The sequence below is a fragment of the Podarcis vaucheri genome (assembly GCF_965113315.1).
Source record: "Podarcis vaucheri genome assembly, chromosome: 6".
Classification (NCBI taxonomy): domain Eukaryota; kingdom Metazoa; phylum Chordata; class Lepidosauria; order Squamata; family Lacertidae; genus Podarcis; species Podarcis vaucheri.
In genome coordinates, this window is record NC_138764.1 from 98,532,264 (window position 1) to 98,665,345 (window position 133,082).

Consider the following 133,082-nt stretch of genomic DNA (forward strand, 5'->3'; position numbering starts at 1 on the left):
AGTTCCCAAAACATTTGCCAAGATAAACGTGGGCTTGGGAGAATTGGTAGGTGGGAAAGGAGAGCGATTAAATCCCAGACCTTCTGATTTCCCCTTGCAAGCACACCCACAGTCCCTCACTGCTTCTACACCAGTTGGTTTGGAGCCTGGCGGGCTGGGTAAAAAGCAAGAAAGAGATCTGAGAACAGGTATTTGTAGAGAACAACGAGAAAATGGGGGAACCTTCGCTCATCCATCACCAGTTCTCCCTTCCAAGGTCTCACCACGATTCTCTCATAGAACATGGGTCTGCTTGTGGGAAATGGTTTCACATTGAAAGACTGGCATGTCAACGTATGTGAGGCTTTCCCCCCTCTCTGAAAATTTGGGGCAGGTGAAATCCACCTGCAAAGATAAGCACATTTAAGTCCCATGTATTCTACTGGGAGAAATTTCACCTAACTACTTCAGCTGAACGTAATGGGCTCAATTTTGCCTGGATCGCACCATCCACCAGACCAGAGTAGCATTTGACTCAGTCAACATTTCTGCTTGCAATAATGTAATGGTAAAACCCCATTTTACCTCTGCCGCAGACAGTACATCTTTTAACAATATGGGAGGTTTTTTCATAAGCTGGCAGTTGTAGAAGAATCGAAGCTTTTCAGTCATTATTATCTAAAAAGAGAGCAATTATAAAATCCCATTGTTATTAATAGAAGTCGCTGATTTGAAAAAGAAGAAGAGCTTGTTTCTTTTTAAAAATCAGGCTCTTTAAATACTTTTTACTCTGCAGTTCTTTGGCGGGGAGGGGGTGGGAAGAGTGAAAGTTGAACAATTAATAACATTCTGCATTTAAATAATCCCAGTTAACTCTAATTTCTAGGGCTCTGTGCCAGAATTAATAAACGTTTATCTGAACATCATGATTCACTCCTAAATTAAACCTCTATTTAAAACACACACAAATGTTTCTGGCATCTCAGCAGTCTGCAATATTGAAAATGATTACTGCCTTTCTTTCCCTTTCTCTCACTTCCTTTCTTTTATGGACGTATCTGATATTGCACCCCCCCCAAAAAAAAACCCCACCAGTTTTTGTTGTTTTAATATAGCCTTTGTGGGGCAGAATGTAGATAAACTAGGCTTCTGAAGAATAAAATGAAGAAATTAAAATGGAAATGAGAAGAACCAATTTGAAACCATATGTCTTTCTGAATGAGGGTTAATCACATATTCCTTTTTTTGCAAACACATGAGGTAAAAAAAAAGGGCTTCTGGGGGAAAAAAAGTGTATTAATTAAAATTAAATGCTTGAGACAAGCAGGTTTGGAGGCACTGCGAGTCCCTTTTGCATTAGCATAACATTTGCGACAGCCCAGGAAATTGGTTTAATAACCTTAAATACTTACACCCCCCACCTCTAACTTAAATAGCCCTGGACAGATCAAGCCCCCGAGGCTTCCATTGTACCAATTTGTGCGGCTGCTCTGACATTGAATGGTGAGATTTCTCCTATCTGAACGCAAATCGCAAAGTGTGTATTTATTATGACTGCACTGGAAACCCCTGAAAATCCCCCCCAAACCCAGGCATTCGCTTTCCCCACCCAAAAGTTCACTCGGCATCACTTATCAATGAGGCAAAAACTAGAAAGGCGGTAACACAATGACTCACAAACCAGCCACGTCTTAAGACCTGAAAGACCAAAGACACGACTATTGGGTGCACCAACTATTTCAGCTCATTTAAGTACATGCTAATCATAGTAGTCTTTAATGGGCTGAATCGACTGCCTGGTCGATTTGCTAGTAATACATGCCATTTCTCGTGTGCCTGAAGTCCAAGAAACCATTCAAAACCAAGATATTAGCCAATCCTAAGTCCTCCTGACTTCAATGAGAACTATGGTATTTCAAGTAAAGGAACAAAAATACAATTGCTTTGAGCTGTATTGATTAGGAAGACCGTCCCTTTAAATGAACTAGAGATCAAGTCTAAGGCTGCAAGTCTGGGAAAAGGATTCACTGAATTCAGCACAAATCAGTGTGCACAAGACTGCAACTGTAGGCTGGGCAGCGTATCTAGGTAAGCAGCCCAATCTACAGGCTTCATTCATGACTGTTGGTTAAACAAATTGCAGATACAACAGAGTTGCAAGGAAATGCAACCTTCCCAGCAATGTGCACTGTAACAAGATCATTGGTTCCCATGCGCAAAAACCTGTTTTGCACAGCTGATGGCGCACGTTTAGCTGTGCAAGTCTTGCTCTTCCCCACACGGAACTGCATAATCTTTTCCTGCCTTCCCTCCTGTAGACCACTGGATCGTACTCTTAAGACACTGGACACCACCTCGTTGGTTTCCATCTCCTTAAAATCCATCTCCATCTCCCTTTTCCTCCGCGTACCCTGCAGCTTCCAGGAGGAAGAACTTGCTGGTCAACTGTGCCGATCCATCAAGTTCAACTCTCACTTCTGTTTCATTCTCAGTTGCAAAGGGGTGGGGTTGGGGAGGTAAATAAGCAGTGCTTCTCACTCGGACACAACTTGACCCAAAGTCCAATCACTGTTGATTTCCAATGGACAAAGGTCACACAAATGTACTTACGTTGGATTTCGGAGGTTTGTAGGTTGTACAGCTGTGGAAGATTAAAGATCTTGAATGCAGAGAGAAACAGATTTTTTTAAACATATACTCAAGTGTTAAACATACTTACTTAAAAGGATGCTCCATAGATTTCAGTGCAACGTTTCTGAATAAGGGTGCAGAGCTAAGATAAGCACATTAACTAAAAACTTCAGTGGGACTTACTGTTGAGTAAGAACATAGGAAGCTGTCCATCTGGTCCAATTTTGTCTCTACACTGACTGCAAAATCTTCAGGATTTGGGGCAGAGATCTCTCCCTGACCTACCTGGTGAAGCCGGGAATTGAACCTGGGAATTTCTACATGCACAGCAGGTGTGCTGCCAGGGACCTGTGGACCCTTCCCATGAAAGGAGCAGGGGGTTAAGAATCCTCATTACCCATGCAAATCTGTCCCACTCCAATTCAAAATATCTTTTCCTTGCAATAAAACTTCACTTAAAATCAGCAAAACTTACTACCAACTACTAGGAAAAAAATTGCTTCCTACGGGCAGAATCCAAATTTATGCAATCACACAGACAATTTTACATGACTGTTCACTCAAGAGGCGGCCAGTCCTCCACAGTTCAATGGGAGTTACTTGGGTGTAAGCATGCACAGGTATAATTTTCTTCGTTTTCAGTGGAAGAATCAACTCTTCATTTTAATTGTCTCCCACTGAAATCAACAAGAGGGCTTAAATCTGGCCAGGTTATGCCCTCAGTGTTTAAGAAGAGGGTGCAAGATTTATTCAGTTCAGTGCCATCCATGTCTCTTTTTAGGATTGGTTTGCTTAGCAAACTGACCTTCTGAGAGATTTAGGACAGAACCCAAGTTAGCTGATGTCCTTTTTATTTATTATAAATACATATAAATAAGCTCAATGAATTTTTATTTTCCTTGTTTACCAAGATGTGTGGCCGACTTTGAAAAGTGGTCCTGCCAAAGCTCAGAAACAGGCAAAAAAGAGAAAAAGCGAGAGAGCGAGAGAGAGAGAGAGCAGGCAACAGCGTACAATAGAAAGACTGTAGTCAAAAGTCCAAGAATGGGTTCAATGCTTAAAAATATGTGTGTGTGTATAAATAAGTTGACCAACCCATTAAGAAGCATTCTTGAATTTCACAAGCAGCACCCAAAATGAAAATGAAATAAAATAGAAAGATCAGGTGTCATTTGAATGTCTGATTGTACAGATACTGCCAATTATATCTGGAGGATATTTTCCATTTTTAGTAACTTTTGCATTCTGTAAACATTGCATAGTTTGTACACAAGTCGGTTCATTCCAGAGAGACTCTCACTGCAGTTTCCTTTCCAAAACCTCCCCTTCTCTTTTACTCTAGGTATAGAGACATATTTCAAAGCCTGGCTTAAGGCAGCCTCAAAACGAGAATAATAATAATAGTAGTAGCAATAAAAAGTTATGCACAAAATTAATCCATGACAGATCTGAGAGAGGAAAGGGGGGGGGAATCTACAGAGAGTTTGGGGAAGACGGTGAAATGGTTTGCATGTGTGTATGGAAAGGTGAGGAAGGAGAATCCGGATTATTTTCACAGGGGAGACGATGGAAAGCAAAAGAAGCCGGGAAAGCAGCTGAAGCAAAAAAATTGCAACTTAACTGATGGCAAGAAGGCGGGGCTGATGGAGTGAAAAGGGAAGTCGGGTGGGGGGTTTTTTTGGAGTTTGTTCTAAGGTCAAACGGCTACATCAAGGTTTTTCGTTGCAGTGTTTGCAAAGGCCAGAGGTGGCCCCGGGGAAGGCAGTGCATTTCTCGGGGCAGCTGGCCAAAGCAGCGCCCGTGAAAGGGTAGACGGCGGCCGACTGTCCGAAGGGGGCCAGCGCGGCCGGGATGGGCGTGCTGAGCGTCTGGCCTTGGTTGAGGTAGGCCACGAGACGCCGCATCTCTTCCAGGGCCTGCGCCTGCATCAGGATGTAGTTCTTGGCCAGGAGGAGCGTGGCGATTTTGGAGAGCTTGCGCACCGACGGGCTGTGCGCGTAAGGGATGACGGAGCGCAGGCCGTCCAGGGCGTCGTTCAGGTCGTGCATCCTGCGCCGCTCGCGGGCGTTGATGCTGAGGCGCAGCGAGCGCTGCTCCTTGGGCTTCTTGGTCCCCCCGAGGGCACCGGGCGCCTTCAGCTTGCCGTCGCGCTCAAACGCCGGGCTGCCCTCCTTGGCGCCGTCGAAGGCGTCCTCCTCGTCGCAGCTCTGCTCGCCGCTGCTCTCCGCCGACTTCCCCAACTGCGCGGCATGGAAGTCCAGGCCGCCCGCGCCGCCGGGGTACCCGCGCCCGGCCTCGCCGCCTCGCACGGCGCCGTAGGCGAACGCCGTCTGATTGTAGCTCTGCGCCAGAGCCAGGTACGACTCTCCGCCCAAGGACTTGAGTTCGGCCATGGCTTTCTCCGGCAGCTCCGCCGAGCTGGCGAAGAGCTGCGCGCCCGGAGCCACGCTCATCGGCGGCGCCGCCCGTCGGAGCTCTCTCCACAGCGCCGAGCCGGCCGGGGACCGGAGGGAAGCTACGTGCGCCCCTTTGCGCGTAGATGAAGAGCAGGAGGGTGCCCGCTTTGCTCCGCTCAGAGCCCCGCGGCCCTCTTACGGGACCCCGGGGCGTGCGCTCTTGCGCCGGGATGGGCGAAGAAGACGTGCGCCCCCTTCGCTTTTCCGTGCCTCACCTCGGGGCAGGGAGAGTCCTGCACGCCCCTTCCAGGGCTGGCTTTGTGCCCCACTCGAGGATCGTCCAGGTGCTGAGGTCTTCTCCCGGGATCGGGCGCTGACCGCCTTTGTAAGCTGTGCGCACCGCTCCTGCGCTCCGGACGCGCGCTTCCCTCTTCCTTCCTGCTGCCGTCTGGGATCCGGAGCCGGGGGCTTCGCGGCGCTCTCGCTTCGCCCGATTCCCTCTTGGATCCAAACCGGAGTGTTTGGGTGGTTGCTGCGGGGGTGGGGTGTCTCTCTCCGCTTCGCCTCCCCACTTCTCTGCCTAGCTTGGGGCGGCGGCGTCGGCTCGTCGCGCTTTCTGCTGTCCCTCTCCTAACAGAGAGAAAGGCTGGTCCTGTTGGATGCGCTCGCTCGCTCCGGAGCCAGCTGGCACCGCGCGGTGCCCTGACCGGGGGCGGGATATTAATCATTGCCCAAGTTGCCCATTATATGGCAGCGAGGGGCCCGCCGGGACTCAGCAGCCGTCCAATCAGAGCGATCTGCTTAATTAATGGCATTTTAAAATCATCAGGAAAAGAGAAGGCAAAAGTGTCTGGTCAAGGAGGAGTGCCATTTAGCCGCATCCCAGAAACCGAAGACTCGCCTTCCTTTCGCTAAGCAGAGACCACCCTGTCTCGGTGGAGAATTGCGACCTGCAGCCAAGAGCTTTCCTGAGCTTTTTTACTGTATTTATTTAAATACCCTACAGCTTAATTAGAATTACAAACCCAGATAGCATTTTACTGGCCTGGTCAGTGAACCCATGATCTCTTTTTAGGTAAACTAGTACAGTGGTACCTCGGGTTACATACGCTTCAGGTTACAGACTCCGCTAACCCAGAAATATTACCTCAGGTTAAGAACTTTGCTTCAGGATGAGAACAGAAATCGTGCGGCGGCGCAGCGGCAGCGGGAGGCCCCATTAGCTAAAGTGGTGCTTCAGGTTAAGAACAGTTTCAGGTTAAGAACGGACCTCCGGAACGAATTAAGTTCTTAACCCGAGGTACCACTGTATAGGAATATGAATAACAGAATAACAGAACAGTGGAATTGGGACCCCAAGGGTCATTCAGTCCAACCCCCTGCAATGCAGGAATCTCAATAAAGCATCCATGACAGATGGTCATCCAGCTTCTCTGCTTAAAAACCTCCAAGGAAGGAGAGTCCATAACCTCCTGAGGGAGAGCCTTCCACTGTCCAACAGTTCTTACTGTCAGAAAGTCCTTCCTGATGTTTAGTCAGAATCTCATTTCTTGTAACTTGAAGCCATTGGTTCGAATCCTTCCCTCCAGAGCAGGAGAAAACAAACTTACTCTCTCTTCCATGTGACAGCCCTTTTGGTATTTGAAGATGGCTTTAATCTCTGTCTTCTCTTATCCAAACTAAACATAGCCAACTCTCTCAAACATTCCTCATAAGGCTTGGTTTTCAAATCCTTAATCATTTTGGTTGCTCTCCTTTGCACACATTCCAGTTTGTCAATATCCTAAGAACAACAACAACAACAATAACAACTCTGGGCAGTCGTCCCACACACATAAAAACATAATAAAGCATCAAACATTAAAAACCTCCCAACAGAGAGCTGTCTTCAGATGTCTTCTAAAAGTTGTATAGGTATCTATACAACTTGATATCTATGGGAGGGCATTCCACAAGGTGAGTGCCACTACCGAAAAGGCCCTTAGTTCCCTGTAACTTCACTTCTCACAGTGAAGGTACCACCAGAAGACCGTCGGAGCTGGACCTTAGTGTCCGGGCTAAATGATGGGAGAGGAGACAATTCTTCAGGTAAACAGGGCCGAAGCTGTTTAGGGCTTTAAAGGTCAGCACCAACACTTTGAATTGGGCTCAGAAACATACTGGGAGTCAATGTAGGTCTTTCAGGACCAATGTTATATGGTCCCGGCGGCCACTCCCAGTCACCACTCTAGCTTCCACACCCTGGATTTGTAGTGGTTTCCTGTAGCAAAGCTACCACACTTCCTAAGCCCTTTCACTGCAGTCTAGGTGGGGACTGAGAGGGCAGGTGTTTTGTAATGACTTCCTCATCTATTGCAGTCAAAGGAAGGGGTCTTACTATGCTGGCTTCAAAACTGGTTTGGTTAAGGGTCTATTTTGTGGCTGTGTTCAGAGAACAAGAGGACAACGTTGACGTTTGCTAAATTTCAGATGTTGGCTGTCATGCAGGGTGAACATCTGGCCAGGGAGCCAAATATGGCCCTCCAAGCCTCTGCCTGGTCCTCAGGTCTCCCCGTAGCCATGCCTCTTATTGGCCCTGGTTCACATCCTTGAGTGTTTTTGAAATATCCGATTGCGACTCACTCTTCCCTGGATGGAGAATAGAAAGGTGTGCCCTTAGAATGTAGCCTACTGTACAAAGGTAAGAATCACCATGGAAGGTTTCCTCTAACACTTGTGACTGGGTTTGAAAAGCATAAACTCCCTTTGGTAGCTGACATCAAAAGTAGGACAAGGAGGGCAAGAATTTCTTCTATGCAGGCCCCATTGAAATGCGCTGTGGTTGAACTGGATAACTTCCCAGTGGATTCTGCTCTATCTCGAAGAATTGCAAGGAAAATGATTTGTTGTTGCTGTTGTTTGGTTGTTTAGTCATGTCCGACTCTTCGTGACCCCATGGACCAGAGCACGCCAGGCACTTCTGTCTTCCACTGCCTCCCGCAGTTTGGTCAGACTCATGTTTGTAGCTTCGAGAACACTGTCCAACCATCTCGTCCTCTGTCGTCCCCTTCTCCTTGTGCCCTCCATCTTTCCCAGCATCAGGGTCTTTTCCAGGGAGTCTTCTCTTCTCATGAGGTGGCCAAAGTATTGTAGCCTCAGCTTCAGGATCTGTCCTTCCAGTGAGCACTCAGGGCTGATTTCCTTCAGAATGGAGGGGTTTGATCTTCTTGCAGTCCACGGGACTCTCAAGAGTCTCCTCCAGCACCATGATTCAAAAGCATCAATTCTTCGGTGCCTGCAATAGTTTGAGTAACAGAAATATGAGAGTTTGATGTGGTGGATGTGCAAGATAACAAAAGCATTCTGGGAAATGATACATAATGAGTTGAAAATAATGTTTAAAATAACATTTGTGAAAAAACCAGAAGCATTTTTATTAGGAATTTTAGATGCAGAGATAGCAAAGGAGCAGAAACGTTTATTGATGTATATTGATGACAGCAGCGCACATGATACTGGCCCAAAGATGGAAAGAAGATGAAGTCCTGACCAGAGACAAATGGTTGATGAAGATGATGAACTACGATAAAATGGCAAAAATGACCGGGAAAGTCAGAAACCAGAAAAATAGAAGCTTTAATAAGGAATGGGGAAAAAATTACAATTTACTTAAGGGTACACTGTAGACAATTAAAAACCTTGGCAGGAATTGGGTAATGCTTGTAATGTATTAAAAACTTAGGTGAAAATGGATTATTTCAAGAAAAATAGAGAAAATATATGTTGCAGCAGAAAAAGTTTGATACTGGAAACCATGGAGTGGTGGAAGGAAGTCTAAGCATTCACGGAATCCTAAATGCTGATGATTATGATTAATGTTTTAATTCAATTGTATACTGTAAAATTGAATATATATATATATATATATATATATATATTTGCTTTCGTAGATTTTCACGGGTACAGGAATGCAGGTTTTGGTGTCTTCGGGTGTCTTCCCGTGTAAGAGTCGGGGTGTCTGTGCGACGTTTCGACGAGCTCTGTTCCAGTAACAAGAAGCCGAAAGCACCAGCCTGAAGATGACGAGTGAGACCTCGTCGAAACGTCGCACAGACACCCCGACTCTTACACGGGAAGACACCCGAAGACACCAAAACCATATATATATATATATATATATATTTGCTTTCGTATATATATATATATGAGAGAAATATGAGAGTTTGGGGGAATCTGAGCTCCATACTGAAAAGTCTTTTTCTAACTATCTTCATGATACGTATGAAGGAACTGGAAGTGAGCAATGCTAGAGAGCTGGCAAGATCATCTCAATTTAGGAGAGGCTTAGTGATGGTGGTTGGCTGTTGGAGAGGAACTTCTGAAGCGGGGCCTTGTCTGCTCCCATTTAATTCATGCCTTTTTGTTGACTCCTGGCTTTCACTGAGATCTAAATTGAAACAGACCTTTGCAAAGTCAGTCGGCTCTTAGCTGCCTCGATGCAATTTGACAGTTTTACCTTCTTTGGAAAAGTGTGACATTTGTGGCCATAACAGAGAATCAACGGTAACACAGATTTAGAAGGGGCTGAGAAAACATTTAGCACAATTCCGAGACCATCCATGCAGCAGCTTTTGAGAAGCCCACCAAGACGCAAACTGGGTCACCATATAACATGGTTCGGTTGTATGGCTTGTGGCGTCCTCCTTTACTTCTGTGTATACAGAGAGCAAGCACGTCGCACTGCAATGCTCATGCAGCAAATTGTTCCGCATGACTCAAGTAAGTGAGCCAAGCCACGTTCCTCAGGCAGGGCCAACCCAAGACATTTTGCTGCAACTGTTGTCTGAAATGACCGCTTTGCTCTGTAGGGCCTGGCCTTGTCTGCAGGGAATGACAAATATTACTTGGGATGGTGATTTCATTTCCCCATCGGGCTTCCCGTTAAGACTTCAAGGTCCAGGGGCATCCTCAGGAATCCACTCACTTTTCAATGGGCACCAATCCAGACTAGGAAATAGAAAAAAATGTATCCTCCTTTATCCTTGTGATATAACTGCAATTTTCTGCTCTAGACTTGGATTAAAACATTTCTTATCTAAGGCTGTATACACACTACACCAGGGGTCTGCAACCTTTAAGACAAAAAGAGCCACTTGGACCCGTTTCCAAAGAAAAAACAACTGGGAGCCATAAAACTCGTCATTATAAAAATAACTTTTTTGTCACTTTTTTAATTATTTCTTTGTTTGACCCCTTAGAATTACTCCTCATAGAAATAAACATTAAATTAACAAGTTACCTTTTTTGGTGTGTGTGTTCTTCACTCCCCTTCAAAACAGTGACCAGCGTACATGCCCCCTTTCAATGCAGTGACCAGCGTACATGCCCCCTTTCAATGTAGCGGGCGGGAAAGTGATGTCGGGACATGCGACGTCACAGCCAGTACAGCGCCCGCCACAGTGGGGAGTGTCGGGGCGCACAATGCGCCTCCTCCCCTCGCTAGTATCCGCCCTGGAGCCGCGGCAAAGGTGTAAAAGAGCCACATGCGGCTCCGGAGCCACGGGTTGCAGACCCCTGCACTATTCCTTTCAAGTATTTTCTTTCTCTTAGATAATTCTGGGCTCTGTAGTTCACTCATCATAGAGCAGCAGTTCCTAGCAACCATTAAAACACACACACACACACACACACACACACACACTATAGTATTTAATCTATTGTAACCACAATTGAAGGGGACACGGGTGGTGCTGTGGTCTGAACCACAGAGCCTAGGGCTTGCCGATCAGATCAGAATGTCGGCGGTTTTAATCCCCGCAACAGGGTGAGCTTACGTTGCTCGGTCCCTGCTCCTGCCCACCTAGCGGTTTGAAAGCATGTCAAGTGTAAGCAGATAAATAGGTACCGCTCCGGCGGGAAGGTAAACGGCATTTCCATGCGCTGCTCTGGTTTGCCAGAAGTGGCTTAGTCATGCTGGCCACATGATCCGGAAGCTGTCTGCGGACAAACGCTGGCTCCCTCGGCCTATAGAGTGAGATGAGCACACAACCCAGAGTCGTCTGTGACTGGAGCTAATGGTCAGGGGTACCTTTACCTTTTACCTTTAACCACAATTGACCGAAGATCAATTATGGGAAGTTAAAGAATTTTAGAAAAGTTTTCCCAGCATAAGTGAGTTTGGGATGCCCAAATTATGGGATACGTTTAAAGCTTCCAATAATTGGGGTGGTGGTATTTCATCATACTATATTGTGAACCACTCGCAGATCCTTTGCTTGCCAGGAAATTCAAACTACACTACAGGGTAGTGGACTAGGGGGTGGCCCTGGCTCTCAGCTTCCTCCTCCTTAGGCTCAGTTTTCCCCCTTGCAGAACTCAGCAGGGAGGCTGTTGTTGTTTAGTCATGTCCGACTCTTCATAACCCCATGGAGAAGAGCACACCAGGCACTCCTGTCTTCCACTGCCTCCTGCAGTTTGGTCGAACTCATGCTGGTAGCTTTGAGAACACTGTCCAACCATCTCGTTCTCTGTTGTCCCCTTCTCCTTGTGCCCTCAATCTTTCCCAACATCAGGGTCTTTGCCAGGGAGTCTTCTCTTCTCGTGAGGTGGCCAAAGTATTGGAGCCTCAGCTTCAGAATCTGTCCTTCCAGTGAGCGCTCAGGGCTGATTTCCTTCAGAATGGATAGCTTTGATCTTCTTGCAGTCCATGGGACTCTCAAGAGTCTCCTCCAGCACCAGAATTCAAAAGCATCAATTCTTTGGCGATCGGCCTTCTTTATGTTCCAGCTCTCACTTCCATACATCACTACTGGGAAAACCATAGCTTTAACTATACGGACATTTGTTGGCAAGGTGATGTCTCTGCTTTTTAAGACGCTGTCTAGATTTGTCATTGCTTTTCTCCCAAGAAGCAGGCCCCAAACAAAGAAATGGATATGGAATCATAAAATGATTGAGTTGGAAGGGACTCTGAGGGTCATCTAGTCCAACCCGCCTATCATTGGTTTCAATTTTAGCTACCACTGAGCTTCCTGCTTCCCACCCCACTGGTCACCGCTGGCTTTGAACACTTGAGTGCTATAAAACCAGTTTCAAGATTGCAGGAAAGAAGCCGAAGTCCCAGCAAAGGAAGAATGGATACAAAAACGTATGGAATATACAGAAATGATGAAACTTGCCAAAAGAATAAGAAATCAAAAATAACAAACTTTTTTAAATAAAAAAATGGAAATGGTTTATTGAATATTTACAGATAAATTGTAAACAGATTAAAAACATTGGCCGGATTATTGTAATAACCTGCAAGCTGTTTTTTTTTAAAAAAGAAGATTAATAAATGAGCAAATTATGTTAATTTGGATATGCAGAAGATGTTAAAAATTTAAGGAACTGCATAAAGAGGGGAAAGGAAGTCAAGTTTTGAAATGTCAAAATGATTGTGAAATGTATAAAATTAGTGAAATGTATAAATTTGAAAAGTATATTTTTAAAATAATAATAATAATAAATAATAATAGATTGCTGGAGCTTCATCTGATGAATGTACCCGAACATTATTATTTTTCTATTTTATTTATAGACCACTATTCATTAAAAAAAAAATCAGAGTGGTTTACAAGAGTTATACATGAAACCATGCAATAAAACCCATACTAAAATGTTAAAACCAGAAAGCAGTGAACTATTATGGAAAGAGGTGTTCTTAATCACCTGCATAAGCCTGAAGGAATAGAACAAATGTTTGAAACTTGACACACCTGCTGAACCTCTATGGGCAGAGTATTCCACAATACTGGGTTGATGGCTCTTAAAGCTCAGTTTCTTGTTGCTGTCAGACGAGCCCCATCAACAGAATGGCCAGCGATACTCCTGCAGATGATCTCAGTGACTGAGCTGAGATTTAAGGGTTCAGCGGGTTCCCGAGGTTCCTTGGAGCTGAGTTGTTCATGGCTTGGTCAATTAACGCAAGGAACCTTGAACCTGGCTTGCCAGTATAGAATCATAGAATCATAGAGTTGGAAGAGACCACAAGGGCCATCGAGTTGCAACCCCCTGCCAAGCAGGAAACACCATCAGAGCAGGGACGCGGACTTATAAAAAATATTGGGGGGGCCCGGGAAAGCTCATGAATAATAAATAAGCTCATGAATATGCAAATAAAGTGGCGCCGCCTCCTCGTGAGCGAATAGGGGAGAGCGTGCTGCGCCTATTAATCAGCTCCGGAACAGCTGATATGCGGGAAACGTGGGGCTAGCCGGAGAAGAGAGGGCGAGCCCCCTCCGCTCCGGCCCTAAACTGCTGAAACCGCCAGGAGGAAGGAAATTCCCCCCGGCAGTGCCTTGGCAGTGGCGGTGGTGCTGCGAAGCAGCGAGGTAGGAGCCCCCGCCCCCGGGGATTCCCTAATCTCGCGCGGGACGGCCGGGGCTCTCCGACTAGGGCGCGCGGCTGGCTGGCGAGGGAGCAGGTGGGGAGGAGGCGGGGGACGGCGGCGGCGCTCTGCTGGAAGGGCGCCCGAGATTATTGGGGGGGCTGAGCCCCCCCCAAATTTTTTTTGAGGGGGCTCGAGCCCCCTCAGGCCCCATGGAGTCGGCGCCTATGCATCAGAGCACTCCTGACATATGGTTGTCAAGCCTCTGCTTAAAGACCTCCAAAGTAGGAGACTCCACCACACTCCTTGGCAGCAAATTCCACTGTCGAACAGCTCTTACTGTAGATGAGCAGCCAGGGCAGATGATTTAGCAATGATGTCACATGCTGTCAGCCAGGTACCCCCTTCAGCAGTCTGGCCGCCACAGTCTGCACCAGCTAGAGCTTCTGAACCAGACCCAAGGGCAGCTCCACATAGGGCAAATTGCAGTAATCCAACCTTGAAGTTACTAATGCATGGACCTCCCTGTCTGGGAGGGAAAGTGAGGCTGGATAGCTTAGTCAAATAGATAAAAGTGCAAATAGATAAATAGGTACCATTCCGGCGGGAAGGTAAACAGCGTTTCTGTGCGCTGCTCTGGTTCGCCAGAAGCGGCTTTGCTATGCTGGCCACATGACCCGGAAGCTGTCTGCTGACAAATGCCAGCTCCCTAGACCAGTAAAGTGAAATGAGCGCTGCAACCCCAGAGTCGTCTGCGACTGGACCTAATGGTCAGGGGTCCCTTTACCTTTATCTTTATCCCAGGGCTGGGAAAGAAAGTGTAAGCCCTACTCTGCTAAACAGAGCATTTGTCTGATTCAATATAAAGAAGGTTTTGTGTTTGTATGTTCCTAAGATATTGACAGCTGTAAGGCCAATGCAATTCCCCCCTCTCTTTGTGTGTGTTTAGTGATCAGATGCAAAAGAAGGCAACACTTCCCTACTTTTGGTAGCTGTGTAGAAGTGAAATTCATCCTTTTTTGGGCTCAGTGGTGCAGCCAGCAATAAAGTTGCTGTTGCAAATCTATGCAGCCTTAGGCAAACGCTTTATCGGCTACTCAGAAAGTGATGGGTGAAACCAGCTTTCAGTTCTGTTCTCTTTCTCTACCTAGATCTCTCTCCCTATATCTGCAGTCACATGCTGACATCTACTGGCATTGTATGAAAATGCATTTTGAAAAGAGGGCTAAAGGGAGGGGGGCATGATTTCCTTATTAGAAGTTTCTTTAAAAGCACCCTTCAATTACATTCTTAGGGTGGTTCACATGAAACAATAAAATAATTTTAAATTAAATCTAGGGTGACAATCACAAAAACAGCATAAAACAGTAAGCAAGGTAAAAATTGTATCTGAAAGGCTCAGAAAATCAAACGGCCTTTGCCTAGTGCAGTAAAGACACTCTGGGAGAATATGCCACCACTGAGAAGGTCCTGCTTCTGGTAGACCCTCCGTCATCTTGCCTCAGAGGGTGAAGGCCTCCCATTAGAGATCTTAAGGTACGGGGAGGTTTGGTTGGTGACAGGCGCTCTTTCATTCTGGACAATGTGCTATAGAAAATCTAGTTATGTCAAAGTTTTTATTAAATATACATTTTTTTATTAGTTTTTACATATATTTTCCAAACAGAACATATCACCTCATCTCATCTTATACAACATTTTGGCTATTTTAGCCTGAGACTTCCACCAACCACGTCTAATGATTTTCAAACCTCATCTCTTAATCTTACATTTGTTATCCTTTTAATAATCCATAACTTAAAATCCATTCACATAAATCTCTTCTGCAATATTTCATATAGTTCTCCTTACAAAACTTCTTGTAGTCCTACAAGCGTAGTCAGTTGGTTACAATTGTCTTTCAGATAACTCGTATACTTACTCCAATCTTTCAAGAATTTCTGGTCCCACTGGTTTCGAATTCTCCCTGTCATTTTATCCAATTCTGCGTAGTTCATCAGTTTCACCTGCTATTCCGCTTTCGTCGGTAGTTCTTCCTGCTTCCATTTCTGTGCCAATAATACCCTTGCTGCAGTTGCTGCGTATAAAAACAGTTTTTTATCCTATCTTTTAATGTCAGTGCCTACAATAGCAAGTAAAAATGCTTCTGGTTTTGTTTTTTAATAAAGGTATATTTCAACATATTTTTCATCTCATTATAAATCATTTCCCAGAAGCCTTTCACTTTCTTACATTCCCACCTCAGATAATAAAAAGTGTCTTCCTTTTCCTTACAGTTCCAACATTTATTACTTATTTTATAAGGCTGCATCTTAATGTTTTAATGTTATATTTTAATCGTGTTTTTTAAGTTGTATTTTAATCAACTTGTTTTTATTATTGGTTGTTAGCCGCCCTGAGCCCAGTCTTGGCTGGGGAGGGCGGGGATGTTGTTGGACTACTCAGATGTTGTTGGACTACAACTCCCATCACCCCTGAGCTCTGTCCTTGCTAGCTAGGGGTGATGGGAGTTGTAGTTCAACAACATCTGGGGACCCACAGGTTGAGAAAGGCTGTTCCAGTGCATGGGTAGGCAAACTAAGGCCCGGGGGCTGGGGCTGGCCCAGTTGCCTTCTAAATCCGGCCCACAGGAAACATTGTGTTTTTACATGAGTAGAATGTGTGCTTTTATTTAAAATGCATCGAAGTCCCTGGCCCTCTATAGCCTCTTTCTGTAAAGATTGAAATAAAAAAGGACGGTAAGAAACTTTTCCTTATCTTTATACTTTCCTGGGCAACCAGCCGGGAGCTGCTGACAAGTGAGTGATGCACCGGTTGAGTTTTGGTGACTAGTGGAAAGAGCTGGAATTGTGTTTCGGAGGGTGGAATTGCAGGTGCCAAGATGTGCAGGATGGCCGTGACAGTTGGTGAATATGAAGTTGGGTTGGTTAGATTAGCATCATAGGAACAATAGTCATCGTTTCGGTTGGAATGAAGTAACAAAGAAGGTATAGAAACATTTGAAACCCACACAAAGTTCTCCTGAACCCCGTGTTTGGTTTTAATAAATCAGTTGCATTACACTCCTTCTTGGCTACGTTAGGAGCGAAGTGTTCAGATGAGAGTTATCTGTGGTGGCAGCAGGAATAAATGTGGCGGCGGGAGTTGTGAAATACCCAGTAAAGCCCCAGCTCATAGCTGTATCTTGGCTAAAGTGGGAAGGTGGTACAGGGAGCGTGGGCAGTGCCAGAGCATCTCAGACCAAAGGGGTGTGGGAGACATGGCAGGATGCATCTGACATCCTGCTGCATCATTCCACCCTGACATCCTGCTGCTGACATTCCACCCTTAGATTCCACTCCAAGATTCCTGTTAGCACATAAAGGCAAAGGGACCCCTGACCATTAGGTCCAGTCACGGACGACTCTGGGGTTGCGGCGCTCCTCTCGCTTTATTGGCCGAGTGAGCCGGCGTACAGCTTCCGGGTCATGTGGCCAGCATGACTAAGCCGCTTCTGGCGAACCAGAGCAGCACACAGAAACACCGTTTACCTTCCCGCCGGAATGGTACCTATTTATCTACTTGTACTTTGACGTGCTTTTGAACTGCTAGGTTGGCAGGAGCAGGGACCGAGCAACAGGAGCTCACCCCGTCGCGGGGATTCAAACCGCCAACCTTCTGATCAGCAAGTCCTAGGCTCTGTGGTTTAACCCACAGCGCCACCCGCGTCTCTATAGCCAGTGGTAGAGCTTATTAAACTAGCACTGTTTGAAGGGGCTATGAGTTTTGGGTGGATTTTGAGAAGTAGGAGAGGATATATCAAACCTAATTTATCTCCCCACTCTCCCTCGAGTGAGGTTTAGATCTTTTTTCTGAGTTAAAATATTACCATCCCTTTGCAGAGTAAAACGGAAACTTGAGACTAGGCTGCTTAGCCTTAAATATGCTTATCCGGATTGCCCCAGTAGTCTGGATTGACCCTCTTTTCCTCCTACAGACTATAAGAAGCATAAGAAAATAGGTTTACTTACATTTAAGTCTTGCCAGGATTCAGCAACGTACAGTGAAAAATACGAGGCAAGCAGTGATACTTCTAAGTTACTTCCTGCATAGTAAAATGTCCTAAGATGACGTTTGCTCTCAGGAGAGAACAAATGACACAGCCATCTTCATCAGCAGGCAGATGAAGAAGAGGACAATCTGAGGCAAGGAGGAAATACTAAGCATTAAAATCCTTTGTCTGAGTTTCCCGCCACAGAAGTTCAAAGGAAATGACATCACAGATGTGTTCTATCTAGGAATTCAGCCTTTTGTGAGTCTTAACTCTTTTTGCTTTGGAATTATGGTGCTGGAGGAGACTCTTGAGACTCCCATGGGCTCCAAGAAGATCAAACCTCTCCATTCTGAAGGAAATCATCCCTGAGTGCTCACTGGAAGGATAGATCCTGAATCTGAGGCTCCAATACTCTGGCCACCCCATGAGAAGAGAAGACTCCCTGGAAAAGACCCTGATGCTGGGAAAGATGGAGGGCACAAGGAGAAGGGGACGACAGAGGTTGAGATGGTTGGACAGTGTTCTCGAAGCTACCAGCATGAGTTTGACCAAACTGCAGGAGGCAGTGGAAGACAGGCGTGCCTGGCGTGCTCTGGTGCATGGGGTCACGAAGAGTCGGACACGACTAAACGACTAAACAACAACAACAAATTCTTTTATACACGTGTACAGTAAACATAAACTGGCATTTTCGCCCAGATTTTCCCCACAATGAGGATGATTTTTAAGGCTCGTTTGATATATAAAATAATGTTTCCTTCTTTCCCTCCCCCTGCTAGTTTCTCCCAACAGAACACCTCAGCTAGAGGATTACTCTGTTCACCTGGTGTGGACAGATGGAATCCTATAGTTCAGGGATGAGGAGCCTGTGGTCCTCCAAATATTGTTGGACCACAACTCCCATCAGCCCCAGTTAGGAAAGCCAATGATCAGGGATGATGGGAGTTGTGGTGCAGCAACCAGTCTGGAGGGACACAGGTTCTCCATTCCTGTTGACAAGGTTCTTAGTGCAGATGACCAGTGGATGACCCGGCTCTTACAAATGGATGTCCCATAATATCCATATATATCTCATTCACTTATAATAAACCAGAAATGCTTGGGGATCATTAGGTGCATTGCATGCTTTGACCCTTTGACTCACATGGAGCTGATTTTGTGGAATAACCCTCCAGTGAAAATTGGCCACAAAGTGATATTTTGGATTGTAATGTGTATATATCCAGCATTGCAGGGGGTTGGACTAGATGGCCGTTGGTTTGCCTTCCAAATCTATAATTCCAGAAGATCATGTAAGACAATTTCCTGCGCTGATGGGACATGTTACTCAGCACCACTGTATTGCAACCCACGATTTTCTCCCCCGTCTCCATTTTTATTGTCACAACAACACTGTGAAGTAGGTTAGGCATTAAGCAGAGAGAGTGCAACAGGGGCCCAAGAGCTTTCTGGCTATGAACCTTCCCACCACCACCCCAGTCCTAGTCTGTCGGGGAACTGCCATCAGAGGCACGGGAGAAGGAGAGGGTCTCTGATTCTGCAGGGGAAGGTCCAAGCGCTAGAGGGAGATTCAGCCGGGAGGAAGGGGAAGAGAATGAGTGTAACACCAGGGATCCAGGAGAGCAACGGGACAGGGAGGTGCAGGGGCTCCAGGACTCTTCGTTGGAAGTTAGCTAGGAGAGCCCAAGCACCCCGCTGCCCACGCCCACCTTGCGCAGGAGACTCCCGCGCAGTGAGAGGCGGAGACGATTGGGCGTCAAACAACTCTTATGTTGGCAGCGCTTTAAGAAACGCCCACAGACAGATTCTACAAGTGACTAAGGGCAGCCACGCTGAGATGGGCTGCGTAGTCCGGAGGGTTTAACCAGGCAATCCGATGCTCAAACGGAGCAGGATTACGCACGAGTAACTCCCAACCACTACATAGTCCTTTAACCACTACACCATACTGTCTCACGACTTGTGGCAGTTGGAGCACAAACCACAGTTTTGCCTCTTCTGGATATACTTGCCAGAAGCCTATGGCAACTTCCTTTTCCTTCACTAGGTGGTAGCATTACAGCATCTATGATCCTTAGCTGGGCTGTTCTTTTCACAGCTCAAGCAAGAGCTGTAGCGTCGCATTTTGGGCAACCATTGCCCTGTCCTCTCTCCTGCACCCAGGGAAGTGCAAAACAGCCAGGACTAGTTCCCCTGCCCAGAGAGGGGAAAGGAGAATTGCAGAGTCAGGTTGTTGTTGTTTTTTGAATACATGCATTTGGAGTCATAATGCAACATTGTAACCCATATTTTGAAGTGTGCCTCTAATTGGAAAGAAAGGATGAGAGCCAAACACGTCGCCGAGCCCTCTGCTGGTTAATTGAGGCACTGCACCCCTACTGATTTCAGAGGCAGCCAATACAATTTAATCAATTGTCATAATAAAAAACAACAACAACGGAATATTGTCAGTGTTTGTTATATTGTCAATGGAAGCGTTGCTTCTGGGGCTAAGCACATGTGCGAGGGGGACACAATTTTAGTTGGAATGTATAGATTAAATCTATCCTCTAGGGATGGCTGAATCAGTTCCTCATTTCTCCAATATTAAGCTTAATTCACCTTATTTCTGCAGCAGTTTGCAATTGTTTCTTTAAGTCCTCACAAAAATTCACCGGCTGATGAATTCACTGCACAATGGAGTTTATTTATAATATATTGTAATAATAAGGCACAAGATGCAATTAATGTATATACATTTTTAGGCACAAGAAAGACACTGTTAATGTAAACAGGATGCAAGATACACGACTATGTGATTAGAAATATTAGTCATACAACTTGAGAACTAGATACAGTGGTACCTCGCCGAGCGTCCGGGATCCGTTCCGGAGCCCCAGACGCTCGACGAAAGAGATGCTCGAAAGAGCGTCGCTCTGCACGTGTGCGTGGAGCAGTTTTGCACTTCTGCGCACGCACTTCTACACAATTTAGAGCTTCTGTACATGCACAAAGTGCCAAACCTGGAAATAACCCATTCCAGTACTTCCGGGTTTGCCGCGGACGTCCACCGAAATGGACGATTGAGGGGGCGAACATTCACGGAGGTATGACTGTACTTAAAGCGCCCTCCCTCCCTGCACCAGCCTTTAAGGTCTGCAATGGGCATCCTCCTCAGTCCCTCATTCTCCAGTGTTGTGCTGGGCCTGGGGGTAACCCATGAAACACAGTCCAGGACTGGACCAGAATCCGAAGGTTCCATTGGGAGTCAGTCTGACAGGGCCAAGGCAGGAAACCAGGCAAGGACAGGTACAGGTTCTCAGGCAGGATCTAGCACACAGCAATGTTGCTCCCACAACCTGGGGCAGGGTCCGACAGCCTTTTATCTTTGTCGGGGTAACAGCCGGTCCTGATCCCCTGGCGACTCACCTCCCTGTCTTGCCCAAAGGCAAGCACTCCTCCTGCAAGTACTCAGGTCTCTCCTTCTCTCAGACCTTAGTCTCTGCAGCTCAGGAGACATCGGTGGGTTACTAGATCCAGGGGCCACCTCAGCTTCCCCTGACCAAACCAGTAATGAAGCAGCTGTAAGTGATGGCCCAGCTGAGGGCAACGAGGTAATCGCTACATCTGGAGCCAGGGCAGGCTCAGGCCCCTGACTCGGCCCAGCTGGTGTTTGTTGCAGGAGAACCTGTGCAGACTGGGACTCTTCAGGATCAGGCCCCAGACTTGATTCAGATGATGCCTGAGGCAAAGGACTCGGTGCAGACTGAGTCTCCTCTGGTTCTGAGTCCCAGCCTGAGTCCTAGGCCATCACACCTGTGTTATAACCAGTCTGGAAGCAACTGAAAGGAGAATTAGCCAAGGTTTTAAAGGGAGGTCAGCTTGAATTCCTGAGAAAATAGAGAGAAGGCACAAGATGGGGTCAACAGCATTCTTTATAGCCTTGCTGGTTGGTAGTGTTAAATATCTTGTCTAGCATTAGCCCCTGTCTCTTAGCCTGGCAAGTTCATTTTTGCACTGCATTATAATGCCACCACTCACTGGAAGGACAGATCCTGAAGCTGAGGCTCCAATACTTTGGCCACCTCATGAGAAGAGAAGAGTCCCTGGAAAAGACCCTGATGTTGGGAAAGATGGAGGGCACAAGGAGAAGGGGACGACAGAGGACGAGATGGCCGGACAGTGTTCTCGAGGCTACCAGCATGAGTTTGATCAAACTGCGGGAGGCAGTGGAAGACAGGAGGGCCTGGCATGCTCTGGTCCATGGGGTCATGAAGAGTTGGACGACAACAACAACAACATAATGCCACCGGCGACTGTGTGCAGTCTCTAGCTTCTACTTGTTGTTACTCTTTGGAACTCACAAGTGTTGTGAGACACTTTCTGCAGTTACACTGGCCAACCAGAAGACTGTGAGAAACTCGCAAGCAGGATTAGTTCACAAGAAGAAGAGTTTGGATTTGATATCCCGCTTTATCACTACCCTAAGGAGTCTCAAAGCGGCTAACATTCTCCTTTCCCTTCCTCCCCCACAACAAACACTCTGTGAGGTGAGTGGGGCTGAGAGACTTCAGAGAAGTGTGACTGGCCCAAGGTCACCCAGCAGCTGCATGTGGAGGAGCAGAGACGCGAACCCGGTTCCCCAGATTACGAGTCTACCGCTCTTAACCACTACACCACACTGGCTCTGACCAACCAGCAAGGCTATAAAGAATGCTGTTGACCCCATCTTGTGCCTTCTCTCTTATTTTCTCAGGAATTCATGTTGACCTCCCTTTAAAACCTTGGCTAATTCTCCTTTCAGTTGCTTCTAGACTGGTTGTAACACAGGTGTGATGGCCTGGGATTCGGGCTTGGACTTGGAACCAGAGGAGTCACACAAGGTCACTCTCTCTCTCTCCCCCCCCCCCCGTTTGCAGCGGCTGGTACTTAGAAACATGGCTGCCTCTGAACATGGAGGCAGAGCATAGCCTCTTTCAAAGCCATCTAGGTTGGCAGTCATCCTGTGGAAGTGAGTCCCCTAGCTGAACTATGTGCTGCAGGAGGAAGCAATTTCTTTTGCCCGTCCCGAATATTTCAACATTCAGCTTCGTTGGATGTTTATGAATTCAAGAGAGAGGGAGAAAAACTTTTCTGGATCCACTTCTCCATGCCAGATGTAATTCTATCCAGGGGCGTCTTACCTTATAGAGGCTAGAGGCGCGGGGCACCAGGGCGCCAAGTGCTGGAGGGCGACAGGGAAGAGGCGGAAGCTGGATGCGGCGCCTCCTGGCATCAGCTCGCTGCCCTTGCCCGCCTCCGCCACACCACACCACGCCCGGAGCTTCCGTCTGCCATGGCCACCGTGGCATGAAATGGCCAGCTGAGCCGGGAGGCACTGCGTCCAGCCTCCGCCTCTTCCCTGCCAGAGGAGCCACCTTCCAGCCCCTGACCGCCTCCTTCAGCCCCACCGGCAGCACCATCCTCCCTAAAAAAACTCTGGGAAACGGGGGGGGGGGCAGGCTCCAGAGGGAGCTTTGCACCACAGTGCTGGATATACTTAAGACGGCCCTGATTCTATCTTGTCACCTTTAACTTGGCTTTCCTCTAAATCAGTGGTGGCCAAACTTGGTGGCCAAACTTTCCTCTAAATCAGTGGTGTCCCTCCAGCTGTTTTGGGACTACAATTCCCACCATCCCTGACCACTGGTTCTGTTAGCTAGGGATGATGGGAGTTGTAGTCCCAAAACAGCTGGAGGGCCAAGTTTGGCAATGCCTGCTCTAAATTAAAAAGTCTCAAATGACAGGGGATAGCTCGGGTGGTGGAGCATGAGACCCTTAATCTCAGGGTTGTGGGTGAAGTGTAGGTGGGTTCCCACGAGACAAGACACAGCAATAACAGTAAGAACCTTTACTGAACTACATAACTGGAAAACAGGGGTAAATATTTCATTCCTGAAAGCCTGGGCCACTCCCACTCCCAATGTGAATGGCTGTCTAAGCTTCCAAGCTGCGAATCACAATTCAGAGTTCAAAGGCCAATGGCAGGGGCCCAAATCCAGAAATATTCTGTGATTGGACATTATGTATCGAATCAGAACACAGGAGCTCAGAATCCTTAGTCCAGACTCAAGCTCAGGCAAACACAGACCACTGAATACATAACACCGGGTTCGAGTCCAAAGCTGGACAAAATATTCCAGCATTGCAGGGGGTTGGACTAGATGACCCTTGTGGTCCCTTCCAACTCTACAAATTCTATGAGTCTATGACACAGCCTTTCCTCCATCCTCTTGATCACTTTGGTTGCCCTTTTCCTATTCTACAATATCCTTTTTGAAGTAAGGCAACCAGAACTGAAAGCCCTCTTCTCCGAAGTACATTTGGCACCGACACTCCCTCTCCTTTTCTAATTTCTCGGGCATTTATAGGATGTTAGTTGTTGTGAATTTATTTTGAAGGATGAACCTGCTCTTTACGTTTGATGATCACTGTTATTTACTGCATTTTTAATCCCTTCTTATAGTTACGGGGACTGGAATGTTATTTGTGGGTTTTAAGCTCTGTGTTTTGATTCTCATCGTACCCCATGCTGGGATCGTTTTTCAATAAAGGGCAGGTTAGAAATAATTTAAGTAAATAAGCGAATAACGGTGTATTTAGCGTCAACTGCAGCTTGGCACTAAATAGCACTTATATCAATCTGGTTGCCTTGGCATTATTTATACCTTTATTTTTATCCGGTCTTCCAGCTCAAACACCTACGCCAGCTTATAAGACATTCCCAGAGATCCCTCAGAAGAGGGAATGATTGATTAAGCACCCTGGGAATCGTAGCTCTGTGAGAGGAATAGCATTTTCCTGAAGAGTTCACTTTGGTGCTGCTAACGTAGCAAAAACAACTCGGGTTGACTTCACCCCTGGAGGCGTTGTCTCTCGAGACAGAAAGATGACAATAACAGAAAGAAAGACAACAGAAAGAGATAATAACAGAAAGGTACAATATGGCTCAACACCTAACATCTCCCAATACTTGACTGCAATTTTCTTTTAAGATCAAATCAATATTATTTTGATCCCTTGTCACGGGGCCCCCTCTAAAAGGTGTGAGGCCCATAAAGGTAAAGGTATCCCTGACCATTAGGTCTAGTCGCGGACAACGCTGGGGTTGAGTGCTCATCTCGCTCTATAGGCCGAGGGAGCTGGTGTTTGTCCGCAGACAGTTTCCGGGTCATGTGGCCAGCATGACTAAGCCGCTTCTGGTGAATCAGGGCAGCGCACGGAAACACCGTTTACCTTCCCGCTGGAGTGGTACCTATTTATCTACTTGCGCTTTGACGTGCTTTCGAACTGCTAGGTGGGCAGGAGCTGGGACCGAACAACAGAAACTCACCCCGTCACAGGGATTCGAACCGCCGACATTCCAATCAGCAAGCCCTAGGCTCTGTGGTTTACACCACAGTGCCACTCGCGTCCCCTTGGCCCCCCCTAAAAGGCGTGAGGCCCATAGGATGGTGCTTACTCTGCCCATTTGGTAATCTGGCACTTTACCTCCCTGGTTGTGCAGCTAAGGAAAATGGGGTTGAAAATCCATCCTTCCTTTCCACCGCCCTCACCCGCAGATACCCTTTCGTCCTCTCGCTCCTGGGATGCAAGAACTCTGAGCGAAGAAAGGACTTTGTTAAGCTCCTAATAACATTTTGTTTTCTTGCAAATGCCGAGGTGTTCCATTACGAAATTGAAAATAGTATTTAGCCCGACATGCTGAAGTGCTGGGCTGCATTATTAATACATGGGCCTTTTCCCTCTGTTGTTTAATTAAACACCATGATTATGTAGTTCTGGTGTGGATTATTGACAGCAAGGTGGGAGCGATGGTCCTTTGCACTCACACACAAACACGCACAAACACACCGGCTGTTCTTCCAGCGCTGATTTCCCTTGCAAAACATAAACGTGGTCCTACACTTGATCTTAGCTAAAAGGCCAATAAGTGATGAACGTGGTCATTGCAAAGCAAGAATCTGGTTACTGTTCTTGCAAACAAAAAGCAGCACGGCCCTGCAAAGTTAGCAAAGGCTAACTTTGAACAAAGCCACACTGCATCCAGTGAATTGGTAATGTGATGCCCTCTAGCGGTCTGTGGCTGCAACTCTTATCCATTCATTTATTCAATGTTTTCACCCTACCTTTCCTCCAAAGGAGCTCTGGGATTTGAGAGCCAGTGTAGTGGTTAAGAGTGGTAGACTCATAATCTGGTGAACCAGGTTCACGTCCCTGCTCCTCCACATGCAGCTGCTGGGTGACCTTGGGCCAGTCACACTTCTCTGAAGTCTCTCAGCCCCACTCACCTCACAGAGTGTTTGTTGTGGGGGAGGAAGGGAAAGGAGAATGTTAGCCGCTTTGAGACTCCTTCGGGTAGTGATAAAGCAGGATATGAAATCCAAACTCCTCCTCCTCCTCAAGGTGGTATACTGTCAGGGACTGTGCTGAGGAGGGCTGAAATGAGGAGGAATGGTGGGAGCCACCCCCTCCCCCCGATCCTGAATCTTCCCAGGAGCAGGAGGACAGTATAGATTTGGAACAGTGGTTTGCAGAGGGGCACAGTTCAGAAGGCAGAAGCTGGGAAATACTGGATGGATGGGGAACAGCTAGGAGAAGAAACACTGGAAGAGAGAGAGAGTTAATAGATTCACAGTCTCTGGATAGCATCCACCCCCCTTCCCCAAAGTCCCGGAGAGCTCAGAAAGTTGCAGAACAGAAAACACAGAGGCTACAAACTCGGATTAGAAGACGTAGGAGTGAGGTAGATTAATAGGGCCATCTTTAGCATATGAGCTGCCGGGGTGCAAAGATCTGCCCAAATTTAGTTTTATTATGCTTATGTCACTATTATCCCTTTGGCCACCTCATGAGAAGAGAAGACTCCCTGGAAAAGACCCTGATGTTGGGAAAGATGGAGGGTACAAGGAGAAGAGGACGACAGAGGATGAAAGGGTTGGAAAAGTAGTTTGACCAAACTGCGGGAGGCAGTGGCAGACAGGAGTGCCTGGCGTGCTCTGGTCCATGGGGTCACGAAGAGTCGGACACGACTAAACGACTAAACAACAACAACAAATAGCGCTCATGCCTGCGTGGCTCCAAAAGGAGTTGTTTTGTTTGTTTAAAACCAGCTTTTCTAAAGAAGACAAAGAACACATTGGGAGTTGGTGTAAAGACTCCACGCATGTGCTTGTGGTCATAGGGAGGTGTCTGAAAGATGAGACAGGTGGGCATTGTGTGCATGCGTGGGAGAGCCATATCGGGCAGCCTTTCATTGTGGGAGCAACCTTATTTCTAGAGGAGCTGGGAGTTCTTCCGGAGCCTGTTCGTGCTCCCATCACTAGATAGGTGCATTCTCTTTCTGTCTGTCTCTCCCTCTTTCCTGTCACTCCCCCTCCTCCTGGCAGGCAGGCGGCGCGAGATCAGTTGTGTCAAAGATGCTATTGACCCTGCTGCCACATAGCAGCTCAATACAATGTGCTTTGGTGGCTTCAGCGGTGGGTGCCCAGCACCACCCCAGAATTCGGCGCCCGGGTGCCCTGCACCCCGTGCACCCCTGGGTAAAGACGGCCCTGGGTACGGAGGGGGGAGCGAACTTAATTGGGAGCACCGCCATTTCTAGGAAATGGATTCTTTGTTCTCTGGCTGTGATTTTTAAAGTTCCTAACTGGTAAGAAGACTCCTTTTCCTTTGTTCTGCTTATCTACTGCCACTGGAGGCGGGGGGCGGGGGGAAGGAATCTGATTCCCTGAAGCCTGACATGTACACAGTTCTTCCACCTCCTCATATTTTTATCCTTGCAGCTATCCTGAGAGGTAAGTTTCGGCCCAGAGACGTTGCCCAGCCGAGGCCATTCATTGAGCTTCGTGGCCGAATGGGGATTTGAACCCTGGCCTCCCAGGTCAAAGTCCAACGCTCGAACTACCACACCCCACTGCTGAAGTTATCAAGGATTCTCGATATCAAGAGGTGGTGAAGATACACAATGTACGGTAGATACATTGTGAAGATACGGTACACAATGGAAAGCTTCCCTCTTGCTGGAAGGGGTGTGTGTGTTCCGGTGGGAGTGGAAGAAGAAAAAGAGGAGGAGGAGGAGGAGTTTGGACTTGATATCCCACCTTTCACTCCCCTTAAGGAGTCTCAAAGCAGCTAACAATCTCCTTTCCCTTTCCCCCCACAACAAACACTCTGTGAGGTGAGTGGGGCTGAGAGACTTCAGAGAAGTGTGAATAGTCCAAGGTCACCCAGCAGCTGCATGTGGAGGAGCGGGGAAGCGAACCCGGTTCACCAGATTACGAGTCCACTGCTCTTAACCACCACACCACAGGTGTAAGGTAGGCGGGGCACTCCCTCTTATGCTTCCATCTCCTGAGCATGTTCTTCATCCTACCCAACAGATGGGCTTGTGCAGAGTTTCCCCACCTCTGCTGAAGAACAAAGCTGGGAATAGGTTTTTTTTAGGTGGTAGAAGTAGGCCCAAAGACTACAAACTTGTCTCCGTTTCACACCAGCTTAACTGCCACGGCTTTGTTCCCTGCAAAGACACACACACAAACAATGATTCTTGTTTTTTGCGGCTTTGCAAAGTGCCGAGAATTCGTTGTTAAAGGTTCTTTTGGGCCTTTTGCTTCCAATTTTCCGAGGCCAACCGTATTTGAAAGCGACGCGGTTCCTAATGCATCGTTATATTAATAGCATTACTTGCAATATTACTGTTAACACAGCCGAGCGTTGAGTGATATTAAATTATTGCTGGTTTTCATCACTGCCGTGGCTTGACAAGAGCCGGCAAAACCCAAACGCAAAGTGGCTTCCTGCAGACTCGGCCGCTTCTGCTGTCCACAGTTTTGCAGCTACCCGCCGGCTCCTATCTGCGCAAGATTGGGGAGGGGGATAATGGTATGACCCTCCTAAATTGAAACTGATTTGACCACGGTAGCGCCAGCGGTAGGCCTTCGTATGTATTTCAGAAGGCAAGTCGCTCAACACACACACTCACCCCGCTCTCCCCGTCGCTGCTTCCCTGGTGGCAGATGCACAATAAGGGCTTAGCTTCTCTCTCTCTCTTGCAATTCCAAGATGGGTTTCTCTCTTTGCAATTCCCATTATGCATTTGCAGCGAGAGCAGCAGGAAATTACGGCTTGCACAAATGGATAGGGAAATGCGTTTTCTTTTTTTACCGGGAGGAATGACAGCTTTCAAAGAAAGATCTAAAAAACAACAACAAAACACCCCCTCCCCTTAGCAACAAGCGTTCCATAAGCGCAGGAGGGGAAAAAAGCCACCCTGTTTCCTCCCCTCCCCCTCTTTGTTTCATTACCAGCAATTTATTTAAAGCTTGCTTTCATAAACAAACTGATTTGGAGCAAATCTGCCTTGCCATCATTTAAAGTGAAGGATCTGAATTGCACTAAAACAGAGAGGCGGCGGGGGGGGGGGGAGGATAGCGGCAATAGTTTCTATTTACCATTATTTATAGCTTTCTAGGAAAGCGAATTCCAATCTTGGTGACTGCTGTGTCCTAGAAGCTCTGAGAACTCGTATAGGGCTCCGAAGTGCAGGTATCAGCTGAGCCAGGCACTGGGAATCCTTAGGTATGGACTAAACCAGGCATAGGAAAATTCTGGCCCTCCAGATGTTTGTGACTACAATTCCCATCACCCCTAGCTAACAGTGTAGCCTTTTTAGCCTCGGGTGAGAAGAGCTTTGCGCCCGGGAGAGGGAAATGGGAGTCAACAGACACTCAAGGAATAGTTTCAGAGAAAAAGCTTTATTCTACCATCCGGCTGGTAGAAGGAGCAAGTGTGATAGATTCACAAAACAAGCACAGGTTCACAGCCATTTGCACAGAGCATATATTCCCCTTCCAGTTCCCTCTCCTTTCTCCTCCTCCTCAAGAGTCCTGCCCCATGATGGGTTTCCTGAGCATGAACAGAAAGCTCCTGTCTTGGGACTCTTGAGACTCTCTTGGCGCCCTTCCCAGGAGGGGATGAGAAGCCAAGGGGATGAGGAGCCTTGCGGTTCAGCGTGTTCAAGATGTTGCAACTAGGGTGAGATAAGAGTCAGTTCTCAGGCTTGCTCTGACAGAGTCTATTCATTAGCTTTTGAAGCCTTCTCGTACTGATAAAAGAATAACCATTTTGCCTATGCATCTTGTGAGAAAACAGAGGAAAACTTTAGCTGTGGATTTTTAGAAGAGGGAAAGGAATTTTGGACAGTTTTGAGGCCTGGTTGGGGGTGTGTGACTTCGGGCCTAGGTGGGGTCACCTGTCCTCACCTCCTTCAACAGGACCAGTGGTCAGGGATGATGGGAATTGTAGTCCCAAACATCTGGAGGGCCAGAGTTTGCCTATGCCTGGACTAAACATTTAACATTGTAAAAGAGGGGTGGCAACCTGGGTCCAGCCCATGGGCTGGGTTCCTAAACCCCACCCCCCATAGACCAACTTTGACAGGTAGACGAGAGTACCCACCTGCCAGTCATCTGATGTCATAATGAAACCAGGTGACTGACACCAGTGAAAGGCCAAAGGAGGGGACTAAGTGCCAGTCAGATGCTGCAGCAAACCTCCTTTCAGTCTTTCAGCACCAATAAAAAAGGATTTGCTGTAATTGCTGATCAGGAGCCTCTTTGAAGCCTCAGCAAGGGGGTGGGGGTGGGATATGAAGCAGTTTCCCCTGCAGAGGAAACAGTTTGGATTCAAAGTGCTTTGAATCTAAACTGCTTTTTCTCTCTCTCCAGGGAGAAAGAGATACTCCATTTATGTTGTGAACTGCCATGTGATATTTGGATGAAGAGCGGAATACAAATTAATAAACAACAACACATGACCAGAAAATAATAATATCATCATCATCATCAACAACAACAACAACAACAACAACAACAACAACAACAATTTATTTATACCCCACCCATCTGGCTGGGTTTCCCCAGTAAAGTACTGGACTTTGGGTTATATACATTAAATCTACAATAAAGACAACTCCATGGACTGCAAGAAGATCAAACCTCTCCATTCTTAAGGAAATCAGCCCTGAGTGCTCACTGGGAGGACAGAACCTGAAGTTGAGGCTCCAATACTTTGGCCACCTCATGAGAAGAGAAGACTCCCTGGAAAAGACCCTGATGTGGGGAAAGATGGAGGGCACAAGGAGAAGGGGACGACAGAGGACGAGATGGTTGGACAGTGTTCTCGAAGCTACGAACATGAGTCTGACCAAACTGCGGGAGGCAGTGGAAGACAGGAGTGCCTGGCGTGCTCTGGTCCATGGGGTCATGAAGAGTCAGACACGACTAAACGATTAAACAACAACATTAAGCTAAATGAAACCCATCAGCTATTCTTGGGTGAGTCTAAACCCAGGAAAAAACCAATATAAATCAGAAATTAAATTGCTATAACAAAAGAAGAAAAAATGCTACAGAAAATCCCATAATTTTTTTTATTTTACTCTCTGGTGCCATCTGGTGTTGCATGTTTATAACGCATTCAAAACAGTGTACAGTGGTGCCTCGTAAGACGAAATTAATTCGTTCTGCAAGTTTTTTCGTCTTGCGAATTTTTCGTCTTGTGAAGCACAGTCAAGTCACAACTGCACCTCTTCAAGCGGTTTTAAGAAAAAGGAAACAAACTTGCAAGACGTTTTTGAGGGAAATTCGTCTTGCGAAGCAACTCAAAAAACAAAAAACTCTTTCGTCGTGCGAGTTTTTCATCTTCCGAGGCATTCGTCTTGCGAGGTACCACTGTATTTGAATCCCAAGTAAACCTCCTGATTTTTCTGCATAGGGCCTTGGAAGAGGGGCAGCTGTCAAGTGCTTAGCAGGCCACCAGCCTACATGGGCTGCTTTTACCTTTGCTGAATCGCAAGCTGTGTACCCAAACAGTTCTTCATCTCTTCCATGAGAAATTCAGGGCTTGAATGCTCACGTCCTTACTACACGTAATGAGAGACTAGCAGCCTTGTACTCAGCATTGCTCAGGAATACTCAGAAACCAAGGAATTGGTGCAGTTGAGAAAGATTCCATCGACTCTCTTGATTCAAAATGGTGTCCCATGGTAGCTAACGTAGACAAAAAGCCCGCTCCTTGATCTAGGGAACTTTCATGCAGAATTGGGTGATGATATTTGAAGAGGTGTCCAAATGCATGCTGGGAACAATATAGTCCACCATCTTGATTCAAAATGGCGTCCAGTGGTATCCAAACTAGACAGAACCTTGGAAAGTTGTCTGCTCGTCTGTCTGTCAGCTGTTCTTTATTCATTGACACACATCATCACTCAGTTTGGCATGCTAGTTCCTGAGATAGAGGAGCAGGGCTTTGTCTATGTTTGAATGGCGTAGGAGGATGCCATTTTGAATCCAGATGGCAGATTAAACCATTTTAAACTGTGCTGATTAGAGCACCTCTGACCATTCTATCTCCCAATTTGACATGATGGTTTGTGATATCAAGGAGAGGATTTTGGTCTTTGTTTGGATAACATCAGAGGCCATTTTGAATCTGACAGAATATTTTAAAACTGTGCTGGTGTTGACAAAATTTGGCAGGAAACTTTGCACTACCCATTTATAAATCTCAGGGTTTTTTGTTTTTTAAACAGAATTACCGAGCAATGCCTAGTACTTTCTGCTAGTTCACTATAATGTGGAATCTAAAAACAGCTATGGCTGCCTCCCTTTGGCAAGCGTGGATGAAATTTACAAGTGCAGAGTGGATTAAGCCTGCCAAATTGCAGACAAATAGATACAGGGGATTTATGTGGCTGAAGTAAGAGGGATTGACTTTCTCCCATAATCCCTCAGTGGCGGTGGGAAGGGGGAAGAAGTCTCCTTCTTCCCTTAACATAATTAAGAGGTGACTGAGTGGTGTGTATTCCTGCTTGCACATTATTATTATTATTATTATTATTATTATTATTACTGCAGCTTCACACTGGCCTTTATTACTGGTGGTGGTTTGTGTCCTTTAGGAAGCCTGGACAGGTCTCTCAACCTGTGGCTGTCTAAAATGCTGTGAGATCCGTACGGGTTGGAGTGTTGGACTGGGAGCTGGGACACCAGGGTTCGAATCCCTTCTCAGCCATGAAGCTCACTCACTGGGTGACCTTAGACCGCTCAGCCCAACCTAGCTCACAGAATTATTATGGGAATTCAATAAGGGGGGGGGAGAACTATGTACACCACCTGGAGCTCCTTTGAGGAAAAGGCAATAATTAAATAAATGCAATAATTAAATAAATAAAAGCAAAACAAATGCTTGTTTTTGTTTTGTTTTGTTTTGTGAAAGCAGAGTAGCGTAGGATTCCTCCATCTCGCAAAGTTGGATCAGAGGGCTGAAGCAGCGGGGTGAAGCTCTCCCCATAGACTGGATCTAGACGCTGCTAGATTGAATTAATCAAACTCCCCACCCCCCCATTGCTATTTAATCAGGTTTATCGCGAGTCTCGCAGGCCCATTGGCCATGGTGGCACGAGTTGTAACAGACCAGCTCGGCCGCCGCACGCATCGAGTGCTTTGCAGAGCCAATTGTCATAATGTGGCATGAAATTAAAGCACGGCACTGCTTGACAACAGCGTTTCAGCTTCTTCCCCGCCTCCCTTTAACAAAGCTTTTACCTACACAGAGGCCTCCTCCTCCTCCTCTGTCTTGTGCTGCTGCCTGATCGCTGCTGCTTTGAGAAGAGCTATTAAAGTGATCTTCATCTCCGCTCGCTCAGCCTGATCTCCCCCATGTTAGCTCTCAATGGCAGATTATTTGTCTCTGAAGAGCTAATAGGCATCGTGCTCATAGCTTGTTTCAGTTCTGCTCTGACTCGGAGCTGGGTTAAGACGCTTCTCCTTTAATATGGACAGGCCACATTGAAACAGGGGAGTCAGACAATTGGTCTCTCCAGCCCAGCTTTGCCTACACTGCCTACACTGACTGGTAGCAGCAGCTTTCCAGGGTTTCTAACTGGGAACACTCTCAGCCCTATCAGGAGATACCAGGAAATGAGATAGGAATCTCCTACATGGACTGGAATCGCCCATAGGACTACCTTGGAGTCACATGGTGTGGTTGGTGTTGTTGCTCTTGGATGTGGGGAGGCACAATTTCTATAGACTTCCACATCAGTTCCACACAGAAGGGACACGGGTGGCGCTGTGGTCTAAACCACGGAGCCTCTTGGGTTTGCTGATCAGAAGGTCGGTGGTTCGAATCCACATGACGGGGTGAGTTCCCGTTGCTCTGTCCCAGCTCCTGCCTACCCAGCAGTTCGAAAGCACACCAGTGCAAGTAGATAAATAGGTACCGCTGTGGCAGGAAGGTAAACAGCATTTCTGTGTGCTCTGGTTTCCGTCACTGTGTTCCGTTGCATCAGAAGTGGTTTAGTCCTGCTGGCCACATGACCCGGAAAGCTGCCTGCAGACAAACGCCGGCTCCCTTGGCCTGACAGCAAGATGAGCACCACAACCCCATAGTCGCCTTTGACTGGACTTAACCGTCCAGGGTTCCTTTACTTTTTTTACCTTTTTACATCAGTTCTACACAGGCTTCTGTTTCCACAATGGCGCCAGAGCTAGTCATTATTGGGATTCCTTGATTGCCTCTTTGCCGGCATTACAAGAACGCTGTACATATGAATATTTATGATGATCTTACTAGTGACAGTCCAATCCAGCCCTGCAGGCCTAGAAGAATTAATGTAAATTCCACCCAACCATGAAAAAGCCACTCAAATTGAACTGTATTTCAGCCTGGTGGATGAAACACACATCAAAGAGCCAGATTCCTATGAGATAATTACGCACAATGGAGCTCTAATCACAGAAAGATTGTGGATGCTACTGATAACGTATAATAAATCTTTACCAACGAGGGCTCATTCTGCTGATTCAGCCGTCTGCTTGGGTTACACGCGTCTGCATTCTCTGCTGTCAATTTCTAACAACATCCAGGAAAACCCAAGCGCAACTCAACTGGAAGGCCGTGGCTTTGCTTGGGCTGACTCTCGTTGTGGCGCAATGTGCTGCTTTCGAATGGATCTTGACCCTGGACTTTGGAATGGACCTAGACTGGGTGTAGCCATTTGAAAGCGGCAGGTGAAAAGCTCCCCCTCTGCCATTCAGTCGTATGGCACCTCAACACAAATTCGACCCAAACAAAATCAGCAAAGGAAGCTTTTCATGACATGGTTAAAGACTGCGAATTGGCATGGATCAAGCTGGTAAAGCGACAGGGCCCACTTCCATGTGGGATGTGAAACACAAGAGCAGTCAAGTACAACATTCCTAGAGTGAACATGTTTACACACGGGGAGGAATGTTTGTCCAGCCAGCAGGTAAACTTCCTGTTTCCTTCTGGGCTGGGACAGACTTCCTCTGCATGTGACTAGAGGTGGGCGTGGCCTCACCTGTGCAGGTAATGACAAAAGCACAGAGCAGGGCAGCCATCTCTCTCTCTTTTTGACTGCATGCATCGAAGAAGCAACATCTGCTTAGCCAAAGATGCTCTCTTTGTCAAAGGGACTGTCTCCTGATGAGATAGTTTCCAGGTGTATGTTACTTTCCTAAGCTAAGTCTGCCTTCTGGGGTTCGATTGTGAACAGAAGGTGAGTAAACTCTTTTTATACTTTTATAGAAGACTGTGTCATGTCTCATCTTTTATGAGGGAATAAGGGGGAAATACCAGAACAGTTATTATAGAGGCTTTAGCGAGCCTGAGCAAACGCATCCACTGTGAGTTTAAAAAAGGGAATGTTACTCTGCTAAATTGTGAACTTGTTTACACAAGTTGGAAAGGCTATAATCAAACAATATATCCTCTCCTGCATCCCTGAACATTCCCACATTCCAAAGGAAGATGGTGTACTCTCCTTCTGCTGGAGGTTTTAAAGCAGAGGTTGGATGGCCATCTGTCAGGGATTCCTGAGTTGTGATTCCTGCATTGCTGGGGGCTGGGCTAGATGGCCCTTAGGGGTCCCCCTCAACCCTCTATGATTCTATGAAAGCACTGTAAAAACCCATCCATGCACAAGGGCAAAGTTATGTGTAACAATGCTGTGGCAGATTCCCTAAGCGCCTCTTCGTTCAAGGCACCCAGGAACTGCCCAGCAACATGACAGATGTGTGTTTGACGGCAAAACAAGGCTCAGGCACAGAAGGCCTTCATTTATGTCATGGGAGCAGAACTAATGGGATAGAAAGAAGAAGGTGGGCCGAGTGAGAGTGAAGCACATAATAGGAGCGCCGAGCCCGAATCCGCAGAAGAGATAATAAGTTGTAACTACTGAGGAGATAATAAGTCGTAACTACTGAGTTACTAAGTCGTAACTACTGAGGAGACTCAAGAGTCCCATGAACTGCAAGGAGATCAAACCTATCCATTCTGAAGGAAATCAGCCCTGAGTGCTCCCTGGAAGGACAGATCCTGAAGCTGAGGCTCCAATACTTTGGCCACCTCATGAGAAGAGAAGACTCCCTGGAAAAGACCCTGATGTTGGGAAAAATGGAGGGCACAAGGAGAAGGGGATGACAGAGGACGAGATGGTTGGACAGTGTTCTCGAAGCTACCAGCATGAGTTTGACCAAACTGCGGGAGGCAGTGGAAGACAGGAGTGCCAGGCGTGCTCCGGTCCATGGGGTCACGAAGCGTCAGACACGACTAAACGACTAAACAACAACAACTGAGGAGTACCAGAAGAAAAGAACGAATGATCGGATGTTTTGTAGATATTGATGCATGTTGCTCTCAATAAGAGCCTCTCCAGTGTGAGAGCTTACAGGACGTCTTCCAAATGCCGATTGGCTGAGCAACGCAAAGGGCCGTTCAAGGCTAGACAAAGGGAAAGGGGACCTGTGGCCATCCAGATGTCGGTGAACTACAACTCCCATCATCCCTGATTCTTGGCCATGCTGGCTGGGACTTGAGGGTCTTAGAGTCCATCGACAACAACTGGGGGAACCCACCTCTGTGAACAGTGTTCCCATCATCCCTGACCACTGGTCTTGCTAGGTATGGATGATGGGAGTTGTAGTCCAATAACTGCTGGGGATCCAACTTGGAGAATCACAGATTATAGAAGTCCCCAGTTTCAGCTCCTGGAACCTCAAGATATAAGGTCAAATAGGTGACGGGGCTGGACCCTGTGATGCTGGTAAGCTGCTGTCAGCCAGAATTGGCAGTACTGGGCTAGATGGGCAAATTACCTGAACAGGTGTAAATAGGATGTCTGTTTCTCCTGCTTCACAGAGGACATTTGAAGATGTTCTCTATCCAATGGGTTGTTCAGTCTAAGTCCAATTTAACAATAAGGCACCCTAAGGAGAGAGAGCAACAGGGGCCTATCAACAGTTAGCACCTAGAGAGAAGACTGAGCAGGTGCACAGCTCACCTGTCGGTCTTTCATACGATATATGATATACGATATACGATATGATATACGATATCTTTATTGTCATTGTCCCATGCAGGACAATGAAATTGAAAAACTACATAAAACTGCATAAAAACTACATAAAACTACTACAAAAGTACATAAAGCTACATAAAAACTACATAAAACTACATAAAACATTCAAAAACCCCTAAAAACTCTGAAACCCCATTTTAAAATACACTATACTCTAGAGACCCCTTATGTTGCGTTTAGAACCAGAATTGCATTTGCGTAGAAACTGTTTCTCAGGCGGCAAGTCCTGGCCTTTATAACCCTATACCTTCTTCCAGAAGGCGGAAGCTGAAAGAGATCATTTCCGGGGTGCGCACTATCGTAGATTTGATCCAAGGTGGGGAAAGTGCACCCAATTATTCTCTCCGCAGTCTTTACAACCCTGGACAGCATTGTTTTTCCCCTGACCGTGCAGCTCCCAAACCACACACACAGACCATAAGTTAATATGCTCTCCACAGTGCAATGGTAAAATGACATCAACAGGTCCTTTGAGAGATTGTTTTTCCGGAGGATTCTCAGAAGATATAACCTCTGCTGTGCTCTTTTCACCAGGCCTTTGCTGTTTTCTCCCCAGGTTAGGTCATAACCTGGTTAGGTCATAGCAGCATAGGTCATAGCAGCACCAGGTTAGGTCATAGCAGCATAACATAGGAAGCTGCTTTATACCGGATTAGACCATTGGTCCATGTAGCTCAGGACTGCCTGCACTGACTGGCAGCAGCTCTCCAGAGTTTCAGACACGGGTTTCTCCCAGCTCTGCCTGTCGGGGACTGAATCTGGGACCTTCTGCATGCAACTTCTTCCCAACTACAGTGAGATATATTTCTATTTAAATTGTAGCAATCATTTCTAATTCTGTGCACCTCCATATTAGCATATGTAAATATTGTGCCAATCGGTGTCCTTGTTTTCATGATGCATAAGTCGGCCTGGCATATTGTGAGCTACCAGAAATTCTAAAAATACTTCAGAAACACCAGATGTAACAAGGCACAAACTCCGCGTCCTCCTTTCAGCTGTGTGTTCAGCAAGCACAACCTAGGAGGCCCATTTCGAACAATGTTCCCAAAATGCAATTGTTGTGATCCATACTTAGTTAACAAAAGTTTCCTTTTAACACGTGGCAGCATTAACGGTTCTCAGGGGGTTACTCTGTGGACAAGTACAATACATGTTTCCCTTTTCCCCCTGCTTTTGCAAACAAGGACTTCCAAGTGGTTTCTGATCTGCGCTAAGGCAGAGCTTTCTACCCTCTTGAACACACACACACACACACACACTTCTTACAACTGTATTTTAATGAGGGAATATCACCTTGCCTTCAGCAAGCCCTCTCCCTTTGCCATTCAGAGGTTGTTTGTAGTCAACGCCTTACAACTCTGAGAACAATAACATTCAGGGGGCTGTTTGAGTGCCGTATGCCGCCGCCACTTCCCTGGGAATTTTGTTTATTTGCCGCAGGCGGTCACAAGAGGGAAAAAGTTTCAAAGCCCAGATAGATGCCCATCTAGGGAGGGAAATGAAATGAAACGAGCATTCTTTGCAGGCTCCCGCTGTACTTTTGTGCGTGCCTGTGCATCTTTATGGCTTAAGAACGAAGAAGAACTGAGGATAACAGGTGGTTTAACGGGCAGTGCAAATAAAACTGTAAACTCCTGGTGTAACTGCATGCAGGGTACTAAACCCCAGAATGAATGTAGTAGGTGGTTGTCCTTGAGTCCAGTGTTGAATGGTCACTTTAAAATGTGATGGTTCATTATTATTTCACAAGTTGTGTATGTCTTTAAGGGCCAGGGCAAATAACGAGACCCAGTCTTACAGCTGTGAAACATAGCAGGTGCTGCTGAGTTGTGTTAATCAAGCTGTGTCAGCAATTGGGTATAGTATATAAGGAGCAGCACCTAGCTCTCCCATTACCCTGGGGGATGGGTTGGTGGTTGGGTCATGTTTGTTGTTGTTATGTTTAGTGTAAAAGGAATTTTTGTTTTTGTTATTAAAACCTTGTAAAAGTATTTTTGAGTTCCTTGTCATTCATGGTCTCCCCAGCAAGCTCTCTGCAACGCTACTAACCTGCAAATAGCCAACATCCAGACCCTCCAAGTGTCCCTGTTACGGAAATTACGGGGGGGGGCACATCTTTAAAGTTAAATGTTACAAATATTATGCCTGAATGTATCCTTGAATGTATTCCCTGAATGTAAGCTCGGGGAAGTTACCTAGCTTTAAAAATAATATAAAATAAACTCCTTTGTCAGTTTCCTCCATTCCAAAGCTATTTTCCCCCTGCAAAAGGACTCCAGGAAGTTCTCAGAGGTGACAATTGCTGGGCTCAATGTTAGCCAAGGGAAGCCAAATCTCATCACCTGACTTGCCTCAGGCTCCAGACATGCAAAGAAACTTCTATTGTACTTTTGGGTGGTGGGTACTTAAGACATATTTGTCTATGCTAATCTTATACCTGAGTCTTGCCCTGCCATGTCTGAGTATGTTAATCTTGTACCAAGGACTTGTCTGGACATGTTTGCCAAACTAGTGTAACCCCTGTCTAACCCTCCCCTTTTGTGACATGTCAGTGATGATGTAGCAATGATGTAGCAATGATGCTGTATGAACTGTATTCTGGGATATGGTGGGAAAGTTTTAAAAGTCTTTGTCACCCCATCCTCGGGGTTCAAAATTCCTCTTTGAACCTGTTGCGCAATAAACTGATCTACAGCTATTTGCTCTGGTTGGTAGCTGGACTCCTTCCTTTATCCCGCAGGGACCCGCGGGCTCTGCCCGACGAGCTGGGTGACTGAGCAGCCTCACACCTAGATTTTTCCGTAACAGTCCCTATTTTCTGTGGGATGTGATCCATGAGAGGCAGTCAAGTGCAACATTCCTTGAAATGCTAGAGAAGACACGTGAGGGAATGTTTGGTCCAGCCAGTTGAAACTTCCTGTTCCTCCTGGCTGGAGCATCCTTCCTTTTGCATGTGATAGAAGGTGGGCATGGCCTAACCTGTCCAGGTAACAAAAGGACGAGTCACGCAGCAACGTCTCTCATTCTTGACTTCCTTCATCGTTTGACCAGCTTTTTAGCTAGGACTGCTCTGCTAGCTCTCAGCTAGCAGAAGCACTGGGATTATCCACATGAACATATTTGTAACTAAGTTTGCCTTCAGGAATCCAACTATTCAATCTGAAGACTATTCAATCTGAAGACAGACCAAATTGTATAATAGTGAGAGGCTCACACGAGCCTGCACCCAGCTATCTGCTGTGCATGTAAAAAGGGGAATGTAACTCTGGTAAGTAGAGTAACTTGCTAGCACTAGTTAGGAAGGCTATCAATAAACAAGATATCCTCTCCTGCCACCCTGAACATTCCCACATTTTCCAGGGACGGTCCCAGGTTTACAAAAGCTGTCTCAGTTGCTGATTTGATCCCGGAATGTCTCACTTTTGCTTAGGAAGTCCCTATTCTCATCAGAGAAATGTTGGAGGGTATGGAGTTATGTGACCCCTTGAGCCAAGGAGATAAGTAACTATACAACCTTTAGAAGACAGATGGGTGGGGTATAAATAATATATCTATTATTAATGATTAGGACATCCCTATTTCCATTGGGGGACGTGGGTGGTGCTGTGGGTTAAACCACAGAGCCTAGGACTTGCCGATCAGAAGGTTGGCGGTTCGAATCCCCACGACTGGGTGAGCTCCCGTTGCTCGTCCCCTGCTCCTGCCAACCTAGCAGTTCCAAAGCACGTCAAAGTGCAAGTAGATAAATAGGTGCCGCTCCAGCGGGAAGGTAAACAGCGTTTCCGTGTGCTGCTCTGTTTCGCCAGAAGCGGCTTAGTCATGCTGGTCACATGACCTGTAAGCTGTACGCCGGCTCCCTCGGCCAATTGAGCGAGATGAGCGCCGCAACCCCAGAGTCGGTCACGACTGGACCTAATGGTCAGGGGTCCCTTTACCTTTACCTTTATTTCCATTGGAGAAATGTTGGAGGGCATGTCGTTTTGATGAAGCAGTGAGGTTGCTCTCTCTCCCCTATGGCTGAGTCCTGTTTCCTGTAACTGGCTTTCTGCAACAATGAGCTGAACCACTTGCTTGCTAGCTTTCCTGAACGTGCTGGTTTTCTCATCCTTCAAAGAAGAGTTGAGCTGGGTTTTTCCTTTCCCCCCATCTTCTTGAGACAGATCCTAGAGATATATGTGCAACATGCCACCTACTGTGCAATCTGAAGCACTGCTCACTCAGGAAGCGATGACAGCTGTCAAGAGGGTGACACCCCTGCTCCTCTGTGCTAACTGCACTCGCTCAGGAACAACCCCCAGTGAGCAAAGTGAGATTTAACTCCCTAGTAAGTGCCGTTGGGGCAACATCCACTCTACCGCACGGTAAGGCGCTATGGCAGAAAGAGACTTTTATGGCAGAAAGTAGCCCAATGTTCTCCCTTTCCGACTTTCTTTGTAACAATGTCGATTAATTCTGACACTTTAGGTGACTGGGTGTGTGTTATTAATTCCAACAAAGGCTAATAATTTGTAAGCATTGTAATTTTTTTTGAGGTGTGTGTGTGGGGATACTGTAATTTAAATGGAAGCACAAGACATCTCGCCATTGTGAGGAAGTGTGTGCCTGCTTAGTCTGTCTCTACTTCCCCAATGCATAGTTCTTCGTCTTTAAACTTGACTCATTTGGCCAGAGACCTTGCTGAAACTGACCTCTGGCCCCGCCTCCCCCTTTAGCCTCTCACTCTGGACCCCTCCCAAGCAGGCAAAGTCGATGGGCTCCTTCTCTGGGCCTGTTCGGCCCATTGCTCAGCAACATGCAGGACTCTCCTCGAGCAGAGTGTCAGAGATGGAAAAGAGCCAGCAGGACTGGGACTGTCCCACTGCTGGGTAGCAGGGTCAACCCCTGACTCCTCTCTGCCTGTGCTCACACTGTCAGTCTCAGTCCCTGTCAGGAACGAGCCAGCTCCAAGCGAAGGTTTGCAGCCAACTGCAGAAAGCAGCCAGGAACTTAGATGTTAGGAGGCTTAGATGTTAGTCAGGCAGGGGAGAGCTGTCAGCTGCAGACCTCATCTCTTCCTGACCTTGAAGGGCAGACTGATAAGGCAGTAGCTGAGAGCAGGCTAGAACACAGCCAAAGCTTGCAGGAAGCACAAAGAAGTGCGAACAAACTCAGAGATAGCTTCTCAGAACAGGAAGAGGATGGATCTGATCCAGTAAGTCCCAAAAGTCGGCAAATGGGAGGGCTGCTAGATAGGAAGCAAAACAAGAGATGTAAGGGTCATAAGTTCAACATCTTCTGTTGACGCCGGAAGAAATCTTCAGAAGGGTCATCTTGAGTAATGATGCCGGAGGCTTTGTTAGAGCCGTCTGGAGCGATCTGTTTGTTTTTGCAATAAATCCTCCTTTTCAATTACCGTATTTTTCGCCCTATAGGATGCACTTTTCCCCCTCAAAAAATGAAGGGGAAATGTGTGCGCGTCCTATGGGGCGAATGCAGGCTTTTGCTGAAGCCTGGAGAGCGAGAGGGGTCAGAGAGTTGCCTGCATGCTGAAGCCTGGGTGCGCTGAGCTCTTCGCAAGGCGCGGGAGCCCGGCGCTGGCTTGCGGAGAGTTGCCTGTTATGGGGGCTGGGGTCGGGGGAAGCTCAGGCTTCCCCCGCCCCAGCCCCGCGCCTGGGAAAAAAAAATAAAATCCCCCCTTATTTCCTTCAAAAAACTAGGTGCGCCTTATGGGACAGTGCGTCCTATAGGGCGAAAAATACGGTACCTACACTTACTGAGTTATCAAGCTGGGAACCAGGACTCCTGACAGTCCCTAACCCTGTCCTGGAAGGCCCTCCTTCTCCTGACCACCACCCCCTGCTTCTAGCACCTCCCAGTTTGTCCCTTCCCCAGACTGCTCCTCCGTGTTCCACAACCAGGATCCTGGATTGAAGTCATCATCTTCTTTTTCCTCCCTGGGAGACTCTTGGGCAAACGGCGCCCACCAATCTTCATCTGGCCAGTTCCTGACACCTGGTCCTCCAAACAGAGGACTCTCTTCTGTAAAGGAGGACACATGACCACCCACCCAACCAGCAGCGTCATTCAGCTTTTGCTCCAGTTATGAGTGTGCTCCAGGGAGTGTGACCTGCACATTCCAGGCTTCTGGAACAGCAAGATGGACCATCCACACCATCATCATTCCACCTTTAGTTATCAGGAGATGCAGAAGCCAGGAGAGATGGGCATGCCTTTCTCTCTTTGCACAATGGAACAGCCTCATCCCTTAACAATGCAAGGAGAGACGCCAGCCCGGCCCGCTGGAATAATTGCAGTCCTCAGATCCATTCTTCCCTCTGAAAGCAAAGCCGGGCTGTTTGTTGCCCAGGCAGAGCAGGAGAGATTATGGTGTTACTGACACAGAAGAGGCGGAGGCAAATGGCTAGGCGTTCCCTGTTTGCGGTGAAACGAGAGCGGCAAGGCGAGCTTGCTTGCTTGCATGCAGGAAGCCATCCTTGCTGCAGTCGCCTCCTTGCCTTTCCATCCCACTTCTCAGCATAACATTATGGGCTAGAAACGCCCTGGGCAGATTGTCAAGGTGAGCGGATGATATGGAGCCGCAGAGCATCTGGGTCGTTTGCAGGAAAATGACCTTTGAAGGGGGGTGGGGAGAGAGAGAGAGAGAAAGGTCGTTCTAACTAGGATGCAGCCTCTTCTTGGCAATGGTGTTTTTGTTGCTGGCAAACAGCCATTTCACTCCCAAACGAGAGAAGATTAGAAGGGGCGCATCTTCCTTTTCCTGCAAAATTTGGAAAGAATTGGGGAGAATTTGATGTTATTCAGGCCACTCTAACTGGAAACATCCTTTTCCTAATACTCTCATTAGGCTAGAGAGTTATAAGAAAATAATAATAAAAAGGTCTATCTATTATGTAAATCATTGGCCTTAATAGCAGAAAAACGTGAGTCTTTTGAATTTAACTTGCCTTCTCCTTCCAGAGCAAAAACCTTGAAACTCTGAATGCTCTCTGTGTGATTCATTTTGGTCCTGTCTTGCCTTCTGACCTTATTTCCCAAAATACATCTTGCTTGTGACTTTCCCACTTCCAGGTCAGCTTCCAACAGATCTCCTGCTTTCAAGGTGTCTACTTAGGTTTCACCAGGAAAACCCCCAAAGAGGATGGGAAAGGACAAAGATGTACATAAAAGTTGCAGGTGTATTTTTACTTTTTCTGTACCCCCCCCCCCCGTTGTAAGTTGCCCGGGGCAACGCAGATTTTAGCCAATAAATTCTTAAATGATAAAGAAATACTAGGAGTACAAGCTTTAAGAAAAAGCAACTGGGATTCCCAGGCACCCCAAATTCACATGATATCATATTCCTACTGAATTTCCATACATCTGAAGTCATCATGGAAGAGAAAGAGGCAATTCTGGCATTTCCATATGCATTGTTTTCTACCCCGCCACCCCTGAAATGTTGAGAAAAATAGCAACATGCTTCAGAGCGTGAGCAAAAGGTGTGATAAATTTTTACTGCAAATATGATGCTAATAACACTAAAGTGTTAAAAGCAAGTCTTTGGAAACAACCAGGTAAAGTTCTCACCCTCCTTGGCAGATACCTTCTTTGTTCATTGCTACAAGGGATTTCCTTTTCTGAGGTCCCTTTAGATAGTAAACCTCCCTAGAGGACTGCGGATGACACCTCTGGTCCTCAAGGGATGGGATTTATGATAAATAGTTGCCTTTTCAGCTCTATCTGGTTTGCCAGCAAGGCGGGGATGCTCGGGCAACATCTAGAATGGATTACTGCAATGCACTCTACCTGCGGCTGCCCTAGAAGACCGCTCAGAAACTTCAGTTTGGTCCAAATTGCAGCAGCCTGATTGTTTTAAAACAGCTGTACTAGTTGCCAGTTTGTTTATGGGCCCAATTCAAGGTGCTCACATTAGCGTTTAAAGACCTTAGTGACTGAGACCCCCAAATACCTGAATGACCTCCTCCTTCCCCACAAAACCTTTTGGGTGCTAAGATTAACAGAAGACCCTTCTCTTGGTAGTTCCTCCAGCTTCAGAGGCTCAGGGTGGCGGCCTGGGACAGGGCCTTCTTTGTGGCAGCTCCTAAATTGTGGAACTCCCACCCCACAGAGGTGCATCAGACACCTTCATGGCGCAGATTTCAGCAAATGCTGAAGATGAACCTCTTTATCCTAGCTTCTGACACTTGAGGTGTATATTTTAGAACCCACCTTATTTCTGTGATTCTGTAATTGTAAGCTGTTATAAATTATGCTTAATATTTAATGTTAACATTTAATAACAACAACAACTAATAATTAATAATACATCTATCTATCTGTCTGAACAAATAACAGTTCATAGATAGATAGATGGATTAATTATTAGTTCTTCTTATTATTAAAGGGATGCGGGTTGTGCTGTGGTCTAAACATCAGAGCCTAGGGCTTGCCAATCAGAAGGTCAGCAGTTTGAATCCCCACAACGGGGTGTGCTCCTGTTGTTTGGTCCCAGCTCCTGCCCACCTAGCAGTTCGAAAGCATGTCAAATGCAAATAGATAAATAGGTACCGCTCCAGCGGGAAGGTAAATGGCATTTCCGTGCGCTGCTCTGGTTTGCCAGAAGCAGCTTAGTCATGCTGGCCACATGACCCGGAAGAACTGTCTGCGGACAAACACCAGCTCCCTCGGCCAATGAAGCAAGATGAGCACCGCAACCCCAGAGTCGTCCGCAACTGGACCTAACAGTTAGGGGTCCCTTTACCTTTACTTATTATTAAATGTTAACATTAAATATCAAGCATAATTTATACAGTTGTACCTCGCAAGACGAATGCCTCGCAAGACAAAAAACTCGCTAGACGAAAGGGTTTTTTGTTTTTTGAGCTGCTTCGCAAGACGATTTTCCCTATGGGCTTGCTTCGCAAGACGGAAACGTCTTGCAAGTTTGTTTCCTTTTTCTTAACACCGTTAATACAGTTGCGACTTGACTTCGAGGAGCAACTCATAGAACGCGGTGTGGTAGCCTTTTTTGAGGTTTGTGAAGACTTTGGTGATTTTTGAAGCTTTTCCAAAACTTTCCCGACACCGTGCTTCGCAAGACGAAAAAAATTGCAAGACGACAAAACTCGCGGAACGAATTAATTTCGTCTTGCGAGGCACCACTGTACTATCTGAACAAATAATACAGTAGATAGATAGATGATAGATAGATAGATAACAGATAGATAGATAAAGAGAAGCAGAAGAGAGAGGCAGAAAATGAGAAGGGGTGCACATGAGACCCCTCCTATGCATGGCAGTCCTAATTCCCATTGCAGAGTAGTGGAGGTGGTTGACTGTCTAAACATTGACTTCACAAGGACTCGCTGCTTGATTCTTTCACTTCATGCCCTAGTGATTTTTGACCATGCCATCCCGTAATTTGCTTTGGAAAGATTTGCAGTGTTTCAGTGAGAGAGAGAGAGAGAGAGAGAGAGCACATGTTTGACCAAGGATTCGTCATTCACTGTTGTCAGGGGTTCAGGAGCAGAGGCGAGGGCAAGGGAGGAAACAGAGAGCGAGGGGGAGGAGTCCGAAGGAAAGATGAGCGATGACGACGACCCGAGATCTCCGAGTCTTTCCAGTGAATCGGAAGATTCACAGAAAGGAGCGCCAGTGACCAGAGCAAGGGGGGAGCTTAGGGGGACACCCCAGGAAGAAGGGACAAAAGGGGGTTCAGAGAGCAGCAGTTGGAAATCGGGGCCAACGTCCCCAACAGAGCGCAGTGGGGAGGAAGGGCGCCAGGCATCGGGATCCGGCGGCTCACCGCAGGGGGGAGGGCATGAGTCAGGAGTGGCCACACCTCCATCGGAGAGCGAAGAAACGGTCAAGCGGAAAGTGGAAGTTTGGGCGCGTGCGCCAAGTTCAAATGCACAGGAAGGCGGCACAGTAAGCAGCCCGGAAAGGGAGCCAGGTCCTAAAGCCCGCCACAAGGAGACAGAAGGGTCCGGGGGGTCAGCGTCAGAAGAGTCCCGGAAGGAAGAGACCACGGGGGGCAGAGGGACCCAGAGAAGAACGGTCAGGCGGAAAAGGTGGAGTAAGGCTAGGGTATTAAGTTGGTGTACAGGAGGCGGGGACTCAGACGGAGCTTCGCCGGTCTAGCTTATAAGACGTAGGGCTGCACACTGCAGCTTGGAATCGGAAACTGTAACTCAATAAAGACTTTTATAAAGTGAACGCTGGCTAGCGTGATCCTCTGTGAGCTAGGATCTGGAAGCAGCCCTGACAACTGTTTTTAGATTGGGGCACACCTCACCAGTGTTAGCTCTAATTTTACGCTGTTTTTATTTGAAACATGAGTGAGGCAATGCTTTCTGTTGCAGAGGTCATGCTTGTTCTTCTTCAGCCAGGCTTGTCCTTCAACATTTTTTAAAAATAAAATCTGACTAAAATAAAAACTCACTGACTTGAAAGTATTATGCAGCAGTTAAAAAAAAATGTGTGGAAAGCCAGTTAATAATTTGCTTTTCAAAATTAATAGAAAATAGGGAGGTATTTCAGCCAGAGGTTAAAAATGGCAGTCTGAGCCATCAGACCAGAAGATTTCACAGTGGTTGCCATTCAGCTGGCAGCTGTGTGATTGCACTCTGTGATGCTCCCCATGTGTGGACACATGCGCCAAGAAACCCAAGCCATCAGCTGTGCAGAGAAACTCAGCTATCTTTGCAGACATGTTCATTAGAATGATGGAAACCAGGAAGAGCTATTTTACACTCGAAGACTGCTGTCCCAGCTCCCTTGTGGGAAACGCAGCCTTTGGAACCAAGCCAACCTCAAATGCCATCATCCTGACACAGCTGCCTCCTGCAATTGCAAATGCTAACAATGTTTGGGGAGATATCTGGAAGGAAATGCACTGTTTTCTTCAGATGTCTCTATTAATTTGAACCTGTTGAGGGGAGGAGGGGCGAAGGGATGCAAAGAGTCTCATTTGACAAGCCCATTGATTTTAGAGGCACCAGAAGCAGGAAAAACAGGAATGACCTGAACATATTTCTTCAGCACATTTATACGTGTGCATCTGCAGCATTAGCCATTAGAGATGCATCTTGTGTGAACATCTCTCTCCTAGAAAGCTGGATCTAACAGTTGATCATTTAAGGCAATATCTATATATGCAGCAGAATATGGTGGCAGTGATAGAGTGGACTGTACCTCTTTAGACAGCAAATGGGGATTTCTTATGTCAAAAACTCTGTGCAAGTGGATAAGTAGCCCCTCAGACAATGGACCGAACAACAGCTTTTTCCCCTTGATGTGTTAGTTTTCTATCTGCAGAGAGTGGTATATATGAAGATCAAGATTAAAAAGTGGGTTATCTGACTTGCCTTTCTTATACAGTGGTACCTCGGGTTACATTGCTTCAGGTTACATACGCTTCAGGATACAGACTCCGCTAACCCAGAAATAGTACCTCAGGTTAAGAACTTTGCTTCAGGATGAGAACAGAAATCGTGCTCCGGCGGCGTGGCGGCAGCGGGAGGCCCCATTAGCTTAAAGGGGTGCTTCAGGTTAAGAACAGTTTCAGGTTAAGAACGGACCTCCGGAACGAATTAAGTATTTAACCCGAGGTACCACTGTAGTACGTTTTGCCACACCAGCAGTCCACACCACATCCTGCTGCCTGCATAGTGTAGATCTAACCTCAGATTTGATATCTGGGAGAAGCAGGTACAAACCCTTGCTCAGCCACAAAGCTCTCAAAGGGGCCTTAGGCAAGCTGCTTTCTCTAAGCTTCCATTTCCTGCAAAAACTAACAGCTGTTAAAGTGGAGGCATCAATCCTGTGGGGTGCTGTTTCACAAGCAGAGAATCTCCTTGTGAAGGAGCACTATGCAGAATTGAGCCCTTCCCGCTTAGCTGGGGGGGTGGGGATGGAAAGGAGATGTATGTCTCCTCCTCCTCCCTTCATGACAATTCATTTTCTTTAAAAATAAATAAATAAAAATCCTAATTAAACATTAGCCCCACCCCTGAACTAATTCAGGACTTGATCTGAGACAGGCGGGCAATCCACAGATTGCGGCCATGAGGTAGATTGGAGATATACATTTATAGATATGCATTATTATTATTATTATTATTATTATTATTATTATTATTATTATACCCCAAGCATCTGGCTAGGTTGCTACAGCCACTCTGGGTGGCTTCCAACACATATAAAAACATAATAAAACATCAAACATCAAAAACAGCCCTTTCAGTTGCATTAGGGATATGTAATATGCTGCCCTTCAGATGAAGCTAGACATTCAGGGCTGGAGCTTTCAATATCCATTAGGTCAACATTCCCCGGTCTGGTGCCCCTCAGACTTTTTGAACCATAAGTCCCATCATCCTTGACCATTGGCCATGCTGTCTGGGGCCGATGGGATTTGGAGTCCAATAACTCCTTGGCTGCCCCTGAGTTATGCAATTCCCTCAGCTGCAGATTGAAAGAATGGAGGCCAGGAATTGCCGTGCAGTTTGTGCAAGCAGACATCGTCACCAATCAACTTAGAACCTTCTTGGAGCAGATGGCATTTCTAGGACAGGGTTGCCAATTTTTCAACCAGCCATGATAGCTACGCTGGTTGAAAAGTAGGCTGAAAGCAAAGAGTAAGGTTACCGTAACTTCCATCATAGAGCTTCAGTATGCTGATGACAACGAAGTGTGCACACACTCAGAGGATGACCTCCAAACCATCCTAAACATCTCCGCAGAAGCTTATGAAAAGCTTGGCCTATCCCTCAATATCCAAAAAAACCCAAAGTGCTGCACCAACAAGCACAAAACAACCCCTCTGCAGCGCCACAAATCCAGCTCAATGGTGTGATGTTGGAAAGTGTCAATCACTTTTCCTATCTGGGCAGTTATTTTTCCACAAGGGCTGACATTGATGCCAAAATCCAGCATCATCTAATGGCAAACTAATGCTAGTGTACTGGAAGAAGCAAAGATCACCAGTGTCGAAGTAATGATTCTTCAATATCATCTTCATTGGACTGGCCATGTTGTTCGGATGCCTGATTATGGTCTTCCAAAGCAACTACTCTATTCCAAACTTAAAAATGGGAAGTGTAATGCTGGTGGTCAACAAAAGAGGTTCAAAGACTCTCTCAAGGCAAATCTTTAAAAATGTAGTATAAACACCAACAACTGGGAAACACTGGCCTGTGAGCGCTCCAATTGGAGAACAGCCTTTACTAAAGGTGTCATGGACTTTGAAGACACTCGAACTCAGGACGAAAGGGAGAAACGTGCTAAGAGGAAGGCACGCTTGGCAAACCCTCACCGTGATCAACTCCTGCCTGGAAACCTGTGTCCCCACTGTGGAAGGACGTGTGGATCCAGAATTGGCTTCCACAGTCACTTACGGACTCACTGTTAAAACCGTGTTGATGGAAGACAATCTTACTCAGCTACGAGTGATCGTCAAAGAAAGAAGAGGAAGCTACTAGCAGCACCTTGATGCGCAGATGTGAGATGAAAGCATGCTTTGTCTCCAACGCCATGAAAAGCTTCACTTCATCTCACCTTATTTCTGCTGCACAAACTGCAGAAGAGCAGAACATGCTGTTTATTTTTCCTGGTCTGTTGACATCCCTTTCCAAGGAAATGTTCCGCACCCTTGAACTCCCAGTGACACCAGAAAGGAACTGACATCCATCTTTTTGTAGTGCTGAAAGAATTCTGCTCCCTTCCACCGAGATTGCCTTGACCTGTCATGTCAAGGTTTTATCACTGGGTCTCTTAATCACACAAGCGTTGGTACAATAGCTTCCGAGGCCCCTTCCCAGATCGGAGATGTGCTATTGTGTCAAAGCAGCACTCTGAAGGAGCTAAAAAGGCAAAATCAGTGAGTTATTGGCATGCCAGGCCAGAAGGCTGTGCTTAAATGTTTTTGATCATTGCCTCGATAGGGACTGAATATTTATAAAGGGCCCATGAACTCTTCTGCATCCAGGCTAGTGTGTGGAGGAGCTTTGGAGAGAAGATCAGGGAAAAGATCTGTTTAAAACGATTATCTGCTGGGAAGCCTGCTCTGAAACAGCAGCTGATATCAAGGAAGCAATGTCCAAACAGTGATTGGCTTTACTAGGATACATGCCAAAAATCCCACTGCTTGTACAGTGTTAAAGGAAAATGTTATGAAAATGATGTAGAGATGGTACTTAATCCCTGTAAAATTAGCAAAGATATACCATAAGAGTGATAATTTATGTTGGAAATGTCAAGAAAAAGAAGGTACATTTTACCATATGTGGTGGACTTGTCCCAAGGTGAAAGACTTCTGGGAAAAGATTCATAATGAACTGAAAAAAATGTTGAAATACACATTTATTAAGAAACCAGAGGCCTTTCTTCTTGGAATAATAGGTTTGGAATTGCCCAAGAAAGATGTTAGATTGTTTTTGTATGCCACAACTGCAGCAAGAATTTTGTTAGCCAAAAACTGGAAACTGCAAGAACTACCAACAGTGGAGGAATGGCAGATGAAGATGAAGGGCTTTTCGGAGCTAGCTGACGTGACCGGAAGAGTCTGCGACCAGAAGGAGGAGGAGTATCAAGAGGAATGGAAGAAATTTAAAGATTATTTAGTTAAAAATGTTAAGATAACTTAAATAGAATTACTTGCGAGTACCAAAATGGCCTAGGATTTAAACATATGATGTTGTAGAATACTATGGATAAAAGTTAAAATGATAAGAAAGAAAGATGTTAATTGGACTAAGTGAATTTTATGTGAAACTAGTTTTAGAAAACTGCTACAATGATTTATATGGAAACTCAGCCAGGGGGATTTGAGGAAGTCACCTAACAAGGTAAACAAAAGTGGATTTCTTACAGTTAGGATATATGTTTGTTTGTTTGCTTGTTTTTTGATGTTTTCTTTTTATGTTTGTTGATATGTTTGTTTTAAATTTGGAAAACCAATAAATTTTTTTTGAAAAAAAAGGATACGTGCCAAAAATCAAACAAATCAGAGACGGTGATGCCGGGGAGATAAATTTAAATTCTCAAATTTTGCCTCAGCAGATTTTTACCGGGTTAGTTGCTTTGAGTGTTAGAGGCTTTGAATGGGAATGTGAGATTTGAATGGGACTTATCACCCTTTTGTTTGGGTGGGGCTCTTGCCCCTTGGATGAGTGCATGGCAGGCAAACATTAAACAGGTGTAGCCTTTCTGAGTGTGACGATGAAGTGCGGGAGGGAGAAAAGCAATTGCCCTTATTTTCCTGTAAGCTGTATGCATAACACTGATGCGTGAAGTGTTGAACTGCCCTCAGGAATGTCTCTGGTTTTAGCGAGGTTTTCTTAGTTTCCCTTGAAATCCTTTGAGTGTTTGTTTCCTAAACAGAATGTTGGAGGGTGGGGGATTAGATCTGTGGTAGAGGTGGTCCCAAATTGAATCCCAGCCATCTCCAGGAAGGGCTGGGGAAAACTCCCGCCCCAAACCCTGGTGAGCCACAAATTGGGTGCGGACACTTCTGAGCTAAACTGACCTGCGGTCTTTATGTCCCAACTCCCTTTGGAGCCTTGAACTAATTAATTAAAGGTTGGTGGAGCAGGAAAGCGAGGCGAGAGGGGAGAGGGGAGAGAGAACGGTTTCTGGCAAAAGCGGTTTTCTCTCTTGTTGCGAGTCTGCAGAGACGAACAAAAGAACAATGCGGAAGATGCTACCAGAGTTTGGGCTGAATAAGTGAATTCTTCATTCCACATGGATTTGGGAAATGAGGACATTTGATGCCAGATTGCCTGAATAATTAGATATCCATCAACTCCCAGTGGACAGCCTGGTACAACATTATAATTTAAAGGAGTAGCTGCTCTTTCTTTTCTCCTTATGTTGTTGTCATATATATATTAACATATATACCGGTATGTGTTTCCTTATGGAAATTCTCTATCTCTCTTTTATGGGGTGGGGTCCTGGAAATATTTATATCCGCACCCTATGTGATTCTGAGACATGCTTAGCCTGAGGCCTAGTTATCCCAAACAGCAAATGAATGGGGGGGGGGGCTTTTTCTGAACCGTACCACTTCATATTGCAGGCAGGTTTGGGGCCACATACGATTGGCTGTACCAAAATAATAAATACACCTCTCCACACACAGAAAACTGGTGCGCCAGGGAAAGTTTTGTTTTTTAATTCTAGGTGCAGATTTTAATTTTTTTTATTTTTAAATCGAGGAAGAGGCAGTCATGCGAGCCCACCCCCCACAGTCTGAAGTTGTAGCACTCCGATATGGTCTTCCTATCTCGTCTGTTGTTTGCGAGGGCGTTGTCTTCCCATGGCTATTAAGCAAAGGGGACTTTTGGGTGACATGCTTATTGGGTCATCAACCTGACTGGTTTACAGGGAGATTTAGACACCATTGACTATTGAATGAGCCACGTCAAGAGCATCTCAGACCCTGAGATTTCAGAGCCCAAACCTGAGACCTAAAGTAACCTCTTGGTGATGTCATGCGGCAGTCCCTGGTGATTCATCCAATAGGCTTTCTCCCACCGCTGAGCCCTGGAGATGGAGGTTAATTGGGAGAAGGGAAGAGGAAGCTGAGGAGGGCAGACCTTCCAAAGATCCTATGCAATAATTTGTAGCCAGCTGCGGCCAGGCTGCAGCTCCTAAGCTGCACACACAGTCATATATATATATATATATATATATGCAGGTTTTGGTGTCTTCGGGTGTCTTCCCGTGTAAGAGTCGGGGTGTCTGTGCGACGTTTCGACGAGGTCTCACTCGTCATCTTCAGGCTGGTGCTTTCGGCTTCTTGTTACTGGAACAGAGCTCTGTTCCAGTAACAAGAAGCCGAAAGCACCAGCCTGAAGATGACGAGTGAGACCTCGTCGAAACGTCGCACAGACACCCCGACTCTTACACGGGAAGACACCCGAAGACACCAAAACCTGCATTCCTGTACCCGTGAAAATCTACGAAAGCATATATATATATATATATATATATATATATATATATATATATAAAGGCACAATAGCAAGCCATTACACACCCTGATTGCTGGCAACCCTGCTTGATTCTAAGTCACAATGTGTGAGCTGTGCTTGAGCTGTGGTGGTTAATTTGCAACAGCTCACTTACACACAGAGTTCTTCAGTTGATTATAGTTGTCTTGAAGGTCTAAAGGCACCTCAGAGTAGAGATGGGCAAATCTGTCCATTTTGATTTCTCTCAGCTTCGCATTTTTTCTAATTTGGTTCTCTACATCCACATCAATGTGCAATTAAAAAAAAAAGAACTCATGAAAATTAACCAGTATTATAGTTCAAATTTCTCCTAAATTAGAATTTTTTTACAAAGCAGTTTCCCGATACCTCATGCATTTTACTGTACGGTATACATTTTTGTACACGTTTCTTGGCTGAACAACTGCAGGGTAAAATTTTCAGAAGTGCAAATTTGTTTGGTCCAGCCAGTCAAAAACCTCCTGTTCCTCCTGGCTAGAGCATCCTTCCTTTTGCACATGATAGGAGGTGGGCGTGACCTAACCTGTCCAGGTAACAAAAGGACGAGTCACGCAGCAACCTCTCTCTTTTTTGACTTCCTTCTTCATTTGACCAGCTTTTAGCCAGTACTGCTCTGCTAACTCTTAGCTAGCATAAGCACTGAGATTATTCCCCCAAATGGGGTAGATCCACATGTACATATTTGTAACTAAGTCTGCCTTCAGGAATCCAACTGTGAACTGATGTGAGTAAACTTCTTTTATTGACTTTAAATAAGATTGCCGTGTCTTTATTCTTTTAAGGGGATTCAAAGGAACTTACCAGGAACATACAATTCAATCTGAGACAGACTGAATTGTCTAATACAGTGGTATTAGACAATTTCGCAAGACGAAATTAATTCATTCCGCAAGTTTTTTCTTCTTGCGAGTTTTTCGTCTTGCGAAGCACGGTTTCCCATAGGAATGCATTGAAAATCAATCAATGCGTTCCTATGGAGACCGTCCGGGGACAGAGGGGAAGCGCCGCACACCTTCCCCTCTGTCCCCGGACCTGTTTAAAGCAAGGGGTGGCGGGGAGACGATTGCTTCTCCCCGTTGCCTGCCCCGCAATCTCCGGGGACAGAGGGGAAGGCGCGCGCGCCTTCCCCTCTGTCCCCAGACCTGTTTTAAAGCAAGGGAAGGGGCAGCGGGGAGAATCGCTTCTCCCCGTTGCCGCCCCTTGGTTCAAAAGGGGTCCAGGGACAGAGGGGAAGGCGCGCTGCGCTTCCCCGCTATCCCCGGAGCTTGCGGGGCAAGCTTCGTTTTGCGAAGCAAGCTCATAGGGAAATGCGTCTTGCGAAGCGGCTAAGAAAACGAAAAACTCCTTCGGCTAGCGAGTTTTTCATCTTCCGAGGCGTTCGTCTTGTGGGGCACCACTGTAGTGAGAGGCTCACACGAGCCTGCAACCAGCTATCTGCTGTGCACTTAAAAAGGGGGACTGCAACTCTGCTACATAAAGGAACTTGCTAGCGCAAGTTAGGAAGGTTATTAATAAAGAATATATCCTCTCCTGCCACCCTGAACATTCCCACAATGCTTTTCTAGGGAGGTGGGTGCAGATCACTTAGAGAAAGGTGGTATTTCTCTTTTTAGGGGAGTGCTGTTGCTTTGAATGAAACTTCACTCCTCCCCACCAGCCATCCAAAATGGCGCCTTTTGCTGTGAAAAAATGCACCAAGTGAAAATTTGGTGTGCAATCCTAATGTGCGCATGTATGCACACTCATTCAGTACTGGAAATCAACCTCACTGAATGTAATGGATCTAGGTGTCTCTGGTAATGTTGCTTGATGTTACCAATTGGTACCTTGTTATCTGATACCAACGTTCTCTCCTCCCCCCCCCATCTCCCCTCATATTTGTGTATGTGTGTGTTGCCGCATTGGCTTAACATTAGTGTAATCAGCGACTCCAGATATTCAAAATTGGTGCAGCTCTGTGTACAGATCTATTCTGAATTAGGGAACTGTCACGTCCCTCGTTAGCAGACACCACAGTTTAGTGCTAATTGCTTTGAAATTAGCTTCATTGAAACAGAGCGAGTGGGGTTTAGCAAGCCATTTCTCACACGGCAGCAGGAGACTGGAAAAGCGCTCATGCTTTATTTAATGAAAAATCACGGCCCTATTTACATGATGGGACACAGATAACGCCTCTATGCTGTGGAATGCTTTCCTCAAAAATGAAAAACAGCAAGCAGAATTATGCTAGGCGATCTTTCGGAAATCTGTTATGCCACCCAATAGCTAGGTGGAACCATAGCACCATGGTAGTTGCTTTTTATGGGACGATTCCATCCTTTTGCATCTCCTGCTGGGTTCTGTCTCTAAGGACTCTTGTGGCCCATTTGGTCTGAGAGGTTGGACTGCCCTGGGCTAGCTGGTGAAAGGAAGTCTTTTCTTCCTGAGACTCTGCAGAGCTGCTGCCAGCCAGGACTTATGAAAGCCCAAGGGCCTTATCTGTTACTCCAGTGTAGGGAACCTTCCTTCAGGGCTGCCTTCAGATGGCTCGGGGGTCGAATAACTCCATATCCCTCAACATTTCTCCAATGAAAACAGGGACATCCTATACCTGAAGGAGCGTCTCCACCCCCATCAATCAGCCTGGACACTGAGGTCCTTCTCTGAGGGTCTTCTGGTGCTTACCTCACTGCAAGGTTACAGGGAACCAGGCATAGGGCCTTCTCGGTGGTGGCACCCACCCTGTGGAATGCCCTCCCATCAGATGTCAAGGAAATAAACAACTATCCGACTTTTAGAAGATGCAATGAGGGAACCGCCAGAAGCCCCTTGGCGCTGGATCTCAGCGTCCGGGCAGAACGATGGGGGTGGAGATGCTCCTTCAGGTATACAGGACTGAGCACCAACACTTTGAATTGTGCTTGGAAACGTACAGGGAGCCAATGCAGATCTCTCAGGACCGGTGTTATGTGGCCTTGGCGGCCACTCCCAGTCACCAGTCTAGTTGCCGCATTCTGGATTAATTGCAGTTTCTGGGTCACCTTCAAAGGTAGCCCCACATAGAGTGCATTGCAGTAGTCCAAGCGGGAGATAACTAGAGCATGCACCACTCTGGTGAGACAGATTGCGGGCAGGGAGGGTCTCAGCCTGCATACCAGATGGAGCTGGTAGACAGCCGCCCTGGACACAGAATTAACCTGTGCCTCCATGAACAGCTGAGAGTCCAAAATGACTCCTAGGCTGCACACCTGGTCCTTCAGGGGATGGGTCATTGGCCTCATCCAGCAGGCAGCGCCTTATGTTCTCGGCATACGATTCCAAGGAAAGCTGAGGAGGAATCCTGTGGAGGAGGAGGCCTAAGAGACAGCAGCCTCATAGCTGAAGGTGATGTCTTTATTTGCAGCAACCAACATCCAATTAAGTTGACCCGTAGTTGGCCACTCAGCAACAAATTAAGCAGGCCAGGAAATCAGCACCCTGACTCTTTCTCCGATTCCAACCCGTAAAAGAGCTGCTGCTTCCTCGTTACCTCCAGCCTCTTTGGATGAGTCAGGAAGCTCTGATTGTCAATTTGCGGCTTCCCTCCCTCGCCCGGGAACCCACCCCTGACCAGCTCACCCCTGCCAACGGGCGCCCTCTTCCTTGTGAAGTCAAGGGGAATCTATGTTGTTTGTAATAAAGCTGATTATCATAGATAAATGCATCTAATTAGTCTCATTTGCTGACATGCAAGCCTTTTAATTGCAAGCTGAATAATTAGGCAGATCTGCATATGCAAATGAACGGGGCTGCTGGTGGTTTCCACCACGTCAGTCTTCAACATGATTTCTCCAGAGACGAATAACTCTTGATACTTCAGCAGCGGGCATGAGATATTAATTTGCAGAGGCAAATAACTTTATTTGGGGTGGGAGGAGCTGTCATGCTTGTTTATAGAAAGCAACAAGCGGAAGATGACTGTGTGTGTGTGTGTGTGTGTGCTTGCATGCGTGTTCATGTGTAACCAAATTAAACAGCTAGAGGGGAGAGCTCTGCTTCCCTCTCTCTCTCCAGTACAAAATTTAACCATGGTATAATTCTGTACAATGACACAAAAGTGCTAGATCTTCCGCTGCTCAGTATTCCATAGGCTGTAGGAGCAGACAGTGGGTTAAAGATGCTTTTGTACACATCCTCATTTAACATGGGGAGAAATCTTTTAAAACATGTACAGCAGGAACATATATCTTACCCTCCCCGTTTCCCCGCACCCCCTACATTTTTACCTCCCCCCATCCTCTCCTCCCCCCCTTCCACAGTTCATAACGCGATGCTTTGCCTTTAAACTGCTTGGCTGGTTGTTTTCCGTGGCAGATGGCTGCTGTGCTGTTGCACCGAGCGCAAGGCTGCAATTTCGGTCCAGTTGCATGCTGGGATTTGTATGTCCCTCCTCCATCTGGACGCAGCATGCATACTAATTAGAGAGGCCGCAGGACGCATGGCCTCGTCGCAGCAACCCAAATTTCCAGGCTGCAGCTGCAAGAAGCAGCACACCGGCTTGAACGGTCAGCTCTGTAGATGAGAGTGGCCGGTTAAACAAAAGGAGGACGGGGGAGGCTCCTACATCATTGACATTTGCGGAGAAGAGGCGATAACACTAGCTGCAACTTCTATGGCACGCTGCACCTGCTCAGATTCTCTCTCCTGCACAGGAGCCCTGGCTTGTTTTTCACCTGGCCACCTCCGCCGAACGAGGGGTGGGGGAGAAATCCCTTTCATTTCACATTTAAAGGCAAACTTGTCTCATTCACACTTTGTGAAAACATGCACAAACTGAAATCCAGCCACCCTTTGAAATTTGCACGTCTATCTGGACTTTTGCAGTGCAGTTCTCCAAGCAAGCAATGTGTACAAAAATTCACATACAGTGGTACCTCGGGTTAAGAACTTAATTCGTTCTGGAGGTCCGTTCTTAACCTGAAACTGTTCTTAACCTGAGGTACCACTTTAGCTAATGGGGCCTCCCTCTGCTGCCACCGCGCAATTTCTGTTCTCATCCTGAAGCAAAGTTCGTAACCCGAGGTACTATTTCTGGGTTAGCGGAGTCTGTAACCTGAAGCGTATGTAACCCAAGGTACCACTGTACTAGGACAGGTCTCAGCTCTCTCCCTCCCTCTGACCCGTTGCCTTCCAGATGTTGTTGAATTACAAGTCCCGTCATCTCTGGTCATTGGTCATACTTGCTGAGGCTGATGGGAGTTGTAGTTCAGCAATATCGGTAGTGCTAAAGGCAGCGCTGTCTTTAGCATATGCGCCGCCGGGGTGCAAAGATCCACCCAGCGCCCCCAAATTTAGTTTAGCCCCCAAATTAACTTTTATTATGCTTATGCCTTATGTCTTGTTCACGAAAGACGGGTGGAAAAAGGAACAAACATTTTTATTTGCTCCTTTATTTAAAGGGACAAACTTTTTTATTTGCTCCTTTATTTAAAGTACGCTTATACTTAAGTATACAACACCACCACACTTAAACTTATAAGTATTGTTTCGGCACCTACTTAGGAGCAACATCAGTCGTGTCAAAGGTGCCACTGACCCCACTGCCACATAGCAGCTCAATACAATACGTAACATAATATTTTGATGTAAGAGTTAATTTCGTGTCCATGGCGCCGTTGCGAATGACAAGCACCACCGTTGAGTCTGACAAGCGCTGCCGCTAGCACAGCGCCTCTTTGGTAAATGAGCGCACAAAGTCGAAAGTCCTTTAGTGAAACAGTAGGTATACATTTCAGTAATACCTAGGTATATATGTATTTTGTTTTTCTAGCTTGATCAAAATTATTTATTATTTGATAATAGGTAGATAGTTAAGAGCTTAGGCGGCTTCAGCAGCGGGCATCTGGCACCCCCAGAATTCAGCGCCCAGGTGCTCCGCACCCCTTGCACCCCTGGGTAAAGACGGCCCTGTATAAAGGTCCCTCACATCTGCCTTTGTGCAAAGTATGCTTAAAATTCATTGATCAGTGAAGAATAACATTTATAAATGCCTTGCACCAGGGGAAATTGTTTTGCAAAAACATGGCTATTTAGGAGCTTCTCCTTTTCCACCTCCTTGAAAGAAAACTTTTTTTTTATTCATCTGTAAGAAAAAAAACTGCAAACTTTTCTTCCCTCTCCTCCCCTCCTCCCAGTGGCTGAATAGGTGCTCCTGAGAAACGCATTAGCAGGGCACAAAGGCAGTACAGTCGTACCTTGGCTCCCGAATGCCTTGGGAGTCGAACATTCCAGTTCCCGCACGATCGAAAAACGGAAGCGACTGTTCTGCTTTTTTAACGTTCTTTTGGAAGCTGAACATCCGACGGGGCTTCCGATTGGCTGCAGGAGCTTCCGACAGCCAATCAGCAGCCGTGGTTTGGAAGCTGTACATTCCGGAAGTCGAACGATACGTACCTTTTGAGGTACGACTGTAGTTCTTTCCTGCCATTGCTCTCCAGCAACTGGCCTTCAGAGACATGCTGCCTCAAGAAACTTGCAGGTTGCATAGAGTCATCATGACGCCTAACTGTGGATAGACAGGGGTGTCTGGTTAGTGAACTAGGGGGACTAGGCAAGGGTGTAGGAAGGGGAGGTGGTGGGGGCGGTCCGCCCTGGGTGTCATGGGGGGGTGACATTTGGCACGCCGCCCACCTGCGACTCCCAAGCCTTTGCTGGCAGCACTCCCCCTTCCCCTTCATTTTGACAGCTCGGGAGAGGCTTGGGAATCGCAGACAGTGCGCCAAATGTCCGCCATGGTTGGCTCGCTTCCCCCGTGGGCAGCTCGCTCCTCCTCCAGCTGCAGTCTGCATGTGCCACTCCAGGCACCTGAGTGGCTAGCTCCACCGCTGGGATGAGGCTAGTCTCTTAAATGTTCCCCTGATATCTGCTTCCCAAAGCCCAGGAAGCTTTTGCCCAGCTTGGGGAGGGAGGAACGATGTTCACGCATGCAACGTGCCCCCTGCCAATCGCCCTTGCAAGTTGGTGTCTCTGGCGCTAACTATTCCCCTGTGCAATATTTCACTGCACACCACTGTGAATAGACTTACCTTTCATTCCCTTAGCCACCACAACACCTCACACTGGTGTGTGTTCCATAAATTAACCGTGTTATGTACTGAGGTGAATAGGATCCAAAATGCAGCAGTCTGATTGGTCCTAGAACAATAGGATTCAGAATCCAGCAGTCTGATTGGACCTAGAACAAAAGGATTCAGAATGCAGCAGTCTGATTGGTCCTAGAACAATAGGATTCAGAACGGAGCAGTCTGATTGGTCTGCAGGAGCCACCCAATCCAACTCCGGGTGGAAGTGAATCCGCAACCTGATTGGCCTACAGGAGAATCCCAGAATTAGCCAATCATGTGGGGCACATTGTGTAAATAATGTATATAAAGCAGACATTTCGGGGGAACTTCCATTCCTCACTACTCTGAGCTGAATAAAGAGCATGAAATCCACACTCAACTCCAAGTATATTTCAAACCATCTGCTGTGAGACGATGCATCCTTCATCAATTTACCTAATCCCCCTTTAAAGCAGTCTAACTATGTGGCCACCAAAGCCTTAGAACAGTAAGAATGAAGTCCATAAATACAGTGCATTTTTTTTGTACTTCCCTTTGATTGCCCTGAATTTACCAGCAATGAATTCCACCAACGACCCCTAGTTCTAGCATCATGAAAGAGCCAGGGAGAAAAATCTCTCTCTATTCGCATTCTCCACACTGTACATAATGTTATAAACCTCCATCGTGCGTCCCCACCCTTACTCGTCTTCCCCCCACCTAAGTCAAAAAAAGCCCCAAGCACAGCCCATTTAGAACTCAAGTACTTTAGCTAAAGCAGCTGTAGGATTGGGACAAGGATCAAAGAGTTACCTAAAATAGAAATTAATATTTCCAGATCAGCAAAATTTGTTTCCATGGCAACCATACTTAACCACTCTCCACCTGAATAATCAGGGTTAAGAGATGCTGTTATATTTTAAGGCGCGTGTTCTCGTGTATTGTGGGCTTAATAGCTCCCCCCCCAGATTGTTCCACACTGAATGCCTCTTGTTTCAGACAACTCAGAAATTGACCCTTAGACAACATTAGGCAATTGGGCTAAGCAATGCATCATTTTTATTGGGTATTTCTTTATTTTTGCAGATTATGTTTCAGGCATAGATTGGCTAGAATCATATTATTGTAGAGTTGGGGGGGGACCCTGAGGGTCATGGGGGAGGTCTGCTATGAAACTAATGAAGCTTAAAATCCAGGGCCCCTAACCTTGGAAGGGCTGCAGAAGAGACTTTAGTCCACATCGCTTAATATTTTTTGCATTAAAAAGTGCGTCACATGTGTATATAAAGGTAAAGGGACCCTGATCATTAGGTCCAGGCGTGGCCGACTCTGGGGTTGCAGAACTCTTCTTGCTTTATTGGCCGGGGGAGCTGGCCATGTGGCCATGTCATGTGGCCAGCAGGACTAAGCCGCTTCTGGTGAACCAGAGCAGTGCACAGAAACTCCATTTACCTCACCGCTGGAGTGGTACCTATTTATCTACTTGCACCTTGATGTGCTTTCGAACTGCTAGGTTGGCAGGAGCTGGGACCGAGTAACGGGAGCTCACCTCGTCGCGGGGATTCGAACCGCCAACCTTCTGATCGGCAGGCCCTAGGCTCTGTGGTTTAGCACACAGTGCCACCCATGTCCCTAAATGTGTATATAGCATTTCCCTATTTCCCCTAATTTTCACCTTCCACATAACTCGAAACACGGACTAGTAGCATTCACACATTGGAACACAAGACAATGCCGAGTTGCTCAATATTGTCTACACCAGGGGTCAGCAAACCTTTTCAGCAGGGGGTCGGTCCACTGTCCCTCAGACCTTGTGGGGGGCCGGACTATATTTTGAAAAAAATAAATAAATGAACGAATTCCTATGCCCCACAAATAACCCAGAGATGTATTTTAAATAAAAGGACACATTCTAGTCATGTAAAAACATGCTGATTCCTAGACTGTCCACAGGTTGGATTTAGAAGACGATTGGGCAGGATCCGGCCCCCAGGCCTAAGTTTGCCTACCCATGGTCTACACCAGTCTTTCTCAACCTGTGGGTCCCCAGATGTTGTTGGACTACAACTCCCATCATTCCTAGCCAGCAGGAATGATGGGAGTTGTAGTCCAACAACATCTGGGGACCTACAGGTTGAGAACCGCTGGTCTACACTGATTGGCAGCAGCTCTCCAGGATTTCAGGCAGGGAATCTCTCTCAGTCCAACCTGGAGATGTTGCGGACTGAATCTGGGATGTTCTCTGCATACAAAGGAGGCGCGTCACCTCTGAGCATGAGGCAGGCTCCAAGGCAGAAGTGACTTTTGCAGCAGGCCATAGCTTCTGGGCAGTAGCTTCACTGCCACATACCAGAAAGGGTGAGGTGACAGCCAGGCCGCTGCTGCCCGTGTGGTCTGTTCTGCTGGTGCACCCATGGAACCCCACCCTTGCTGCCCCCTTCAACCCCTGCTGGTAACCAGCAGTATACATTGCTCTCAGGAGACTATAGCTGTGACTCTTTTCCACCAAGGAAGCCACTCCTGATCACAGGCGCTTTTACTATTGAAATATACTCGGAGTTGAGAGTGGATTTCATGCTCTTTATTCTACTCATATTGGTGAGGAGGAATGGAAGTTCCCCCAGAATGTCTGCTTTATATACATTATTTACACAATGGGCCCCACGTGATTGGCTAATTCCGGGATTCTCCTGTAGGCCAATCAGGTTGCGGATTCACTTCCACCTGGAGCTGGATTGGGTGCCCCTGTGGACCAATCAGACTGCTGCATTCTGAATCCTATTGTTCTATGACCAATCAGACTGCTGCATTCTGAATCCTATTGTTCTAGGACCAATCAGACTGCTGCATTTTGGATCCTATTCAACTCAGTACATAACATGAAATATACTCAGAGTCGCAAAGTGATTTCATGCTCTTTATTCAGTTCATAGTGGTGAGGAGGAATGAATGAAAGTCCCCTCAAAGTATCTGCTTTATATACATTATTTACACAATGGGCTGCACATGATTGGTTAATTCTGGAATTCTACTGTAAGCCAATCAGGTTGTGGATTCACTTATATCTGGAGCATGATTGGGTGGTTCCTGCCAACCAATCATATTGCTGCATTGTTCTTGGACCAATCAGACTGCTGCATTCTGAATCCTATTGTTCTAGGACCAATCAGACTGCTGCATTTTGGATCCTATTCAACTCAGTACATAACAACTATCCTGTGTGGACACACCTCATTCTTCTGCGATCCCCATGTGGTCGGGTTCTCCTGTGCCTGCGGATGGTTGCATCTGCAAAAAACAACATCGATCAAGCTCAACAAACCCGCGACGGGCTAGCTTTACTGCAGGAACACCAGCAATTTTTATTTTGTTTCTGCTCCCTTTTTGTTTATCCCACTTCATCGTTATTATTGTCCGAGTCATCTTCAAAGAGAGGGCTTAATGACTCTTCCAAGCCAACCAGTTACCAAGAAGCACACGGCTTTGCGCCACTGCAGATGCTTAATAGGAGAAATATGACTTGAAAAGAATCTGAAATGAGCTAATTAGGGAGTCCTGAGCCTAGGTGGATTTAATGGGCTGGCTAATTACCATCCCTGGTAAGCTGAGGTTGTAGCAATATAAACAAGGCTTTCAACACCCATGCTTTCGCTAGCCCCCTGCAATAGACTGGGGGTGGGAGGCTACTCGAAGGTCCCTTGGGCACTCATTCTCTTGTTTAATCTCACATGTAGCAGAATGCACAAAATATTGGCAATTAAGGAGCAAAGGCGGGGGAAGAGAGAGAGGTTCGTCCCCTCTCTACGTCTAAATTCTCCGAATTCCTTGGGAGCTCCTCTTAGGTGATATTTGGTAGGATCTGCAAGAAGGGAATTTGCAAGCCCTCCTCACTCTCTCCACCCCCACCCCCCACATCCCAGAGCCCTTCCCATCTTCCCTGCAAGGCAATGAGGCGTTCAGCTGCACCTCTGCAGTCACATCCCTTCCCACAAGCCTCTGTGGCAGCCGCCGCTGCCGCCCCCCTTCCCGTTTCCATGGCAACAGGAATGGTGATGCTCACTGGAGCTGACACTGTCCCAATTTAACCCGCCCTCTCGGCAACGCCTCCCCACCTCCCTCCTTCCCCCCCAGCTCTCCCCGATTGTGCCTGCAGAGCCCCCACAAGGACAGAAGAGGGCAGCTCTGCCTCAGGACTGCTGGGAGAGAGGCCCGAGCAGAATCACCCAAATTAGAAACAGTTGCCTCCAAACGGAAAGGTCTGAACTATTAGTGGACTGACATGGATTTTTACGCGTGCCTTCTGTGTGCAGGGACACCACGCAGGAGGAGGAGGAGGAGGAGGAGGAGGAGGAGGAGGAGGAGGAGAGAGACCCGGTCGGTGGACAACAAAAGGGCTATCTCGCCTGCTCTTCTGTGGGCTTGTTGCTGATGTGGTCACCCCGTTTCTTACCTCTTCTGCCACTTAGACTGGGTGACCCACACCTCCTCCTCCCCTCTCTCTTTTTATTAAAAAAAACCCCACCCACCTACCCAACAAACCATTGGTCCTAAGTCCATTTGTCAATGCAATGAGCTCTTGTCAACTTGCTGACAAGGCAGCCCCGGTAACAGACGATTCTTGCCACAGGATTGCGATCTGCAGATAATGCGCTGAAACCCAGCTGCGGCCAACTTCAACCATGTTAAATGTTTAGCAGTAAAGGAAAAATGTGTGTTTGTGTGTGTGTTGGATTAATGATGAGGCTTTGATCATCTGATGATGTTTTCTTCCATCATCCAGTTCCAGCAAGTGGCAGAATTTCCTGTTTCTTTTTTTGGGGGTGGTTTTGATCAAGTTTGGCTTAGTTGGATTTTTTTAAAAAAACCTCCTTGAAAATAAAATATATGGGTTTTGAATTGACATTTGGAGCATTATAGGTTTGGGTTAGGTTTGAATCTAGGTAATGAGAGAAAAAATCTTTTCTGATGTTTCCCTTAAACAGTGCTGTAATTTCTAATGATTTGACATTTGCTGTAGGAATTTCCTTCCCCTTTCAACTTTATTTCTTTAAAATGTGATCAACAAGAAGCAGACATGTGGGTTATATAGAGGTCCTTCTTTAAATAAGGAACGAGGAATAATTGCAGGCTATCCCTATGCCCTCAAATTGTTCTTAGACTTCCCCCAGTGTGATTGCCTTCGCATTGCACTGTTGAGGAGCTCTTGATGGGCTGAAGATGGAAAAATATTGACTACAATAAAACCACAAATTGTCTCCTGCGAACTATATAAATCTTGCCATCAAGACTGCGCAGCACATATTTTTGATGGAACTTGACTCTATTTCTGAAACACTGTGGACATTATTCATTTCTCTGTGCGGTCTGGAAGGAATCGTCCCTACCATTTGGGCAGAGGAAGGCTAAAGAAGCAAAGAGCTGGTTTGGGTCTCCATTCATGGACAAAAAATGTCATTGTTGAACAGCAACAACAGCAACTAATTTGGGCAGTGGAGATTAAGTGGGTTTTCTACCTCGGGCATCAAGGTTCTGAGTCCTAGACTTTTCCCAGCTGAATGTTAGCAGAGAGAAATGTGAGAGCTGACCGCAACAATTGCTAATACAACAACCCATAGTTTCTCAAGGAATAAAGATGGTGATACCTGTTTGCTCCAGCTTTTCACAAAATGCGAATGCAGACATATATTGGTGGAAAGGTGATGCCGTTTATTTGGGCAAGGTTGTTGCGCGAACAGTCTTAGCTTGAACTGCTCAGATGCAATAGCAGCATGGTCAGCAAGTTGGTCTGTCTCTATTTTTATTTCTTGGTTTAAAAACATTTTTATGCTGTTTGATAGAAGAAGAAGAAGAAGAAGAAGCAGAAGCAGAAGCAGCAGCAGCAGCTGCCTTAAAGGCATATGAGAACAGTAGGGAGGTCAGTGCAGTGCAAATGCACTGGTGGAACCAATCTGGTGTGCCTGTGAGTGTTCGTCACATTGTCCCTTCCACTAAGCAACAGCACCCCACCTGCCAGGAAGCTAGCACAGCAATTTGGATCCATCCTACGAGTCACTGGAGGGTACTGAGTTGGGGAAATTTGATCTATGGGCTGCCTAACTTGGTAGCTGGATTCTAAAGGACAGGAGCAGTCAAGGGGGTACACTCAATGGGCGGAATTACACGCTGTTACAAACATTCTGGCTGTACAAGCATATCAGCTTGCCCAACAGAATGAACTCCCTTCGTGTCCCATTTCATGCTCTTCTGGGGTTTCACACAATGCCCTTAAGCCAAATTCAGGCGTGTGTGTGTGTGTGGGAGAATTCATGTGGCTTTTTAGGCAAATCCTGCCCCATAGGTTTATTTATTCTGAAAACCTCTTAAGTGCTTAACATTCAAAAGAACATACAAACGCGCAAATACAGAAAACAATACGATTTATATTAAAACTCAATTTAAAAATATTAAAATAACAGTTCCAGAACCAAAACAGTGGCCAGGCCAGGATCATTCTTCAGCAAAGGCTTGCTGTTGTTGGACTACCCCTCCCAGAAGCCCCAATCAGTATAGCCAATAGTCAGGGATGATGGGAGTTGTAGTCCAACAACATCTGGAGGCAACATGTCAGCCACTCCTGCAGTAGGAGCTATGGCTTGTTGGAGGCTCACCAGAGAACAATCTGTCAGGGAACTGACATCAGAGCTAGTGGCGGAGGGAAGGCTCTCAAATGATGCTGGAGAAGGGCCCAGCAGGGAGAGAGGCAGCTCCACAGATGGGGAAGCAAATCAGCGCAACACCAGGGATATAGAGGGGCTGATGGGGGAATCGGCGAGAGGGCTCCAGGACTCTTTACCGGACACCAGCGGGGAGAGCACGGGTCCTCCGCTACCCACACCCACCCTGCGCAGAAGACTTCCGCGCAGAGAGAGTAGGAGGAGACTGGGTGTCAAACAACCTTTATGTTGGAAAAGATTTAAGAAACGCCCACTGACGGATTCTGCTAGCGACTGAGGCAGCCACGAAGTGAAGGGCTGCCCAGACTGAAAGGTTTAGCAAGGCAACAAAGCCTGGAGAAGCGGCAACTTACGCACGAGCAACCCATACACATTACACAATCCCTTCGACATCATGTACTCCCCCTACTTACGGTTGGAAGCAGTGAGCCTTTGAATACCCGTAGCTGACAATCACAAATCGGGAGAGTGCGATCGTGCTTGGATCCTGTTTGTAGGTTTCCCATAGGCAGCTGGTTGACCATTGGGACAACAGGATGCTGAAGTGCTGAACCGAAAAAAGAGAAAAGAAAATGCAAGGGCTCTGTCCTCCTTTCCACCCAGCAACTCTGCTCCTTGCTGCAAGGTGGAAAAGTTTCCAGGCATCCAGACATTCATAACCTGCATCACATGATGGAAAGCGACAGCATGCTCACTTCATATCATGTGAGTGAGCTCAATGTAAACAAGCAAGCCGCTTCTTCAGATGTCTGCCGGTGTTAAATGCGAGCGTATTTTTCAGTATTAACTTCAATCAAAACATCCATTTTCTCTTCAATGCGTGGAGTGCATTTTCAGATCTTGAGGTCCCAAATTTGCAGATTATTATTGCCAGGAAGACGACTCTTGCCAGGTTCCATTCCTTAGGCAGCTCCTCTTGGAGAGCACGGAAGGAGGCTTGTGGGATAAATGTTCCCCTGACGAAGAGTGCTTGAAAGCAGGCATATCATGCCCTTCTTAATAAAGGCTGCCTCCTGCACCCGCTGAAACAACAGTTTGTGGCCTCAGCTTGGTAGCGCCACGTGGAAGGGTTTCACTCCCAGAGCCCTGCTGAAAGTTCTGTACCTGTGAGCAAAACTCCAGCTTCCCAGGCACAAGAGTATGGGTGAGATGGGATTTCAGCATCGTCCCTCAGGCTGCCTTTCCATAGTAAACTACACTTAAGGCGGCAAGAGGGACGTGGTCTAAACCACTGAGCCTCTTGGGCTTGCCGATCAGAAGGTCAGCGGTTTGAATCCCTGTGACAGGGTGAGCTCCTGTTGCTCTTTCCCAGGTCCTGCCAACCTAGCAGTTCGAAAGTATGCCAGTGCAAGTAGATAAATAGGTACCACCCCGGTGGAAAGGTAAATGGCGTTTCCGTGCACTGCTCTGGTTTCGCCATAAATGGCTTAGTCATGCTGGCCACATGACCTGGGAAAACTGTCTGTGGACAAACGCTGGCTCCCTCAGCCTGTAAAGCGAGATGAGCGCCACAACCCCAGAGTTGTCTGTGACTGGACCTAACTGTCAGGGGTCCTTTACCTTTACCTTTTTAAGGTGGCTTACAACATCGGCAGCTTTTGATGCTGAAATCACTTGGGGCCCCACCTTCCCAGGTAAAAAGAGCAGGGAACAGTTCTTGCAGGACCTGATTCATGGTCCAAGAGGTGAATGTGCCTAGCATTTCCCATTTGAAACTAATTCAGGTTACCAAGGCTCCTCTTTGTCCAAATTGTGCTTGCTTAAAGGGAGAGGAGGAGATGGACAATGCATGCTGAACTTGCAAATTCGGTGGCTTTAAAAGAGGATTAGAGGAGGACCAGGCTATCAATGGCTACTAAACCTTTGTTTCAATGTGTGCTGCATATGTATGCAATGCCTTCTCTGGCGATGGTGCCCCATGGCTTCAATCCAAAGAACTGCATGTGCAGCCAGGTCTTGTGTTGCTTGCCTGTAACAGGCAAAGAACTAAGCGTTCCAGCCAATTCCATTGCCAATGATAGGGAAAAGCCTGGCTGCACTCGTAGCTCTCTCCTGCTGGATCTCACGCTATGCCTACTAAGTCTATTCAGGTTAGATCTGGGCTAAATGAGCAAGGAAGAGAGGTGATAGGAAGAATGGGAAATGTTTTTCTTTGTGCTGACTCTTCAAAGATTAGTCACAGCATGGCACCATCTATTCTCTCACAGGGAAGAGATGAGTGGCAGGTAAGATCAGGAGCTCATAGATGGCAACACCTGCGTTTCTCATGCTCATGGAAGAGTTGAAGCTCAGTGATTTGCTTGCAGAGCGTCCCTGGTTCACTCCTCATCATCTTCAGGTAGGGCTGAGAATGTCCCCTGCCTGAAATCATCGTGAGCCACTGTCAGTCATTGTGGACAGTACTAAGCTACATGGACCAATGGTCTGATTCGGTATAAGGCAGCTTCTTATGTTTATTGGAGAAGGGCTATAGCTCAATGGTAGAGCATCTGCCTTGCATGCCTCAGGTCTCAGGTTCAATCTCCAGCATCTCTAGGTAGGGCTGGGAGAACTGAACACCTGGAGAGACACTGCCAACCAAGGTAAACAATACAGAACTACATGGATCAATAGGTTCGACTCAGTATGAAGGAGTTTCCTATATGTACCTGCTCAAACAGCAGCCTTTTGTGTCTTGTTCTAGTCAGGCTAGGAGCCCATAGATGTGTGGCAAGTTTTGAAGGAGACAGACTGGAGGAAGGTAGCACATGAAACAAGGAGCAGGTTTAATTCAGCATCACAAAAGTAGCTTCAAGGCAGGGAGCCAGGCAGAGGATGGCTCTGCAGGACCTTGGAGAGTTCCCAAGGAAAGCTGAAGTTACTCTAGCTCAGGCATCCCCAAACTCGGCCCTCCAGATGTTTTGGGACTACAGCTCCCATCATCCCTAGCTAACAGGACCAGTGGTCAGGGATGATGGGAACTGTAGTCCCCAAACATCTGGAGGGCTGAGTTTGGGAATGCCTGCTCTAGCTACTTTAGTCCTCAGCTGAAATTGAGACTGCTTCCATTCTCTTCCATTGAGCTCCGGCTCAGCATGTAAGGACTATCAATGAGGCCATGGTAGGAGGCCCTCTTCAGCTGCAGTCCCAGAGGCTGGGAATGCTCTTCCACAAGAAGTACACATGGCCATCTCATAGGGATGGAGGAGAAAATGGATTCAGTTCATGCTTAAAGGCAAACGTGCAGAATTCACACTTTCTGAAACAAATCAGGAAACAAAACACAGCCATCATTCAACATTTGAACTTTTACAAATGCAGTTTTCCAGCCAGATAATGTTTGTTCTGAATTGTGCCTAAAAATGCATATATTAGTGAAATCAGCATACAAAAACGTGTTATATAAGGGAAACTGCACCACAAAAATGTGTACAGCAGGGAAAAATTGCAAATGAATGTGTATATAGGGAGAAATTTGCACTAAAGTGCTGATGAACTTACACGAGGACTTCAATAAATAATAACAACAAACTGATGCAGAAATGTGGAGAACTTGTACAAATACAAGATAAATAAACAAAATACATAAGAAAAGCAAAAACAATTCAATACCCCGCCATACATTTAAAAGGCCTGGTTGAAGAGGAATGTTTTCGCCTGGCACCCAACGGTGTGTAATGAAGGAGCTAGATGAGCCTTCCTGGGGAGAGCATTCCACAAACGGGGGACCACTGCTGAAAAGGCCCTGTTCTCATGTTGCCACCCTCCAGACTTCTCTGGGAGGAGGCACACAAATAAGGGCCTCTGGTGGTGATCGCAAGCTATGGGTAGGTTAAGGTTCAGATTGGGAGGAATGATCCTTGATTTATTGCGGTCCTGAGTTGTTTAGGACTTTATAGTTTTAAACCAGCACTTTGAATTGGCTGTCAGTGCAGTCAGGCCAGGATCAGCGTCAATTGCTCAAGCCCAATCCTTGCCCGGTGAGCAATCTGGCTGCCAAATTTTGTACCAGAAGAAGTTTCTGAACCATCTTCAGAAGCAGTCCTACATATAACACATCGCCGCAATCTAACTTAGAGGTTACCAGAGCATAGACAACAGAAAACCACAGCCATCTCTTTTTACCTGCTACCGATGAAATCTGCAATTAGGGGATGAGTAAGCAAACGTACTATACTGGTAAATGCCTTGAAGATAAGCACCAGGGAAATGGATGATAGTAAGTGAAAGAGGAGAGGAGAGTGGCACATTTCCTGCACTATTCCCCTTGAATACGATTTGTTGTCTTTTCATGCAGCCATGGTCCTAAAACCCTTCCTAGAATCCAGAATAAGATGCACAACTGTGCTCATGTTCTACACCCTTATTTCTCTTCATCACCATTTTAACTGCATAGGAAAAAAATATATTTTTGTACACTCAGAACCTAATCAATGGGAATGAAGTATGATGTATCACTTATTTTCCCCAAGAAAAGGTAAACCTAAAAATATGCCGTTGTGTTAAAGGCTTTCAAACCTTCTGAGGTGTCATCATGTCACAATTTCACTTCATTAGTCTCTGAAGGCAGGAATTTGGGACATCAAAGCACCTCCTTCTCTCTACAGGAACGAGAATCATTCTTTTGATCTACACCCGTTGCACCCCTTTGTCCCCAGATTAATATTTACTTGCACAACTAAAACCCACAGGGGATGCTCTTCCGAGTTCCTCCATATGTTCTGGGGCAGTTTGGGGTTGCTTGTCTGATTTCCTTGGAATATTTTCCCTTCCTCTTCTGTGTATGTAGCTTCCACAATGCCCTGCGTATTCATAACTCAGCAGGTACAGAGCACCCAACCCATCACAAGTCACCCACTCGCTTTGAAGTTTGCCACAATAAGAACACTCTTACTTGGGGTGGGGTGAAAGCAGCCAGCTGTTTTATTTGATGCCCTCTTTTCCAGTGATTCACCAATTCCCCCCTGCCCCCCGCCGCAGTGCTTAATCTGTTAATGTTGCATGAGACATCAAAATAGCCTCTTCCTCCGCTGCTTGCTAGGTTGCTTGCTTGATGTGTAGATTATATAACGTTCTTTATCCAAACAGAACACGGTGATACATGTATATCCACAGGACACCCACTGTTTTCCATAAACAACATAAAGGACTCTGTTGCACCGTAAAAGCTAACAATTCTTTTTGTGGCACGATGTTTGACGGACAAGAGGATTTTGCTGTCATAATCTGGTATCATTCGGACAACAGAGCTGCATCTCTAGACAAAAGAAGCTATTAACTGTTTTGCTTCCACTGTCAGCTCTGATCAAACTGGTTTTGTAGGTTAGCGTCTTTTTTTTTTTTAATGTACTGCAAAACCCCGAGAAGCTTGCTTATGGAAGATGAAAGTGCAGTATCAGTGCCTCTATCGTACTGTCTTCAACGCTGTGGATGAAAACTATCACCTAGTCAAAGATTATTGAGCTGTTCCATTTCATGGAACAATCAAGGCTGTTCATTTTCCACGGTTCTACATCTGGGCAAAAGCATGAGATCCTCTTCACCATGTTAATCGCATAGTAACTTCATTACTCACTTATCAGTCATTCTGCAAAGATCCACATGGAGGTGCTGCCTTGAAAACGCATGCCTTTAGAAACTGCATGTCAAATTTGCAATGGTTGTCGATTTGCAAATATTTTCAATTTTGTTGCATTCGCTAGTGCTGCAGGCTAGTGCTGCAGGCATGGGAAGGAAGACAGACTGCAGATCAGGGATGGGAATGAGCAGGTGTGGATGATGCATTGATGTCAGCCTTGGTCTTTGTCTTTTTAACTAATGCATACACAGGAGCCTCTGCCTGGTGGCCTTAGGAAAGCTTATGGAGTTCTTGCAGTATTGGCCATGGATAGATTGGAGATCTTGGCAGGCAAACAGTATTGAAGATCATCATGGAATAATCCAATCAAGCCTTGTTCCAGAACTAGTTTGAAGCCTACTGAGGGTTGAAATATGCATGCAGTGTGTAGGTACCACAAGCCTGAAAGAGATATGTGGTCAGTGCTCTGCTCCAGGGGTGTACACTTCAAGAATCCTCCCTTGCCGCTTGTTGTCTCTGACACTGGCATGCAGCAAATGAAGAGCATCCAGCTCTGGGGGGATTTCTGAGAAGCTACCAGTGGAATCTGAGGATGTTGGAAGGGGACTTTCTCAAAAGCAGGGGCTAAAGAAAACATGGTCTATTGGGTTCATCCGCCTCTCCGTCCAAGAAGATTTCTGCAAGCCTTTGTAGATGCTTCCTAAGATGTTCCAAGAAGAGGATCTTTCACATTATCAAGGGCCTTGATGCCTGAAATGTCTTCTTCTAAAATTGTTTGGGAGTCCAGGTTGCAGGCCACAAACTGGCATTGTAATATTGTCACATAGTCAACATCTAACAACATCTAGCTGACATCTAGTCAGCATCTAATTGACTATGGGGTGTTTCTCATGAAGGAAGTCCAGTGGGGAGAACATTCTGGCACGGGGCCTGCTTGTGGGTTTCCCAATGGTTGCTCGATGTGAGACTAGATGGACCTTTGGCCTGATCCAGGAGGGCTCTATCATCATCATCATCTTTCTGCAAATATGACATGGAAGCTGGCAACATCAAATCCCTGCCTAGAGACAGACAGACAGGTCATGCATCTACAGCAGTGACCAGAGGAGAAATGACCACATGGAGGAGAGCAAAGAGAACAACAGCCATGGTGCACCTGAAGCAGCACAACTGGATGTCTTCATCTGCTCCAGCTGCAACGAAACATGTCTCTCCTGTATCATCGATGTCTCCTGAGATCAAGGAATCATAGAATGGTAGAGCTGGAAGAGACCTTTAGGGTCATCTGGTCCAACCCTCTGCAATGCAGGAATCGGTCACTTCAGTCGCAGCAGGCTCTGTAATCTTCCAACAGCTGGGCTTCATCCCTAAAAAGGCAATCTTATATTGTATCTGGAGACAGATGGATGCTTGCCAACCAACCAACTAACCAACCAACCAAACAACCAAGTATTAGTTATGGATCAAAGGAAAGCAAATCCTCAGAACTACAGAACTACAGAATTCAACACACATTGCTGTGTGCTCTTTGCTATTTGAGGTCACCAGTATACATGCAAGCTGCGATCTGAGTTGTTTTACCACGTGACACTCTTGCTCACACCTAATTTTATGCTGATGCATCAGCGATGTCAGCCGACACTGAGATGCGTTTCCCCACATATATCATTAATAAGGACATGTTCCCAGTTCCTGTTTTCCTCGCTCTGTTCCCCTCCCAGCCCTCTGCTGCTGCTCAGAGATTTGAACAAGCAGTCAGATATGTCTGCGGCTGACAACAGCACCCATATGCTATTTATCTTGTCAAAACTCTTTCCCTCTGTCCTCAGCTCCCATTTTGTTCTTAGTAATAGTGATTGCGGGGGAAAAGAGGCTAAATGCTTACTTTGGAATGATTTATCCAAATGTGGAACTGCATCATTGGGGAAGTCAAGACATTATCCCGTTTGTTTCTGTCAAGACTCAATTTCTCTATTTGATTTAATTTTAAACCTTTGACCCATAACTAAATACACACTTACTGCCTTGGTGTCACAGTCTGGTGAAACAATATCTATCTACAAGTCAGAGGGGGGAAAGTTATGTTTAATTTGTAATGTGACCAATCCTCAGACCTCTGCTTTAACATCAAACTCTCCCAGCCAGGTCGTATCTTTCTGAGAAACAAGCACCACTGTCTTAAATTCCTTCAGGAAACAAAAGCCTCATTTTGGTTCCTTGCCTCATGCAAGTTACTGTATTTTTCGCTCTATAAGACGCACCAGACCACAAGACGCACCTAGTTTTTGGAGGAGGAAAACAAGAAAAGAAATATTCTGAATCTCAGAAGCCAGAACAGCAAGAGGGATCGCTGCACAGTGAAAGCAGCAATCCCTCTAGCTGTTCTGGCTTCTGGGATAGCTGCGCAGCCTGCATTCACTCCATAAGACGCATACACATTTCCCCTTACTTTTTAGGAGGGGAAAAGTGAGTCTTATAGAGCAAATAATAAGGTATTTTAGAGCAGGAATGGGCAGACTACAGACTTAACTTGTGTACTTTTTTTTCTTGCTATAACTCTATGTTTAGGGATGGAAAGAAATGAAATTCAGTTTGTTTTTAAAGATGAACTTATTGGATCTGCAGTTTCTGGAAAAATCCACAAACTGAAACACGCCCATCCTTTGAAATTCACACTTCTCTGAATTTTGCAGTGAAGTTTTCCAACCTATCTGGATAGCTCAGTTGGTTAGAGCGTAGTGCTGATAACACCAAGATTGCAGGTTTGATCCCCGTATGAGACAGTGGCATATTCCTGCATTGCGAGGGGTTGGACTAGACGATCCCCAGTGTTCCTGAGTGGACAAGACCAATAGTGGTTCTAGTGGTCAAGAAGGCGGTTACTGAGCGTGCTGTACAGGAAAGGAGGAGCAGGTGAGGATCATCAACCTGCGAAGGTAGCCCACCTTAGAGAAGGAAAACTCTGCTCCTAAACCTCCTCTGCCTTGCGAAATATCTTCAGGAGAAGCTAAGGACCAAAGCCTGTACCAATCCAGAGCGGAGTCCCTAAGTGTCAGGGAATGGTCTGAAGAATGGATTGGGGAATGCATTCTATGGCAGACCAGCTTTTCTTCGATGGAGAGCTGGAGGGGGAAGAGTCACGCCCCCCCCTTGTCCACAGTGTGTTCAGAAGCAGAGAGAGAGAGAGAGACAGGAGCTGAACAGCTTAGTGGGGAGTTACCCAGTTACGAGATAATGACAACAGAACCAGAAGAGAGGGGGCAGCTAGTTGAGACGTCACTTGAGAGCATGGGGGACCCCCCCTCATCATGGACTTGGAGGTCCGAATGTATCGGAGAGCAAAGGAGTCAGAGGCAGTGAGGAACTTCCCTTTGGCACCCAAAATGCTGCGGAAGTCAGATTAGACTAGCCAACTGCCCTCCTTGTGGAGAGCTGTGTATTTGTGCTCGCAACATGATGCTGTAATAAAAGGACTATAAATCTATCAGCCGCTCATTAATTCTTATCTCTGAAGTCACTGAAGGGAGGGGAGGACTCTCCACGCCTGACACTAAAATAGCTGGATGGCACCTTGTACATCTCCTTCCGGCAAGTCCTGCAGCTAAGCTGGTGCCAAACGTTTTGCTCTGCTTTCCTTTGGACCACATCAGTGAGGTGGAGAGGGGGGTCTGGGCAGCCCAGGACCTCCATACACTCTGCCCAGGCTTGTGCCCCGGGGTGTGTGTGTCATTTTGGTGTTGCTAACACAGCAATTTGCCACCATCACTGGAGATGCACTCTGTTGTCTCTCACAACAGATGCCAACAACAACAACAACAAAATGTGCTAGGGACAGGAAGCCTCTATCAGTCCAAGGGCTGCATGCCCTAATGGGCAGTTCTTCAGGGGGCTGCATGCCAGTGGGGGGGCAGAAGCAAAAGTAGGTGGAGCAATGAATGTGATTCTTACCTTATAAGTAGGTAAAGGTAAAGGGTAAAGGACCCCTGGACGGTTAAGTCCAGTCAAAAGCGACTATGGGGTTGCGGTGCTCATCTTGCTTTCAGGCTGAGGGAGTCGGCGTTTGTCCACAGAAAGATTTCTGAGTCATGTGGCCAGCAGGACTAAACTGCTTCTGGTGCAATGGAACACCGTGATGGAAACCAGAGTGCACAGAAATGCCGTTTACCTTCTCGCGACAGTGGTACCTATTTATCTACTTGCACTGGTATGCTTTCGAACTGCTAGGTTGGCAGGAGCTGGGATGGAGCAACGGGAGCTCACTCTGTCATGGGGATTCAAACTGCTGACCTTCCGATCAGCAAGAGGTTCAGTGGTTTAGACCACAGTGCCACTCGTGTCCCTTTGTATAAGTAGGCTGCAGTCCAGCTATGCAAAGGTTCCATATACACACACAGTTCAATGCAAGGGGCATCGCCACAGTTCAGTAAAATATTTCACCCAGGCAAAAGCACTCCGGGAGTGCGCAGTGCAAAGTCAGAGAATGGTATGACCTGGGGGAGGTTTCAGGTCTCTGTTCCCCACCCGACCCTGCTCTAGGGTGGCCTAATGCACATTATTAAGCAACCCTTTGTGAAATCTCAGTTCAGACAACGCGCTGGGCTTTGCAAAACCCTGTATATATCGACTCAGAAGTCCAATTCAGTTCATTGGGACTTGCTCCCAGGTAAATGGGTACAGGATGGCAGGCTTAATCCCACAGAGGTTAGCCAGATTAGATTGCTTTAGATTCAAGTACTTTGATTTGTGGATTAGACTATTAGATCTACCGCCTACAGAAGCTGGTCTCTGGGCTGAGTCATTGAATTCGTGCAGAAAAAGAGGGAGGGGAGGGAAATGGAGACCCCACCTTTGTTGGGGAAAAGGCTTTGTTAGATGGGAGCCATTTTCACAGTTGACTACAAGGTCGGGAGGTCAAAGGGCTTGCCTGGGAATCACAGCCAGTTGCTGGCTAAAGGGTGAAGAGAGTCCAGTTCTGCTTTGGTGCAATTCTCAGCTTAAGTTCTATATCTCTTACTTGAGTTTCACCCAGGACTGATTTGAGCCCTGCATTTGAGATCAGTGTCTTTTGTTGGAGTGGTTGAGATACTGTTGTTGTCATCTTTTTTTATTATGAAAAAGAAAAAGAAAAGAAATTATATCGGCTATCTTCCTGGTCTGGTGGACATTAAAATGTCACCATTTATTATGCTAGTTGAGATCCATGCATATTTAAAAGCAGTCTTAATATTTCGTGGACAGGGATTGTTCACAGAATAGCCACCTCCTGCTTCTGACATTTGTCAATAAAAACTTAATGGGACGCAGAGTTGTCACTGCGCATTTTGGGTGTCTTTTTGTGATGTCTCACCCTAGCCGAGAATTCGTATATCAATCATTCCCCATTTACTGTCGCATCTATATTTATTTTCCATTTCATTTTTTTTGAAAAATAAATAAATTGAAATTTGATATTTTAGATAATAAAGGCTTGACTATGGAAGTATGTGAAAATTGTTACCATTATTATAAGCGAATAAAGCACCAGAAATGGAAAAGAAAAAAATATCAGGGGGAAAAGGGAACAATTTTGTATTCTTACCTATTTAGCAAAATGTTAGCTGTTGTGGAATAAACTCCTGAAAGTCAGATGTGGGAAAAAGGTGTATCGATTTGTCTTTATAAGGCTGCAATCTTATATGTACCTCCTTAGGTTTTGGGATGGACATAGTTGCCAATTTTGGTTTCTCTCGGTTTCTCATTTTCCTGAAGTCTTAATTTCAGCTTTGAACATTTCAGCATCAGTTCACATTTTGGGTCTAAAAAAAGGTTGCCATGAAATTTTAGGAGCATTTGGGGCAGATTTATCACAACATGCACATTCTCTGTGCAGTTTTACCTGATATACATATTTATGCAAGCATTTCTCCTGATATTATTCATTAAATATATACTGCATTTCCCTAATGTATTTTTGTAATGTTTTTAATGTAACGTTTTATCCACACTATCCCCTAACACCACACATTTTTGTACATTGCTGGCTGGACAACACTTGGAGAAGTGTGAATTTGAAGGACAGCTGTGCTTCAGCTCATATATTGTCTAAGAACCTGCAGGTTATGTTCACATTAAAATCCTAACTGAATGGAAAGTCTCCCCCACTGCTGTCTACTTGGGAGTAAGTTCCCATTGAGTTTAGTGGGACCTACCTCTGCGTAAACAAATAAAGAACTGCACTGTTATTCAATTTGGGTTGAATGTCACGTAGATTCCAGGTCCTAGGCAGGCATCAGCAAACTTTTTCAGCAGGGGGCCAGTCCACTGTCCCTCAGACCTTGTGGGGGGCCGGACTATATTTTGAAAAATACCGTATTTTTTGCTCTATAAGACTCACTTTTTCCCTCCTAAAAAGTAAGGGGAAATGTGTGTGCGTCTTATGGAGCGAATGCAGGCTGCGCAGCTATCCCAGAAGCCAGAACAGCAAGAGGGATTGCTGCTTTCACTGTGCAGTGATCCCTCTTGCTGTTCTGGCTTCTGAGATTCAGAATATTTTTTTCTTGTTTTCCTCCTCCAAAAATTGGTGCGTCTTATGGTCTGGTGCGTCTTGTAGAGCGAAAAATACGGTAAATAAATGAACAAATTCCTATGCCCCACAAATAACCCAGAGATGCATTTTAAATAAAAGGACACATTCTACTCATGTAAAAACACGTTGATTCCCAGACGGTCCATGGGCCGGATTTAGAAGGCGATTGGGTCGGATCCGGCCCCTCGGCCATAGTTTGCCTACCCATGTCCTAGAGATTAAAATAAAAGAAAACCCAAGAGTGAATTGCAGAGAAAGATTCATTCACAGGCCAGAATAGGGACCTGAGTTTTTAGATCTGTATTTTAATCCATGTCGGCTAGTTGTATTTTTCATTCCCATGGTGCTATATTGCACTTAATGACAGAATATAGTCAAATGTCTGCTGTGCCATTTGAAACAGAGACTAACCTTTTCACCCTCCAATGGTGGGTGGACCTTGGCGAGAAACACATAACAGCCTTCCTCCCGAATGGAAGGTCAGCGGGTCGTACCATGTGATTTTTGAACCTGGAGCCAATTGCAATTTATGGGCTCTTCTCTGTTTCTTTCGGCGAATTGTTTCATCCGTGAGTAAAACGTGCCTCTATTGTGTATGAGCAACTTAGGGTATATATGTGGTGCGCTGAAGGAGCATCTATTTATAAAGCGGCACAGAAACCTCTTTTGGAACGTGCTGTCGAATCACAATCCCTTGCTGTACATTTGCAAGAATTATTAACGGAAGGTTGGAGCAACAGAAACAAGGAGTTTGTGTGTGTGTATTCTTATTTCCCTTATTTTATGGTTCTTGGCTATGTGGAAAATATACATTTAGTTCTTCCCACCTCCCCTTCTGTTTAGCTAGCACTGGCTAGCACTGGGGATAGGTCTGTGTTTGCCAGATGAGGTCAAGCAGCTCACAAGATATTACCTTGGTGGAAAAGGTTAAGGGGGACATTCCAATAACGAAACACATGCTTGATAAAAATGATTTGAGGGGATCTAATTTTGCATACCTGTAACTCAGGATAACATTTCATGGATCTGATGAACAGGATTGTATTCCGTGAAAGTCTAAGCCATGATAAATTTGTTAACCTTTAAGGGGCCCAATATTTTTGAGTGTTTTCCCCCCTTTCAACAGCCCCTCTGTAAATTATATTTTATAGAAGCTCACAGCAAGCAAGCAAGCAAGCAAGAGGTTTCACCAGCTCCACTGCCTGAAACCTTTGGACCACATAATAAACTGACTGAAATAATCAATACAAATATAAGCACACAATGTGGATGTAGAGACAGCTTACATCGAATCAGGCAAAAAGAAAAGGACGTCTGGGATGTTTTCTGTGCTTTCTTTCTGACATAAATATATACATATAAATATATGAATGAGAGAGAGAATGACTTGGTATTTGATCATGAGGTTCTACTGAAATAACTGAACTTGTTTTGCAGGAAGAATGGAAGGAAGGAATGAAGGAAGGAAAAAGAGAAAGAGAAAGAGAGAACGAACAAATTTTCTGGCTTCAAATGGAGCAGATACATGGGTTGAGGACGCTTCTCAGGTTTTCTGCTTACACAACAGTCCTTTGGCTGACGGTAAATGTATATACATGGCAGCCTCCAAAATAGGCCAGCGGAAAGGAGGCAACATTTGTGCACTCGTCACTTCATTTTTAACTTAACTGACTCACCAGCTCCTGGGAGCGACCCTCTTGTGCATCACATCACCAAAACCATCTGCTAGGATTCTGCTTGAAATCGCCTGCATCTCTGGGGGCTGCAGTGGGAAGGAGGGAGGGAGGGCAGAGGAGGGTGGGGTGAGAGGCAAAGACACACTCTTTTGTGGAAACTGAAGGGGGAGGAAAGAGGATTTTAACCCATTCAGACCTGGAATAATTTCCCTTTGATTATGGGTAGGGTACCTCTCTTTGATAGTGAAGTATGGAAGTGAGAGCTGGACCATAAAGAAGCCTGATCCCCGAAGAATTTATGCTTTTGAATTATGGTGCTGGAGGAGACTCTTGAGAGTCCCATGGACTGCAAGAAGATCAAACCTCTCCATTCTGAAGGAAATCATCCCTGAGTGCTCACTGGAAGGACAGATCCTGAAGCTGAGGCTCCAGTACTTTGGCCACCGCATGAGAAGAGAAGACTCCCTGGAAAAGAACCTGATGTTGGGAAAGATGGAGGGCATAAGGAGAAGGGGATGAAGGAGGACGAGATGGTTGGACAGTGTTCTCGAAGCGACCAGCATGAGTTTGACCAAACTGCGGGAGGCAGTGGAAGACAGGAGTGCCTGGTGTGCTCTGGTCCAGGGGGTCACGAAGAGTCGGATACGACTAAACGACTGAACAACAACAACAACCTCTCTTTGAGGCTATGTTTCTCTTCCTTCTAACCACCCCACTTTTGGGCTTAAGTCACTTGTGGTTGTTTTGCAGGAGGATGTGGGGGCTGCACACAACACTTTTGCCCACGTAGCTCAGGACCCATCAGCATTCTACATTTAAAGAAGCCTCACCTCAGTTCCAATAGCCATGGCTTCCCCCAAAGACTCCTGGGAGCTGTAGTTTGTTAAGCATGCTGAGAGTTGCTAAGAGGTTCCTATTCTCCTTAAAGAGCTACAGTTTCCACAGAGGTTTAACAATCTCCCCAGGGAATTAATAATAATAATAAATAATAATTTTTCATTTATACCCCGCCCTCCCTGGCCAAAGCCAGGCTCATGGTGGCTAACACCAATAAAATTACAATAAAACATAATGGGGGGCGGGGGAAACAAACAAACAAACACCAGTTTATTAAAATATGGGTTAAAATACAATTTAAAATGCAGCCTCATTTTAATGGTAGCCAATAAATCAAAACCATAAAGGGAGGGAAACATAAGGGTCAGACTGAGTCCAATCCAAAGGCCAGGCGGAATAGCTCTGTCTTGCAGGCCCTGCAGAAAGATGTCAAGTCCCACAGGGCCCTAATCTCTTGTGATAGAGCGTTCCACCAAGTCGGGGCCAGTACTGAAAAGGCCCTGGCCCTAGCTGAGACCAATCTAACCACCTTGCAGCTTGGGACCTCCGAAGTCTTGTTATTTGTGGACCTTAAGGTCCTCCACGGGGCATACCAGGAAAGGCGGTCCCGTAGGTACAAGGGTCCTAGGCCACATAGGGCTTTAAAGCTCAAAACCAGCACCTTAAACCTGACCCTGTACTCCACTGGGAATCATAGCATTGTGAAGGGAATAGCAGTCTCCTAATAATTCATAGCTTCCAGATTATTATTATTTTATTTTATTTTGCAGGGGGGAAGCCATTGCTTTTTAAAGTGGTATGATACTGCTTTAAATGCATAATGCAGAAGGGACCTCAGTATTTTTTGTTAAAAGTGCATGTGGCCAACCCTTTGCATTTGTACAACAACAGTTCATGAGAAGGGATGGAGCCAGTGCTTTTCTCTCTCTCTAGAAAAATACGTGCCGGTACTCATCATGAAGTTGTTACAGTGAGTGCCACACATTTTAATAACAAAAAAGAAGAAGTGCCTGTACTGTGGACCTTTGAGTACCCCCCTGAGGGGGGGGAAGCAGTGGATGGAACAATGTTAACATGTGTAGAGTTGGAGGAGAAATTCAGTTTGATTTGCATTTTAATGAAAATTTTCTTGTTGGTGCTTCTCAAACCAACGGGCAAACTGAAGCACAGCTGTCCCTCTGAATTCACACTTCTTCTTTTCATTTTGCAATGTAATTCGCCAACCGTAGAAATGTGTAAAAATTGCACATATTGGTAAGAATTGTGCACAAACATGCATATATTAGTGGAAATAACATCCAAAATCCAGCATATCAGGGGAAATTGCTTGCAAAAAAGTGTCTATTAGGATGATAATAATAATAATAATAATAATAATAATAATAATAATAATAATAATAATATATTATTTATACCCCACCCATCTGGTCGGGTCTCCCCAGCCACTCTGGGGGGTTTCCAACAAAATATTAAAATACAGTAATGCATCAAACATTAAAAGCTTCCTTAAACAGGGCTGCCTTCAGAGGTCTTCTAAAAGTCTGGTAGTTGTTCTTTTCTTTGACATCTGGTGGGAGGGTGTTCCACAGGGTGGGTGCCACTACCGAGAAGGCCCTCTGCCAGGTTCCCTGTAACTTGGCTTCTCACAGTGAGGGAACCGCCAGAAGGCCCTCGGTGGTGGACCTCAGTGTCCGGGTAGAACAATGGGGGTGGAGACACTCCTTCAGATATACTGGACCGAGGCCGTTTAAGGCTTTAAAGGTCAGCACCAACACTTTGAGTTGTGCTCAGAAACATACTGGGAGCCAATGTAGGTCTTTCAAGACCGGTGTTATATTTATGGTAGAATTGTGCAGCAAAGTGATGGACATTTTTTGGGGTGAGCTGATGGGGAATGTGGCAAACCAAAATCAAGATTGGGGAAAATCAGAAACTGAAGTTGACAGATATATCCATTCCTAGGTGTGGAAAGCAAAGGAGTTAGTACTTGAGTGAGAAATGCTTTTGGATCTCTTTGGAACTCTAAATGGGAAACATTTTTGCCCCACATCTTGTGCATATTTGTTAGCGTTGGTCTCTCTTGTTTGTTAGTCTTTCCTCTCCGATCTCTCCCTTCTATTTGTCTCTCCAGCTCACTTGATATTTAGATTGTAAACTCCTTGGGGGCCATCACAGTTAAAAAAAGCCCATTTCTTTTGACATTGCTAGATGAGTCACTTGAATAACACATACAGAGTCCAGAGAGAAAAGAAACTGTTAATACTTCATTGGGTAAACTCAACAAGAACAGTGTACAACTTGAGAAGAAATAAACACAGGGGTTTAGTCTTTCTTAGTAATTCAGGCCTAGTCCATACCAGGAAGATATTCAGCAACATTTACCGGGGGGGGGGGATTCCTACATGAACTACACAGCCAATCAGAGCATGAGTTACATCAGCAAGGATCATACTATTCCGACTGGTTGCTAAGCAACATCTCCACCTGCTCTTCTTGGTTGACAGGTGAACTGTAATCAGAATTAACCTGTTGGCTACTAATTTGATGATCTTTGCTGTCATACTTCCAACAGTTGTTGCTTATGATGGCCTGTATGGTGCTATCTACAATGGCAGAGCTGTAAAAATGCTAACAATATTCATTACTGTATTTCTTCCTAGAGTTTCACAAAACCATCTATGGCAGTTGTGGGATCATTTAGGTTAGGTCTCACCATTCTTCCATTACAGAACTTATGGAAGCTTACTCATGGTTCCCTTTAGGAAAGGAGTACGATAAGGCTGTATATTGTCTCCCTGCTTATTTAACTTATATGCAGAATTCATCATGCGAAAGGCTGGGCTGGATGAATCCCAAGCCAGAATAAAGATTGCCGGAAGAAATATCAACAACCTCAGATATGCAGATGACACAACCTTGATGGCAGAAAGTGAGGAGGAATTAAATAACTTTTTAATGAGGGTGAAAGAGGGGAGAGCAAAATATGGTCTGAAGCTCAAACATTAAAAAAAACACGAAGATCATGGCCACTGGTGCCATCACCTCCTGGCAAATGGAAGGGCAAAGAAATGGAGGCAGTGAGAGATTTTACTTTCTTGGGCTCCATGATCACTGCAGATGGTGACAGCAGTCATGAAATTAAAAGACACCTGCGTCTTGGGAGAAAAGCAATGACAAACCTAGACAGCATCTTAAAAAGCAGAGACATCACCTTGCCAACAAAGGCCCGTATACTTAAAGCCATGGTTTTCCCAGTAGTGATGTATGAAAGTGAGAGCTGGACCATAAAGAAGGCTGATCGGCAAAGAATTGATACTTTTGAATGATGGTGCTGGAGGAGACTCTTGAGAGTCCCATGGACTGCAAGAAGATCAAACCTATCCATTCTGAAGGAAATCAGCCCTGAGTGCTCACCGGAAGGACAGATCCTGAAGCTGAGGCTCCAATACTTTGGCCACCTCATGAGAAGAGAAGACTCCCTGGAAAAGACCCTGATGCTGGGAAAGATGGAGGGCACAAGGAGAAGGGGAAGACAGAGGGCGAGATGGTTGGACAGTGTTCTCAAAGCTACCAGCATGAGTTTGACCAAACTGCGGGAGGCAGTGGAAGACAGGAGTGCCTGGTATGCTCTGGTCCATGGGGTCACGAAGAGTCGGACACAACTAAACGACTAATCAACAACAACTTGTGGTTCCCAGTCATTCTCCCAGCGAAGCACTGATCAGACTCAGACTTACCAAGGTTCAGCAATGTGTCGGCCTCATGTATCTTCACTTAATACTCTGGGACTATACTTTCATTTCCCCTTTTTTGATCCATGACATCTTCTTTGTTTCTGTGTCGCTGTTTGCACATCTGCAGTACAAATGCTCAACAGTCACACACTGGGATAGTGAGCAAAATTTACTTAGGGGTTCAACTTGTCTGTGCAGTATCTTGAAGGGAGATCCTGCTCGTTGCTGGGCTGGCTCCAGGCTCGAGGGACCCGGGGCAATCTTCTTGTCAGGCTTACTTGTCATCTGTGGGCAGCAGCAGAACTTTCAAAAGCAGTGGGTGTTGTATTCAACCTTTCTAATGCTGCTAATGTAGCGTCACTTTGGGACATCGCAGTCAAGTAAAGTGATGGGTAGACCTTGGTCCCTGGCGCTGCTTAATAGTGTTGAGTTGCCAAAATGAAGTGTGCGTGAGAGAGAGAGGAGGATGGGCTGGGGCAGGGCAGCCATCAACCTTGCAAGGACACTAGATGATAGATAGATAGATGATAGATAGATGATGATAGATAGATAGATGATAGATAGATAGATAGATAGATAGATGATAGATAGATAGATAGATAGATAGATAGATAGATAGATAGATAGATGATAGATAGATAGATAGATGATAGATATAGATAGATAGATAGAAAGATAGATAGATAGATAGATGATAGATAGATAGATAGATATCAATTTGCCTCAAATCAATGTGACTCAGATTGTGTCTACTAGACCCATTTATTTTTTTTAAGCCCACTTCTGGGGCCCTCTGGGATTAGGGGCTATGAGGTTTCATTTGTTTAATAGTAGACCCACCCTTGCTGGGCAGCCTGGCATCCATTTTGAATTCTCCTTTCACCAAGCATCATTCCAGAACATTGTGGTATGCATATAAGTGTGGGATGAATTGCAGTTCGACACACACACACACACACACACACACACACACACACACACACACGGTGGCGTATATTTGGATGCAATTTTGCAAAGTAGTCTTTTTCTAGAATAGGGGTGTGGGGAACTTGTGGTCTTCCATATTTTGATGGACCACAACTCCCACCCACCCCTGTCCATTTGCCACGATGTCTTGGGCTGGTGGCAGCTGGAATCCAACAACATCTGGAGAGCCACAGGTTCCCCAATCCTGTCCTAGGGGATGGGTGATGGGAAACGAGATATTTCAGAAACTTTATCAAAATAATGCCATTTGATATAATGCCCCCATCTCCATCCTGTACTTTCAGTCCAAAGGTTCTCATGCAGACTTAATCCATGTTCTCCTGTACAGCCCAAATGGACCTATGCCAGAACCTAAGAGTTATTAATGGTTAAAAGAGGAGCCCTTATGGGATGCGGGTGGCGCTGTGGGTTAAACCACAGAGCCTAGGACTTGCCAACTCCTGTTGCTCGGTCCCTGCTCCTGCCAACCTAGCAGTTTGAAAGCACATCAAAGTGCAAGTAGATAAATAGGTACCGCTCTGGCGGGAAGGTAAACTGTGGAGTTTGGAGTTTACAGGGTTAAAACTCCTTGGTGTCCTGTATCTGGGAGGGGCCTGACGCAGGGCCGTACATCACAGGCTTTGTCCGTCTTTGTCTGTGAGAGTTGGTTTCACTTTAGACTGAGAGACGCTGCAAAGAAGCTGCGTGTGCTCTAAGCACCGGAGAGATGTGGAAAGCTCCAATGGGATGAGACTGATTTATGGCTTGTAAATAAACGTTTTCAGAGATAGCAACGAACTGTCTCTGGACTGATTTATCCCTCTATCTCACACGGACGGCAGGACCGCTGCGACTCTGTTTTCTTGCCCAGGTCAGCCCCAGCAGAGCTACGCAGGGGAGCGCTGACTGGACGGCAGGATTTAATTGCCAAATAAACGGCATTTCCGTGCGCTGCTCTGGTTCGCCAGAAGTGGCTTAGTCATGCTGGCCACATGATCCAGAAGCTGTACGCCAGCTCCCTCGGCCAATAAAGCGACATGAGCGCCGCAACCCCAGAGTCGGCCATGACTAGACCTAATGGTCAGGGGCCCCTTTACCTTTACCTTGTCTTTAGTTCTGCAATTCCCTGCATTTGGCTGAAAGCAGAAGAGGGTAAGGATGGGAATCAAGATATGATAAGGCTAGGATCCAAAGAACACCAAAAGGCAGTTTGGGGGTTGTTTTCCTTTCTTTTTTTGAGAGGGGTTGTTTTTTGCAAATGGCAACTGCCATGCTGAATAGTGAACCTCTTTTGAATCTCTATGGGGCATTCAAAAGCAGTTTGTGATATGTTGTGAGCATCTGCATATCAAAGGGGGAAGAGGTCAAAAATCCCACTAGGAATGTTGAGGCTTGGGTATGCCCTAAATAGCTCTTTGGAACCCTGCCTAGAGGATGGAACCTTTTATTTTCTTGGTCATATATTCAGCATAGCAGTTGTTATCAGCCGTAAAGCTGGAGGCCATCAAATTCAGGGGGACGTTGTTCACCAAGAGAAGGAAAACATGTTAAAAAGAGAGAGGGGCAAAATGGAAGGAGCAAAAGGAAGACCTGGCATAGAGAGAACGCAATCCATTTTGTGTAAAACTCATTCTTAAGGAGTTAATCGTTTTTAATACATTTTGCATCCCTGATTTTGTGTGTGTGTGTGTGTGTGTGTGTGAGAGAGAGAGAGAGAGAGAGAGACTAAGCCAAGTTCTTTTTTAGCTCTACCCTTTTGAAAACTGCTGGTTAAAGATAAATTGAAATGCCAGGATTGAAATTGCCCACGTTAGCCCCTAAGGGAGCCCAACCTGTCATCTCGCATTAGCTACCGCTAGACCAAAAGCCCAAGGCAAGGAGAAGGCTGATTCTGAAGAAAAGGCTGGGAGCCAAAAGCTCATCTCGGTGCTGTTGTAATCTTCCATCTCCATCCTTTTAAGCTGGGGATGAGCAAAGCTTCCTGCTTTCAAAGCGCCGGTTTCCACCTTTAAAATAAACAACGGCTGTGTTCTGCAAAATCTGAAATGGGGATAGTGTTCAGTTGCACACACATGAACACATACATAGGAATTTGGACCAATTTGTCTGATGAAGCCATGGTGAGATCCAGTACGCTCTGCTCCAGCTGTGTACTGTAATCCACTGCTCCAATATAGATGCTTTAGACTGTGTGGAGAGAAAAAAAACCATATTTGAATAACACACTTGTTTGCAAGAAGCTTCCTTGGACTGTCAGATTAATGGTACACTAAACTGCATATTGTTAACTGAGAATGGCAGGAAATCTCTCTAGAAACTCTTGTCAAAGGTCTCTCCTATCTCACTACCACACATCTTTTATCTGGAGATACTGGAAATTAAATGTAGGGACTCCAGCATTTGAATCCTGTACTCATTCTCCGCACCACACTACTTAGCGATGGTTGAGAAATTCAGCCTTTCAGGTCCCTATAAGAAAGGATGTCATTCGTAGCTCTCAGACTGACACATATTTTGACAGAAAATGCACATCTGAATTGTTACTGGGGGAGAGCATGCACATTGAAATAGGCATTAAAACATGTAGTTTTAGCAGTTGCAGTAGAAGGCAACAACTACAATATGCAGATGTAGTGGAAGACTGCTAGTTTGAAACGTGTGTGTGTGTGTGTGTGTGTGTGTATGCAGGTTAATGTGGAAATGAAAGTGAATTATGGATAAAACCTGCAAAATTGACCTGGATTGCAATAGACAGATTCGCCCATTTGTAACAGTCTATCACAGGGGTCAGCAACCTTTTCAGCCGTGGGCCGGTCCACCGTCCCTCAGACCGTGTGGGGGGCCAGACTATATTTTGAAAAATATATATGAATGAATGCCTATGCCCCACAAATAACCCAGAGATGCATTTTAAATAAAATCACACGTTCTACTCATGTAAAAACACCAGGCAGGCCCAACAAATAACAAGAGATGCATTTTAAATAAAAGGACACATTCTACTCATGTAAAAACACGCTGATTCCCTGACCATCCGCGGGCTGGATTGAGAAGGCAATTGGGCCGCATTCGGCCCCCGGGCCTTAGTTTGCCTACCCCTGGTCTATCATGTTGGCTAAAAGGTCTTTCATTTAGGGCTGCAAACCCCTAAACACTTACTGTACCAGGGACCAAGGTCCCACTGAGCTCAGTAGGACTCACAAGTAGACATGGTATCCATCTAGATGGGTTTGTGTGTGTGTGTGTGCATGTGTGCGCATCACCTGACACACAAATCAAGTTTGTTGGAGACCAGATGAGTGTTTGAAGGAGAATCCATCTTTATTTATTTATTTATTTATTTATTGCATTTATATCCCACTTTTTCCTCCATGGAGCTCCACAGTTCTCCGCCGCTTCATGTAATTCCCACAACAACCCTTTGAGGTAGCTTAGGTTGAGAGACAGGGATTGGTCCAAGGTCACCCATTGAGCTTCATGGTCGAGTGGGGATTTGAACCCTGGTCTCAAAAGTCTTAGGCCAATACTCAAACCACTATACCCTACGGACTCTCCATGAATTCCATTGCTTAACTGGAACAAATGTGGGATGGATATCTCACCTAGTCACAAGGTTTACAAACAACAAACAAACAAACAAACAAACAAACAAACAAACTGTGGTTGTGAGTCGAAAAAATGTAGTCCTTTTGGATGCCAAAGAAATTAGAATAATCATAGCAACCTCCTCCTGTTAACATTCACTCTACAGATGGAGATGGGAGGGCTCAGGGCAACAGAGAATGCTTGACGTATGTTGTCAAATACGCCAGGACATCATTTAGCCAGTGGGGAGAAATGTTTTTGGTTTCAGAAACAATAATACTAAAAACAAGGAGTCTTGCAGGCAGAATTTCGTTCTGCTTTTATATTCATACAGAAACCTATGGTGTAAAAAACAAACAACAAAAAAACCCTACTTGCTAGTAGGGAATTCTTGCAGAGGAAACAGAAGGAGCAAAAATGGTCTATTATATCAAACACATACCCAATCTCTCTCTCTCTCTCTCTCTCTCTCTCTCTCTCTCTCTCTCTCTCTTTCTTTCTGGCAGACAACTCAGAGCTCAAACCAAGTGCACTGCAAGTCAGGAGAACTGATTCCCTTCTTGGGAGGCCACCCAACATGGTGCCCTCTGGAAGCTGTCAAATTCCAGCTCCCTTCATCCATGACCATTGGCCATGCCAGCTGGGGCCAAATCACACCTAGAGGGCACTGCATTGGCTGCCCATGCGTCCCTCACTATCTGTTAGTGGATTAGGGCAGCGCTGACCAGCTGAGATATGGTAACTCCAAATACCTGACCCCCTCTGGTCCAAGGTGGTCCACCAAGCGATTCCGGAGAGCCAGTTCCATGTCAGTGTCTTGCTATAAAGCTTCAAGGTCAGCTGAACTAGACCCAGTCTGGGCATCTCATCACTGAGAACCATCAGCTGGAGGAGGCGGAGAGGGCAAAGGGTGAAGAAAGACCTATGAATAGAGAGAGGCCCTTTTCTCAGTCCTCTGGATCCCCTGGGAAACTCAACAAGCGTGCTGTACCTGGAATTGGATGTGGAAAGTGTACCTGAATGGAGCACAGCTGTAGGCAGCCTGAGGAAGAAACATTTACCTTGGGCCTGCCCATCAAAATCAAGTCCCAAGTGAAAGACTAGAGTGATGTCCACTGTTTTCAGGAACTCCTCTCACTGCGAGACTTTTGTGGGTCAGCCAAGAGTTTGTTTGGACCCTGTGTGAGAACCCAGTGGCTGTGAGGGAGGTTGTGTCAGAAGGAAAGTGACTTGATATCGATTGATATATAAACTTTGTATCTATGTAATATTTTCATACGTACGTAACTGTGTACAGTGGTACCTTGGTTCCCAAACTTAATCCATTCCGGAAGTCCGTTCCAAAACCAAGGCGCGCTTTCCCATAGAAAGTAATGCAAAACGGATTAATCCGTTCCAGACTTTTAAAAACAACCTCTAAAACAACTATTTAACATGGATTTTACAAGACCATTGATCAATAAAATGAAAGCAATAATCAATGTACTGTACTATAAAATAAATAAGACAGTACTGTAGGTGATAAAAAATTAAATTATTATTTTTTCTTACCTGCACTGATTATAGTCATTGTTTGGGTGAGGGGCTTTTATCCATTTCCACAATCACACGATCAATCAATCAATCAGTAGCTGAACTGGGTTCCACTCAGTCACAAAAACAAATTAACCCCAAAAGCCTCAAAAACAAAAACGCAAAATAAATAACAAAAGCACCAAAATTAATCCGTTCCAGAAGTCCGTTTGACTTCCAAAATGTTCAAAAACTAAGGTGCAGATTCTGATTGTTGCAGGCGCCCCGGAAACAATAGCCGACAGCCACATCGGATGTCCGAAAAACGTTCAAAAACCTGAACACTTACTTCCTGGTTTTGGCCGTTTGAGAACCAAGGTGTTTGAGAACCAAAGTATCACTGTATTTTTGTAATATTTTTGTTCATGTTGTCCGTTGTTGCTTCAGTTTTCTGTACATCACTTGGAGATATTTTTCAATATATTAAGTGGCATTAAATTAAATAATCAACTGACTAGCAGTCACTAGGTTTATCTCAATCAAGCTTCGTAACACCCTTGTGACGTTCAGAAGCAGTAAAGAGATTCAAAATCACCCATTTACTTTGTAGCTTTGGTGGGATTTGTAACTGAGTTCCCCCAGTCCAACTCTGAGATCCTCTCCATATCACCCTGACACTCCCATGTATTTTTACCAATTTTCAGTGCACAACCCCAATGAAAATGTATGTGTGTGTGCTTGCGCATGCCTGGTTTTGCAAGAAAATCATCATTTAGTTTCTGGAGCCTAGTGCTTGAAGGCGGGCACATAGTCCCTAGAGTCTGAGGAAAGGGATTAATCTCATCTCTCAATATCCTCCTCTTCATTCCATTATATTCTGGACAGATGCAATGTTGCCGGCTATCATTGCCAATGGGCCACACAGCAGTGAGCTAAATTCACCACTCTGCATGCCTACAAAGAGTTGCCAGCGCCGCTGTATCCTTACACCATTTATTTATGTGTTTTGTGAAATTGCAGGAGAGTGAAAATGAAGTCCCTGTGGCTATCTTTTGGAACTCCCTCTCTCTCCTCCCCTCCCACCTCCCTCCCTCTCTCACACACGTACGTCTCAGTCATTACTTTGTGTGATAGGTCTGTTTACTGAATCAGTCACAGATGAGGTCGGTATGAAGGGAAGGGGAAGAGTCCTTGGGGTTTACTGTGTTGCACTGTTTGATTCCACCCTGTATACACAGTAACACGAGTTAATTCAGAAGGAGGCAGAAGAGTCCATGAAGTCCGCCGGCGTCTGGGGAAAATAGTCGGAACATATAACACAGCTGCTGTTTGCTGCTGCACTGAGAGACGTGGTCTTTTGCTCTGCTAGAAATCGCCACTCCTCCAGCAGCCTTTTGGATATAGGTTGACGTCCCTCCCTCCTTTGAATACAGTGGTACCTCGGGTTACAGACGCTTCAGTTTACAGACACTTCAGGTTACAGACTCCGCAAACCCAGAATTAGTACCTCGGGTTAAGAACCTTGCTTCAGGATGAGAACAGAAATCGCATGGTGTCAGCGAGGCAGCAGTGGGAGGCCCCATTGGCTAAAGTGGTACCTCAGGCTAAGAACAGTTTCAGGTTAAGAACAGACCTTCGGAACGAATTAAGTTCTTAACCAGAGGTACCACTGTAGTTACTTAGGGAGGAAGATATGGCCCTAATCCTTTGGTGGGGGTGGTGCTTTTCTCTTGTGCAAGTCTCCTCAAACTGGGCAGGAGAGGCACAGTAGCATAACTGCTAATGACAATGACAATGATAATAAAAATGTTATTATTTTTTCCCCTACCCGTCTGACTGGGTTGCCCCAACGACTCTGAGCAGCTTCCAACACTTATAAAAACATAACAAAATGTGAAACATTAAAAACTTCCTGATTCAGGGCTGCCTTCAGATGTCTTCTAAAAGTTGTGTAGTTCTTAATCTCCTGAAATCTGATGGGAGGGCATTCCGTAGGGAAGGCGCCACTACCGAAAAGGCCCTCTGCTTGGTTCCCTGTAACTTCGCTTCTCGCAGTGAGGGAACTGCCAGAAGGCCCTTGGCACTGGACCTCAGTGTTCGGGCTGAATGATGGGGGTAGAGATGCTCCTTCAGGTATACAGAGCAGAGGCCGTTTAGGGCTTTAAAGGTCAGCACCAACACTTGTGCTGGAAAATGTACTGGGAGTCAATGTAGATCCTTTAAGGCCAGTGTTATATGGTCCCGGAGGCCTGATATCAGTCCCAGAGGTCTGATGTCCATCCCAAGTACAGTATGAGGTGGATATGCAGGCATACATTTGAGAAGGCTCAAGAGTCCAAAATGGTAATGTCACACTTCAGGGGTCCAAGCAAGGTCGGATTTAGGTTTGATGAGGCCCTAAGCTACCGAAGGTAATGGGGCCCTTTATATCAGGCATAGGCAAACTTGGCCCTCCAGATGTTTTGTGACTACAATTCCCATCATCCCGGACCACTGGTCCTGTTAGCTAGGGATGATGGGAGTTGTAGTCCCAAAACATCTGGAGGGCCGAGTCTGCCTTTGCCTGCTTTATATGTTCAGCTGTCCTTTGTCAACAACAAATTGTTGCTGTTTTTTGTGTTGAATATATGCTATATGGTAATTTATGGCCCTAATAGGTATCTAAAGCCATTTGCACATGTTGTCGTGCAACCAGTCCATGCAGAACGTAGGTAACCTATATATAGAAAAGAGCAAACTAGTGATATTTTAGGGAGCAGGCTAGCAGGCAGAGCCCATTACTTATATCACAGAAGCCTACACAACACAAAACACTGTTGCTGTATGTAGGTTTTATTTTATTTGTTTTTTATCTTATATTTTGGAAATGTACATCCAGGTGTTTTTTTTCCTTTAATTTTTTTTGGGGGGCCCAAGAGAGTGGGGCCCTAAGCTATTGCTTGTTTAGCTTATACGTAAATCTGGCACTGGGTCCAAGTGACCATTCTGTCAGCTCATTTCAGTGCTCAGCTGTGGACTGTCTGTTTTGCTTTCTCAGTTTTCCAACCTTAATTTTGCTACATTTCTGTTTTCCTTTTTTAAAAAAAGTCATTATGAATATTTGCCCACCTTTTAGTATTCATGCCTCCTATTATACTAATAAAAAAACCCCTTTAAACTGCTTAGTGGTTTGCTTATTTTTAAACAATCAAGTGGTATGTAAATTGTGTTCAATGTTTTTTAAATACCATTTTTCCTTATAGGCACATTTTGCAAGCAATTCTCTCTGTGCTTTTGTATGTTACTTTCACCAATATATGCATTTTAATGCACACATTTCCCTAATGTTCACATCTTTGTATGCATTACTTTGCTGGAGCATTGTGTTGCGTTGCAAAATTCAGGAAAGCACAAACTAGCTGTGTTTCAGTTTCCATATAGTTTCGAGATCTGAGAATGAAGTAGGGTTGCATTTAAATGTGAACCAAACTGAATTTCCCCCTCATGCCTAAACTACATGTGACTCTCATCATGTGCTTGCTACTGGGAACAGTGAGTTTGTGTCCAGTTCCTCTTACTCCTTCCCATAACTTTTGTCCTTTTCCTTTTTCAGGAAGGCTTGGGGTTGAGATGCTTGGAGCTGTTGCAACTCAGACTGAAAGCTTACATAAGAGTTATAGGCTCCAACCATTCCTGGTGTTCAGCCAGGCCATGACAGGGCAAGTGGTGGGCTGTTTGAATCCCCGTGACGGGGTGAGCTCCCGTTGCTCGGTCCCAGCTCCTGCCAACCTAGCAGTTCGAAAGCACGTCAAAGTGCAAGTGGATAAATAGGTACCGCTCCGGCGGGAAGGTAAATGGTGTTTCCATGCGCTGCTCTGGTTTCGCCAGAAGCGGCTTAGTCGTGGTGGCCACATGACCCGGAAAAACTGTCTGCGGACAAACGTTGGCTCCCTTGGCCAGTAAAGTGAGATGAGTGCCGCAACCCCAGAGTCATTCTCCAGGGGTCCTTTACCTTTACCTTTCCTCCTAAGAAGTCTCACACGTAGTTAACAAGGCCCTGATGCTTTTGCCTTGCTTGTCATCTTCTTTGCTTCTGTGGCCCTGGGCATGCCAAGTAGACAACCCAGCTCCTCAGCAAATGGTGCTGAGACCTCTGGTCCTGAGGTGATGATGTCTGGATCTGAACCTCCTCAGGATCACTGTTGGTGCAGAGATCTATTGAAGGACCTTTTGCACCTGCTCCTCCTCTGAGGTTCCAAGTCTGGTCAGAGCTGAACCCTGACCATAACTAACCCATTCCTCCATCTGTATTCTAGTGCTCTTTTAACACTCATATGTCAAGCCATCTTTATTCTTATTTTACTTTTGCCCTGTGAGAAAAATGCACACAGCTTTACTCTTCTTCCCAACTGCAAAACCCATGATGCAATGAGACTGTGAGTTAAACATCCAGGCATGAAAACACCCCAGAGCTGTCAGTGAACTAAGGCAGTGGCAAGCTCGAAGCAATGGAAATGCAAATTGAGATGGCGGAAATATGACTCTACGGATGGATTGGGCTCTTGCTCAGAGATTGCAGAACATAACACAAAACAGTTTTCTACTGGTGGCTTTCAAGGATGCCTAGCAAAAGCGCCATGTGTTTCCAAAGAAATAAAGACAGAATATGAACTATTGAAATGAAGATATAACTGAGGCATAATCAAGCTCAGGTCTAATGACTTCAGAGCACATCTTTCCAATGACTTCAGAAGATATCTTGTTAGCATGATTTCACTTTCTCTGTTGTACGGCTGCTTTGCCCATGATCTTTGCTTAGCTGCTTCCTTATTAATATGCATGCCGTAATGTCATTTGCTTTGCATTGCTTTGATGTTAATTCCTATGTTTTGGTGCAATGAGCTATTGTTATCCTCCTCTCCCTGGACCCAACTACATAATCAAAGAGCATCTATACTGAGGGAATAGCATTAATGGTAATTTCGCTTCCTTGTTCATGTATAAAATTCCAGAGCAGTAAAGGGAGTGAATTGTAAGTTTGCCTTAAACACAAATGTAAGATTACGAGACGTGGCATTAAAAGAAAAAGAAAGAAAAGAAAAATGGTTGCCCAAATGATTGTAGCCGAAATGATTTTCTCCCTGAAAATTCACTTCAAATTTCTCCTTGGCAAAATAAGGTGCTAAATATTCTTCAGACAAGTCTCAAAATGCATGACCTATTTGATTTCTGAGCTTGATACAATATAATATTAGGTATCAATACCTGATAGCTGACAACTGACATTTGACAGTGTTTCACAGTTGGCAGATCCACAACCTTAAATATCTCATAGCTTTCGATGGATGACATATTACTATAGCCAGTATTTGACAGAATTATATAGCAGACATGCAATGGCATTTAGAATCTGAAGACTGTCCTCAATCACAAATTCTTGAATATGCTTGAGTGCAATTCTAGGCATGTCTACTAATAAGCAAGAAGAAGAAGAAGGGTTTAGATTTGATATCCCACTTTCTCACAACAAACTCCTTTCCCTTCCTCCCCCACAACAAACACTCTGTGAGGTGAGTGGGGCTGAGAGACTTCAGAGAAGTGTGACCAGCCCAAGGTCACCCAGCAGCTGCATGTGGAGGAGCGGAGACGCGAACTCGGTTCCCCAGATTACGAGTCTACCGCTCTGAACCACTACACCACACTGGCTCTCAAGCAAGCCCAGTTGAATCCAGTGGGACTTACTCCCAGGTAAGTGGGTATAGGATTGTACCCATAATCAGTTCTTTCCTGACGTACTGCAGCTCACAACGGTCTACAACTTTCTAAGTAACATGAATATACCTGTAGAGCGAGAGCTCTTTGCTTTCTAAAGTTAAATTTATGCTTAATTTTAAAAGACCAATTATTGCCAAAGATTTATTAATCCATTGATGCACTGGAGGCAATTCTTCAGAGTTCATTTCTTCGCAATTAATATTTTCACTAGTGTTAGTAAATTAAAAAGTAACTTTATTTCATTCCTGGGTCGGATGGCTGTCGCCACATTGTGTGGCAGTAAATTCCACCAGCTAATTATAGGTTGTGTGAAAAAGTAGTTTCTTTTAACTATCCTGGATGGGCTGCAAATTAATGTCATAACCCAGAGACCCTGCATTGTGTCAGAAGAGCATGAGACTCTAGCTCTTTCTCTGGGGAAGGAACGGCCACAACCATCTCTAGGACTTTCTTAACCAGAGGTCACAGCCTTGCTGCACTCCTCAGACTCAGAGGAAGAATCTCCCACGCTACCTTGCTCTCCCTTGCCCCACATAACCCAAAGGCTGAATCAGGTGAGGGCCCTTTAACAGCTAGCCAGCTCTTCTGGGGAGGGAGGACTTAAGCATTATAGTTCAGACCATGTCTATATAAGGCTTTAGCTGGAGCTAGGGTCCTTGCCAAGACAACAGATTGCATAGATATTTCAGTAGATGCCTGGAGCTCTCCAAGGTCCTGAAGAGGCTTTCAGTGACCTCTTGATGGGACACTGCCGGCCTCCCTCTGTGAACCTTGAGCTCTTGTAGAACAGAACCAGTAACTTGTAGAATAACCCTGAGTTTGGCAAGTGATAGTCAACTAAGCTTTACTCAGAGTAGGTCCACTGAAACTAATGGACCTGAGTAAAACTTAGTTGACTACCACCTAGTGCTATGAAAGGAGGAGGAAGGGTATCTGTCTACCTTCTCTGACACAGTTCAGATGTAAATAGAGATAGGTGAATGTGTGCATTTTAGTTCCTCTCAGTTTCTTATTTATCCAAGCTTAAATTCAGTTTTCTGCATCCACATTTCTGCATCAGTGTGCATTTTTTTAAAAAAAGAAGTCCACACAAAAATACATTCACATTTGAGTATGCACTTCTCCTACGATAAACATTTTTCCGTACAATTTTACTAAATATTATACACATTTTTTCAAGCTTGGAAACTGTTTGACAGTATTGTGTGCTTCTTCTTCTTGTGGGGTAACACAGTCCTTATCAGCATTATTGCATACTTATAATGCAACTTTCCCCAATATAATCATTCAGACCGGATACTGAGGTCCACTTCCGAGGGTCTTCTGGCGATTCCCTCAATGCGAGAAGTAAAGTTACAGGGAACCAGACAGAGGGCGCCCTCCCTGTGGAACGCCCTGCCATCAGATGTCAGGGAGATAAAGAATTACAAAACTTTTAGAAAACATTTGAAAACAGCCCTGTTTAGGGAAGTTTTTAATATCTGACACTCTCTCTCTCTCTCTCTCTCTCTCTCTCTCTCTCTCTCTATATATATATATATATATATTGCTAGTAGCCGCCCAGAGTGGCTGGGGAAGCCCAGCCAGATGGGCGGAGTATGAACAATAAATTATTATTATTATTACATTTTAACTTACACATTTTTAGTATCTTTTTGGGTCGAAGAAGCACATCACAAAAGTTGGAGAAGTGCAAAATTGAAAGGACAGTGGCATTTTGGTCCTGGTGTCGTTTTGAGAAGTGCAAATGAAGTGGGTTTGCATTCTGATGTGACGTGGCTCAAATTCCTCCATTGCTAGATGCTTCCCAGAAATTTTTCTTTAGTTCACACAGCTTGTATCCACATCCAGCGCTGTTGAGGTACATGGAATGCTGGAGTCATCCCTTATCAAGAAGACAGGGCTTTTGCAGTCTTCTGATAATCCGGTAATCTCATAAAACCTTCTGATGTACATGCATTGTTGAATGACCTCACATTGCATCTTGAATCTTCTGGTCATTGCATTGCACAAGATCCCCCTGTGTTTGCATTCTGCTGCCCCGAGTATGAGGGGAGTACCTTCAGCAAATGAACAACCCTCTTCTAAGGAACATCCAGGCTGATGCTACTTGCATTGTTCTTTTTTTAATCCTCCTAAACTGCCTTTAGAACTTGTCATATGTCATAAGACACAGTCAGGGCCAGATTAAGGCAAGTTGAGGCTCTAAACAATGCCTAATTTAAGATGCCCCTATAGCATTATATTTAGAAAAGCCCATGTCATTCTGACAGAACGAACAATGAAAATAGAAATAACGAACTTTCACACTTGCAATCCAGCAAACTGCAAACTAACAATCTAAGCAAAAGGTAATAATGTAAAATTTAAGATTTAGGAATTTTGGTGGGTGGGTGGGATGGTAGCTAACAAATTCATTATGTCTATGCATGGACATTGGCTTTCACAATGAAATTTCTGCCTCCCTCCTGCATTGCACTAAATCTCTTCTGGGTTTTCCTCCAACCCACTGGAGCAGATTTGGGAAGGGCATGGATGTGCTCAGGGAGAGGACAATAGGCAAAAGTTTCCTTGTTCAAGTGTAATAATAATAATAATAATAATAATAATAATAATTAATTTATTTATTTGTACCCTGCCCATCTGGCTGGGTTTCCCCAGTCACTCTGGGAGGCTTTCAACAGAACATTAAAAACAGAATAAAACTTCAAACATTAAAAACTTCCCTAAACAGGGCTGCCTTCAGATGTCTTCTAAAAGTCAGATAGTTGTTTATTTCCTTGACATCTGACGGGAGGGCGTTCCACAGGGTGGGCGCCACTACTGAGAAGGCCCTCTGCCTGGTTCCTTGCACCGATGGGACAATTTAGTTGAACCCCACCCTCTGTACTAAGAGGCCCTCTCTTAATTTCAGGCACTGACCTGTAGCTTACTTTGCTGGTGTGTAAATCCAGCACTGGGCAAAGTATGTATTTAAAAAAGGGAGTATGAAATAAAGTCAACATGGACAGAAATGTCACATCACCCGAAACACAAGACTTCTACTGGCGTCCATTCACAACTGAGTGAAACAGTTAGTAATGAAGCCATGTGTCATGATGGGCGAATGGCAAGCCGCAGAGAATGAATGACCGGCTGTGTGGAAAAAGCTGCTGTGGAGAAGTAATTTAAATTAGTCCCCTTGCAGTGGCTATTTAATATGCAATGTCCCCTAGGTAAGCAGTACATGATCTGGCAAAGAACTCGATTATAAGGTGGGCTCCCAACATGGACATTTCTTAGAAAAGTTATTTTGGTTTGCGGAGGCTGTGCTGGGTCAATTCCAGGGCGAAGTATTGTGGTTTTTTTAATGTGTGTGTGTCAATACACGGTTGTGCATGCAACACACACACACACACACACACACACAGAGGCATGCTTGCTTTGAATAAAGAAGTGCCCTTAACTTCTTGGGTCGCCCCCCCCCCTTTGCTCTCTTTTGATTGTTGATTAACCAGAATTGTAAATCAGAGTAGGATTTATTCAGACCCTGTGTTTTATTTGATAAACGTCAAAGTATGTAAATACAGAGCTCTCCTTCCTACAGTCGCTGAAACAAATGGAAAAAACACATTTATTAGCATAGAGATGAGTTTAATCAAATCAGTGGCGAGTACAAATTAGCCACAGGAAATGTAATGAGCTGGGAATTAATTAGCAGCATAATGATAATAACTTCGCCTGCTGATTACCTTGCGGCCACGGCACTCCCCAAAGGCCTTTCTTGCGTTTCTCCAACAGCTGATCTTTTCTGTTGCAAGAGTCCCTGAACTGGAACACTATGGCCGACAGCTCCTGAGGAGCAGAGCGGAGAGATGGGAAAGGAGGAATAGAAGGAAGGAGGGAGGGAGGGAGGGAGAGGGGAGATTTGACGGGAAGAGGAGGTGCTGAAGAAAATTAATCCGTCCAGGCTTCACATTTGCAAGTCTTATGACTTTTTCTAGAGCTATCCTCATCTGAAAGAGCTGTATGCTGCCTCTCTGTGGGCAAGGGCTCGCCAGCGGCCCAGGGTTCAAATCCTGGGACTCTTGTTAACAGGCTGTAACCTGAGGGTATAGGGCAGTATAGAAATTTAATAAATAGAAATATTTTTTTTAAAAAAAATCGTACTCTTTACGGCACTATAAGTCATCTTGCACTGGGATGTCAGTTTCACTACAGCGCCATCATGCAGATGGAGAGGGTACTGCAGTTTTTATAGCCCAGCGGGATCAGGTGACCTGAGGAGCCAATCAGATCCCGTCTGCTGAGTCTGGCTTGGTTTCTTATGCTGAGTCGCTGCAAACATCACTTGCCGACGCATCCGCTCGCTTGCTCTGACAATGAGCTCCCCAAGGAAGCGGTCATTTCATTTGTAATTTAGAAGAACAGGGTAAAATGTGTGAGGAGCAGCACACAGTGTGACTAAGAAACCAAAAGCACCATCCAGCCACAGGCTTCCTCTTGCAGAGGACCATGGGCTGCTGGGATGGAAGCCGCCTCACACCAGTTCAATTAGTCCGTTTTCTTCCAACACTGCAAGCGACTCACTTGCCGTACCACTGGGGAACAGCAAAGACAGTGAGTCTGAAAACAATGCACCTCTGGAGCATTTGGACGATTAAACTGTCTGGCCAGGATGAAGGTGTCGGGCTTGATATCGGGTAGCACTTTTTCAAAGATGGACATTGCGTGAGACAGAAAACAAAAATTGGCCACTGCTGGGGTGAGAGGTGGGGTAGGATGTGCAAATTAACTGTTTTGACACCAGCAGTGTTGGAGAATGATGCGAGGTGGACAGAGAAAAGGCGAAGAATATTTGCTTTGGGGGTTTTTTTCCTCTTGATGTATGCTGGATATAGGACGCGGGTGGCGCTGTGGTCTAAACCACAGAGCATAGGACTTGCCGATCAGAAGGCCGGCGGTTCGAATCCCCGCGACGGGCTGAGCTCCTGTTGTTCAGTCCCTGCAGTTCAAAAGTACGTCAAAGTGCAAGTAGATAAATAGGTACCACTCCAGTGGGAAGGTAAACAGCGTTTCTGTGCACTGCTCTGGTTCGCCATGCTGGCCACATGACCCAGAAGCTGTATGCCGGCTCCCTCGGCCAATAAAGCGAGATGAGCGCCGCAACCCCAGAGTCATCCATGACTGGACCTAATGGTCAGGGGTCCCTTTACCTTTAACTATGCTGGATATATCACTGGACAAAGCACAATGTGCTCAAAACCAAGACATTAAATGCAGCCCTCCAGGTGATATTGGACTCCAAGTGCCATCAGCCCCAGCCAACTTAGCAAATAGTTGGGGATTGTGGGAATTGTAGTCTAGCAACATACAGTGGGCCACAACTTGCCCCCTCCACATGAATGCTTTGCATCATGTCTAAGGCGCAAAGACTACTCTGCTTGAATTTATTTGTCCATGTGCATTTTAATTTCATTTTTAAATGCTTTCCTTTCCCTTTCCCTTCTAAGATAAAATGCCCCATACAACTTGTGGATTTTAAATATGCAACACAGCTTAAAATGTCCGCAGCTCTCAGAAACAGCTCATTAATGCCGGGGTGATGATTCTCTGCAGGGAAGCCAATTGCTAAGGGGTGTCCTGAACCATGCAAGAGCGGTGCTTCCATTGAACAGCAAAGAAGTTCATCCTCCTTCATTGCAAATGGCTTATTTGCAGGGAAGCTGCTTGAAAGGGAGTGCTCTATCTGGCAGGATCGGCGCCTCTACAGAGGCATTGATCTTGCTTCTTGCAAGCTGCTTCCCTAAGGAAGTCAGATTATCCTCCACCAGGGCCAGGGCCTTCTCAGTGATGGCTCCGACCTGGTGGAATGCTCTGCCCCATGAGACCAGGGCCCTGCAGGATTTAACTTCCTTCCGCAGGGCCTGTAAGACAGAGCTATTCCGCCTGGCTTTCTATTTGAACTTAGCCTGATCTTTTATTCCCCTTCCTTCCCTCCCCCCCTTTTTACGAAGATTACCCGCTCTGGGATCCCACAGCTAATTCTCCCCTGGTCTCCTTGCTGGCTTAAATAGGACTAACTTTGCCAGCTAGCCCTGGTGATCATCTAATGTTTATTGGATGGATTTTCCCTCCCCCTAAATTTATTTTTGAATTCTAAATTTATTGTTATTCATGTCTTATACTGTATTTTATGCTGTTTTTTGTTGCATCAATTAAGTGTTTTAAATTTGTTGTTAGCCACCCTGAGCCCGGTTTTCTGAACTGGGAAGGGCGGGGTATAAATAAAAAAATATTATTATTATTATTATTCTCTCAGCAAGGAGAGTCAGGCAGCAGAAGATTCTCTTGGCAAAGCTCTGGGCCTTTTTGTAGGATTTTCTGCCCAATGCCTGCCTCTCCTTCCTGCCTGATGCCTCACTCCTGAGAGCCACAGATGGCTCTGGGCCACCCAACATGACCTGCAATGATCCATGGCTTTCTGCACCTGAGTCATCCAATGCCCGAGTTTCTCTGAATTTGTCAGATTTGGCTCAGGTCTCAACTGAATCTATTGCTCAGCCCTAACAGCTATAGTGCTGACATAAATGAATGCCAGAGGGCTGCAATATCTGAGACCAGAATGTGTTCTGTTTTAGTCCAAGGTCACTTGATTGTCTGAGATTTTTTTAGAATATGGCAGGTTTTGCCTCATACAATTTCCCCGTCAAAGCCTTTTCTTTTCAGAACTGGGCTGTTCCCATGGAAAATGCGCCCCAGTTTATTCTAATTGGGGTTACTTATATCAGTCCTCGGAGGATGATTGATTAAGTGCTCTGATCGTAACTGTGAAGCAAGCAGCGGGAGTTTGTGTAAAAAAAAGAGAGAGGGCTTGGAAGTCTTGCTGGATAAATTATTCTGATGAAATCTGACCTATTATAAATCTAGTTTTACTTCCCTGTGGTGAAGGCTTGGTTGGGTAATGCGCAGTCTCTATTCTAACACTGCAGAGGTGAAACAGGTGTCGGATTTGATATTTCCTTTAGGACACAAGCTCTTTTACTAAACAGCAACCAAGGGAATCCTGTCCTGGATCGGGACCATAGTGTGGGGGCAGGGGTTTTTGTAACTGTTTCTTCCTTCTTCAGCCTTGATCTGGACGCTCACAGAAATACAACTGCTATTTACCGTATTTTTCGCTCTATAACACGCACCCGACCATAACACGCACGTAGTTTTTAGAGGAGGAAAATCCGTAGGCATGCCACCCGTAGGCATTCCCTCCATAACACGCACAGACATTTTCCCTTACTTTCTAGGAGGAAAAAAGTGAGTGTTATGGTGCAAAAAATACGGTACATCAGGAAGAACGTCTCCATCAAAACCAATGGGAGCTTTTCTCCCAGGGCAAACAGCAGCTGTACATGTGTATGTGTAGATCAGGATAAGGACCATGTTGGGAACAAAGGATTAGAGTGCCCCCTCCATGCTATTTACCTGTCCTGATCCACAAGGACCAGTCACACCCTGAATGCTATGCCTAAGATTAACATGGGTCAGCAATACAAGGGAGCAGGCTGCAGCAGACTCTGAATCAAAAGTGGAGACGCTATATGTACTTTCCCTTGTTTGCTTGATTTGTAACACAGTAAAATATTTAATAAAAACTAATTAAAAGCAAAAGCAAAAAAACGAAGTACAGAAAAATGTAAAAATAAAAAAATTCCTTCCTGTAGCACCTTAAAGTGCATGCACACTTCTTCAGATACACAGATACACATTGTGTATCTGAAGAAGTGTGCATGTACACGAAAGCTTATACCAAGAACTAACTTAGTTGGTCTTTAAGGTGCTACAGGAAGGAATTTTTTTATTTTGACTATGGCAGACCAACACGGCTACCTATCTGTAACTAGAAAAATGTAAGTAATAGTACCACTCTTCTAAACCACAGAGCCTAGGGCTTGCCGATCGGAAGGTTGGTGGCTCAAATCCCCGTCTGGGGTTGAGACGCTTGGAGCTGTTGCAGCTCAGACTGAAAGCTTACATAAGAGTTTTAGGCTCCAACCATTCCTGGTGTTCAGCCAGGCCCTGACAGGGCAACTGGTTGGTGGTTCGAATCCCCACAATGGGGTGAGCTCCCGTTGCTTGGTCCCTGCTCCTGCCAACCTATCAGTTCGAAAGCACGTCACAAAGTGCAAGTAGATAAATAGGTACCGCTCTGGCGGGAAGGTAAACGGCATTTCTGTGCACTGCTCTGGTTTCGCCAGAAGCGGCTTAGTCATGCTGGCCACATGACATGGAAAAACTGTCTGCGGACAAACATCGGCTCCCTCGGCCAGTAAAGCAAGATGAGCGCCGCAACCCCAGAGTCGTCCGCGACTGGACCTAACGGTCAGGGGTATCTTTACCTTTACCTTTATTCTGCCTTGGTGAAACCCCACTTAGATTACTGTATCCAATTCTGGGCACACCAGTTTGAGAAGAAATTAAATAAAAAAAATTCCTAAGAGACCAACTATGTTTGTTATTGGTATGCGCTTTCGTGTGCTTGCACACTTCTTCAGATACATCGTGCAGGCACATGAAAGCTCATACCAATAACAAACTTAGTTGGTCCCTAAGGTGCAACCGGAAGGAATTTTTTAAATTTTGTTTCAACTACGGCAGACCACGACGGCTACCTAACTGTAACCAGTTTGAGAAGGATATTTATAAAATGGAGCATGTACAGAGAAGGGATCAAGTTAGAAGAAAGGTAATTCCAACTAAACATTAGGAAGAACTTTGTGACAGTAAGAGCTGTTCAACAGTGGAAAAGACTCCCTCAGAAACTTTTGGACTCCTCTTCCTTGGCGGTTTTTAAGCAGAGGTTGGATGACCATATCTGTCAAGAATCTTTTAGTTGAGATTCCTGCATTGCAGGGGGTTGGATAACCCTGGAGGTAACTTCCAACTTACAGTTCTGTGATTCTATGACCTTCAGTGCTTATTGCTTTTTTTAAAAAAAGTAATATTTATTGAACACTTAAACATAGATTACAAAAACCAGAAAAAACCACAAAAACAAGAAAATACAAAGCAAAACACATAAAAATACACAATACAAAAGAGGAAAAAAATAGTTAACAAAATAGAAAAAAACCGAAAATCCCCAAAAAGCAAAACAGAAGAAAGATTAATATTTTCATATCCTATACTTCATTCCCTAGTTTCTTGACCTCCTCACACCTCCCTTTTTGTATTCCAGTTCAAATATTTAGTTCAGCAAATCCTTACCCACTATCGCTTAACCTTACTCAGCATCTTAACCTATATTAAAAATACATTTTTCCTCATTATCAGGCTATATTTACATATTCTTATTAATCTTTTTACCAACACCGCTTAATTTCCATCCAACGTCTCAGTGCTTATTGCTTTTAAAGCCAGGTTTCTAGCCCTCATGATCAGAGGTCAATATTATTTCATTTGATTCCGTTATCCCTTCACATAGCCCAAAAGGAGTCCCAAGGTGATAACCTCCCTATCTTAGGGTTGTTAGGTAGGTTTGCAGGTAGGTGGGCAATGCCAAGCACCAGAGGCTTACTTTGTAGGATTTCTGGTGGGCACAGCTTTCTGGAAAGAGAGGGAGCAACAGACGCCCAAGACAACGGAAGCTGGGAAAGCACTAAGTGTTAATGATGCCGCGCAGTTCTAATAGGGCGCTAATGGTGCCACATCGCAAAGCCTTGCCACTTCTGCTCTGTTTGTGCCTGCAGATCAGCTGGTAATTACAGAGTAATTACTCTGAGACATGCACTCTGCTTTCAAAGACAGGAAAAGCCATGTAATGTTCTTGTCCTCTGCACTGTGCTCAGGATGTAATGCAACAACAGCCAAAAGGCAGAAACTTTGCAAAAAAGAAAACAAGGAAAGGGAAGGGAAGGAAGGGAAGCAATAAAGGAAGAGGAAGAGGAAGAGGAAAGATGTTTATTATTAAGTGTGCTTTTATTTGAACCTTAGACTCTTTCCACCATCCCCCACCATCCAATCAGCACATAAATTGCATGGCTACCGTTATGGCACATTGATTATTTGTTCACAGTCATATTACTTGGCATTCCTTTATATAGCACCTTTGAACAATCACAGCACTTAGCATGGATTATCTTGCTGTAATCTAATGGTTAGACTAGCGACATCAAAGAGCCAGGATGGACTGGAGATCACTGTGAAACACCCCCACAGTGACAAACCACAAACCAAGTCCTTTATTTCCAGAATCCAGCTGTTTATGGATTCTATTTGCTGCTGAGTACACCTCAACAAAGAAACAGTAGATCAGTCCAGAGTACTGTGGTTGTCTTTGTGGTTAAAGGGCCATAGCTCAGTAGTATAGCAAAGGCTTTACATTTTATTTACAGTGGATGCTCGGGTTGTGAACGTGATCCGTGCGGGATGCACATCCGCAACCCACAGCATCCGCAACCCGCAGCGGTGTGTCTGCGCATGCGCAGGTTGCAATCCAGTGCTTCTGTGCATGCGCAAAATGCGATTTAGCACTTTTGCGCATGGGCGGCGGCTGAAACTTGGAAGTAACTCGTTCCGGTACTTCTGGGTTTCGGCGGTCCGTAACCCAAAAAAACGCAACATGAAGCGTCTGTAATCCGAGGTATGACTGTACTTATCGAAGAAGATGTATATACCGCTTGATCGCAATAAAAGCTCTAAGAAGCTCATAGCAAATACTAAAATAATCAATAAAAGCAGTTAAAGACAATTGTGAAGAATTAAAATTAACAGTGAAAAGAGAATGAGGCACACCAATACCTATGTGGCTGGATAGGATTGCCTAAGTAATAATAATAATAATAATAATAATAATAATTTCTATTCCACCCTTCATCCAAGGATCACAGGGTAGTTTACAATATAAAAACACAAAAATACATACCATAGCAACAAATGCGCGCGCGCGCGCACACACACACACACACAGTTTAAAAGGCCATAGAGTAATTAAACAAAGGCCTGGGAGGAAGGGTTATCAAGCTCTTTGTTCTCTCACTGTCCCCCTTCCACCATGTGAACCCTGCCACTAAGGAGGTCTAAGCTGGATGCTCCAAGCTTAGACCATGTGACTTAAGCAACCCATCTTTGTGTTTCTATACAAATAAGTTAGAAACACTTGCCATTTGGGAACCTGTTATACTGCCTATCTTTTCTTGCTGCTGTTTGAAAAAACACATGAACCTGACCTTTGAAGAGTTTGTAAGTATACTATTTCTAACTTATCAAGCATATGGTCTTTTTCTACAGTAAGAGAAGTGGGGAACATTGGAAGCAACTTAGAAGGGGATATTTTAAAGTTCTAACATACTTTATTTCCTCGCTTTACCTTGCTGCATATTTTGAGATTTTAAATCTTAGCTGGCGTTTTCTCACTAAATGAATTTCTACCCAGTAACTCAGAGGTCCATGGGCTGGGCTTTAGTTAAGTCTTGCAGTATAGGTGCTCACCTAATAGAAGCTTTATACAGTGCTACAGCTGTCCAGGTGTTTAATGTTTGAAGGCTAAAAAAGGAGAATGTGCTGACATACGTGACCTGGAAACCACAGAACCTCTATCCAGATGTTTTTGCATATTGCTTGCTTCTGTGATGAGCAACATTGTTAGATTTTGCCAAGCACCTTCTTCCCCTCCAGCCATTATCTGACACACACAAAACACACACAAACACACATTTCTACTTTAAAAGTAAAGGAAGATCAGACTCGGACAGCTGTGTTAGGTCAACCTTTCACATAAAGGAAAGAGTCGTGCTGCCGCTCTCATTGTAAAGTGGTCTGGTAAATTTCTGATATTTACCCAAATGAATTTTGCAGCAAATTTGGTGTGTATGTGTGTGTGTGTGTGTACACTTGCAGAAATCCAATGAAGATTCAGGACAGCTAAAAGAAAAGTACTTCTTCACACAGTGTGAAGTACAGTTGTGGAATTCACTTCCCCAGGAGGCAGTGATGACTACCAACTTGGATGGCTTAATAATAATAATAATAATAATAATAATAATAATAATAATAATAATTTATTATTTATACCCCGCCCATCTGGCTGGGTTTCCCCAGCCACTCTGGGCGGCTTCCAACAAAACACTAAAATTCAATAACCCATTAAACATTAAAAGCTTCCCTAAACAGGGCTGCCTTTAGATGTCTTCTAAAAGTTTGGTAATTATTTTTCTCTTTGACATTTGGTGGGAGGGCGTTCCACAGGGTGGGTGCCACTACCGAGAAGGCCCTCTGCCTGGTTCCCTGTAACTTGGCTTCTCACAGTGAGCGAACCGCCAGAAGGCCCTCAGCCCTGGACCTCAGTGTCCAGGCAGAACGATGGAGGTGGAGACGCTACTTCAGATATACTGGACCGAGGCCGTTTAAGGCTTTAAAGGTCAGCACCAACACTTTGAATTGTGCTCGGAAATGTACTGGGAGCTAGTGTAGGTCTTTCAAGATCGGTGTTATATGGTCTCGGCGGCTGCTCCCAGTCACCAGTCTAGCTGCTACATTCTGGATCAGTTGTGGTTTCCAGGTCACCTTCAAAGTTAGCCCCACATAGAGCACTTTAAAATAATAATAATAAATATAAATTTTATTTATATCCCGCCCTCCCTAGCCAAAGCGGGGCTCAGGGCGGCTAACATCAATAAAATCACAGTAAAAACATAACAGGGGAAAAAGAGAGGGGGAAAAATCAACAAGTTAAAATACAAGTTAAAATGCAATTTAAAATGCAGCCTCATTTAAAGCAGCCAATAAATCAAGACCATAAGGGGAGGGAAACATAAGGGTCAGATTGAGTCCAAACCAAAGGTTTGGTCCAAAAGAGGATTAGACAAACTGATGGAGGATAATGCTGTCAATGGCCACTAGCTATGATGTCTGTGCTCTGCCATCCAAGTTCAGAGGCACTAATGCTTCTGAATACCAGTTGTTGGAAACCCAGGAGGAGAGAGGGTTCTTGTGGTGGAATCCTGCTTGCGGGTTTCCCACAGGCATCTTTGATTGGTCACTGTCAGAACAGGATGATGGACTCGATGGGTCGTTGGCCACATCCACCTGTCTCTTCATATGTTCATCTCTTTGCAAGTGGGAGCAAGATGCATGCAGTCTAACAAAACAATATGTATGTGTAATGGGAATTGGGGTTGCTTGTGCGTAAACTGCAAACTGCTCCAAGCTGGTCGTATAGCTAAACCTTTCCCTGGTTTGACAGCCCTTACAACGCGACTGTCTCAGTCACTGGCAGAATCCGTCAGTGGGCGTCTCCTAAACATCTTCCAACATAAAAATTCCTTGACTCCAAGTCTCCTCCTAGATTCTCTGCGCGGAAGCTTTCTGTGCAGCGTGGGCGTGCCAAGCGGAGGTCCTGTGCTCTCTCCGCTAATCTCACTGGAAGAGTCTCGGAGCCTCCCCTCCGCAGTACTCTCAGCCTCCCCTTTCTCCCTGGTGTCCCCTGGATTTCCTTCCCCAGCGGAAGCTCTCTCTCTCTCCTTGCTAGTTCCCTCCCCTGCATCATTGGAGCGTCTTACCTCTCCTCTTGCCTCTGATGGCAGTTCCCTGACAGTATGCAAGAGCTCAAAGAAGTATTTAGCTCAGCATTCTGCTTCACCAATAGCTAGCCAGATGCTTCTGGGAGCTCACAATCAGGGAATAAAAACGATGGCCTCCCCTGGCCTTTCTCCTTGCGTCTAGTACAGTGGTACCTCGGATTAATAGCTTAATTCGTACCTTGAGCTTGTTTGGAGGTTCTAGCAGGGGAGCGCAGCTATCGTATACCCTTGACCGAAGAACGGTACACTCCTTCTATCTGGGAGGGTCGTCCTCTTCCACCGAGCGCGCAGCTTCGGGAGGGACGCACATGGAGCGGTGAGGGAGGAAGGGACACCCACCTAGCCAGCCAGATCAGCCGAATCAACCCTGGCGATCAATGGGGTGACAGATGTTGCAGCCAGATTGCCCTCACATGTATTTATGACTTATGGAATGAATATATTTTGTGCAATTTAAGTATTGGATTTTGTATAAGTTTATATGTACCGTATTTTTCGCCCTATAGGACGCACCGTCCCATAAGACGCACCTAGTTTTTTTGGGGGGGAAATAAAGGAAAAAAATTATTTTCCCCCCAGGCGCGGGGCTGGGGCAGCCCGAGCTTCCCCCGACCCCAGCCCCCAAACAGGCAGCTCTCTGCAAGCCGTGGGAGCCCAAGCGGTGCTTGGGGAGAGATCCGCAAAGCCTGGACGCGCTGAGGTCAGCGCGCGCAGGCTTTGGGATGCCGGCAACTCTCCCCAAGCAGCGGGAACATTCCCGCTGCTTGCGGAGAGGTCTGCGAAGCCTGGAGAGCGAGAGGGGTCGGTGCGCACCTACCGCTCTCGCTCTCCAGGCTTCAGCGAAAGCCTGCATTCGCCCCATAAGACGCACCCACATTTCCCCTTCATTTTTGGAGGGGGAAAAGTGCATCTTATAGGGCGAAAAATATGGTATATATGTATAATACCAATAAAAAATTATCAGCAAAAACAACAACAAAAAACTTAATTCGTACCGGAGGTCTGTTCTTAACCTGAAACTGATCTTAACCTGAAGCACCACTTTAGCTAATGGGGCCTCCCGCTGCAACCACACCACCGGAGCACGATTTCTGTTCTCATCCTGAAGCAAAGCTCTTAACCTGGGGTACTATTTCTGGGTTAGCGGAGTCTGTAACCTGAAGCGTCTGTAACCTGAAGCGCCTGTAACCCTAGGTACCACTGTATTCAGAGGTGGGTTGCCTCTGTAGCTGCACATGGTAGTTTAACTAAGTTGCCATGGTTGATTGCAATGTGTTGGCCTGGGGTTGGAGGTCCGGTTCCCCAAAGGTGATACCAAGTCAGCATGCAGTGTTTTGGGACAACTGGGGTTGCCATATGCCCTCTTTTTCCAGGACAGGTCCTCTTTTTCATGGGTAGAGTCATCCTAGTGATCCATAGCTAGAAGCAGAAGTCGGCAAACGTGTCCTCTTTTTTGCTCTTCAAAATATGGCAACCCTAACAAAAATACAGAGTTAAAGCTCCTACCATGAAAGATCAGCAGCGTCTCTGAAAAAGGCATCATTTTAGTAGCTGTTCAAAGGCAGGTGGCTAAGGTCAGCGCTTTCTCTAAATTTGCTAAATTCTATTACTAGAATACCCTTGTAAAAATGTGCTGGATATCTGGTGGGCAATAAAGACTCGGTGCAAATGAAATGCTGGTGTTACTTGTATTTATTGCGTATTGAGAGTTTACGAGCTAAAATCATAGCTTTATTACATATTGAAATTTTACAAGCTTAAGAAGATGCGAGGCTTTGTTCTGCTGCCTGTGATTAATGGCAGTTTCTGAATCCTCTGCCATACCGGGGCGTAATCTTTCTGTTACTGACCTTTCCTCCCTATTAGATATGGGTCTGAGCAGGAGAGATGTTTTTATACATGAAATCTCCCTTGTTGCCTTTGATGCAAAAAAGCACACCCGGGGTGCATTCTGTGTGGAGTGTGATGCCTTTTAAGGAATAAAAACAAGTCCATGGTGCATCATTACAAAGATCAAGAAAGAGAAGCAATATACACGTGTTTCATATGTCATTTCCTAGGTGGGGGGAACCCACTATGTGGTACAGCCCAGTTATGAAACCTGTGCCTTCTCAGATGCTGTACTAACGAAGTTGCCATTAAAATGCAAATGTGTCATTAAAAAGCGGAATGGCTGTGGTGCAGTGGCAGAGCATTTGCCAGGCATGCAGAAAGTTCTAGGATCAGTCCCTGACATCTCAAGGGAACAGCCCCTTCCTAAAAACCCTGGTTGAGTCGCTGCCAGTCCTAGGACAATAGGACTCGGAATGCAGCAGTCTGATTGGTCCTAGAACAATGCAGCAGTATGATTGGTCCGCAGGAGCCACCCAATCCAGCTTCAGGTGGAAGTGAGTCCACAACCTGATTGGCCTACAGGAGAATCCCAGAATTAGCCAATCACGTGCAGCCCATGGTGTAAATAATGTATATAAAGCAGATATTTTGGGGGAACTTTCATTCCTCCTCACCACTATGAGCTGAATAAAGAGCATGAAATCCACTCTTGACTCTGAGTATATTTCAAATGCACAATGCTGTGGGATGTAATCCATTGGTATAGTCAAATGCAACATTCCTTATTTCCCTAGAGTGGGCACAAGCAGGAGGACATCCAGTCAGTGTCAGTGTAACTTCCTGTTCCACTGGTCTGGAGCATTCCCCCCCCCCGCATGTGACCTGGAAAATGAGCATGACCCTGGCTGACTCCATAAAAGAGCCGAGTCAAACAGCCATTTGGTCAGTTTCTCGGTCGTCTAGTTGTATCTTTCTATTGTGTTGCATTGTTCTATCTTTTGCTGCCATGCTGCTCTCCTGCAGCCATTTTGTTGTCTCAATGTAATTTTGCTGTCTGCTGGCTCTCAGCCAGCAGCACATGAGTTCAGCCTTCATATGGGATTAACTCACACTTTGTTTGTGTAATGACTAAGAAAAGCCTGCCTTTCGGGGATCATATCATAAACTGAAATGTGAGTAAACTTTTTGTTACTTTACTCAGAAAGACTCTTGTGTCTTTATTCTTTTAGGAGCGACAAAAGGGGAAACCAGGAAATGATCTTAACTAAGAGATTCAAACGAATCTGCAAACTAGCTTCTAGCTATATTGAAGGGAATCTGCTCTTCTACATCACTTACTAGCATGAGTGAAGGATAATATTTATTAAATATATCCTTTCCCACTATCCTTAACATTCCCACAAATGCCACAAAGGAGCACCCTGCTGTTGGGAAACTGTGTACGTGCAGCTACTCACACAGAGTCAATTAAGGTTTGGCAGACAGCCAGAAGGCAATCTGAAGGAGTAAGTCTGCCTGGTGATAACAGAGGCATGGAGACAGCTCCCTGATTGGTCAAGTTCTCTCAAGGGAGCGATAATTAATGGCCTACTAACTGGAATGTGTTAGTTCAGAGTTCAGAGGCGCAGAGTTCTGTGTGTCAGTGTAGGAGTTGTGAGTTGTGTCAGAGAGAGCTAGCAAAAGATCCGAGTTCTGTTCCTGTAAATAATAAACACCTAACTACAAGTTCCTGGTTCCTGCTTCGTCTATCGTGTCTGCAGCCAAGTTGCCAATTGCTTCCGTGGATTCTGCATTGTACTCTGCTAGGCCTGGTACTAGTCAGGTTGCGAAACACCAAATATGTTTTGCCAATACCTGCCTCCACTCTGCCCTCTTGGCCCTCCTCCTCTCCAGCCTCTGCTTCTGCCTCTGCTACTGGACTGCTCTCTGCCACTGCCTCTTCTTTCTCACTAAGCCCTGTTACCTCTTCAGCTTCCAAGACCTCTTCCCAGTCTGCTCCCTCTTCTCCCTCTGACCACCCGTCATCCTCCCACCACCAATCCCCTGGCTCTGAGCCTTCTTTCCCTTGGGGGTTCCTTAGCTGGTGCCTCCCATCACTTCTCTGCAACCAGCCTGTCTGTGACATATTGTAACTTCAACACTGATTTCCTCTGGGCCTCTGGCCACCATACTGTCTTTAAAGGCAGCCCAACCCACACATATTGCATTAAGTTGCCAAGTCTGGACATTTCCAGGGCATGGATCACTGAGGTTGTATGTTGGATCAATCTAGATAGGGCCACAGTTGGTGCACCAGCTGAAGTTGACAAAATGCATCCCTGGCTACGAACAACACCCGGGTTTACCCTGTCAGTGCCATATCTGGGAACATTCCTAAATTGCACACTTTGCATTTCAGGGGGAGTGTCAACCCTTTCAGAACCAGCTGCAAACTTCCCTTTGGACTTGGGATTTCCCAGCCTACAGAACCTCTGCCTTGTTGGGATGTAACTTGAGTTAATTTACCCTCATCCATCCCAGAAACACTTCCAGGAACCAATTTTAGGACTTCCAACAATATCTCAGGATCAGAGGCTGGGAAAGAGGCTGTCGTAAGTATGTGGCTCATGCAGGTTTTAAGTGCTGGTTTTGACCTTTAAGGGTCAGGTTTAAGGGTCAGGTTTAAGGTTCAGGTTTTGCCCTTTAAAGCCCTATGTGGCCTAGGACCCATGTACCTACGGGAGCGCCTCTCCTTAAGTTCCACAAATAGCAACACTTTGGAGATCCCAAGTCGCAAGGTGGTTAGATTGGTCTCAACTAGGACCAGGGCCTTTTCAGTACTGGCCCCGATTTGGTGGAACGCTCTATCACAAGGGACCAGGGCCCTGCAGGACTTGACATCTTTCCGCAGGGCCTGCAAGACAGAGCTGTTCCGCCTGGCCTTTGGTGTGGACTCAGTCTGACCCTTATGTTTCCCTCCCCTTATGATTTTGATCTATGGGCTACTATTAAAATGAGGCTGCATTTTAAATTGTATTTTTTGCCTGCATTTTAAACTGGTTTCCCCGCCATCCATTATGTTTTTATTGTAATTTTACTGGTGTTAGCCACCCTGAGCCCAGCTCCGACTGGAGAGGGTGGGTATAAATAAATTATTATTATTATTATTATTATTATTATTATTATTATTATTATTATTATCATCATCATCATCATTGCTATTTGGTATACATTTGTTATCGTCTCACCTCTCTGATCACTGCTCTTTGCAGGAGAAGACCTCCCACAAATGCCTTCTCATTAGCAGGTCCATTCTATACAACACAGGAACTGGGCATTTCGTATACCTGAAGGAGCATCTCCACCCCCATCGCTCTGCCTGGACGCTGAGGTCCAGCGCCGAGGGCCTTCTGGCGGTTCCCTCATTGTGAGAAGCAAAGCTACAGGGAACCAGGCAGAGGGCCTTCTCGGTGGTGGCGCCCGCCCTGTGGAACGCCCTTCCAGCAGATGTCAAAGCGATGAATAACTACCTGACATTTAGAAGACATCTAAGGCAGCCCTGTTCAGGGAAGCTTTTAATCTGTGATATTTTACTGTATTTTTTGTTTCTATGGAAGCCGCCCAGAGTGGCTGGGGAGGCCTAGCCAGATGGGCGGGGTATAAATAATAAATTATTATTATTATTATTATTCGTGTGGGAGCAGCCCCGCTTTGTGACTCCCTCCCATTTCATATCAGACAGGTGGCATCTCTGCTGTGTTTCTGCCACCTGTTGATCACCTTCCTTTTTCAAAGAGCCTCTTAAGCAAAGGTCTTTAACTCAGCCTATATCTGTGTTGGATGTGAAATTGTTTTTATATTGGAAATGGTTATAATTGTTTGCATTGCTGTTATTATTGTTAAATGGCTTTGGGAGATTTTAAATGGAAGCAAACAAAAAAAAATCAGCAGATAAACAATGTATAATAATTTTAATTTACTTTAAGAGAATTCACTTAACCAATTAGCTGCTAAAAAAAAATACTGAAAAGGTGAGTTTTTACCTAGCGTCTGAAAGAATTCAAAGACCACATCTGCATTATGCATTTGAAATAATATCAAATAATATCATATTGAAATGATATCATACCACTTTAAACAGTCAGGGCTCCCTCCAAAGAATCATGGGGAGCATAATTTGGTAAGGGGGCTAAGAGAAGACCCCCTCATTCCCCTCAAAGGACTTCAGTTCCCAGAGCTCCCTGCGGAGAGGGATTGGTTGTTAAACCAATCTGAGAATTCTAGCTTTGTGAGAGGAGTAGGGGTCCTTCCTCCCCCGTAAAAAACACTTTGTGAGGTGAGTGGGGCTGAGAGACTTCAGGGAAGTGTGACTAGCCCAAGGTCACCCAGCAGCTGCATGTGGAGGAGCGGGGAAGCGAACCCGATTCACCAGATTACGAGTCCACCACTCTTAACCACTACACCACAGGAGTAAAATTTCTCCTCTATCCTGATGTGAAGCCCATGCTCAAGATACTGTATGGAACCATTGGATGTATATTTGACGGCTTTTCTTCTGTTTTTTGAAGAACGTTCTGCAAGTAAAGCTTTAAATCAATGAGGATGATACCCAGCTCTACCTCTCTTTCAAATCAGAACCAGTGAAGGCGGTGAAGGTCCTGTGTGAGTGTCTGGAGACGGCTGGAGGATGGATGGCGGCTAACAGATTGAAGTTGAATCCTGACAAGACAGAAGTACTGTTTGTGGGGGACAGGAGGTGTGTGTGTGGAGGATTCCCTGGTCCTGAATGAGGTAACTGTGCCCCTGAAGGACCAGGTGTGCAGCCTGGGAGTCATTTTGATCTCACAGCTGTCCATGGAGGTGCAGGTCAATTCTGTGTCCAGGGCAGCTGTTTACCAGCTCCATCTGGTACGCAGGCTGAGACCCTATCTGCTCGTGGACTGTCTCGCCAGAGTGGTGCATGCTCTGGTTATCTCCCGCTTGGACTACAGCAATGCACTCTATGTGCGGCTACCTTTGAAGGTGACCCAGAAACTACAACTAATCCAGAATGCGGCAGCTAGACTGGTGACTGGGAGCGGCCGCTGAGACCACATAACACCGGTCTTGAAAGATCTAAATTGGCTCCCAGTACATTTCCGATCACAATTCAAAGTGTTGGTGCTGACCTTTAAAGTCCTAAACAGCCTCGGTCCAGTATACCTGAAGGAGCATCTCCACCCCCATTGTTCTGCCCGGACACTGAGGTCCAGCGCCGAGGGCCTTCTGGCGGGTCCCTCGCTGTGAGAAGCCAAGTTACAGGGAACCAGGCAGAGGGCCTTCTCGGTAGTGGCACCCGCCCTGTGTAACGCCCTCCCACCAGATGTTGAAGAGAACAACTACCACCAGACTTTTAGAAGACATCTGAAGGCAGCCCTGTTTAGGGAAGCTTTTAATGTTTAATAGACTACGGTATTTTAATATTCTGTTGGAAGCTGCCCAGAGTGGCTGGGGAAACCCAGCCAGATGGGCGGGGTATAAATAATAAATAATAAATTATTATAATATTATTCTTATTACATGTGGGCCTTGACAATGTCGTATTTCCAGAAGGAGTCAGTTTTTATACATCCAGTCACTTCAAACTGCGTCATGTTAATATCTGCAATACATGATGTTTGTGCTCTGCGCCTCCACGGTTGGAGGCCTTTTGCCTCTTAGAATAACAGCTGCTGGGAATAATAATAATAATAATAATAATAATAATAATAATAATAATAATAATAATAATTTATTTATTTCCCGCCCTCCCCGGCCAAGGCCGGGCTCAGGGCGGCTAACAAGCAATAATAAAAACAAGCTGAATGAATACAACTTAAAAACAAGATTAAAATACAACATTAAAATACTGAACCATTAAAATATTAAAATGCAGCCTCATCACGGGAGGAGAAAGGAAAAAGAAAAAAGAAAGAGGGAGAGGAATAAAAAAGGTGGAGCGTTTTTATGCCCTTGCCCTGCTTGTGGGTTTCGCACACACACCCGTGAGAAGCTGGACTATTATTATTATTAAATATTATTAATTAAATTTATACACTGCTCTTCACCAAGAGATCGCAGTGCGGTTCACAGAAGAAAATAGATGGGCCTTTGGACTGGTCCAGCAGAGCCCTTCTTATTATTTTTTAAAACGTTTTTACATAGCCACATGTATCCTGTCTTTGCTGCTGTTACAGAAAGGGGGGGGCACATAAGGAGAACCCTGTTTCCATTCCACCCTCCCACCTGACCCACACCCACGGGCGAAACGATGAGCTTGGGACCTGCTACAGCCCCTACACGGCGTCAAACCAAGCAGCATATAATCCCTTTAATAAAACGTTAAAATCAACTCCTTTGCCAGTTTCCTACATTCCAGCGCTATTTTGCCCTTGAAAAAGGGACTCCAGGAAGTGCCCAGAGGTGACAATTGCTGAGCTGATTGTTGACCAAGGAAAGCCTAATCCATGGGTAGGGAAACTAAGGCCGGGGGGCCGGATCCAGCCCGATTGCCTTCTAAATCTGGCTCGCGGATGGTCCAGGAATCAGCATGTTTTTACATGAGTAGAATGAGCCCTTTTATTTAAAATGCATCTCTGGGTTATTTGTGGGGCATAGGAATTCGTTCATATTTTTTTCCCTTCAAAATATAGTCCGGCCCCCCACAAGGTCTGAGGGACAGTAGACCGGCCCCCCTGCTGAAAAAGTTTGCTGACCCCTGGCCTAATCCCATCACCAGACTTGCCTAGGGGTCCAGACACGCAAAGGAAATTCTATTGTACTTTGGGTGGCTAGACTTCAGAGGTTTTTGCCTATGCTAATCTTATATCTGGGTCTTGCCCTGACGTGTTTTGCCTATGCTAATCTGGTACCAAAGACTTGACTGGACATGTTTGCCAAGGTTGAACTAGTGTAAACCCCTGTCTACCCCTCCCCTTTTGTGACATGTCAGTGATGTAGCGATGATGTATCAATGATGCTGGACGAAGTGTATTCTGGGATCTGGTGGGAAGTTTTAAAAGTCAATGTCACCCCATGTTCTGGGTTCACTCGCTGCTGTTGGAACCTGTTGTGCAACAATAAAATATCATGGAACTTTGAAGTGTCAGGCATAGCCCTACTGGCTTTAGCCCAAACGTAGCAGAGTTTTCCTGCACAGTGAAGAAGCTAGTTGTGGTGGAAATGACTAGTCAGCTAGACTCAGAATAACTATTTACAGGATTTATTAAAAGGAAAAATAAAACCAGCAGAGTTTCTGCATACAAAGCAAAGCAAATAAATCCTTTCTTTCTCTCTCTCTCTCTCTCTCATAACCATACACAGCACTTTTACTCCTAACACACCACACCCCAAACTGTGCTAGCATTCCTAGATAACAGAGTTGAGTGTTGGTCGTTAACCAATCGGAGTAAGTAGTTTCTAGGTCAAGCAGACCTTGGCTTTCTGCCAAGAGTAAATTGATACTGCCTTGAGTTAATTGTGTGAAGCCAGAATCTGCAAGTTTCCACAAAATCAATTAACAGAACTGAACACCCCCTCACAGATTCTGCTGGACAATTAACATCAAATAACACCTATGTAGGAGTTTATTTTTCCAGCAAACCTAAACCCTTGCACATTTGCTTGTTCTTTATCTTTGCCAATGGTTTAGTTAATACATCTGCTACATTTTCTTCACTTGATACATAAGTACATGTGATTATATTGTCTTGTACACAGCAACGTACATTTTGGTATTTTACAGAGATATGTTTGGAACGTGATTTGAAACCCTCTGTTTTACTTAAGGTTATACAAGCCTGATTATCAATGTAAACTTGTACTGGTTCTCCACAATTTACATTTAAATCTGCTAACAAATGCTTGAAATAAATCACCTCGTTGCACAATTCACTCAATGCGGCATACTCAGATTCCGTTGATGACACACTTACAACGTCTTGCTTGCGTGACCGCCAGCTGATTAAAGCTCCACCGACCATTATGACTAGTCCTGTGACAGATTTTCTATCTGGCAAATTTCCCCAGTCACTATCACAGTAGCAACTCAACATTTCGTCCTCGGAAGAATTTAATTGCAACATATAGCCAATTGTCTGTTTGAGATATCTCAGAACTTGTTTTACCCCTTTCCAGGCATTTAGTGTGGGTTTTGAGACCAATCTACTTAATATGCCTACTGCGTAGCTAATATCAGGTCTGGACCACTGTGCTAGATACAATAAACTTCCAATTACAGAGTGATAGACATCAGGATGTTCAAATTCAGGACTCTCATCTATATGAAGTGTTTTTATGAAACCTGGATCCATAGGCACCGCTGCCCCTTTGCAATCCTGCATCCTGTATGTAGTCAGTAGTTGTTTAACTTTGTTCTGCTGACTAATTAGGCAGCTGCCATCTTGGGCCCAGCACACTTCCAACCCTAGATATGTCCTAACCGGGCCTAAGTCTTTCACTTTGAACTTACTGGACAATTGCTTGGCAAACCTTTTAGTTTGTTTATCTGTTTTACAGGCATACAATACATCATCTACATAAATCAGACAAAACTCTTGATCACTGCCTGTACCACGTACATAAACACAATTGTCAGCTGTACTCTGCTTGAAACCAAATGACACTAAGGCCTCATGGAAACATTTGTTCCAAGATCTTGCAGCCTGTTTGAGACCATATAAAGCTTTGTTTAATTTCAACACTCTATTGGAACCTGTCTCATAACCAGGCGGTTCGGCTAGATACAGGTCTTCTGATATTGATGCATGTAAATATGCAGTCTGGATATCAAAATGGTTTAACAGGAGTTTTCTCTTTGCTCCAAGTGTTAAAATCAGCCTTACACTGTCCCCCTTAGCAGTAGGGGAAAAAGTTTCGTCATAATCTTTTCCAGGCCTCTGAGAATATCCTTGAGCCACTAAACGAGCTTTGTATTTGTACTCTCCTGTCACCAGAGGTTTAAGTTTGTACACCCACCTGCAGCCTACAATCTTTGCCCCCTCAGGCGCTGCTACTGGTGTAAAGACCTTGTGCTCATTCAGAGAGGACATCTCTTCCTCCATTGCCTGTTTCCAGAGCTCTGCCTCCTCTTTTGGTAACTTTAACACCTCCTGAAAACTCTTGGGCTCTGCAATTACACTAAACACATTTGCAGTATCTGGGGAAAAACGCACCGGAGGCACTCCTTTGTTATGTCTTTTAGACCTTCTAGGAGAAAATTTTTCTTCTGACCCACTTTCCTCCTCAGAACTACGACCTCTCTTTTGTTGCTTAGCAACTGGTCTCTGGCTAACTCCACTTTCTTGAGAGCTCTTATCTGAACTTTCCTCCCCCTCAGACTCTGATTCTCTGTGTCTACCTTCAGAGTCAAGGAGCTCCTGGGAAGGTTCAAACCAAACCTCAGTATTGGCATGTAGTCTCTCCCAGCCACTATGTTCACAAAAACTGGCATTCCTGGAGATCACAATGCCATTTGTCCCTTCAGCAAAACGGAAACCTTTTCCCAGCTCCTGGTAACCCACAAACACTAACTGTTTGGTCTTAGGATCTCCCTTCTTTCTCATTTGTTTCGGAATTAATACCCAGGCTTTTGATCCAAACACATGCAAATGGTCAATTTTAGGTTTTTTCTGAAACAATTTAAAGTACGGGGTTGTACCTATTGTTTGATGAAAGAGCCTATTTTGGAGATAACACGCGGTGAGCATGCTCTCCCCCCAATAAGACATGGGCAAATCAGCATCATCAAGCATGGCAAACATCATACCTTGTAAAGATCTATTTTTTCGCTCTGCAACGCCATTCTCCTCTGGGGAAAAAACGTTCGTTTTTCTATGCCCAATGCCACGCTTTTGTAACCAATCTCTGAAGGCATTTGACATAAATTCGCCACCTCTGTCCGTCTGAATCCTTTTGAGTTTAATGGACAGAAATCTTTCCACAGATGCCACCCAGCCTTTAAACTTAGTGAACACATCACCCTTATTCTTCATGGGAAAAACCCAAGAGTAGCGTGTGGTGTCATCCACAATTGTTAGTGAAAAGCGCGCTCCACCCCTGCTTACAGCAAATGGACCAATTACGTCCATGTGAACCAGCTGTAGCGGTGACTCACTAACTCTGTCACTTCTGGGGTAAGAGACTCTGTGGGTTTTAACCTTTTTACAAACATTACAATCAAGGTACTTGTTACAACTCTTTAAATTACCCCCATCAGCCAATTCAGACATTTTTAGTACACTTTTCCAGCAAGCATGCCCCATTTTCCTATGCAATAAGTGCACACAGTTGTCATGTATAGCTTTGTTATTCACTGCAGGCTGAGATTTACTGACTACTGCTGCAACTTGAGATCCTGCTTTAAGCCAAAACAAGTCTCCCTCTGACTTAGCAGTGCCTAAAATCTCACCAGCCTTCTTAATAATGCAACTGTCTCCTTCAAAATACACTTTAAACCCAGCTTTTAGCAAACAATCTACAGACATCAGATTGCTCCTTAATGAAGGCACACAAAGTACATTTTGCAGGCACTCACGAAGACAAGGAACAAAAACTGCACCCCCCGAAATCACTTCAGAAGTACTTCCGTCTGCTAGAGCCACCTGGCTGCGCTGTGCTGAGTTCTTGGAAACAAACAATTCATCTGAATTTACGATGTGGCGAGACGCTCCCGAATCGACCACCCAGACCGCTTGTTTCTCATCAGCAATCTTGACCTTGGCAGTCACCAGCTGAGCCGACTGTTTTTGTTTGAAGAATTTCTTTTTACGCTGCTGCTGCTGCTGATCTCGTCTCTGCTCCTGCACCGGCAACTGAGACTTGACCAACTCCGGACATTGTCGTTTTAGATGCGCTGAAGACCCACATCGGAAACAACGCCTAACAGCAAACGCTGACTCCTCACCAGTACCCTGCTTTTGCTTCACCTCTGGCACGGCATGAGAACTCCTTCCAAACCGCCCGCCAGTAGAAGTCTCTGCAGCCAACGACCTTTCTTGCCTCTTCTGCCATTCTTCAATCAAACGCCCAGTAACGTAACTGACTGATAAATCACGCTCCTGTATGCCTTCTAGAGACAAAACTAAATTATCCCAGCTTTCCGGGAGAGAACTCAAAATAATAGCCACCTTCTCCTGCTGGTCTAACGCACAGTCTCTTTCCTGTAGCGCTGCAAACTTTAACTGTAAACTGTGTAGGTGTTCCTGCATTGTAACCCCAGGCTGTAACATTGCCTTGTACAATGCCTTGCGAATGAACAGCTTGGAAACCGCTGTCTCACGCACATGGAGTTCTTTAAGTGCTTGCCACACACCTCTAGCTGTCTTGATTCCCCTTACATACGGCAACTGGGAATCTTCCAGCCCCAAGACAATTGTGGCCCTTGCTCTTTGGTCTTTATCGAGGTCTTCATCATCAGGCTTCATAGGAAACTTACTCACCACTTGCCAGAGACGATCCCTCTGCAGCACTGCCTGCATGCATTCCGACCACAGCAAGTAATTGGAGTCATTCAGACGCTCAAAAGCCATCTGAACTGGTTGTGAGGCCATCTTGAGAGCGATGTCCCTGGAACCCGGAACCAGCTACTCACGACCACCGAGAGAGAAAACAGGAACCACAGCACCCAGCACTCACACGCTGCAGCTGTTGTCCTTGTGTCCACTGCGTCACCAGCTCACAACAGTCAGGAACCAGCCAATGTCCATCTGCTGCACCAACAGGAACAACAACTTCTGGGACTACTGGAACCAACACTGTTGATGCTGACACCACCACAACTCAGGCTGGCAGCACAATGCCCATAACCTCATGGAACTTTGAAGTGTCAGGCATAGCCCTACTGGCTTTAGCCCAAACGTAGCAGAGTTTTCCTGCACAGTGAAGAAGCTAGTTGTGGTGGAAATGACTAGTCAGCTAGACTCAGAATAACTATTTACAGGATTTATTAAAAGGAAAAATAAAACCAGCAGAGTTTCTGCATACAAAGCAAAGCAAATAAATCCTTTCTTTCTCTCTCTCTCTCTCTCTCATAACCATACACAGCACTTTTACTCCTAACACACCACACCCCAAACTGTGCTAGCATTCCTAGATAACAGAGTTGAGTGTTGGTCGTTAACCAATCGGAGTAAGTAGTTTCTAGGTCAAGCAGACCTTGGCTTTCTGCCAAGAGTAAATTGATACTGCCTTGAGTTAATTGTGTGAAGCCAGAATCTGCAAGTTTCCACAAAATCAATTAACAGAACTGAACAAAATAAGCCTACTGACCGCAGTTTTGCTCCAAATTGCTTGGCTGGGATTTCCTTCTTTTACTGACCGCATGGACCCGAGGGGGACATGGACCCTGGCGATCTGGGCTGTTGAGTAGTCTCTCAACCCAGAATTTTCTTTAACAGACACCGGCTCGAAAATTAAAATGAAATAAATATGTATAAACAAATGAATAAATCTGCGGCCCGAGACATGCAATCCAGAGCGAGACTATTAACCCGGTTACACGGCAGTCAGCCACAGGCCTGCTTTGAATGTTTAAGCGTCCTCTGAAGGAGGGCGGTGGGTGGGGGGAAACGAAATGAATTTTTCATCTATCACTGCAGCAAACAGTCTGGCTGTAGCGTGCTGAGGGGGATGAATGGCCATGTGTGCTGTTTCTTAATGGGAAAAGATGATAGAACGTGAAGTAATAGGAAAGGAAGCAGGCATCCCACCCGCTGCCTTCTCTCTCTCTCACGTTCAAGGGATTACATGTCAAGCACGGGGGCTTTCAAGAGCACGGCTTCATAAATTTCCCTGCTCCTCCCCCAGGACGGCATCTTACGCTTCGATGACACTTTTGGTTGACATCATTTTATCTCTGCCTCCAGGACGAGGCAGGCCCAATTGATTTCTTCTTCTTCTTTCCCTTTGATCTCGTTGGTGTGCAAAGCTTGCACATGACTGAGGGACTGAATTAAGAGAGACCTTTGGGGGGGGTGGTTGAGTTCTAGGGTGGCCAGGTGTCCTACTATACAGAGGACAGTCCTCTGTTTAGAGGTGTTGGCTTTTTTTTAAAAAAAATATATTTTTATTAATTTTCCAATATAAAATTATACAAAGCAAAACATCCAATTTATCACAAACGTCATCTTTTTGGACTTCTATCAACTCGTCTGATAATTCTCCGTCTTAATCACTTCTTTCACATTCCCTAATTTGATATTGCACTATAATAAAATCTTCCTTTACCTTATTTTTTATACAATATTTCTACTATTAATTTTCACAGAACTTCCTGAAAACTTACAAACGTCTGATCATCACATATACTTTTCAGATAGTCTGTAAATTTAACCCAGTGAATTTCTGGTCTCGCCGGTTCCAGATCCTTCCTGTTAGTTTATCAAGTTCTGAGTATTCCATTATTTCATTCTCCTAGAGGTGTTGGCTTTTGAAGGGCTGTCCAGTTGAAGGGAGAATAGGGGCCTTAAAGTTTCCCATCAACCATTCTTCCCCACTATAGTGAGGGGTATTGCATTTCTGTCCTCTTTTAGACTTGAAAGCAGTCATGCTTCTGATGACACAATTCCTCCCTTCACACACAGAGATCTCTGTTTTTAGCTTGGTTGTGGCTGCCAGCTTTTCAAACGACCCCTGTATCACTGCCTTTAACCGCAGCTCGAGCAGCTGTAATGTTTTGTTGGTTTTTTTTTTTTTACATTTTGCAGGTGATAATGCCATTTGCCAATGCCTATACAGTGGTACATTGGTTCTCAAGCTTAGTCCGTTCCGGAGGTCCATTCCGAAACCAAAGCGTTCCAAAATCAAGGCGTGCTTTCCCATAGAAAGTAATGCAAAATGGATTAATCTGTTCTAGACTTTTAAAAACACCCTCTAAAACAGCAATTTAACATGAATTTTACTATCTAATGAGACCATTGATCCATACAATGAAAGCAATAAACAATGTACTGTCGTTGCACAATCAATCAATCAATCAATCAGTAGCTGAACTGGGTTCCACACAGTCACAAAAACAAAACAAAAAAAGAGCCACAGAAAAACAAAAACAGACAGACCTCAGCATAACACTCAAAATGGAAGTGTGGCACTCAAAATGGAAGCATAACACTCAAAACTGAGCACGTTCAGCCATCAATAAAAGTTTGCAACCTGGAACACTTACTTGTGGGTTTGCAGTGTTTGGGTTCCAAATTGTTTGAGTACCAAGGCGTTTGAGAACCAAGGTACCACTGTAAATCAATCTGATATGCAAGGCACAAGAGCAGGCTCTGCGGACTTATTTCTGGTCAGTTGGCAACCCCAGGCCTAACCCTCATTGTTTGCTTTTGCAAATTGTAGCACAGTGCTCAGAAGCAATCTTTTAAAAGTTGCCTGGAAGGCACATGTCTTTCAAGGTCTTTGTGCTGCGGGCTGGGAGGGTGGGAATCAATGAAGGAGAAAAAGAACGAAAGAAAGATCTCTAATTGTAAGAGAACAAGAGCATTCCCACTTATTCCAGAAAGATGTTGTCCGTGTGTCGGTATACAATAATAGGAACACCTTTACAGTTCTGGCTGTCATCATTTCCTAAGTGCTACCTATAAAATCTCTAACGGGAACTGGCCTTTGCTAAAACAAGGGGAAGATATCATATCCCTGGTGTGTGATATCAGGTCAAAATTAAGAAATAGCTTTGCCCCATCAACAGAAAACCTTTGTGATTTCCTGTGGCACTTGGCAGCGCCGTACGGTATGCGTGGCACATTCGTTAAGTTAATTACAACCGTGTGGAGATTCATTGCAAATTGTTCCCAGTTATAACTGAAAAATTCACTGGAACAAGGAGGGCTAATTATATTCCACTTGTTACTGCTGTGCCTAGTTAATATTCCAACAGCTGCCTTGGCAAGATAATGACGGCTCCAGCCGAAATTACTGAACAAATAGATTTTTAAATCAGTAACAACATATTTACCAGTGTTAGGCCCCCTCCCTGTTAGAAAAAGTTAAGCCTGGCTAGAGTCAAGCCTCCACGTCCATTGAGAAGTTGCAAAAAAAGGGAAAGAAATCAATGTTGCCAGCATTGTGATAATCTGGCATTCTCCCAATAATTTGACCATTCTCCCAATGGTCAACCGGATGCTTATATGGCATGCAGTGGCTGCAGTGGCAAGCTCCCCTTCCGCAGCTTCCAGCAACTGGTATTCAGAACATACTGGCCCTGACAGTGGAGACAGAACACCTTTCCTGATATATATGAGATATTCCCTAACCAAAGTCTGGTTGATGCTGTGAGATGCCTGAGCACGCGGGGGTTGCGATTCGGTGCTTCTGCGCATCCGCAAAGTGCAATCCATGCAGGATGCACATTCGCAACCCACAGCATCCGCAACCCGCAGCAGCATGTCTGTGCATGCGCGGGTTGCAATTCAGCACTTCTGCACATGCGCAAAATGTGATTTTAGCACTCCTGCGCATGCGCAGCCGCCGAAACCCAGAAATAACCCGTTCCGGTACTTCCAGGTTGCGGCGAGTCTGTAACCCGAAAAAACGCAACCTGAAGCGTCTGTAAACCGAGGTATGACTGTAAAAGAAACACAAGCAAAACAGTATTAAAGTGTGTCTCTACATTGTAATAGGGGGAATAAGGGCTTATTTGATCATCCATGGAAATCATATCTTGGTTATGTAAACTACTGTTAGCAGCGAGGAAAAGTCAAAGTACGGGAATCATTTCTCTTTCTTTGCTTTGAATGCCAGCAAGCAAACCCTGTCACAGAATCATAAAACCCAGGGCAGAATACAATAACGCAGAGAGAGAGACATAAAATAAAACTCTAATAACCTTTCTTTTACTTCCTGGTGACCTGTATCAAATTGTTCAGGGCCTGCCAAAGTACCTCAGAAATCTTTTGTCCATTAATAGCTTGCTTCAGAAAAAGTTCCTCGCAGTTTTACCTCAGAAAACGGAACCTTCAGAGGCACATAAACCTTCAGGGCCTCTCCCTTTGTGGAGGCTTTAAAAAGGCAATATTTTTTGGTTGCTTGTTTCTGGCATGTGTATGCGTTGTTCCTCAAAAAATAAAAAATAAAAATTTAAAAACAGTTTAATTTTTAAAATCACTAACTTAACTTCAAGTTCTATATAATTTGAGCAAACCAGCTAAACCACACATGGCTTTTATGAGTAGGGATGGGTGAGTCGGTCAGTTTTGGTTCCTTTCAGCTTCTCATTTCTCTAGTCTTAAGTTCAGTTGTCCACATTAGTTTGTGAATCTATTTTTTTGAAGACCTCACGAAAATTCAAAAGCATTCGAGTGAAATTTTCTCCTAATACACACATTTTTATTCAGTTCACACTTTCGCAAAGCAATTTCCCCCTTGTATAATGCATCTCTGTGTGCTATTTTTCACTAATATATACATTTCTATGCACAAATTTATCCTTGAGAATGCATTTTTGGACACATGGCTGGAGAATCACACTGCAAAAATTTTGAAAAGTGTGAATTTTGCGAGTCGGCTGTGTTTAGGTTCCAAAATTCTTGTAGAAAGGCTCGCATTAGGTAGGTTTGCTTTTAAATGTGAACTGGATCCAATTTTTCTGCCATCCCTAGTTTGGAAGCAATATCTTTAGGTTATTTTACCCTATGTTGTCTAATAGGACATTCTTTCATTAATTTAGTAACATGCTTTTTTAATGCTGTTCTTGCTTTGCTCAAAAAGAAAACTGGACATGAGAGATCCATGTGCAAATTGTCCTGTTTAGAGATTACCATTGACCCTCCGTTAGCTTTTCAAACTATTGTGTCAACGTTTACAGTGTCATCCTAGGGATGTCTACTCAGGAGTAAGTCCCAAGGACTTCAGTGGGACTTACTTCCATAGGAAAGGGTGTACAGTGGAACCTGTTGTCAAACACTTTCAGAAACCGAACAATTCATAACCCAAATGCTGACAACCTGGAATTGAATGCTTCTATTTTCGAACATGCCTCAGAAATTGAACGGCTTCTGAGGCGCGTTTCTCCGTTTTTCCAATGGATTTTGCCGTCTGGCTATTGTGCCTCGGTTGTCGAATATTTCGGAAGTCAAAAGGTCTTCTGGAATGGATTACATTTGACAACCGAGGTTCCACTGTATAAGACTGTAGCCTTAGGGGGCAAGTGTCTTTGAACTTGGTGGGGTTACTTATGAGTAAACATCCAATAAGATAACACCATTTGGTCAATTCAATCATAGCATTCTAACTTGTGTTAGAACAAAAGGATGAAATTATATCTAAGCTAGAATTACAATGCCGTTGGTTAGAATGAAGCAGAAACAATAAAACCCAATAAAACTTTGCTTTTATTTATTGCTGAAGTTCACTATTTCCACTGTAGTTATACAGTTATCCAACGTTTTCATTGCATGCCATCCAACTTTTTCAGATGCAAAACTGGGGTTCCAGGCACTCACCCAGTGTCGGTCCATGGTCCTTTGGCACAGCAGAGAATGTCATAGCTTTAAGAAATATGGTTTAATCACCTATTTATACCTTCAGCCTGCATGGAGGGAGTCCAAATCTTACAGAATGGGAAGATCTTTCAAGAGGGCCTCGTACCCCACAACATGGAGTCTAAGGCATTTCTGCAGCCCACTTGCAGCCAACCTGCCCAAGATGGATCCCCATCATTCTTCCCTCCTTCTTCCCAGCAACCAAGACTCTCTTTTCCTGTCACCCAGTTACTCTGGCAAGCTTCCAAATCCTCAATCTCTGTTCACACCACAGGGCAGAGAGAAGGGCAGTTTTCCTGTATTGCTCGCAATGGCCCTGTATTGTTTCTTAATGGCCCTAGCTTGTCTCAGGTTGTTTTCCATAGCCTAGCCCAGGAATTCCTCTGCAGCTGGTATTTTCCCTTTACATCCCAAATCATCAAAATCCTACCATTTATTAATTTCTAAAGTTTAGGGGGTGTCCCCCTCCCAAATCATTATTGTGTACATATTACTGTGCAGCACTCTGATAATTTGAGATATTTGAAGGGCTATAGCTTGGTGTTTCAGTAGTGATGTATGGAAGTGAAAGCTGGACCATAAAGAAGGCTGATCACTGGAAGAATGGCAGACGCAACTGATAGACTATATGGAATTGGCGGAAATGACTGGCAGAATGCGGGACCTGGGAGAAGAGACAGTGGAAGAGGACTGGAAAAAGTTCAAGGACTATTTGCAAAAGTATTATAAACTGTATGAATGTTAAGATGATACAGGATAGGAAACAATCTGGCATTAGTAATCTTAGCGGAAAACTGCATGAAAACAAGCGAATTATAAAAATAAAATTGAAGCTTTGATCAATATTATGTCAAACTTAAATATCTAAATATTTGATAATAAAATTTAAATGGAGATATAATATTTGAAAATTACAGAATAAGATTTGAAAGAAGGTGAAGAATTTGCTGAATATAACTCTATAAATGGGAACGCAGGAAAGGGAGATGTGAGGAAGTCCAAAAGAAAAGTTATGGAAGTCTGGGTTTATTGAAACTTAATTATGTTATTTCTTTTGTGTTTATTTTTCTTTTTGTATGTTGGTGATGGTGTTTTATGTGTTTGGTGATGTATTGTTTAAAACCTTTAATAAATATTATTTTTAAAAAAACTAACCATAAAGAAGGCTGATCGCCGAAGAATTGATGCTTTTGAATTATGGTGCTGGAAGAGACTCTTGAGAGTCCCATAGACTGGAAGAAGATCAAACCTCTCCATTCTGAAGGAAATCAGCCCTGAGTGCTCACTGGAAGGACAGATCCTGAAGCTGAGGCTCCAATACTTTGGCCACCTCATGAGAAGAGAAGACTCCCTGGAAAAGACCCTGATGTTAGGAAAGATTGAGGGCACAAGGAGAAGGGGACGACAGAGGATGAGATGGTTGGACAGTGTTCTCGAAGCTACCAGCATTAGTTTGACCAAATTGCGGGAGGCAGTGGAAGACAGGAGTGCCTGGCGTGCTCTGGTCCAGGGGGTCACGAAGAGTCGGACACAACTAAACGACTAAACAACAACAACTTGGTGACAGAGCATCTCCTTTGTATGTCCCTTGTATCTCCAGCTAAAGCTGGCAATTTTTTCTGCCTGAAACCCCAGAGAGCTTCTGCCAGTCAGTGCAGGCAATATTCAGCTAGATAGACCAGTTGTCTGACATAAGTATAATGCAAGCTTCCTATGTTCCACATGCCATGTGAAATGGTAAAATCCTGGGCGGGGGAGTTTTATCCCTTGCTCCTGCTGGTTGTATAAGCTGGCTATTCTACAGCTCCACATGTGCTGTTGCAGCACAATCTAAGGTGCCTTCACGGAGCGCGTCTGAACGTTTTCAGCTGCTGCCTAATGCCTGGAACAGAAGGCAAAGCAGAGAAGCGTCAGCGGCGTCTGAGCTTCTTTTCTAATGGATGGCACAGCTTCGAGTTTATTATCCCTGCGATTACACTTCGCAGCTGCGGAATGATCTGAAATTGAAATAGCTCCCGGTCTCTTCAGACTGTTGCAGGGATGCATATAAGATCCATAGCCCCGGAGTAGCTCAGAGCAATTGCCCAGTCATTTGCCCTCGATAAGTTCAGAGGGAAAGAAAACCCTCAGAACTCTACCTTAGCAAGGCAGATTGTTGATCAATGCTGCCGCTCAGCAAAGCTATGCTTGTTAGATAAGCACCATCTGGCACAATATGTTAGCAGTTTCAACTATGGATCCACAAACTCAGGGGTGTGTGGTTCAAAAACAGTTAAGGGTTGGGGGGGGAGGTTGGGGGGGTGTATGCAAGGCTGGATTTAGGTTTGATGAGGCCCTAAGCTACTGAAGGTAATGGGGCCCTTTATATGTCCAGCTATCCTTTGTCAACAACAAATTGTTACTGTTTTTTTTCTGCT

The 133,082-nt window shown here is 45.3% G+C and overlaps 1 protein-coding gene and 2 long non-coding RNA genes across 3 annotated transcripts; all 3 read right to left on the minus strand.

The window, feature by feature from the left end:
- Positions 1–3,494: 3,494 nt before the first annotated feature.
- BHLHE23 (basic helix-loop-helix family member e23) lies at positions 3,495–5,853 on the minus strand. The gene has a single exon (XM_082226487.1). The coding sequence runs from the start codon at positions 5,061–5,063 to the stop codon at positions 4,320–4,322; it is 744 nt and encodes a 247-aa protein (XP_082082613.1). The 5' UTR covers positions 5,064–5,853; the 3' UTR covers positions 3,495–4,319.
- A 17,387-nt stretch (positions 5,854–23,240) lies between these two features.
- Positions 23,241–36,752, minus strand: LOC309534454. The gene is made up of 3 exons (XR_014220741.1): positions 36,586–36,752; positions 34,250–34,447; positions 23,241–25,004 (listed from the first exon to the last, which is right to left on the minus strand). It is a non-coding gene; the product is annotated as an uncharacterized lncRNA (long non-coding RNA).
- Positions 36,753–42,597: 5,845 nt separating this feature from the next.
- LOC309534398 lies at positions 42,598–101,672 on the minus strand. Its single transcript, XR_014220678.1, has 4 exons — positions 101,537–101,672; positions 89,039–89,141; positions 81,418–81,503; positions 42,598–43,608 (listed from the first exon to the last, which is right to left on the minus strand). It is a non-coding gene; the product is annotated as an uncharacterized lncRNA (long non-coding RNA).
- Between the last annotated feature and the right edge of the window lie 31,410 nt (positions 101,673–133,082).

Excerpts from the sequence above, each read along its gene's own strand:
- BHLHE23 (XM_082226487.1), bottom strand. The coding sequence starts at position 5,063 with ATGAGCGTGGCTCCGGGCGCGCAGCTCTTCGCCAGCTCGGCGGAGCTG.